Source organism: Eretmochelys imbricata, chromosome 7 (assembly GCF_965152235.1).
Source record: "Eretmochelys imbricata isolate rEreImb1 chromosome 7, rEreImb1.hap1, whole genome shotgun sequence".
Lineage (NCBI taxonomy): Eukaryota > Metazoa > Chordata > Testudines > Cheloniidae > Eretmochelys > Eretmochelys imbricata.
Window position 1 is genome coordinate 105,215,319 of NC_135578.1, and position 144,179 is coordinate 105,359,497.

Below are 144,179 nucleotides of genomic sequence, written 5' to 3' on the forward strand. Positions count from 1 at the left end.
TCTCAACAGAGGAGGGATTTTTAAAGGTCACTGGCAGCCCTTAATTGGACTCAGGTGTCTCTAATTAACCTGAGGTAACCTCTTTTCAGTTCAAAGGTAAAAGGGCCTTCACCATCCTAGGACTTACATATCTGGCATTCCCCACTCTTTTATAGCTGTTAGGTCTGACTTTGTCACAGGGGATAGTTAAGCACTGGAACAGGTTTCCAAGGGAAGTTGTGAAATCCCATCAGTGATTTTTAAGAACAGGTTAGACAAACAACTATCGGGGATGATCGAGGTTGATTTGGTTCTATTTCAGACCAGGGGACTGGACTAGTGACCTCTCAAGGGCCCTTCCAGCCCTACATTTCTATGATTCATGGATTTGATACTGTATAAAAATTATTCCATTTCTGAATACAAATAAGCATATTCAGACCCATTCACCATCTCTAATTTACACATTCTGGACAAACTTCCAACAGAACTCACAGGGAATCTCACTTAGTGGTTCTTACCCAGCTAACAGGGCAAGGGTGGAGATGCATTTTCTTCCACTCCAGAGAACTGTGCAAAGCAGCCAGAGATTTTGATTACTTATTAATGTTGAGGGCTGTCTGTTGGTTCCAAGGACACTTGATGTATATTTTAACTGAGATCTACGGTTAAAATGAGGTCATTTTTTTGTATTTCTAAACATCCATTTGAAAGTCATAATCATGCCAAAAAGTCACCATTGTATACACAACCAGGCTATAAATGACAAATTCAAAATCTCCAAAGGCTGTATAGAAACATCCTTTTTAAAACTTATTTACATTTCTTGGAATTGTGTAATATAATCACTTATTGATCCCTTGGGAAATCCTTACAGGAAGAAGGAATGTGCCTTGTCCCGTTTTATTCACTACATAGTGCAAGCCCTCTGAGTATTTATTTATTTCTCTCTGAATGTTGGCCTTTTTTTAACCTGTCACTTAACTACAATTCTCTTATGTTCTACCATTCGGCACAAGCAGATTCAAAAGATACCGAGAGAGCAAGTCAGAGCCTTACAGGGCTCCTAGGCAGCCAACATCTCCACACAATAAGTGGTAACCTGGCTGCTCCCTGAAACCCACAATCTGTGGAAGATGCACACTACAGAAAGTTCCACCTTGATTGATCTGGCTGACAGTTGTCTTGGTGATTGATGATTGGCTCCTTGATCCTATATAAACCCATAGGGCATATAAGGAAGTGTCCAGGCAACCATATGGATTTCTAGGTAGCTGCTGTGACTGTTCTGCTTCTGAATTCCTAGTATTTACCTCAGCTCTCACTTGGATACTGAACCCCAATCAACTCCTGGAACACCAACACTGACCCTCCTACTAACCCTTGGCCTGATTTTGACTCTGTCTCTCTCTGACCCTGAGCCTGATTCTTGACCTTGACATAAGCTCTGACTCCTAGCTTGCATCAGTACAGCATATTTTACATCATCTTTTCTGAGTTTCCCTCCCTGATTTCCAGTGGGGTTACCACCTGTTCTTGTTTATTTCAGACAGAAGTTCTAATGACCTGATTCATCCATCATCACAAATCTTATGAGAATTCTTATGAAAGAGAACCATGAGACTGTGGAGCAATGAAGCATGGTACAATCACAGGTGCGAAAGCAAGTCTCAATATGAACATAGGTCTTAAAGCTGTGAAAGTGACACTGAAGAATAGGGAGCCTGTTTAGCTAGGTATCTGAGGAAACAACATAAAAGTTGATGCTTCATTCTGTTAGACATCTGGATACCCTGGTGTCAAATCCAAGAAAAGGGAAGCAGATCCAGAGGCGTGGGTGAATGGGTGGGATGGTAGCAGAGGTCCTAGGTAATAATATTACATAACACCATCACAAAATGACAGGAAAAATTAGATCTTTCTTTATACAGGTTTTGTTTATCAATTTAAATGACAATGGTAAAAAAGAAAACTGCCTGATTGGACTATGTTCAAAAAGAACCAACATTTCCTTTTTTGGAGTCAAACAAGTGATTTACATATCACTTTAATATTATTTAATGTTTCTAAGGGTGGGATAAACTGTTTATATTCTCAGGACAGGGCCTCTGAAAACATTTTTCACATTCCTTTTCTTCGTTAGAAGAGTTAGTGAGATTTTGCTTGGGTTAAATTAGCAGAAAACTTCAAGAAAAACTATTCAAATATACTTCTCTGTGTGTTTTTGTCTAAGCTTTAGTATTTCCAAACATTCAGACTCAGTGGGCCAAACTCATCTTTTGTAAGGAACTCATGCAAGGCTTGTAATTGATTTAGTATAGCTTACCCCCACCACTGGTTGATGCCCACTGGAAGCCACCCAATGCCGGCTGTTTAAGAACTCAGCAAGTGCCAGTCAGTCTGCTCAACACAGTGGCTGCCTGGCTCCTTACCCGCAAGGTGCTGTGTTGTGTTCTTGGAATAAATCTTGCTGCTGCTTCAGCTGAGTCTCTTATGAGTGTTATCTTGTTCCATTACCGCCTTAATATAACTCCACTAAAGTCAATATTCGTATTATTTTCATTACAGTGGTGCCTAGAAGCCCCAGCTGAGATCAGGGTCCCATTGTGCTTGTCACTGAACACAGGTAGTAAGAAACAGACCCTTCCTTTAAGAGCTCACAATCTAAATAGACAAGACAAAAGGAAGATGAGAGAAGAAACAGATGAAGAGAATCACCTAAAAACACATAGCCGATCAGTGGCAGAGCCCAGGTTTCCTGACTCCCAGTCCAGTGCTCTGTCTCCTAAATCAGGGGTGGGCAAACTATGGCTCACAGGGTGAATCCGACTCCTCAGGGCTTTGGATCCGGCCCCCGGGATTGCCCTCCGTGGTGCCTGTGGCCTGGGGGGAGGAGGGGAGAGGGCTCCATGCATTGCCCTTGCCTCCAGGCTCTGCCTCCCCCCCTCAGCAGCTCCCATTGACCGGGAACAGGGAACCACGGCCAATGAGAGCTTTGGGGAAGGCACCTGGAGGCGTGGCAAAGGCAGTGTGCCAAGTCCTGTGCCCCCCCTACTCCAGGGGTCGCACAGGAACGTGGTTCCGGCCACTTCCTGGAGCGACGTGGTATGGGGCCAGGGCAGGCAGGGAGGGAGCCTGCCCTGGCCCCAGTGCGTGCCGCTGCCACCCCGGAGCTGCTTTAGGTAAGCGGCGCTGGGCTGCAGCCTGAACCCCTCCTGCACCCCTCTTGCACCCCAACCCCCTACTCTGCGCCCCTGCTGTACTCTGCACCACTCCTGCACCCCAGCCCCCTGACCTGAGCCCCATGTCGCATCCTGCACACTTTTTGCGCCCCAACCCGCTGCCCTGAGCCCCCTCATATACTCCACACCCCTCTTCTGCCCCAATCCCTTGCCCTGAGCCTGTTCCTGCACACCTCACCCCTTCCCACACCCCGCACTCCCTCCGGCGCCCCAACCCCCTGCCCCGGCCCTGCATACAATTTCCCCACCCAGATGTGGCCTTCGGCCCAAAAAGTTTGCCCAACCCCTGTCCTAAACCATGCTCTCTCACATTACAGTTAGCACTAAGCCTTCAATTTGTCCAAATCTGTTAATTGCATGTTGTGAGTCATGGCCAGAAAGGGTTAAGCATCCTGCAGGATAAATTACCCAATTCAACCTTGAGGGACACATTGGTAGATAACGTTTGTGTTTTTGTGTGTTTACATATATATTGTTAGAGGTTAACAATGTAATCAAACATTTCCTGTCTATGCTGTATTCTTTTAATTCAGAGGTCAAAAGGAGATCTTAATATTTAAATGAACTCTAAATATAGTGATATCACTGTCTTCATATTGATTGTCTGCAAATGGTGGAAAACAGGCAATTGCCTTATGTTAATCTGTGGTTTCAGAGTAGCAGCTGTGTTAGTCTGTATTCGCAAAAAGAAAAGGAGGACTTGTGGCACCTTAGAGACTAACCAATTTATTTGAGCATAAGGTTTCGTGAGCTACAGCTCACTTAATCGGATGCATCTATGTCGCTAATTACCCATGATGATTAGGAAATAGGTCTGCTTCAGAGTTTCAATTATTGCCTGTTGTTCACCTAAAAACACCGAGCTGTCAAGAGAAGGCCTGAAACTGTATAAAAACCCCTTCAGTCCTGATCATTTTTATCTCAGATCTGCTAGATGCTTTATGCAGGGGAACTTTTGAGTTGTAAGACTTGAGATCTCCAGTCCCACCTGGATCACCCTGAATATGAACATTGGACTATAACCTATGGTCTAATTCTGAGCTTTGCAACACGAAGCTCACCTCTACTACAAAGCTCATCTGAGAACTGTACTCATGTCTGCATGTATACTGATCTTTTAACCAATTCCTTCTCTCTTTTCTTTTTTAATACATTTTAATTTAGTTAATAAGAATTGGCTGTATGCATGTATTTGGATAAGATCTGAAATATTCATTAACTTGGGAGGTAATGTGTCTGATCCCTTGGGATTGGTAGAACTTTCTTATACGATGAATAAGATTTTCCGTAATCCTCATCATATCTGACTTGAGTGACTGGGTAGAAGCCCAAGGCTGGGTTGCTATAAGGGAACTGTGTTTTGGCTTCTGGTCAAAGGTATTGTAGAAGCTTATGCTCAAATAAATTTGTTAATCTCTAAGGTGCCACAAGTCCTCCTTTTCTTTTTGCGGATACAGACTAACAGGGCTGCTACTCTGAAACCTGTAGAGGCTTGGTAAATCTAAGTATTGGGCTATCCACCAGCTTTGGGGATTGTCTGCCCCATTCTTTGCAGTTTGCCCTAATTGAGTAATCTCAGTGTGCCCCCCACCCCCCGTCACACATGCATTTTGCATAGATCGAAACGGTGATATTGTATTGCAGAAATTCCAGAGCTACATAATGTGCATTAAACTACATATTAATAATCATCTCCTATCTTTAGACGCTAAAGATGCAAAGAGATTTTATCACGTCACCTTTTAAACAGCATTATCTAACATGCCAGCACAAACCCATGTTTAATGACTACAAGTCAGGTAGAAACAAGTTTATTACATACCTGTGAAACTATATTGTCATAATGAGTAAGGTAAAAGTCTGTCATGAGTCTTTGATGCTTGCTGTATGACAAGTTAGAATTCATTTTACTGACTATGTTCTTTATGAATCATTCAGGTTCTTCACTGTTTTTATAAGTGAAATGTTGTTATTGATGGAATTTAGTATATATTAAGTTTAGTGGAGTATTATTGTCCAAAATTACATGATTATGAAGGTTAACAAAATCAGGTATTTCCACCTTCAAACAAATGAATTGGCTGTAAATAATGCAGCCTCCATAAATTATGTCAGTTCATATTTGGACAAAGCTTCTCTTCTTTGTGTGCCAGGCATACAAAGGCATAAGTATCCCAATAAAAGTATTACCATAAGGTGCACTTTAACCCATGTGACAGTCAGCTGTTCAACTAATACTCTAGTATATCTGAGGGAAACACTATTTCCTTCTCTTGCTATAAAAACAGCCCTATAATCTGTATGACACTGGGAATAACTGGACAGTGTAAGTGTAAATTGGTGAGCTTATTGGGAACTTGCTGGAAGCAGGTGTTTTTTGTTTGCAACAAATTAGAGGGACATTGAATTTAGAATTTGAAGGGCGTTTTATTTACACACCATTTTCAGGTTTTGTTTATAGATAGTGAGACCATTCTGTCCCATTGTTTCTCAAAGTTATGTAGGATCTGTGTTGTCCAGCCTATTCCCCCAATTTGCAACATATTTATCTGTTTTGATTAATGCAAATGTCAAAATCACATCACTTAAACCAATCATTAAGTCAGAGCTACAGTCTTTCAAATGCAAAAACGTCAATAAATTAATCTTAGTAAGTAGCTCCTCTTCCTTCAGCCAGCCAGTTTTACAAATGTTTGGAGCACCTGTGAATCTCTTCAGTCCTCCTTCCTAGTTAGGCTCCTACTAGTATGAATCCTGGAATGTGATTGCCAAATGCCAAGCCAGTGTGGTGTCAGCATTAAAACTACCAGTCACGCTGGGGCCTGGAGGAATTTGGTTGCCATCAGTATTGTTTTTAAAAGTACCAGAAAATACTTTTCACCATGTTTACAGCTTTCTGAACATGTCACAGAGACGTTGGTTGATACTGTCTAACCTGCTTCCTTTCCATTCCATTTCTCCTGATCTGTCTCCCCTTAAGGAATGGAGCATTAAAAAAAAAAAAAAGGAAGAATTAGTAAATATACACTCTCAAGAATAGAGATGGGACTGACCAAAGATGTCCAGTACAAACACCCCTGCGCTGGAGGGGTAGGGAGTTCTGGGATCCAAACTCTGATTCAATTCCAAAATATTTCTATTGTGGACTGAGCCAAAAGCCCAGACAATTTTGAGGGCACAAAATCCAGATCTAAACTGTGCAGCTCAGGACCATCTCTAGCCAAAAATGGGTTCATGTGATGATCATGAAATCATAGCCTGGGGGAAGTATTAGATAATTAGGAACCTTTTTAGTTTCCATGGCAATTTGAGCTCCTTACTCATTCACACAAGTACAAAGAATGATCTTGTGAAGGTCATGTTATTTTTTACCAGAAAAGATAGAGAAAGCACAGTGCTAGTTGCTCTACTTGGGAGTTGTGCTCCATTTCTTAAATGATTCAAATAAGTGATTTCTAAAGGAAATTGTCTTAATTAATGTCATCTGACTATTTTAGACATTGCTTTCCTAGAGGAAATAGCAACTTTTCTTGAGCAAAGGGAGCATTAATGGCTATTCTTAGTTGTAGTTCAGATTTGCAACAGCTTCTGATGTGCTCAAGGTATAAAGAGAAGGTGTCTAATATTTTTGGCAGCCTCCACTTGGCAAAACCATGAAATTCTGTTTATACTAAGAACCCACTTTAAATGAATAAAATGGGCTAATATGAGGTCATTTTCAATGTCCAGCCACCGTTTGAAGACAGGCTTGTAAGAGGCATGGTTCCAAAATTTAAATGCAGCTCAGGACCGGCTCTAGGCACCAGCAAAGCAAGCTCGTGCATGGGGCAGCACATTTCCAGGGGCGGCATTCCGGCCGTCCTTTTCTTTTCAGGGAAGTTGTGCTCTCGGAGCTGCGCCACTTAGACGGGGCTGCAGCGGGAAGGGGAAGCCCCAGCCCCAGGATGCTGAGCTGCCAGGGCCCAGCCGCTACCTGGGGAGGAGAGGGCGAGTCCTGCCGGGGAGCCGGGGCCGTGCCACCTCATCTGCGCACTGGCTGCTGCGCTGCCTTGTGCCACCCCTTATATCAAGGCTTCTCTGCGCGGCCGGGCGGGGGAGGGGTAAAGCCCCTGCAGGCTCTGGGAGAAGGTGACATCACTCTCTCCGCTTCCAGCGCCCCCTGCGAGCCCCAGCCCCACCTGAGCTTGGGGAGGCAAATGTTTTGCTTGGGGCGGCAAAAAACCTAGAGCTGGCCCTGATGCAGCTTACTTTGTATTTTCCAATAGCACTTTAAGGTTTCCCTTTCCTATGGTGATATATTTTGCCCCTGTTGACAGTAGGAGTAAAATGGTTTATATATGTGTGGGTGGGTGGGGGAGGAAGGGGGAATTACTTCCATTTTCTTCATTTTATGGTCCATGATTTACTACACATCTTAAGTGTAAAGGGACACACACTTTCCTGCTGCATGGAAGAACAGTTATTGTTTTGTTTCCAAAGCATATAGAAACCTTATGTGCTATCTCAGAAAGTTACTGTGGAATAGTAACAAAATAAGGCTGGTTTCAGAGTAACAGCCGTGTTAGTCTGTATTCGCAAAAAGAAAAGGAGTACTTGTGGCACCTTAGAGACTAACCAATTTATTTGAGCATGAGCTTTCCTGAGCTACAGCATCCGATGAAGTGAGCTGTAGCTCACGAAAGCTTATGCTCAAATAAATTGGTTAGTCTCTAAGGTGCCACAAGTACTCCTTTTCTTTTTGCAAAATAAGGCTGCTTTTTTTTTTCGATTACAAGATTATTTTTTTTAGTGAATTTAAAAAAAATACAAATAATTAGAAAGAAAAGTTATAAAGGTCACCCGGAGGTTTAAAATATAATTAAGTGATACCAAAAATAGGAGCATACAGTGTCTGATATAAACAAAAATTAAGGTCCAGAATCAGGAAAGCACTGAACATGTGCTTAACTTTAAGCATAAGTATGTGCTTATGTACCTTCCTGAATAGGGAGATACTTTCCTGAATCAGGACCAAAGAAAACTGTTTGTCAGAACACTAGCTATGAAGAAGCAAAGCTATTCATTCTGTCTCTCTCAGCAACATATAGGATCCAGTTCTCCACAGAAGATGTAAATCAAGAGTAGTTCCACTGAGGACATCTGAGTTACACTGATGTAAAACTGGTGTTAGTGAAATCAGAAGCAGGCCCATAATCTCTAAACGTATACTTGTTACAAATATATCCCGGCACCTTTTCAACTGATTTTTGCATTTGACTTCAGTGGGTCCAGGATTTAAATACAGTCTAGCGTGATCTACATATCATTAAGAGGAATAATTCCATTCCAATAGTAAAGATAATGCTAGTTGTAGTTGGTTTAAGGAAATGTTAATTTCTTATTAATTGCAATTATTTTAAACTGTCCTGGCATTTTATAAGTAAAACAGGTAGAAACTGTCTTAGGCTACATTCCATTCTTAATTACACTATTGTGAGTTCACTGATGTCACTAGAATCAGACTGGTTTTATGGAGCAAAATTTGGCTCAAGTTCTGCAAATTGTGTGGTCCTGGGACTCTGTTTTGAAACAAAACCTGCCTGTTAAACAAGTTGCAACCACCCTGTACTGTTAGAGGGATGCATTCTGCCCAGAGATGTGCATGCACAGCTCCATCTGACTGCAATGAGAACCATATGTGTATATTCAGAAGCAGAATTTGGTCTAAAGGGAGCTGACAACATGTCTGTATGCACGCAGTTAGGGGGTGACAGCAATTTCTAAAAGGAATGGAATTACTAGGACTGCGCCTTTTGATTATTCTCTCCCCAGATGGGATATATGGAATAACAGGAAATATTTGAACTATGAGAAAAAGTAAATAAAAATACACAAGAGATATAGATGTTTGGGTAAATGAGCCTCTCCATGCAGATAAGATCCAGTGATTAATGTTAGTGGGAGATAGGCGTGTGCACATGAAAAGGAAAACAGTTGTTTGTTACTATGAGGAAATGTGGATGGTGCCTGTACCATTTGGGAGTCTGCAATATCCCATTAATAGCTGAAACAGTGGGGCATAAGAAAAAAACTGAGGAATTTGGGGGAAAAAACACTGTCTGGGTCTGTCTTTTTCAAAGCCAGGTAAGCACAATTACCGGTGTACTATTAAGTTTGCCTAATTTGCATAGGCAAGTACTGTGATAGCCTGCTCAAATCAGATGTTTGCACTTACTAATGGACAGTTAAGTACATGAATATATATATATATATACACCACTGTGAAGGTGTCAGGGTTCCCTCCCCACTCTGAACTCTGGAGTACAGATTTGGGAACCCGCATGAAAGCTCCCCTAAGCTTATTTCTACTAGCTTAGGTTAAAAATTTCCCCAAGGCACAAATCCTTTCCTTGTCCTTGGATGTATTGCTGCTATCACCAAGTGATTTAGACAAAGATTCAGGAAAAGGACCACTTGAAATTCCTATTTTCCCAAAATATCCCTCCAGGCCCTTTCACCCCCTGTCCTGTGGGAGCTTGAGAATAATATACCAGCCAATTGCCTTTAATAAATGTACAGACCAGACTCTTTATTTTTAGGACACTGAAAATCAATCAGGTTCTTAAAAGAAGAACTTTATTATAAAGAAAAAAGTAAAAGAAGCACCTCTGTAAAATCAGGATGGTAGGTAATTTTACAGGATGATAAAAAGATTTAAAACACAGAGGATTCCCCTCTAGCTCAACTTCAAAGTTACAAAAATGGGAATAAACCTCCCTCTTAGCATAGGGAAAATTCACAAGCTAAACCAAAAGATAATCTAATGCCTTTCCTTGCCTTTACTTACAATTTTTGTAAGCTTACATGCTCATTTCAGGTAGGTTTTTAGGAGATGTTTTTTCCTGCCTGGTCCATCTCTCATCCAGAGAGAGAACAAATAAAGAGAGCACACACAAAACCTCCCCCCACAGATTTGAAAGTATCTTCTTTCCTTATTGGTCCTTTTGGTCAGGTGCCAACCAGGTTATTTGAGTTTCTTAACCCTTACAGGTAAAGGAGGGATTCTATGCTACTCTTAGCTGTATGTTTATGACAGAAGGGCACTGTGGTAAACCGTAAGGTAGGTAGATATAGATGTGTATATGCAAATTGAGTATTTGTATACACAAACATGGTATTTGCAGGTACAAATTAGGTGCATACAATTGAACACATGCAATTATATGCACTCAGCTTTGAAATTCAGGTCCTCTTTCAAATTTACACATTGTAATACATATTTGGTGAATTAATAAATAAGTAAAATTATGTTGTAGTAAAATAGTTTTTAAATAAGAAAAGGGTGCTCCATGATGTGAGGGGGAAGCTAATGTACTGAAATGTACACCTTTCAAGCTGTTAAATACTACTAATGTAAAATTCCAAAAATTCTATTATCCAGGTCTTTAATAGACCCTTGACTCCAAATATTGAGAAAATACTCCCATCTTGTTATGTCTGGAAGTGTAAATCCACTCCAGTTTTTACATACAGTAAAAATATCATTTTTTTTTTTTGGTCAATTGCAGTGATTAAATAATTGCAGTTCAAACTTATTTAGTTAGTGAAATAATGAGGTCCTTATTGCTGACATGGAAAAAACAATTAAATTTGTCCCTATTGTACAACAACTGAAAGTGTCCCTATTTCTGTTCTGTATTAGATTTATGGACACCTCTGAAACTTCTACAAGAAAGGAAATTAGGAAATTCATGGTGGTAAAATTATGCACATTTTCTGTGACTAAAGATCTGCACCAACTGATGTGTAGGCCCAAGGGAGTAGAGTAGTAGATACGCTAGAAATGGAAAACAAGGTAAGAACATCTGTGAAATCAGTCAGGAGTAAGAGGGATATCCAGATGTTGATCATCCTTTGGATACAAAAGGTGTTATTAAGAAGGATAATCAGGAATTACTATGTAAATAACCATTTTCAAACCCTCCAAGTACAGGGGTGTTAGCTCCCACAACCTGCCCTCTTATCATCATGGCTTTAGGGACAAACAGATTGGTTAAAAAAACACATCCTGTGACGAGCTGGTTAAATATTTTTGCCTCAAAACTTTTATGTGATGGACAATGGCTTTTCAGTGAAATGAAGCAATTTCAATTGCTTCCAATTTATATTTCACTTAAACACATGAAAACTCAAACCTGAAAAACTTTTGGGTTTTGGCAACTAAAAGCCACATTTTTTGGATGAAAACAATTGGTTTTCAGACTTTTTTTCCTCTGAAAACATACAAATTTTCAAATAGGATTATTATTTTCAAAATGAATGAACATTATTTTTGTTTCATTTCTGTTGACTTTTTTTTTTTTGTAAATAATTTCCTACCAGCTCTAACTCTGTGTGCAGCAGAAGTGAGGATCACAGCTGTTGTCAAGAAATTGCTGAGGGAGGAGAATAAGAAAACTACGGTGATGATTAAGTTTAAAGTAGTGGATAAAAAGTGTAAGGATCCACTTAAGTCTCAGTGGATAGATCTGGAAAGCAAACTTACAAACGTTTATGGGTGCTGAGATGTGAAGTTTTGCTTTAATCCACAACAACATTGTGCAGAAGACCTACAATTGAATTATGTTTGATATGAATAACCTTTCTCTCTCATATATAGTAGTAGAGAGTGCGTGTATGGAGAGTTTAAAGGTGAAAGGACCTGATGAAGGACTTGAAATCTGTGGAGGATATTTTGATATTTTTGCTTGATCTTCAGTTGCTTCTGTCCTGGAGCAATTCTTGTGTCCTACTCCTAAGTGAGGCTTAAAGAACCCCAAGCTTAATATGATTCCTTTTCCTCAGTGTGTACCAAGATTTGAGTGACCTGTCAAGGGTTACACACTTCCTGCATTGCATGGTACCCAGCTTCATGGGGGCCCCCTGAGAGCTGTGGTCTATGGGAGAACTGGGGACAAGGCCGGGCCAGGATGGGAAGGAGCAGAAGTGGGGCAGTGGAACTATAGATTTATTTTCCTTACTTAAGATTATCTCCAACAACTCTCCTTCTGCAAATCTTTCACTTTCTTGCCTTTGTGTTGCTATGTAAAACACCAGTGTAGAGAAAGTGCACAAAATTAAGAAAATGGGAAGGAAAGTACAGATCGCCATCAACACCTGTTTTTTATCCACCCCATGCAACCAAATAAAATGCCTTAGGACAAAAAGGAGATCATGCAGACACATTTTCCTTTGTCCACTGCTTCATATAAAACAATGTTAATTGTACTTTATAATCAAACCACAGAAACAGTAATTTTTCTTTGATCTAGGTGCATAGCACATAGTCTCTATCTCAAGGAGGAGACATACATTTATACAGTGACTGGAAGGCAAATGCTTGTTGTCAATTTTACTTTTTGTCAAATAAATGGAGTTCAGGATCAATTGTGTATATGAGGACTGAAGTCACTGCAACTTGCAAGTGTAAGCCAGGGCCTGAGTGAGCTCTCCCCTGCCATCAAGCGATGATCTGAGGGAAGAGACTTCAGGAGCAGTGTGTATATTTGCATAGAGTGGTGGTGTAGCTGTGTCAGACCCAGGATATTAGAGACAAGGTGGGTGAGGTAATACCTTTTATTGGAAGTTGGTGAGAGAGACAAGCTTTCAAGCTACACAGAACTCTTCCTCGGGACCTGTAGTAGGAAGAGCTGCTTTGCCAAAGTGTTCAATTTTGGCTGCTTTGGGTTAAAATTCACTATAGTATTGAATGCAGGGGTGATTAAATGTTGTTATCCTTATTGTGTACGTGAAGAGCAGCAGAACTGTACTGAGCATGTTCTGATTGAAGGCTCACTGTAAAATTAACCTCATTTGCTAAATGGGGGGGAGCGGTGCCAAATCCAAGGGAAAGTGAGGGGGATGGGAAGGTCTCTGTTTAATAAGTCCTAGACACCATTTGACCCTCCCCTCTCCAATGTTTAAATACAGAACTGATCAAACTCAGTTGAGAGTCCTTGGTTCTGTTCACTGATTCCTAGAGCTCAAACCACGGATGAGCCTTAGATCTGGCGTCAGGTGTGGGGACAGCGCTGCAGTGAAAGACAACGCAGAGGCTGCATTAGCAGCGAGGTTGCCTGCTACCCAGTGAAATCACTCAGAGCTGAGATCATTAAGAACTGGACTAAGTGGTGGAACCTCAGATCATGGCATTACAGAGGCGGCAGCAAGCAGTGACAGATATAACGGCGGGAGCAGCGGCAACCAGCAGCAGACATAGCAGAGAGTGGCTAACAGAGGCAGAGGAACAGCGAGCGGCAGCAGAATGGCGGTGGTGAGCGGTGGAAGACTAGCAAGTAGAGGCAGGGATTCCTGAGAGCAGCAGAGACATTGCTCCATGTTCCTCCCTTCCCCCTTTCAGGTTGGGAGGTGATCTGACGTGAATGCACCCTTGAGTTCCAGGACGTGGCTGACCTCGGACAACAGAGAGTGGGGTGCAGTGGAGGGAAAGGGGAGTGGCATGTTAAAGGGGCATTCATCCATCAGACTTTCACACTGCAAGGTGGGAAACCGAGGCAAAAGCCACTGCCCCATATACTGTGGAGAGGGTGTTTGTTTATGGTTTACGTTCTTTTGAATACTTTGTTTCAGTATTTTCCCAAATTAATTCTGTGTTCCTTCTTCCTTTTAATAAAACTTTTCTTTTGTTATATGCAGACTCGGGGTGTGCGAGTGGGGAAGTATTGTTTCTTAGATGTGCCCAGGGATAGTGTTTAATTTTCCCAGATTACTGGGTAGGGGCTCGAACCAGGTCTGTTTCTCATTGTTAAGAGGAACCCCTAGATATTGAATCTGGCCCCCATTGCTGCCAACACCACCTTGCAGAAGCATTACACAAGCCAAGCCTTTGAGCTGAAAACTGTGTCTTGTAACCCTTGTTTTTGAAGGGAAAGAAAGAGAGGGAAACAGAAAGCAGGAAAGAAAGCAAGACAGAGGGTTCTGGAGAGTCACACCTGCCAAGTGCTGGCAAAGCAGAGCTCTCTCTCTCTCTCTCTCTCTTCCCCCTGTGTGTCTGTATATGTGTCTGGCTGGTGAGTCCTATGATCACATGCACCTCGGGCTCCTGCCTCCCTCCCTCCTCAGTCCTCTCTCTCTCACTGCACTACTTGCAACTTTTGCAAACAAGTCTAAGCAGAAGCACTTATCACAGACTGGACTCTTTATCCCTCCACAAGTCCTGGAATTCACCAGTGACCAAGGCTTGCTGTTTTTCCTATCTGCTGAATACGGATCTGGGACACATAGTGGAGCTTTTGTGCTGCTTTAAAAAAATGATTCCCCTTAGCAAGAAAGGCTCCTGTTCGTCTCAGCTCTGTCTTGCTCTCTGTGCCTTTGGGTTAGCACTGCTTGGGGATTTATCCCAGGCTTTGCCTGTGGAGGATCAGGATTATTACCTGCAGGAGATTATAAACAGGGATCATTATTATTCCTATCCAGGTCCCGATGAGGAATTTTCCCCTTTCACAGAGCAACCTGGACAGGAAGAAACAGCCCCCGTTGCAGAGGCAGAGGAGTCCCCAAGGTTCAGACCGGGCAAGAAAGAGTTAAAACAGAAGAAAGGCAACAAAAAAGAAAAATCCATTCTCGAGATTCCACCAGGTAACTTTCCACCTCTTCCTCCAAACTTTAAGAGCTCTGTTGAGTCTCAAACTGACTCTGACTTTTAACGTAAATTAATACTCTAATACTGATAGTAATAATAATAAATGTGCTGGGGATGATGACATATACTAATTTCTAACACCAAGCTTTTCAGCTCTTTGGAAATCTCACATGCACTTTTACCCTTTCCCTCTCACCTGTCACATTAAGAGCTTTCAAAAACACTGCATTTCATTAATCAAATGAGACTCCAGCTGGTGCATGAACTTCCCTTCTTATCATATTTCACATTTGGCTGCTTGCTGAAACTACATTTTTGCAATCAAATGAAGAGAGACTCACTCCATGGTAAGATCTGTTTTGTCTGTCTTATGATGATTTCTTATTGTACCCCTGGTCATTTTAACTCTAAATGTTCTTCACCTTTGAACAGGTGAATCACTGTCAGATTTCACTTTAAAGCCCTCCCATGGAAGAAATGTAAACAGGGATATTCCTTCAGAGAGATCAGTTACTAGGGGGATTAATTTTAATTATTAGGACGTACTAATACATAATTTCAATAAATGAAAAGACAGCCATATCGTCCATCACTTCAGTTATTACATGTAATGTCTTTGGCTGAGAGAAGACAAGCTATTGGAAACCTACACATTACTATCGTTCCCAGAACTCTGGTCAGTAAGCACAGTAGAGTGGTTTCTATTTTGACACAGTTACACTAAGGTGGCTCGGCAGTTTATTCTACAAGCATTCTCCGATTGCATTTGTCTTGTTTAATTTCTTTGGAGGAAATTTGAAATCGAAATTATTTCACGAAGTAAGCAACAGTCTTATAAAATTAAGGGCCAAAGCCCTCACTCAGGCAAAACTCCCATTGGCTTCAGTAGGAATTTTGTATCCTTAAGTACTATGGGATATGGCACAAAATTTTCAAATTAAAGACACCCACATCACAGCAAATTGGAGAAATAAGGTTTTCAGAGTGGCATTAACTCTTCCCAATTGCATATAGGTGATATGAAATTAAGGGTTGCAGTTTGATTTTTACCAGTTTTACACGTAGTTACTTTCTAATCAAGAAAAAATTGAAAACAGCTTTTTATAAGTTATGCCCCAAATTTACCATTTCTGCAGTGTTGACAATTGTTAGAGGGCCAGCAGATCTTAGCTGCAGGTACAGCCCAGGGCAGAGGACTCTAGTGGCATAGAGTCTGCCTGGGTGAGGGTAGCAGTGGTACAAGAAACTTATAACCTGGTGCTCCACTGGGGATCAGCAGCTAGACAGAAAGTTCAGAAGCAGATGGCACTGGCAGGGTATCTCTGGGATGTGCTGATTCAGCTTATCTGGTAGTGCATGCACTGTCTTTCCTCCCATTTTCTGTGGGGGCCGGGAGGCAGGAGAGTTCCCCCTGAGGTGCAGTGGCCCCTGTTTGTGTACAGGGTTCAGTTCACAGCTCTTCGGACTCCAGCAGGTATGTAAGAAGCCCCACATAGGTACAGCCACATTATCCCCTTTGACCAAATGGGTGTCTAGAAACTTTGCATGCTTGCACTTGTAGAATTTACTGAAAAGTCTTCCCTTGGTGAAGTTTGGTGAGGAGGTGATAGGCAGCTCATAACACTAAATCAGTTGATTCTCCAAGAGCTAGCGCTCAGGTGATCTAGCAAGTCCTGAGCCATCTCCATGGAGGCTCTGTAGCTCCATACTGCCTCCAAACTCCCTGCTGGCTTTCCCCCAACTTTCCTAGCAGCACAGCTGCAAACATACTCCAGAAAGCCCAGCATCACTCAGGAGCTCTGTGGCAAAGGCAGGGTTAGAATTTGATTCTCTTCTCTTCCTGCAATCTCCTTCCTCATTCACACACTTTCCAACTTCTGCAACAAATGAGGACGGAGTCCTACAGATAGCAACCCCCTTTACACCACACTGATTCATTCCCAGGACAGGTCCCTCCTGTGGGGTTAATAAGGTAGGGGTCCTGTGGAAAACAAATAGTATGTGATCATGCAATTAAAGACTCTCGTAATGCATATTCACAAGGGGACTGAATTAATGGCTGTAACAGGGTGGCTTGTCCCTTTAAGGGCCAGAGGCCTGGGCCCCTCCAATCCCAGTTACTAAGGAGTCACATTTGAATGGGGATCAGCTGATAAAGAGTACAAGGAAGGGGGGCAGAGGGTCTGAGGAAGCTGAAGAAACTGCAGAGAAAGGAAGGAATGGCAGGGTCTGCCGGAGACAGGAGGCCTGGCAGTAGCCTTAGGAGCAGAGACTAAGGTCAGAAGGGTAACTGCTTAATGTTTTCATTTTTGTTTGTTTTAGAAAATAAATAAAGCCCTGCAGAAGGGCCTGCAAGAGTGATCTGTTGTGAGTTTAGTTGTGGAGCCCTGAAGAGGGGTGAGATTGATGAAAAGGGGTCTGCAGAGCGACCTCATGCCATAAGGGTGCATTTCCTAACTTTTGAGCACTTGGTGTCCCAACTTTAATGTTCTTTTAATATAGTTTTTCTTTGTAATTTCCTAGGTTTTTTAAAAAAGCAAACTGTAAAAACAGAAATTCCATGCTATGGCATTGCATTGACACCCACATGATTCATCAGGTGGGCTGGAGCCTTTAGATCTACCATACAGACTTCTGCCACTTGAACTAAGGGAGTAACTGGCAGCAGTGTTAGGTGGTCATCTTCTGTGTGGACCAGTACTAGAGGGGGATATGAGATACATTCCACACACATTTGTTGAGGAATGGTGAGAATTGGAAATGTTGGTGCCCTTGTCCCCTCCATGCTGTCCTTGTGCCATTCTTGTTCCTCCCTCCAGTTTCTCATCCTAGTGTCCACCCCCTCATCCCTGGCTCCTCCCAATACCCATCCCCTCACCTAGCCAATCTTAGTCTCCTCATTCCAGTTTCTCTCTCCTTGACCAGCCAGTCTCAGCTCCGTGACCAAGTCTCAGTCTCTCTGCCCCCACAAGCTCTCAGTCTCGGTATCCCCATGCTGGTCCCAGTTGTTCCCAATCTCCTCTCCTCCCAGGCCTCCTCTTCCAGTCTCCATCTCTCATTCTTACCTCCCTGGTTCCCAGTCTTCCACCTCCAGATTCCTTGTGCCAACCCTACCTGCTTCCTCCCATATCCAGCTCCTGTTTCTTCTGCATTTCAGTCAGATGGCTTCCTCCTCCTCGCTACCTGGGCACTGAGAACATGAGGGACAATTTCCTTGTCCTTGGTTTTGATGATTGGTGCCACGCAGCCTGAAGTAATTACAGGGAAAGTCCTGCTCAGCCCTTTCAGCCCTGGACTGGACCATGTTCAGTGCAGAGAAATTGAGCTGCCAACCTCTAAGAAGTCTCTGCTGTGCATATGTGAATTGAAATTTTTCAAAGACTTCTAGCATAGCCATATTTGAGCATTTTTTTCAGGGTGACAGCAAAGGGCACATCCCCGACACCCGCGTGGCTCTCTGACAAATTTCAAGTCCCTGCTCCAAAGCATGGAGGCTCTAGAACATCTTAAATAAATTTGTCATAAGATTTTTTTTTTAACATGGGGAAAAAACACATTTTCCTCTTACTTATGCTCTGGAATGTCTGAAACATTTCAACTGAAACTACCCAAAATAATTCAGCCTAAGGCAGACACCCAACATGTTGAAGCTCAACCTGAACGCCTAAGGACTGGCAAAGTTATAAGCAACTGAAGAAAGGGATCTTATACTGGGAAGTATTGTAGAACCTTAACGATAGATGGCACTAGCTGCTCTGTCTGCAATCTACACAAAATAACTATCCAAGGCACTATAGCATGATCCAGCAATTATGTAGGTTAAATCTAAAACACCATCCAGTGCAGTGCTACATGGATTAGTACCATTAAAATAAATTAAAGCTGTTGGTTTTCAGCACCTCTGAAAACCAAGTCACTTACATAAGTGCCAAAATACAAATGTAGGTGCCTAGAATTGCACACCCAATTTTGAAAAATTGGCCTTATAAAGGTACAGATCATGCTGAGCTCATGATAGATTGGTGCTTAACTAATAATTATGAACCTAACTGTAAATAGGTGTGGAGGTGTGTGTAAGTATGTATGTATTTATATATTTACATATATGAACAAACACTTTTACGTTGAATAGAGATTAAATCAATGGACATATAGTAAACAAAATGCTCCTTTTTTGTGAAGCTTAGTGGAAGCAGGGGCATGTTGGATTAATTATATGGTGTAGCAAACAATAGACTGGATCTTGGCTGGAATAAAGAAAGGCAGAGGAATGGGAACGTGTGATCTGCCCTGTGGCTGGGCAGCTGGTAGTGATCAGTGCTAACTTTGAATTAAAGTTGGACTAAAATCATAACTGTGTAAAGGCTACAGCAAATTGCATATGACATGTACTTGATTAATTTAAGCTAATTACTGTTGATGGCTTGAATGCAGCTGGTTTACATTGTGAAGTATTAATATAAGTACAAATTCATTTCCATTCAAGGCAACGGGCAAGTCTCCCATTGACTTTAGGTGGGCAAACCCAGGATTATGCTGTGGATTTATTTTTTATTAAAGCAGTATTTGCGAGCACTTGAGTTACATAACAATACATCAATCTCATCCTGCCCTTTGCCTCCCTTATGACTCTTATAAATTCAGCTGTACCATGTAATCCTTGGAAAGTAAAAGGTTGGATTGACAGATCCCATCACAAGTGGATTTGTATTTTCTAATCCATTCTTGCTTATTTATGACCTGATCCAAAGCCCACTGAAATCAACTAGTCTCATCGGCTTCAGTGGATTCTATTCTATATCTGTTCTTACACCACATTCATGGCTGTAATATCTGAGCATCTTCCAGTAATGCATTAAGCAACATGACTACATAACTCTCATTTGTTCTTCTCTCGTCCTCTCCCCAGGGGTACAAATGTGTAGTGGAGTGTCTTGTTTTGGTAGTTTTTTAAATAAATATTCACATTGCTATGTGTGTGTTAGGGGAGGCAAGTCAAAAAAGCATGGCTTGCACTTGAATAGAAAGGTGATGAGGTTTGTGATGGTCTTTAGTTCCTCAGGGAATTTATTCCAAAGTCTCGGATCAGCCCCAAAGAGAGTGTTGACTCCTGCACAAACAAGCTTTACCTTTATTTACCTTCCTTTGTGCCAGAGGGGTGTAGTTGTTGATCACAGTCTTCAACTCAGAGTTTCATTTGGTGTTTTAGATATGTTCAAAGCACTCTATGGCCTGGGACAAGTATAAGGACTGAGACCTTGAACTTGATTTGAAATTCTATGGGAAATCAGTGTAGAGAGTAGAGAACAAGTCTGAAGTTCTTGCGGGTAGCCTGTGTTGCTGAGGAGATGCTCTGCAGAGTTCTGTATCAATTGGAGTTTCCTAGGTGCTGAAGGCTTCATGCCCAGGAATACTGCAGTGCTGTAGTCCAGCCAAGAAGTGAAGGCATGAATAACTGAGGTCAGGCCATCATCTGCCAGGACGGGGCAGTCTCCTAGCCAACACGAGACGATAGAAAGCATTACTCACAGATGTTGCTTTGTGAGAACTTAGCATCAGTGAGGAATCCAAGAGTATTCCTTGATCATGAACTGAATTGACCAAATGTGGATGAGTACCTTCAACCAAAGAAGAATGCGCTGTAGCTGCAAACTCCTCCAAATGCTTCCCTCTGCCCACCAGCATCACCACTGTCTTGCTTGTATTCAGATTCAGCCAGCTGTTGGGTGTGTTCCTTCAGAAAGGATTCAACACGTTTTAGCACATTACCTTGGATAACAGCTCTATATCCAAACTGATCTGAGGTGAGAAAAGGGCCTTTTAAAAAAAAATCAAGATTTCATTAATAGACTGGAGAGAGATAAGCATGAGACTGAATCTGCTTCTGGAATGCTGGTAGATGGATTATGATTTGCTCCAGTTTATTCATTATGTCAATGTACTACTTTTTCGAAGGAAATAAGAGAGGATTTGCATGCATGATGGATTGAATTTGAACAGTTTGGCAGCAATATCCAGTAGCCCAGATTAAAAATTCAACCTGATCTTTTTAGTTGTGATTGGTCAGATAAATCACATGCTATTGTTTCTGTTCTTTGATTGGATGAGTGTAACTCTAAGATTTGGGAGGAGGACTTCAAGAAGCCATGTGAGCTTTGATTCTCTCAGCGAGAGGTAGCAATTTATGGTGAGGGAGCAAGATATAAGCAGCATTAGGTGATTTGTATAAAAAGCGAAGAACATAGGCGCTGACTCCATGGGTCTGCTAGGGTTGGAACACCCACATAAAAAAATTAGTGGGTGCTTAGCACCACTGGCAGCCAGCGCCCCCCTCCCAGTGCTTCCCGGCAGCCCCGCCAATCAACTCTTCTCGCTCCCACCCCGTGCATCCTGCCCGCTGAGATCAGCTGTTCTGTGGCATGCAGCAGGTGCTGGGGGGGAGGGAAAGGAGCAGGGATGGGGCACGCTTGGAGGAGGGGATGGAACTGGGTGGGAAGAGGACGGGTGGGAGTGGAGCAGGGGCGGGAAGAGGTGGGGTGGGCATGAAGGCTTGGGGGAAGGGGGTGGGTGGGGGCAGGGCACCCCTGTGGCCCGGAGGAAGCTGGCGCCTGTAGTGAAGAAGTCCTTTTTCTTTGTGGGATACACAGACAGGGGTGCCACAAGGAGGGCAGGGGCAGAGCGGGATGAAGCCCCCGCTTGCTGCCAACACATTCGGTAAAATTTTGTCCTCCAGCTGGGAATTCAGCTGCTGCTGCAGCCTCCGAGGCAGTGCAGTGCCAAGCTGGTAGGTGGTCTCCCCATGCCCCTGGAGAACAGTGGGGGAGGAGCTCAGGCTGCTACTGGTGCCAGCTGGCTAGGGTGGTCCTGCCACTAGGTCTCTGTGCATTCTACCTAGGGGGGGCAGAGGGGATGCTGAGGACTCGGAGCTGGTTCTGGGGATGCTGGTTCTGCAGACTGGAGGGCGGCGGGTGGGAATGGCATTATCACTGCCAGACCCTTTTTTACTGTGCAGCCTGCCCAGGCCCCACTCAAGAGCCCAAGCTCTGCTGCTGTCGCCTAACAACATCTGAGGAGGCACGGCTTGGCGCCAGGCTGGCTCAGTTCCAGGCATCTGGCCAGATTGAAAGGCCCAGACTGGCCACCACAGGATGCTAGCGCAGCGTGGGGGCATGAATCAGAAAAACAACAACCCCAGCCAACAATTCAACTTTGTGCCTCAGGATCAGATCTGGTAAGGCCCATTCCCCCTGCCCCGCCCTTGACCCACACAGTTCTAGCCCTTTATCTCTCCCCCAAGGGCATCTACCCCAATCTTCTCCATTTGCCAGGATCTCCTCCCCCCAAACCGTTCGATCCCACTCTGCCCCTCCCCCAAACACCCCCCCCCCCGAACTGCAGTTCCTGGTCCCCCACAGACTCTATGCCAGCCCCTGATTCTAGTCATCCCCAACCACCGTCACCCCAATCACACACACACATATCTCATGGCTCCAATCCTGCAAACACAGCTGCGGGACCCACCCCTCTCTTTCTGTCTACTTAAATACATTCCACCACTTGCCACTCACTTCCTGAAGGCTGATTGGACTGTTTGCTCCTTCTTGCTTGTGAAATGGACATAGCCAACTTCCTGGATACTGAGAAAATAACCAAAAATTGGATCGCAATGAAATCGTGGAAAATTTCCCTTGATTAACAATTTATCAGTCCAGACATTTAAAGTAAAAATGACTATATAATTTGTTGCTTCTTCATAGCCTGCAGAATTGCTGTTTTAGTTAGTTCACAAAGCTGATATCATTCAGTAAAATCTCAGGAAACGTTAGGTAAGTTTTTGAGACTTCACCCTCCCATCCACCTGGAACCCCAAGTGGTGCCTGACACATCGTCCTTGTGATAATTAGGCTACTGAAAGATTTGTCGTCTAGTGCAGAGTTTAAATTTGATTTTTCTCTCATCATATTCACACAGAGGAGCTGCTTGTGCATGTGCTGTCCTGTACTCAAAGGATGCATCAGATAGTTATCTGGCTCATTTTAATGTCCCATGCAAAGGCCCTGGTGAGCAGTGTCTCCCTGTTGTGTGAAGCTGCATCTATTGCCATATAATCTATATAATTCCTTGTATGAATATGTGAATGTGAGAGCTTAACATTCCACTTTCTGGACCTTCATGGAAAGTAGACATAAAAGGAGTCCATGCGTGGCTGACATGAGTTCATTTTAAAATTCAGGTGGAGAGCTCTGTGGAGCATTTGGCCAGCTCAGATACACGTGGACAGAAAGAGAATTAATCACTGTAGTGGCACAAAGCCAGATGAGAAATAGAGCACTAAATTTGCCCTTTTACTCTCTCCATAGAACCACTCTTGGACAATCTGGAGTATTGCACTAATATCAAAAGCCTAACAGAGTGGGTGTATATTTAAAAACAATTAAGAGGGGATATGCCATGAAGAGTTGTACAGTGTTTTCAGGCTTCTTTTCTGTTGGGATGGGATTGTTGAATGTTCTCTGCAGATGGTCATAGTCAGCCTGTCTCCTGATTTACAAATTACCTCTATGCAAACCCAACCAAACATACTATTCATTCTCCTGGCAGGAATAAACTGCATGGAGATGAGAAGGGTTGTGCATGGAGGACATTGCAACAAATCAGAATATAGGTGCAGAACAGTGCTGCTTTTGTGCTCACCAGCTTTGGGAGCATTCTTGCCTTGGGTTAGAATATTGGTGGTGGTCTGTGAAGATGTTGGATCACTGCAGATTAAATATACTCACCCCTTTTAAGGTCTGATCCAACTCCATTAAAGTCCAGGGGAGTCTTTCTGTTCACTTCAGTAGGTGTTGGATGGCGCCCTTATATGTTTGATCAAATGATGAGGAGGATTGAGCAATAAACTGTCACTGGAGCATGTGTAGACATTAAAAAATGAATTCCATTTGTGCAAGAAAGAAATGCATATCTGGTTCCTTCTTACTGCAGCAAAGAAAAGGACACTTCTGATTCCTTGCAGTTCTCATACCTGGGAAAAGAATAACAGGATATTCTAAACATCTGCTGCATTGGAAGGATTGGAATGCCATCCTACAGAAGCAAACTGTTTTATTCACTGTGTAGTTAGCCATTGTTAAATACACTTGACAGTGGACAAAAAGTAAAACTTGTTTTTCTTTTCATCCTACAGCTAAAAATGGCAACAAGAAAGGTGAGAAAAACAAGAAAGGGAGTGAGAAGATGCCAGATGGTGGCTATGAAAGTCGAAGGGGCTATGAAGTCTTCAGAGAAAGTACGTGTAAAGTTTCTAAAGTACCTTTTGGAATTCTTGGTTTAGCTGCTACTTTCTCCAGTCACATTTAAATTAAATTACAAATTATATTGAAGATATTGCTGTGAAATGTCTAGATGCTGCGCTGGTTATGAAATGGCATGCTGAAATAAACTACGTTAGCACAGCATGTGCGAAAAGATGGAGACAAGGAACCACACCGTGTTAGTGTGGGATGAAGTGAGCTACAATGTAAGGTAAGGAGCCTAATTCTCATTTCCATTAAGGCCTCTTTTAACACCACTCCGGCAGTAAAAGGGCCCTTACAGTAAGTATTCCTCTTTGGAGTGATGTTTAATGGCACCTTAGTGTAAATGAGAATGAAGCCCAAGATATTTTTATAATTTATAAAAGAACAACGTATATTTTCATTTAAAACTAAGAGTTTGATGCTTTAAGAATGGTGCTAGATTAAGAACTGTCTCTCCAGAACAGCAACAGTGAAATATTTCCCATTCTGCCATACCAGTATGCCTTAAATCTGATCTGGAGGTCACCTCAACGTATGTAAGACTGGAACAGCCAAATGCTAATTGTGAGTGTGGTTTCTGTATTATGGATGTTTGTCCACTGTGACCTGAACTGATATTCCAGTTGATTTCATGAAAGCTAGCAAACTCCAGCAGGCTGTCATGATTTGCAGTTATTACAGACCTCAGGTAGAATTGAATCAATGATCTAGCAGAGAAAGGCTTTATAATATCTTGAGAAATCCAGCCTTCCTTATATTTATGGGAATTTACAGCATGGGCATACTATGAACTTCTATTACTAGCATGGAAATTCAGATCAGCACTGGGAGTAACATGCATCTGATCTCTGCTCCCTCCTCCCAGAGTCCTAAGGTGGTGTTAAAAAGTTGCTGGGTTTTTTTTTCTTTCAGTTTTTAAAATATTTTCACATGTAGGTGTATGAACCTAAATTTCTCTCTCACTATGTCTATTCAGTAGCTTCTCATTCATGGAGATGGAAAATATTGCATTCCTGGTGAATAGTTGCTGATTAAATTAGGTTTCCAATATTTTGTTTGGCCCTGAAGAAAGGTCCTGGAGGGAGTCTCCAGGTCCTTTGCTCCTCAACCTCATTTCTTTTACCTCCTTGTATATGCTTCAGGAAACAAAACAATCTTCCTCCTTGAGTCCATTCCCCTTGATTTCTATGGAAGTTACGCTTGAGGGAGTGTTGGGCTAGGCCAAGTATCTCCTGCCTTTAACGCACTGGTTTTTACTGTAAACCATCTGAGTGCATGACTCACTACAGTGTGCTGGGAAATGACACTCTTTGGAATGTGAACACTTGAAAACCAACTAGTTCATGCTTTTCCAGCAATTATATTTATGTTCACCTCTTCAGAGAGAGCCTATATTATGCTGACAGTTTTACAGCCTTGCTTTACTGTCAGTGTCTTCCTAAAACATCCGTCAATTAAGGGAAAAAGTTCAAAATATACTAAAAAATGTAGATGTGCCTTAACCACAAATGTCAGATCCGGATTGTGAACCTCTCTCCCCACGCCCACTTTTGAATGGTGGATTGAGATTATCCCATAAAAGTGAGGGACGGCGTCTACAAAGCTCAAACCTGGATCCAGGATCAGATTCGAAACCTGTAAAGATTTGACTCAGGCCTATCATTCTTTGTAAACTGTATTGTAAGCCTACCCTTATGGAAATCAAAATGGATTTACTGGGACACTGCAATTAACAACTCCAGCATGCAAATGGAGCTTGAATTCTCAGCCTTTTCTTTCTTTTCATAATTGATAGATGATGTAAAATGTTACCAGGGACAAATAGAATGATAGTTGACATCCACTCAGCAAGCTGACATGAGCACTGTGTTCTGAAGTACAGACTCAGCTTTGCTCGCCCTTGAAATTAAAAAAAACAAACAAAAGCAAAACCCTTTTCTTGTGTTCTTTACATTTTCTTTTATGCTCCAAGCCAAAGTTTCATTTAGAAGCTCTCTGTGCCAAAAATATAACATTACTTAAGCAAACTGTTCTGAATGTTGGAATATCCAGAAGAGACTCAGACAACTCATAGGTCAGTCATCCCAGCATGGTGAAGCTCAATCTTAAATTGCATTCCAGACAATCCCAGCGGTGCTCTACTGGTGCAGCAGCCTTTAATCTGCCGGAGCCAGTCACAGGAGGTTCACCCAAGTCTAGGGAATCATCTGGAGACGTAAAGCCAAAGTAGCAGCTCTTATCCCACCCACGTTCCCTGGTGCTGGTGAATTGGGTGTGGCCAGGGGAACGGGAGAGTAGCCAGGGCTTCTCTCTGTCCTGATGATTCCTGGCTGTCTAATGGACCCTGGGGACTTTTGGTAGCAAAGAGACCGGTCCAGTGCATCGTCAGCCTAAGCTCTAGGGAACAAGGATTTAAAGCCACTTATGCAGACAACCTCCACCTCTCCTCCAGTTGCTCTGTATGCTCCTTGACAGCAGGTAAGGATTCCAGCCTCACACTCTTCCACATCCCTCATTTGAAGGGTGAGATTCTTACTGCTTCTCCAGAGTAGATAGACTAGAGTGGTGTAAAGGGCCCTAAAATCATGATTTCATCTGGTGGGAGGATTTCTACGGCTCAGGTACTGTGGAAGCCAGCTGTAAGGCTGCCTTGCAAGGACCCTCTGCAACCCTGACATAAGGGGTAGAAAGAGACATGATGGAGATGAAAAGGGTATGTCAAGGGCAGAATCACAGCACATGGTACTGCAAGGATTCTAGGCAGTACTGTGACCTGTAGGGTAGCCCAAGGAGGATAAGGTGAATTTGACAGACCCCTGCAGCATAAAACTTGCAGGCCAGGGTGAAGGGAGGCTACGGCAACTTTATACCACCATTGTGCTTTCCTGATCCCGGGAACTTTCCCTGAGTTCTTTGCTGCCCATTCACACAGGGAGAGCAGCGCCAAATGGTCAGCTTTTCTGGCACTGCAATGTCATTCCTAGAAGTGGTGGCAATGACAGAAATGGGCATTAAAACTTACCAAAGGAGACAGCAACATCCCAGTATTGCAAGGGCAAAAATATCTTCCCTACCATATAGTACATGAGCTATGTTAATGGGAAGTTCATAATCACAAATATCAAAGCCTTGGTTTGTTTTAAGAGAGAGCTGGACAAATTTATGAATGCAATTAGATGATGGGGTTATTTGTGATGGTAGGGGCCAGGACTCAACAGACCTGGGGCTTCACTTATGTGCCAAAAAGCTCAGGATTTCAGCTGAACACCTGCAGTGGTCAGGAAGGAATTTCCCCCCTAATGTATTCTGGGATTTTTTTTGTCTCCTTCCTCTGAACACCAGGGGTGGTCACAGCTGGAGATGGACATTGGACGGGGTCGGGGTGCAGGGCTCTGAGGTGGCACTGAACATTCTCTTGGTTGCGTGGCCCCCATACTTAGTGTCTAACTGATCGCCATATGTGGGGTTGGGAAGGAATTTTCCCCTAGGTCAGAATGGCAGTGACTTTGAGGGGTGGGGAAGGTTGCCTTCCTCTGCAGAGTGTGGATGCAGGTCACTTGCCAGGATTTTCTGTCTATATTGCACTTAATTATTTCCCTGCCAATGTGGGGGACCTTGGGCACAGGGCCACTTTGGTCCCTTCTAATCTCTGCCTATGGCTCATAACAGTCTAGTTTCCTGTGGACTGTAATACGTCGGGCTAATTTTGGTTGTTGGGTTTAGTGTGTGTGCTGGGTGGTGTTGGTGGCCTGTGATATACAGGAGGTCATACCAGAGGATCTGGTGGTCCCTTCTGGCCTTAAAGTCTGACTCTTTGTGCCCCTCCTTTCTCTTTTCTGCTTCTCTGAAAGTTACTAAAAATGGTGGTAACTCTTCATGTAAGCAAAACCAACAACGGAATATCAAGAATATTTGAGGGTAAGTTGACATATTCGTAAAATATGGGAATATTGTAGCACTGAAAGCTTCCAACATTCCCTGTTACTTATAAATTGCCGCAGCTATGTCAAGTTTGTTTCTGGTGTACTTATTCCCTAAAATGTGTTGTCTGTGGGATGTAACTAGTCAGGCAACTTATAGGGCATATTTTTTGCTTCCTGACTGGAGGACTGAAACTTGAAAACAAAAAAAGGAGTCTACTGAATTGTGGCTAATGCACTTTCCGTAGGAATTTTCTGCAAGATAATCTTTTGTACTGGAATTCATTCAACATTCAGGACCTGAGACCCTTACCACAAGTAAATTGGCACTTATGCGTCGGTGTTTGTGAACAACAAATAAAACCCCACAAAGTACAGCAGAGTAGTCTCAGTAAGCTTACTTACAGAAATACTCACAAATCCGCTCTAGGCATTTAGCAGTATTTTAGGATTATGCAGTTAAAAGGAAAAATGATGCTTAAATGTCCTTTGTGTCCACTTTCCAAATCAGCCTAAGTAATGACCCTTTATATTGTCTGTGCACAGTTCTGCGAATGGATCTGAATTCTTTGGTATTGCCAAAAAAGCTGTAGCAGTCTTCCATGTAACTTTCTGAATGCTAGTCAAAAAGCAGTCATTTACTGGGGAAGAAGGAAGCTATGAGGCTCTTTCAAAGAGAACAACACAAACTTTTTCAAAGCACAGCAAAAATGTTAGCAGCAGAGTCCTCACTAAACTGAAGGGCAGTTTTGCGGTTATAACACCACCCAGCCCCTTAAAAATGCAGAGATAAAATAGCACAATATCCATCCTCCATGTGCTCATTGCTCACTTTTATTCCCTGATTCAGAGTCAGATTTCTTCCCCCTCCACATCTGAGTTAGAGAGTATTTGTTCATGTTAGACAAGCCCTTGTAGTGTAGTACAGAATGGGCCAGATTAGGCCTTCAGGCAGCAATAAAAGAGCTAGAAGGACAGAACTAGGCATTTGGGGTGTAGAGAGTAGAAAGTGACAAGTGTTAGTCAGAGGGCCAGAGGCTGACAGCTCCAGTTTCTACCTGCATGGAGGGAGGAGGCTCTTGTCCCTGGAATGATGACACAGGCACAAGCTCAGTAACAGCATAACATGTGTTTATTGCTGGGAGAGGGGACAGAGGCAGCTCCCTTCCTCTGGCCAGTACTGCAGAACCCCCAAAACACCTTTGCTTTCCCATGGCCAGAAACCCCCCCTTCATCTCCTGGGTCAGCGGTTCTTTTCCTCCTGGAGGAGTCACACCCTTTAGAGGCTGTGTGGGATAAAATGTGGAGCTCCATTAAGACCATGTAAATGGGCACTGCTGCCACTCTGCTGTGGCCTGCCTTAGTTTCCCCCTGGATGAGGTAGCAATAAAGTCCCAAGTAACAGCTTGGTCAAGGAGAAGCCAAACACTCCACTTCACAGCAGTATCTCTCTCTTTAATAAAGCCTTTTGAGAGGAGCACTTATACAACAGCCTAAATGCTTTTACCCCAGAGTAAAGATAAACCAACTCCCTTAACAAAAATCTGTCACAGGTAGGCTGGGCATCTGACTCTCCTTAGAGGACCAGCCCTGTGATAGGCTAAAGTCATTAGCAAGAAGATGTTGACCCTAATTAGGAGGCTGGAATAGAGATGGGAGAACCTCCCTGTTCAGACATTTGGATTGGATAAGTGCCTAAACGTTGAAATGTTCATCTGAACCTTGTGTGAACTATTGGAACTTTTTAGGTCTGCAAAACTGAGCTGGGAGCTTCATAAGAACAGGCTTCCTTGCAGGATTTCCAGTGCTTTGTTCTGATAGAGGGTTGCCACATCTGAGATGCAGAAAAGCTGACCACTGACCAGTCCCACACCACAGATGTGAAGGTGCCCCCCTACCAGGGCTGGCTCCAGCTTTTTTGCCACCCCAAGCAGCGAAGGAGGGGAATAAAAACAAAACAAGCCTGGTTGAGCTGCCGCCGAAGTGCCGCCCCTTTCTATTGGCTGCCCCAGGCACCTGCTTCCTTCGCTGGTGCTTGGAGCCAGCCCTGCCCCCTATCATCTTCTCCCACAACTACCTTCCTCACCCAGCTTTTTACCCCTCTTTGATAGTGAGCCTCAGGTCTGTCCCGGTCCCCAGTGCCAAGAGAAGCCACGGCAGTTTCAGCAGGTTGAGGGCCCGACACACAAAGCAGGACCGCACTCCTAGCCATGTTATTTGCACAGTAGTTATAAGATCCCTGCATGGCAACGTGTGCATGCGGCGTATAGGGAATGTTGGTTCCAGGTAGGAAAAAAGCCCAGCACACTAAATCTTTTCACCCACAGCCAGCAAGGCAGTACAAAAACTGGCCAGGCCAATTAAGAACCAACCAAGTGGCAACCCTATGATCAGCTTGGAACTGCTGAGAGCACTGCCTTTCTTGCAGTATTTTGGCATTTCTGTAAGCAGAAAGCTCAGAGGCTTGTGAAAATGATGACTAATAATTTAAAATACATTAAGTGAACTTTTAAAACCATGAAACCTAGGTGTTAGCTTGAATTGGGAACAAAAATTCTTATTTAACCTGAATGGGCTCCCCCTTTTCTAGATTGAAGCCAGATAGCCAGGGGGAGGGGAAGTGGGTAATGGATGAAATAATTAAGCATGGGAGGCAGTTGAAATCGAAGTACTATCTGTACAGTGAGCAGCTGTTTGAAACCCAAAGTACTTCAGAAAGATTGTCAAGGGCTGCCATGAGAAGCAAAACTAGTGAGATGTGGGAACAAGAAGGCCTGGATATAGTGTGCTGGTAAGTTTACTTAGCTCTTAAAAAAAGCATGTCCTTTCCAGGGGTGGATTACGGCATAAATGAATGGTGTGAATGATCTGGGCTCCATACTCAGATGGCTTCATCAATGGTGTATTTTCCAGTGGAATTCCTATGCCGTTCATGGTTTTGATTTCTCCAGCAGTAATCCCCAGTCCCTGCCAGCAGACTAGTTTCCAAAAGAACCCCCTCCCACTTTCCTCCTCTCCAGAAATACTCTTCCAGAAATACTGCTGAGCCAAACTGGGGCCTTCATTTCTTGGTTTGGGCCATGTTTCATTTTAATTGATCTATGGCTTAGGTTTCCTCAAACTCTTAACATTCTAATTATTTCTTGCACTGTTACTTTTCCTCTTACTTCTAACTTCTTCAATTTTCTTTACATTTTTCTGGAATTAGATAAATTACAAGTCTGGAATTACATAAATTGCAGTCATACGAATCTTCTCTGAATGCACTGTGTGGGTAATAGCTCTCCACATGAAGAGTGTATGTTTTTATTCAGGCCTCTCATTATCCAATATGAAATAGTAATAGCAGATTTATTTTTAAAATCTGTACTTATTACAGTGTCAGACAAATCTAACCTTTATATTATTGAAACTTAGGGAAGAAGTTTTTATTTTTAAAAGCTATTTTAAGACGAGTTGGACTGATTTTAGGTATTTCCTGTAACCAGCTCTGTATATAGGTCAAGTATTTAAGCTAACCTGTCTTCTAGAGAGTTAGAAGTCATTGTCAGAGGACTGTCAGGCTCGGTGCAGGAGAGGAATAGAGGGGAACTAAGGCTTATGCATAATCATGGGCAGAACTTCATGTAAATAAACCATCTAACCGTGAATTTAAAGTTGGTCTCTCTTCCTCCTGCTGGCCAGAAGAAGTTACTGCTGATTCAGGAAGAGAGAAACTGGAAGGGGCTGGTATATGCACCCTTCTTACTCGTTGTGACAAGGTGGAGGGCTGTATTCCCTGGCTGACTGTTTTATTTGTATTCTCTCAGCCCTGGGTCAGTTCTGTATTAGAGTTTGTCCCCCTGACCCCAGGTTCTTTCTGCTTCCTATGAGTGGGGAAAACTTTGATAGGCTTTATGGTTAGCAGCATGTTCTCAAGCAAGAATCTGTAAGTGGCAAGGAGTGGGAGGGATGGCTCAAAAGTGAAGTGTTAAAAGTTGCACTTGCAGTGTTGACTTGGCCATGTTGCACATACGAAATATTTTCTGTTCCTGTTTTCCTTTGTAAATGCAAACTTTAATATATGCCATAAAAATATCAGAGAGACAATGTGGTTGAGTTAAGCTGGAGATACCTGAACTCATCATTCTGGATATAAAAGAGATTTATAACCTTGCATGAACTTAAGACAGATCATTTCCTGTGTCTGCTCCATGCTTAATAGTTTAATGTTTTCTTTCTGCTGCAATGTGTTGTTTTAAACTGCTATCATTCTCTATCCGTCAACTGGTTCACCGTGTGGCCTGGTAATTCAGTACCCATGCTCCTCTGCCAATGTGCCTCAATCTTGACTGGAGGAGATACTGTTAGAGGTGATCGGACAGTTCAAGTTCCATATTCAGTCAGCCTTTGGATTCTGATTATCTTATGGGGCAATCAGTGCACCTTGTGATGCTTGTTTTTGTATTGTACTAAGCACTGAACTGAGATTATAGATTCATTTCATATTATCAGCCAGAGGCATCAGATCTGCACTAGCGAATTTCAGGTGCTACTAATCAATGTTAAATTAAAACAATGACCTATAGGCAAAAGACTCTGTATGCCATTACCGGTCAACAGAACCATCTAGTTTCCATTCAGGGTCAGATTTTTGTTTCTCACGTTTGTTCTGCCATATCCTAATTGGCAGAGACATTCTGGACATCTGACAAAAATGCCTCACATGAACCTATTTTGCTCTCTTCAAAGGTTTTCAAACCTCAGACTGCTGCTTCTAAGGATGGCAGTGCATCTGCTTCAGTATCCTCTCCAGCATATGTTTCATATGAAGAAGTTCAAATTGGCCATAGCCCAGACCCTAGATTGATTGAAATATGGGTGGTATGCAGATCTCTTTAAATAACATTGATCAGAAAATGGAGTCACTTTTTTGGTTCTGGCTCAGCTTTGCAGTCAAGTGTGACAGATGTAGAAAATACTTCCTCACCAACAAGGGTGCCTGTATTGATGGTTATGAAGGTTAATGATTCTTTGTCACTAAATAGGATCCTATTTAAAATCAAAATCCTGGGCTGTATCCTTAAGCAGTGTAAATCACTGAAATCAATAGAGCTATGATAATTTACACCACTTGCAGATCTGATCCATGTATATGTGGCCATGAGAGTTACTGTAGTCTCACATATGCAGTGCCAATCAACTCTGCAGCCTGCGATGGAGGAGGGTAGGGTTTCTTCCCTGTGATTCCCCCATGGGGATACTCAGTGCTTAGCCTGGTGTTCAGGCTGTGCTCTTGATGGAAGAATCTAAGCAAAAACCCATAAAGCTGGCCACAGCTCTTTATAGATGTTATATATGTCACATTTAGTCAAGTGGAGAAGAAGCATTCTTTCAGTCAAAAATATTGGACTGTCAAATGAAATTCTCCTTACTGTGTCAGGCACAGGTGAAGACTAATAGGAGCAGTTTAAGAAAGGAAACTAAGGCTGTTTTTGGCAGCAGTCACACAGAGAAAGTTTGGATGAAGGGGAAATGATTCCATATTTCTAGTGATTGGGATGTTGGCTACCTAATTAAGAAACAGTTTACAGTTTTTGTGCTACGTCAATTTTCTGTGGCAGCACAGACTTTGTACTTAAGCCTTCATAATGATATCAGGATGGGCAGATTTGTTTGTTCTTTTATTTTTCACATAGTCTGATAAAGTATTGTTCTTTCGGTCAGGACCGCAATTTCGCAATAGAAGTATGTAATAAACCTTACTTGGTTGTTGATTGAATGATGGAAATTATGTGCTATCTTGCACTGGAGCATGGCTACACTGGAAAGTTGTCCCACTTTAACTATACCAGTATAGTTAAAGCAATACAACCCTCCTAGTGTGGATGCAGTTGTATCCATATAAAGTTGCACTATATTGATATAACTATTCCCCTGTGAGAAGGGGAAGAAGTATACTGGTATAAAGTCACCCTTTTATGGGTAGAAGTGCATCCACACACCGATGCTTTTACTGGTATAACTATTTGGTAAAGTTATATCAGTAAAATATGTAAGCATAGATCAGGCTATAATCATTCAGTGGTTGTTGTTTGGGTTAGCTGTCGAAAGACTGAAAGTCTTCATTTAACTGTATCCTTGACAATATACTCCCTGGTCCTTTTCAATTTTCATCCTTTGTCTTTGGGCCCAGAGTAATATCCAATGTAGCAGTAATCTTCTTAGTTCATGTTCTTCTACTTAATTGCATGGGCAAGGTTGAGATGTCTTTTGTGTTGTAACTACTGTTTGTGGCCCCTCTGTGGAATCTTTCTGGCCCCGCAGTGTATTTCAAGGTTTTGATATTTTTAAGATACTTTAGACACAAGCATATTCAAGAAGTATGCTTTTTCCACTGGTAGTTTTTGTCAAACACCCAGCCCTTGTGAGAGTGGTTTGCCTCTGTTTTTTATTTGAAATGCTTGGCTAAGTATGTTTGTTTGAATTTGCAAGAGAAGACTTATTCTTGTTTTTGACTACTGTGTTTAGTTTGGCTGCTTTACTTGGAATCATGCATTCTGTTCATCCTTGTGCCTTAAACTAATAACGGATGAAAATGTTTTGAATTAATGGCTCACAAGTCAGCCTCACTTGCACTTAATTTTGAACTCATTATAATCATTATTACTTTAATGGTTTTAATCTCTAGCAGTTAAAGGGAAGAGATCTATTTCAGAGAGATACCAAATACACTGCAGTGTTCTTTTGTAGAAAATGGGGTGGGTTCCTCAGTCAATCTGGCTTGGGTATAAACGGGGATTATTTTTCTTTCCTCAATGGCACAGCACAAAAGCAGTATCTCTGGGAGACATTTTGTCTCTGACAGGCACAGTTTGTTTCCAGGAGCCCTTTGGAAGCACAGCTACTGCAATGTTTTTGTGGAAGGTTGCAGTGCGCATTCCCTCCCACAGAGGGCAAGCTCTAATGATAAGTGCAGATGGAGTTCAAGTCATGGACACTGTCCATGCCATGAGAAGACTAGCACCACTCTGGAGGTGTAGTTCTTGAGCATTCTGCATGCAACAGCTGCAATTAGGTCCATCCGTGCAGGCAAAAGTGAGGGAGGCTCCTTGTGCCCATTACGCTTGCACCTTACCCAGGCACAATCCGACCCAAAGGCATTTTTGTGATTGTTGACTGGTGACAGTCTGCCGTATGGCACTTCCATACTGTCTATGCCATAAATGACATAACTTCTTAGGCAAGATGTCTGTCAGCAGCTGCGGGCTCAGAAATTCCAGTTTATAATGTAGGCAAGCCAAGGTGGATGAGGTAATATCTTTTATTGGACCAACATTGCTTCTTGCTTCCTGGGCAAATGCAAGAAACAAAGATATTACCTCACCCACCTTGGCTTTCTAATATCTTGGGACCAGCACAGTTACAACACCACTGCCTGCAACAGTTTATAAAGCTGTATGCTATCTGAAGATTATCTTAAGCTCCTGAGTCAGAAAACATAGAAAGGAAATCTTCTAAAACCAGGTTTTCTGGGAAAATCTGCTTTCAGCTCTGCAAGAAACACCGAAAGATCCCAGTGCTAAATGTTATTTTGGCATTTCCAGAACTGACTGCAACCTGCAAGTGCTAAGGTGCATAAACATGACAAATAGTCTATAAATAAGTAGACTTTTCTGAATCTAAAAAAATGTTTGGTTTCATTTCAGGTTTGCAATATGGAAGTGGGGTAGTACTTACTTTATTCTATACTTATCATTCGTTTTACTTCAACTAGGGAAGAAGAACCTTTTCAATAAATCATGTGCCCAATTCTGCCATCTGGCACACAGCATTTAGCTTACAGAAAGGGTGCAAGTTACAGTCAGTCTTTTCAAAAAGAACATACATTGCCACAAAATAAATTCTGCATTGTTCTTCTGTCATAGCAAGAGATGGGGACATAATGCAATATGCACAGCTTGCTCAGATTTCATGACCTCTGTAGAAAAAGCAAGTGTAGTCAGAGTCCCGGATATGCTAGTGCAATACTGAATTTATAGGTCCAGATGAAAGATAGAGTAGGGGAATAAATATACTCTAAAAACACTAGTCCATCCTAGGAAAGCATCAGTTGTACCCTAGCTTCCCGTCAAAGCCATGCAACTTTCTAAAGAAACACAGCAACCACTGTATGGGGTTTAAGAGATTGGGAATTTTCCACTTAAGAAAGAGGTAATGTTTATCCCAGTGCTATAACATCCACTTCCCCTTATGGTACTACTGTAGAAACCTAAAAAATACCCTGCAGGTATGTTGTAACCACAGGAAGCAGCTCTGGTGAGAGAGATTCCTTTTATGTTAAGCATAGAGGACCTGGTCCAAAGTTCAAAGAAGTCAACTAGAGTCTTTCCATGGGCTTTGGATCAGGCCTAGAGGTGGCATAAGACTGTGCTGTTTACACAGTTAGGAGAACTATTCATGGTAAATAACTTATTCAATTAATGTGTTTCTTACCTAAAAAATGATCTGTGAATGGACTTTAATAAATCTCAATTATTGAACATTTTATAGGAACACATTTCAGACTATGGGCTGTTGGTGAATTGGTCACTTTAATTGCTAGCTGCTCATGATTCATAGTGTGCCATTGATCATTGTTTCATGTACCATGTGCTAGGTAATAACACAACAAGATTAATTGTTTCTAAAACTAAAATGGCACTGTATTACGACAACGATTTATAGAGATGCTGCAAGTGCAGCTAGCATTCAAGCTAGGTGCAGACAGACTTCCTGGTGCCTCCTCCAAATTTTTGCCTCCTGTAACCTGTGCTCCATGCAGGTTGCTATAGTCACAGAGCAGCAGTTCAGGTAGACAGATTGTGATCTACAATGCAGGTAGCCCACTCAGGGGCTCCCTTCTCCTCAAACACCCTTACTTCTCTTTGAGGGGCACATAACATAGGTCATGATTTGGCCCTTAGAATCAATGTGCATAAAATTTTGCTGTCTGTTTTGCTTTATATAACAAATGTGCTGTTGCTGATCATGTCTATCAGACATGTCTATCAGATTTGGAATGGTGCCTGGATCAGAGATGGGCACTCTTAAGAGTATTTCCATTCAAATGTTTCTGCTATGTTGCAGGGACAGAAGGGACTTCAAAAGATGTGCTGGCACAAGGAGACATATATGATACATGGTAAAGGTATATCACACTGTCTTCTTTCACTATCTTCTTCCCCCCTTCCCCCTGCTCTATCCTTACAATCTCTGTGCATTTGGTATTCAATCTGTCCATTCTCTGCTCTATGTTTTAACTCTTTCTTCACTGAATTGTTTCATTATGCTTCCTCTGTTTTGTTTTTTTCCCCTGACTGTCTCTCCTAAGCAAAAGCACGAATCCAATAATGACTCATATTAGGGTCAAACTCTGAACCCTTCAATATTTGATTGGGATCAAAATTAGGCAACACTACTCCCCTACCTAAATTCTCACTGATGGACATGTTAATAGAAACACAGCGTAAGCCTATATTAAATCAAATATAGAAACAGGAACAGAGAACTTGTCCTTCTCATAAATGACTCTCTTTCGGATTGGGTCTGGTATAGATCAGATGTACCTGAACCAAAACCTTGCATCCAGGCTCCCCTGAATGTTGATAAAATTTGGATCTAGATCTTGGCCTAAGGTTGCAGTTGCGGTTCATCTCTTATCTATCATGGACACAGTGCCCAAACTCTGTAACATCAACTCCAGCATCAAACAGAGCTCCCCAAATCTTGTATGCTCGGACAGATTTACTGATGTTTTAAATTGAATGATTACTCAGTTTTTTGGTGGGGGAATTGAACACTGCTTCTGATCGGTATCAGGAATTGGGCCCAGCAAGCAGAGCCAATCTGTGGGCAAACTCATTAGAGCAGGTGGCTACACCACCTGATTGAAGAGTCTGCAGACCAGCTCTGAAGTCCAGCCCAGCAGCTGTTCAGTGGCTGCTCAAAGTGTTTGCCCACAGCTGTGATGGTGCCTCTGCCTGCTTGGCCCCAGCCCTGCGTCACTCCAGGTAACCCATCCTGACTCTGTTCTCTGATTCCTGACTTTGGCTTTAGCATCTGGCCTTTGACTCCAGCTCTGACCCTTGGCTCTGATGCCTGACTTAAGCTCTGACACTTGGCCCTGATTCCTGACTCTGGCTCTGATCCTGGATTTCGATTACTGACTGCGGCTCCAACACCTAGGTCTGACTTCTGCTCTAGCCACTAGACATAACTGCCCACATTGGGGTCATAAGAAGATAAGAACGGCCATACTGGATCAGACCAAAGGTCCATCTAGCCCAGTATCCTGTCTTCAGACAATGCCAATGCCAGGGGCCCCAGAGGGAATGAACAGAACAGGTAATCATCAAGTGATCCATCCCCTGTCGCCCATTCCCAGGTTCTGGCAAACAGAAGCTAGGGAAACCATTCCTGCCCATCCTGGCTAATAGCTAATAGCCAGGGATGGACCTTCTTCTCCATGAGCTTATCTAGTTCTTTTTTGAACTGATAAAGGGAATCTTGTTGAGAAAGTGAGCAGGCCCTGGCCACGCCTATATTTTGTAGGCAATATTTAATGACACAAAGCAATCAAAACATATTTTCAACTAAAATGCTCAGATAAAATCCTTTCAGGTGCACTGCATGTTTAGAATACTTTGCATGCCTGTGACATAATAGATTTTAAATGATGAGCTAAATTTCATATGAAGAGGCATAGAATATGGACAGAATTAGTTAGAGCTTTCCATACAAAATGTTCCATTACTGGAAGGTGAAAAGAAAAGGAGCACTTGTGGCACCTTAGAGACTAACTAATTTATTTGAGCATAAGCTTTCGTGAGCTACAGCTCACTTCATCAGAATGCAGCCGATGAAGTGAGCTGTAGCTCACGAAAGCTTATGCTCAAATAAATTGGTTAGTCTCTAAGGTGCCACAAGTACTCCTTTTCTTTTTGCGAATACAGACTAACATGGCTGCTACTCTGAATACTGGAAGGTGAGTTATTCAGCCACACATTTCACTGGGAAAACTCAAAAGATTAAAATTTATATTAACTTTGGCCAAAGCCCATAGTCCTTAGGTTGATTTCAGTAGGTTTATTTCGTCTGTATAAGTACAGCATAAGGATTGCGGGATTTGCCTCAAAATAATGCAAGTAAAATATTAAAGATTAAGGTCCTGATCCAGCAAAGCACTTATTAACCAGGTGTTAAACTTTCAGCATGTAAGTAGCCCTTTGCCTTCAAGTTAACGTAAAGTTAACCATGTGCTTTGCTTGATTAGGGCTTGAATCCTGCCTATGCTCCACATAGTGTTCAGGACAGGAAAAGGGGAATCTGAGATTCAAACTACAGAAACAGCAGTATGCTCAATGAGGTTGGCCAAAGGGAAGAGCAAGACTGTACTGTGCTAACAGATATGCCTATCATGTTTGCAGCTAGCAGGGGTGCAGGAAAAGGGGAAGTGTGTGCCCAAATCTAGTAAGCATGTCTCCTGCCATCTATAGCAGGCACAAATCGGCAACGATTACAGTGGCACATTGCTGCTGGCAAAAGGAACAGCAGAGCTTCAAAATGGCCCCACATGCAATGGCAGGGTGTCTGTTACTGGATGCACCCTAAAGCCATCACCACTGTTCATACAGGGCAGGGCTTTGGCGATGAGGCCAAGATTTGACCCACATGTGTCTTGACATACAGTATTAAAAAAGTTAGCATTATAGGGCCTGATTTTCGGAGGGGCTGAATACCCACAACTGCTTCTGGAGTTGGGAGCTTTGACTGTTCAGCATCTCTGAAAATCAAGCCCATAGTGTTGATATTCACAGAAATTCCACTACTTTAACTACAATCAGTTCTAGCCAAACTGTAGTGAACTACTTGAGCTCAGCTTACTGAGGGCCTGATTCAACTCCTACTGAAATCAGTGGGAGTCTTTTCCGAGCCCCAACATCAAGCCCCAAATGTCTAGCTAGAGATTTCTCTGGAAAAATATACAGAGCCAAAGCCATTATTGGTATATGGATGATTCTATATCAAATAAATATCGGCAGTGTCTTGACCTCCTTTAATCTTCCCCTGGACTGTGTGTCTATAACATAAACTCTAAATTAAATAAACATGTTGAAGTGTTGTGGGATTCTTATCTATTTAAAAATGACAAAGCTCCTGGAGCTAAAACACATTTAGAATCATAAAAAATAAATAAGCAGTCAAAGTAAATTCTGCTTCCAAATGGCGAGGAGCCCGTCAGACTGCACAGGGAAAATATTTCTCCATTTACAGATGTGAATATCACTGTGTGGCTAAGAGTTAGACAAGCACAGATTTTTCTTGTGGGAATTCAATACGATCATAGATACATCTCTTTAAAATGATAAATATAAATAAATAAATAACAAGGAAACTTTTTCTCTAATAGAAGAACAGAATATACAACTAGAATTGATGGGAAATCTTTTAAAAATAAAATAGCCAATTTGGTGGCTTTGCCCCCAAAAGAGCAACAAAAGAGAACAGATTTCCAAACTGTGTCTATTAAATATAACAAAATATATGGCAATCCGTGCTTTTACCTGAAAAATTGACTTGGAAAAAAATAAAGAAATTAACAGTTGAGCTAGGCTAACTGACTTTTATTATTTCCATGTCCTCACAATAAATATTTGTCTATTGCTGAAATTGATCTGTAGTTCCAAGGATGTATATTTCCTAAATTTGATGAAGAATTGTGGACATTTGAGAACCAGGTTTAGCATAATTAGTTATAATTTCTTCAATGACTGGGAATGTAGGCTCATCCTGCCTACCAAATTATGAACCCATTATGTTTCTGAGCATTTGTTTCCAGATGTGATCCCATAGAAATCAGTGGGACTGCTTAAGTGAGCAACTGCTCACTTAATTGTGAGCCTTTGAGCGAGGCCTTGGTTCTCCACCAGTGTTGCCTACCTTTCAGCTCAGTGCACTCTAAACTGCAACGGAACTTGGGCTGATCAATACTTTGGTCTTGCAAGTACAGATTGCAGGACATAGTGTGTATTTGAAACCATCTTCAAAATCTCTGCCATACAGAAAAGTTGTGGCTAATGTCTTGGCTAATGATGCTGCTGCATCAGAAACGCTGGCTGGTCTTAGCTGAGATATACAACATCCACCAAAATAGTACTAAGCATTATCTGAAGGAGTGGACATTGTATCATGGCTTCTAAGAGGTACTGTACCTCTAAATAATATGTTTTCCAGTGGACAAGTTATCGTCTCTAGTTAGAATAAACCAGGCCATATATTGATGGGTTTTACCTAGAACTTTTAAACATTTTCTGAAATTCTGAGGATCCTTTCACACCATTTAGGCCATGAGTCAGCAGGGTACTTAAGTGCATGCCTAATTTGAAGCAAGTGAGCAGTCCCATTGACTTCAGTGAGACAGTTCAAATACTTACAGGTAGGCACTTGCATAAGAAACTTGCTGAACTGACACCTCAGTCCCTAAACTATGTTTCTAATCCAAACCATTTTGAATTTGTTTTTGTTTTGTTTTGAAGAATTTGAAATCCCTGAATCAGAGTCATCTCCTCACCCATATGATTTTGGTTCTGGGTCGGATCTGAATGCAGGAAGGATCTGTTTTTCTGCCTGAAATAGCAGATATTTGACAAGATTTCTACCATTTGAGACAGAAATCTCACAAGAACAGCTCTTAAAATACAAATACTGTGAAAATCTAAATGCAGACTTTTATACTAACCAGGACCCAAAATTAATGAATCTGGATGCAAATACTCCTTCTAAATCTAGCACCTAATACCAATTGAAAATAATGCATAAAATTTTAGCATAAGACCTGTTTTTAGCCAGGCTACCAAAGCTTATGTTTATCATTATTTGCAATTTGTTCACTTCCTATTGTGAAAGTAAATTATGTTCTGCTCTCTTCCTCCATTGTCAAAGATCAGGGAATCAATTATCTCTGTAAAGCTTTATCAGTATCGTTGGATATTGCCAGATTTAGTTGGGGACTCATGTAGATAATGTGCAGGTTAAAAATGTCACTGAAAACCAAAGTTGAAATTTCTTGTTTTGCTATTTTGAATCTTCCTTCTTCCGATTAAAGAAATGCCCAGATAATCAGATAATTTTCTGTTGAACCTGGCACGATACGAAGCTCTCTGAACAGTTACACAGTTTCTGCAGCTTACACAGGATTTTCTCCAAATTAACATGAACAGGACTAAAATGAATATTAAGATGATATTAAAACGTGCAGTGTTGAGAGGCACTGTAAGTTTGATCTCTTTGCTTGATATTATTTGTTGAAAAGAAATTAGATTGCCTCTGTTTACCTACAGTAGACTGATTAAAAAGAACAAGTCAATGGCAAGTAAGCACATAAGGTCAATAATGCAGTACTGGCAAGGAGCCAAATGTCAAACTCTGAACTATTCGTTAATTTTATACATGTTCTCAAAATGAATTAATAAATTAAAAACTCAAGGAAACAAAGCAGAAACCTAACCTAAAAGGAGACTCCTATAAAGGACTTTTAATATCTGTGCCTGTAGTGGACTGGCAAATTTAGATGGGTTGCTGTGTCTTATATTCAGAACCTTGAAGATTATTAGACCAGGTCCTATTGGAAACTTTCCCGTTTCCACACCCCCACCCAACTAATAGATTGAAACCCTTTGTTTGGTAAAATCTGTAAGTGGTACAAACTTTTCTTACCATTTGTGTTGTCGATGGAATTGACATGTAAGTGAAACAACTGACTCTCTTAAAAAGTTAGAAATCCTTTATTATAGGCCCTCAACTTTAAAGCAAAATCAAAGATTGTCTTTTGTGAAAAACATCACGAATCCCATACACATTTGCTGCTCTGAACAACAGACTTGATGACACCAAGATCATCACTAATATTAGCAAGTTAATAGTTGGTAGCAGATAAACGTAAAGCCAGAGCCAAAAAACTTCTTTGAAGAATGATGTTGTTCCATTCCCAGTTTGGCATAGCTGCCAGAGAAAGAGGTACTGTGAGTGGAGGAAATGAGATGTTTTTATTTAAGGTCAAAATTTTCAATCCAGAGCTGGGACAACATATTTTATTTTTCTTAAAGAGAGATTTTTTCAGGTGACTTCGAGTTTTGTTGACTGTGTGCATTAGCCTTTACCTATGGAGACTATAGTTGAAATTCTATTTTAAGTTTTGAATGAAAGTAACTGCTTTTCTCAGAATTCTTTGTAAGAGATTTTCCATGGCCCTTAGTGTGAAAGGCACTTTAAATGGGGCATATTATTAATTTATTATTATATATACCTTTTTATATTATGGTAGCATCTAGAAACCCTAATCATCACAAATGGGGACCCCTGTTGCTAGGTACTGTACAAACATAGAGGCAGATACTGTCTGTGCCCTGAAGATCTTAAAACTATAAATGCTACACTTTAGTATCACTGGTTTTATGAAGTTTCAAGCATTGCAAAGATAAAAGCCACATGCATTCACTTCTATCATCAACCTTAGTGTCTAATCCTGCTAGCACTTACATGCCTGCCTAACTTTAGGTACTTTTGTTCCCTGGGACTACATATGTGAATGTACTCAGGTGCAGAAGAGTTTGCAAGATTATGCCTTTAGATTGATTTCTAAATCTGTCCAGAGGGTTGAATTTGTAGGAGTGAGACAGGGAGTTCTTATTACCGGTTCTTCTCAGCCGTGTAACTTACTCCCAATAGAGGTCTTTCAGAACCCGAGGCTTATCTTGTTTAGGGAACAATATAAGATGAAACACTCATATATAACGAAATATAATTAAAACAAACAAAATTCCCTCTAAGCTACTCCTTCCTCTGGTTTTCCCAGTGCATCCTGTCTCTTCTCTGTTTCTGTTAATTAGATTGAAAGCTCTTCTGAGCAGGGTCTGTCTGCATTTTGTCTCATGTGCAGCACTGAGCCTATTGTTAGTGTTAAAAAAATACATTAATATTAAATGTTTATCATTCTAATGGTCCCACTCCTGTCTCCATTGTAGTCAGGAGTTTTGCCATTGACTTCAGCAAGACCAGAAACCAGCCCTATTGCTGATGAAGTGTCCAAACCTTTTTTCTAAGGGTGAGCAAATCAATACTTGCACAGTTTGTTCTGCAGCATAATCCCAGTTCCATTTTTCTAGGAGGAGTTTACATCATGGATGAGCTAAGGGAGAGAACAAGAAATCCTATGTCCTTTCTGTCAGTTTTTGTATAATGATTGGAGATGGGCCTGGATCAGATCCTCAAATCCAGACATCTGTGGATTTCAGAAGAGTGATTTCAATCTAGACCTGAACCTACACAAGAACAGCCATACTGGGTTAGACCAAAGGTCCATCTAGCCCAGTATCCTGTCTTCTGACTGTGGCCAATGACAGGTGCCCCAGAGAGAATGAACAGGCCAGGTAATCGTCAAGTGATCCAATTTCTGTTGCCCATTCCCAACTTTTGGCAAACAGAGGCTAGGGACACCATCCCTCCCCATCCTGATGTATCTACCCTCCATGAATTTTTCTATTTTTTTTTTTTGAACCCTGCATTGGTAATTCCTTGGTAGCTATGGCATATGTAAGGCTGTGTTCACAGCTCTAAATCAAAGCAGAAAGGGAGGATGGTCTAGTCATGGTTAGAATACTAGCATTGGGAGACCTGGATTCAGACTCCTATGTGAACTGTTTCTCTCTATGCATCCATTTCCCTTCCATGAAAAGTTGATAAGAGAACTTTCCTACCTCCAAAGGCTGATATAAGGATAAATACGTTAGAGATTGTGAGGCGCGCAGATACTGTGGTAATGGAGGTCATACAAGTACCTTCGACTAGAACTTTTCTGATTTAAAAAAGTACAGTAGGATCTTTCTGATGTCTTATCTTCCAAAGTAAGATCTCAAGGCTGGATTTTGCTGCAGTACTGTACAGTACTGGCATCTGCTATTTTTGTTCAAAACTGTGCACCATTTGAAGCTTATAGAGGTGGCCTCTTGTTTCAAATTTGCCCTGTTTGTGCTTACTCATTGCTCCAGCAGAGCTCTGCAGTGTGGTCTCCCAGACCTCTCTGAGAGATGCTATTGTACAATGTGTGTGCATGTTTGAAGTCTCCAGAATGTGCTTTAATTGAAAACATAACTTGACACAGTAGTAAATGCCAAAAGAAAAAAATAAAAGGCCACTCTGCTGGCATTTTGTACCGACAAGCACTTGACAGGAAATACTGTGCATATCTGTGGCAAAGGAAGGGTATGGCAAAGAAAAAGAACTATTAAGGAAAACTTAAAGGTCCAGACCCTCAACTGATGAAAATCAACATCACTCCATTGATTTCAGTGGAGCAGCCATCATCTCATTGGTTTCATTGTGCTATCCCGATTTACACCAGCTGAGGATCTGACCTATTTCGGTCTCTCTCACACACACATGTGCGCACACACGTATACAAAAGGAGCTTTGGATAATATATATTTGTTTGTTTTCCTCATTTTTTAATAAAACTTTGTCGTTTTACAGGTTGCCCACCGCTTGGTCTGGAGACATTAAAAATTACTGATTTCCAGCTCCATGCTTCTACAGTAAAGCGATATGGCCTTGGGGCCCACAGAGGAAGGCTTAATATTCAGGTAAAATCAATTTTCTTTGTAAGTGGTAGAATGGCTTAGGGTTGTAGTGTTCTGCAGACAGTGCTAATGGATGGTTATAGGTTTTGACTACCTTGTCAGCTCACATTATTCAAATGAAGGGAAATATTGAATTACACTGGTGGATAGGGTTGATGAAGAGTTCTGAAGTTGTGGGGTTTGTTCTGTGCTTTAAAAAGCTCTAAATTTTATGCTGCTTAGAATTCAAATCCTAATGAAATTCCATAAAGTAAAGATGATGCGTTGGAGCAGAGCAGGGAAAAGAACCTTCCCTAATGCGTTAACAGAGCACAAAGAAGAGACGGTAAGGATATATGAGAAGCAAAAACATTTTGTTTCATTATTTGCCTGTAAATAATGATTGTGGTGAATAGAAAAAACATTTTAAAGCAGTGGTTCCTAAACTGGGGTTCACGAAATATTACAGGGGATTCTTGGGAAAAAATTCCCTAATGGCAGACAGAGCTGTCCCTAGGGACCCTGGGCAGCATGGGGCCAGCAGCCTGGAGCCCCTGGACTTCCAAGAGCTAAGCAGATCAAAGCAAGCATATCTATCACACTGAGGAGATTTAAACTTCAAGACACCTTAAAAGAAATGGGAAGGGAGGTGGATATTTTTTGCTGTTTTTAAAATTAAATAGGCAGCTAGTATTGTTTTTTAAATTGTTATGAAGAACAAGTTTCAGCTTTGTTGTAACGTGCATTGTTTGTCTGGACTGCTGAAGACCTGAATGTTTGTGTAGGAGGAACTCTTTGAGTTGGCTTCTTAAATATCTTCATGCTGTTTCACATCTGACACTCCTTGATGAAACATAGGAGCCTTGTCTTATAACAGGCTTATTCAAAGTGATACAAGCTTCGAAAGTGAGATCTTGGAAGAGTGTTGCCGTTTTCATAATGTAATAAAAATACTGTAATGATAAATAATAATTAATAATAAATAGTGTGTAAATAAGCATGTCATAAAAACAAATTTTATATTTCCAAGATCACTGCTTTTATAATTTATACTCAGGTAAAGGAGAAAATCCCTGGAAATATTCATTTTTAGGAGGGGGTTCACAAGACTTGACATTTTACTGAAAGGGGTTCACAGGTTGTTAAAGTTTGGGAACCACTGTTTTAAAGCAAAGTAATTTGTCACCAGGCAGCTTTTCCCAGGCAATGATACTTCTACCAAAAAATATAGCAATTTGGAAGCCACTTATATATGTTCTTGTGTCTCCTGTGTTGGCCACCTTCTCTTTATATGGTGTTATCTCTTTTATTCCAGCCTGTTTGATGTTTGTTTAATGCTTGTTGCTATATACTGCCTTACATTTTATATTGTAACCTGCTTGCACTGTCTTCCATATGTAATTGGGATCTCTGGCTACCCCAGTGCCACCATGAGCTATTTAGTTCCTTTAAATTAGAGAGTGAATTAATTGTGAAATGTCTGATTTTGGGGCATTGGCAGAGGATTGAGGGCAGTCACACAAACATCTTGACACTGAGACCAAAGGCAAGTATATTGTAGGCCTAATTCACCCCTGAGTTACTCTACTTTTATGCTGGTATAAATCCATTGAAGTCAAAGGAATTAAACCGGCATAAAACTGGAGTTATGTGGTGTGAATCAGTTTCCATATATTTATTAACTGATTAAGCAAATCAAGGAACATATTTAAAGGAAATCTACTTACCCTAGCTGAGACGTTAGTGATAGAACAGAGCCATGGATCAGATGGCTTTGAGGAGAGTGGAATTTACCAACATTAATTTAGAAGTGACCTTTTCTTGCTGTGAAATTCTTTCCAAACTTGAGAATTCAGCTTGACACTTTCCTTTAGCCCAATAGAGTGGAATCCAGGTAATGAAGTAATTTGATTCAGGCTGCAGTTACTTCCAAGATGTTTCCTTCAGTCTCTTCCCTCCAATGCACTCACCAAAACCAGAATCAGTGTATTGTTCAAGGGGCAAACAGGATGGTGATGGATTTGTTTAAAGCTTGAAAGTGTACTTTAAGTATAAAAATACGTGAGGGGTCCACTCTCAGGTTTATGACTAGATCAAAACCCTGTAACTGGAATGTGAACAGAAAAGGGGCTCCAGCCAACTATTCCTTTCAGAACATCCAAGTGACACTCAGGCTGAACAGTTTCCATAACGACATTTGGTTGTTTGTTCGGGCTTCTTGTCTCCAGTCTGCTAGGTTACAGGGTTTTGCTGGGCCACAGAACTCCTTTCTTTCTTGGGTCTTTCTCTCATTTTGATCAGTGTCCAACTCTTCCTCCTGCAAATGAGCTGCTGCCACTTGCTATTTCCCAGCAGTTCTCCAGACACCACTGGCTGTGACTGTAATATCTGTACCAATTTTTAGATAGTGGCTCCATTTTTCTCCACAGTGAAGCTCAGGCTTCCATCTCTGAAGCATTTCAGCCTTTAGGTCAGGGGTGGCCAACCTGAGACTGAGAAGGAGCCAGATTTTACCAATGTACATTGCCAAAGAGCCACAGTAATACATCAGCAGCCCTCCATGAGCTCCCCACCCGCACCCAGCGCCTTCTGCTCACTGGTAGCCTCACCGATCAGTGCCTCCTGCTCCCTCCCCACACTTCCTGATTAGCTGTTTTGTGGCATGCAGGAGGCTTGGAGGGAGAGTGGGAGGAGCAAGAGCATAGCAGGCTCGGGGATGGGGCAGGAAGGGGTGGAGTGGGGGCAGGGCCTGTGGCAGAGCCAGGGGTTGACCAGTGAGCGCCCCCCGGCACATTGGAAAGTTGGCACCTGTAGCTCCAGCCCCGGAGTCACTGCCTATACAAGAAGCCACATATTAACTTCTGAAGAGCCTTATGGGGCTCCGGAGCCACGGGTTGGCCACCCCTGCTTTAGGTGGTCGCCTGAGGGCTGCAGTGAACTCTCCAACAAAGAGTCCTTTAACCCCAAAGGCCAGTCTTCTTTATTTCAAAAATATTCTTTCAGTTGTGTTCTTCATTCTCTAGTTTCAGATCTTTGTTTAGAAAATTGATCTATTTTCCTACCGCACAAACAAATGCTTCAGCCTGTCATAACTCTGTTTGATGCAATGTCTTATTCCACATATCTATTTCCATGTATTGTGTAAATTGCCATTTCCATGTAATGTGTAAATTCTGGCAAACATATTCTCTTCTGAACTTTCAAGTTTGTTTTGATTATTTTCTGGTATAAATACTTTCATGATCCTATCACTCTGGGAGGCTTGTATATAAATAGCACAAGAGTACCTAATCTAGGACAACGTTGAAACTTAGGAATTTATCTCTTTTCCTTTTCCTGTTTGAGTGCCACCCATTTCTCTTCTACAACTTTATCTCTAATAGACAGCTCCAGTAATCTTCAAATTGTGCACTTTCTACGACCAGATAACCAGTCAGTAATCCCTTAAACCAGCTCAAACATTTGGAGCACTTACTGTGATTGACAGTGCATGTAAAAGTGCATTCTGCAGTTTTTTTCTTTTTCAGATACTCCTAGTTTGCAGCCTGGCCTAAAACACCTAAGGTTCCAATATATTCAAGTTGATGATATCACTCTTCCCAGATTTCCTCTCAGTCACTTAATTTTTCATGTTCAACTTCAGTTCAGGATTACGATCTCTAAATTTTGGTGATATTGGGGAAATATATAAATGAGACTTTTATTTATAACCAAATTTGGGAAAAATGCTGTCTTTGACGTTTCAGTTTGAAATTTAGATTAATTTACAAGTACTTTATGATTGAGAGTGGAGGTTAAAGTCAATTACACGTGAAGACCGGCTTTAAAGTTTGAGGCAGGAGTGCAACTATGTGCATTTGGTTGTTTGTACGGTATGCAGTTGTGTTATTTATTTAACACACTTCTTCTTAAATGTGATCAGAGAGTGAAACTCAACCTTGGGCAGAGGATCAGCATATTATCTTTGCACTTCAGCCCCTTAAACCACTTAAACTCTGGCTAGAAGGTTTAAATGTGATGAAGGTGGTGCATAGAACTTTGAATTTCACCCAGTATGCACCCAGTAGATTCCACTCTCTTTTAAGTATCAGAAGATGAGTTTGTGTGTAGTCTTGTTTCTTGTGTCACTGTTACAGGATAGAGCAAACACTGAAATCCACAATCATTTTTGACTATTACAACAAATACTTAAGTTACTTCATACTGAAGAAACGCTAGTGACATTTTGCAGTTATATTTAAGCAAATAGTAGTTATATTTTTGATGGTGTACTGCAATCTTCACCATGATATTTCTTAATTTATTAGTTTCTATACTGCCACTCCTTTATGTTGGCAGTAACTACTCTAAAAGGAACATGAGCTGGTTGAAAGTACAACTCCTGAGCAATTTCAGATCTACAGGCTCCCTGTGGTGAAACAATTATTGCCGGAGAGGATCTTACTGTTGTCCTTATCCTGTTAGGAATTATGTACAAGTTAAACATGGATAGATTGCTACAGGTGTAAATAGTTGCTTGCACTGCAGCTGACTTACTGGGTGTTGATTTCACAGAAGACTGAAATTTCTGCCTCTATATTTTTAGTACATTTAGGGCTTAATATCTTCACCCCTGATACAAAAGTGGGCTCTTTGAATTGTGATAATATGGGACAATATTTATATTCTCTTGTATTTGGGAAGAGAACCATAATGATTATGAGTTGAGATCAGACGTGCTTTGGTGTCATATTAAAAAGATGGATGAACTTTCTATGAAACTTCAGCCTTACTTCTAAATTTACACTCATGTACCTTATGAACAATCATTTGCACCCACAATTTTGCTTGAATTTCAGCATCTAACAGCTGAATTTACAGGCACTTGATATGCAAGCAATGATATGCTGAATTCCTAGTTAGCTGTGCTCACAAATTATTTTTTATGAATCATTGCAGATGCAATTTTAGAGGGCATTTCAAAAATATTAGCCCATAACATTCAATATATGGTATAAAATAATACTTAGCACTTATATAAAATGTTTGGATCGATAGAGCTCAAACTGCTGAACAGTGGTAAGCAAGCGTTTCTATTCCAATTTTACAGCTGGGGAAATTGAGTCAGAAGTTAAATGACTTTTCTCTAAGAGCCCACAATGAGTCAATGGCACAATTGGAAGTAGAACCCATGACACCGGACTGTCTAAAATCCTATGAACTTGGCCACTGCCTCAAAAAATGTGCTGATATAGTTCAACAGAAGTGCTTTAATTAATGGGAGATACATATCTGCAGGCACAATTTGGTCCAGTGTTGAACTTTAATACCACGTTATATGAATAGATGTACAGAGTCCAAGACCAGAAGATACCATTGTGATCATGTGGTCTGACTTCTTGTACAACATATAGGCCATAGAACTTTCCCACAAATAATTGCTAGAACATATCTGGTAAAAAAGAAAAAAATTACCCTCACCGTTAAAAATTTACTCCTCATTTCCAGTCTGAAATTGTCTAGATTCAACTTTCAGCCATTGGATTGAGACATTGAATAATACAATGTATCATACCAAAATCAGGGAACTAAAAAGTTAGTCACAACCTGCGCTGACATACACCTTGTGCTAACTCATTGACTTTACTAAGCTGCACAGCAGCAAAGAATTTGCTTTGGCATGTATTGTACAGTAATAAAGCCTGTCCTTGCTCCTACTGAAGTCATTGAGAGTGCTGCCATTTAATTCCATGTGCCAGCGCTGGGTTCATAAATAACAATATATTTGAGAGATAAGCCATAACCAAAACTCCATAAACAAATTTCAGATCCAGATCTAGGCTTAGATCTGAGTTTGCAGCTTTGAAATCTACCTCTGTAGTGGCCTGCATCAGCACACCAACCCTGAACACCTGGAATTTTGGAAAAGTTTAAATTCCAAGTTCAAGAACATTTAGATTTGGGGATTTGGAACTGTCTGTAATAAAGATCCTAACCGACTTGGACCTGGATTCAGAATTTGAAATCTCTAAAATTAAAGTAGTTATTTAACATGCAAATTAAAAGACTAAAATCGCCTGATTTAATACTTTGGTTGATTTTTAGCCCATCTTCTCCCCTGCTTCCACTAATCCCTTCATCCTCCTAGTTGTAAATTTACTGAATCCGTGCTTAAAAATGAACTCTTGAAAAATTACACTTTTGGCCATGCTTAAATCATAATTCTAATCCCTTAACTCCCTTAATTAAATACATGGAAGTTTAAATTGATGTAAATATTTTACATGGGAGTGTGTGTATGTGTATGCAGAGTACATTTCCCCGTACTACACACATTATACACAGTACATTTCCCCATACTAATTTCTCCCTACTGTTACTCACACCTTCTTGTCAACTGCTTGGAATGGGCCACCCTCATTACCATTACAAAAGTGATTTTTCCTCCCTTGGTATCCTACTGTTAATTGAATTGTCTCGTTAGCACTGACCCCCCCTCCCCCCCACTTGGTAAGGCAACTCCCATCTTTTCATGTACTGTGTATACCTACCTGCTACTGTATTTTCCACTCCATGTATCTGATGAAGTGGGTTTTAGCCCACAAAAGTTTATGCCCATATAAATTTGTTAGACTCTAAGGTGACACAAGGACTCCTCATTGTTCATGTTTTATCCTGTTTATCTTTAATACATATTTATAAAGTCTCCCCGGCTAGCTCTTGGGAGTTATTTGGGAGATACCAAGCATTACAAACTGTTCGTGAGCCATTCTTGGAATTGCCATGACCGCAAAGAAGTCCACTTTATAACTTCTGTAAAACAGAGTAAGGAGGAGGTACAAAAGTATTAAAAAGCCTGCGTGTCGTGGCTATGAACAAAGCAAAGAGCCTCTGTCCTTTATAATAGTAATAACCACCTGGGTGCAGGGTATTCACAGGGGCTTACTACAGGGTGCCTCCACACATAATTACATTGGGGCTGGCCATAATTTCCCAGGAAACGGCCTGTGATCAGGTAGGTTTCAGAGGAGCAGCTGTGTTAGTACATAGCCCCTCTGCCATGCACCCTGGCCAAACCGGACCGTCTCTACGTAAAAGAATAAATGGACACAGATCAGACATCAAGAATGATAACATTCAAAAACCAGTCGGAGAACACTTCAATCTTTCTGGTCACTCGGTTAAAAGTGGCAATTCTTCAACAAAAAAACTCCAAAAACAGACTCCAACGAGAGACTGCCGAACTGGAATTAATTTGGAAACTGGATACAATTAACTTAGGCTTGAATAAAGACTGGGAGTGGATGGGTCATGACACAAAGTAAAACTATTTCCCCATGTTTATTCCGCCCCACCCCGACCCCCCACCCCACTGTTCCTCAGACGTTCTTGTCAACTGCTGGAAATGGCCCACCTTGATTATCACTACAAAAGGTTCCCCCCACCCCTTGCTGGTAATAGCTCACCTTACTTGATCACTCTCGTTACAGTGTGTGTGGTAACACCCATTGTTTCATATTCTCTGTGTAAATAAATCTCCCCACTGTATTTTCCACTGAATGCATCCGATGAAGTGAGCTGTCGCTCACGAAAGCTTATGCTCAAATAAATTTGTTAGTCTCTAAGGTGCCACAAGTCCTCCTTTTCTTTTTGTGATCAGGTAGTTATTGCTTAATTGCAATTTCTTCAGATTCAGTTGCATTCATCTGGATTTTATATGGCCAGTTCTGAGTCATTCCTCCTTATTTGAAAAAGTTGGGAAACTGTATGTTTGTTATTTATTGGCAGAATACAGTAAGTGTGAGACATTTATGGTTAGTGGTTTACGTGCAGGATGAGGCATCAGGTATTCCTAAATTCTGATATAATCTCTGACCCTGACTAGTTGTGAGGCCTGGATGTCCCCAGTGATGGAGATGAATGTCCCTGCGAATCAGAAGTAGTGGAATGTGTTGATCCCATTTGCATGAACTATCTGTTCTCCAAAACTACTTTAGGAGGAGAAGGCAAGGGTTCCACAGCAGGGGAGTCTTTCCTCTAAATGAGTCAGTCTATCACAGAGACATTTGCACAGCTCAGAAGACTATGGGTAATTTGTGCTGGACAGAGACTTTCTGAGACTGCTGGCACAGAAAGGTAGGTTGGGTTGAAGCCCTCTTCAAAATCAGGCCAGTCAACCCTAAATTAAATTTGTATTTCAGGATCTTGGCTTTTTAAATGATTTTAGAATATTTTTCCACTTTGGCCATGATGTTTTCTTTCCCAATGTATATAGGTCCTGAGAAGGGGCACTCCATCAGAGTCTTAGAACATCTGTGTAACCAAAGGAAGGAATGGAATGAATGATGATTTCATGTTCTCTTATTTTTTCCATGAAAGGCTTTTGAGTTGTCAATGATGATTTATGAAGACAGCTTTGCCTTCTTTTCAGGCAGGTGTTAATGAAAATGATTTTTATGATGGTGCTTGGTGTGCAGGACGAAATGACCCATACCAGTGGATTGAACTAGATGCTCGAAGGCTAACAAAGTTCACTGGCATTATCACACAAGGAAGAAACTCTCTCTGGTTGTAAGTACATGCTTATTTTGCTGTCTATGATTCTAAAGTTTGGATCTAAATTTGTTCATTTTTTCTCAAGAAAGAAAGGGAAAAAGAAGAGATGATGGGACATGATAATAGTTAGAGCAAGCAATTAAACAGAAAAAAGATAAAATGCATGCTGTTTATACAGTATTGTGTATATGGAAAACTAATCTGAAGGTAGCAAATTACCACACCCTTAAACTACACATGTCAATAAAGCAGGACAACACATTTTGATAACCTTCATCATTACCACTTAAGTGATGAGTAACCCTGTGTACCCAAGTACGATTATCTAAACCAGTGTGCAATTTGCTGATATTAAGTTTCCTGTCTGTTTTCCAATATTTAATAATTATCCATTATATACACATGCTTTTATGGTTTTCGGAAAAACACAATACAATTTTAACAGGTTTCAGAGTAGCAGCCGTGTTAGTCTGTATTCGCAAAAAGAAAAGGAGTACTTGTGGCACCTTAGAGACTAACCAATTTATTTGAGCATAAGCTTTCGTGAGCTACAGCTCACTTCATCGGATGCATTCAGTGGTTTTTCCACGGAATGCATCCGATGAAGTGAGCAGTAGCTCATGAAAGCTTATGCTCAAATAAATTTGTTAATCTCTAAGGTGCCACAAGTACTCCTTTTCTTTTTGCGAATACATTTTAAATGATCTAAAAGAGATGGTGTAAATCTTTGTCCAGATGAATGTACATCTGCTATGTCATGCAAGTTTATCTGAAAGCTGAACTAGTACAGGGTTCTCAGTATATATTTTTTTCTTGGTTTTATTTGTTGCATCAGGAAGAAAATATTATGTTGTTGCTAGCTATCATTTATGCATCACAAATGTGTGTGGCACCACAGAGAGCAAGTGTGAGGGGCGGTACTAGCTCTGAAGGGCTTAGCTTCAGAATAGATGATTGACTAGGAGGGATGATTGACAAGTGGGATTTAAGGAGAGGAAGGATAAAAGTGACTAATATTATCACAGAATCATAGAATCATAGAATATCAGGGTTGGAAGGGACCCCAGAACGTCATCTAGTCCAACCCCCTGCTCGAAGCAGGACCAATTCCCAGTTAAATCATCCCAGCCAGGGCTTTGTCAAGCCTGACCTTAAAAACCTCTAAGGAAGGAGATTCTACCACCTCCCTAGGTAACGCATTCCAGTGTTTCACCACCCTCTTAGTGAAAAAGTTTTTCCTAATATCCAATCTAAACCTCCCCCACTGCAACTTGAGACCATTACTCCTCGTTCTGTCATCTGCTACCATTGAGAACAGTCTAGAGCCATCCTCTTTGGAACCCCATGGGATTACTTTGGCTAGTTCTGAACACATAGGTCTTGAATTTTCAAACACACTCATGTAGGCACCAAAATAGGTGTCCAGATTTTGAGAACACTTCAGCATGTTACATGCAGTGCTCTCTTAATCTGACTGTAGATGTCACCATCTGAACTTCTGGATGCTGAACTCTCTTGTGAAAACCTGGCCCACAGTGATGTCAGGTTGTTAAGTTTTGTTTTTAAATATTTTTATTCTTTCTAAATGACTGTACCCTTTAATGTGTGTCTACTTTCCTTCCTTCCTCCTTGTTTGTTCTAGCAAGTAAGAGTGGTAAAAAGGGAATAGGGAAATGGGGGTGCTAATGATGAGTTAATGGGGGAAAGAGAAGGTGGATAGAACGTGATAGAAAAGGGAGGATAAAAATAGAGATGGTGAGGGAGAAGTATATGATGGATGATGGTAGGGGAGTGAGGTACATCAGCAGGGGAAGTGATAGAAGCAGATGTTAGAGTCAAAAGGAGAAAGTCTAGTACTGGGAACATTTGGCGATATCAGAAGGTGAAAGTTCTCTTTTCTGCTGCCTGCAATAATGGCTGTAGGACTTCAGGTGGTTTAATGGCCTTTTACAGTCTACCCTAGTAGCCGCTTCTGGCATGGTGATGGGCCTCATCGTGGTTTGGGTGGGCTGTGTGGCCTGTTGTCCCAGAGTGGTTGCTCACTGGTCTGATGTAGGTAGGTGGGAAGGGGATTTGTAGACTTGACTCTCTTCCCTGGTTCCTTGCTGCTGTTGACTGGGAGGGCAGCCAAAGTGGCTATTTATTGCCCAAAGGTCTATATAAGAAGATGCTGTTGTATCACCTGAGGTACTGTCCCATTTTTAATTAAAAAAAAAAGACACAAGGAATATTCCTTATTCGAATGAGAACACATGTTGGCAAAGAGAGCCAGGGAATACCCATTTGCTGAGTTATGCTCTGTTAAAGGAAAAGATAGCCAAACTTGCTAGCCAGTGGGAGACTTGATTCAAACCTTGGAGAGTTTACCAGTGAGAAAAAAACCTCAAGGCACCAAAATATACTAGCTCCTTGCAATCAGACAGGTTATCACTGGGTCAAGGAACTGATCAGATCAAGTTTAGTTAGTGCTCTGTGCTGTTGGAAATAAAATTCAAATGCTGGACTCTTCCCCCACCCCGTTTACACAGGAATACAAGTCTGGAATCTCTCTAGAAATGCCATGTTTCGAGGGTGTGGGCTGTCATGTTACAGTAATAAAGAATTACAGAAGAAGTCACTTTCTCTTAACACTGAACATGGAACTTTATTACAACAAGAAAAAAAAATTAACTCCAAAGCTATTCTCTGTGCTTCACTGCAGAGCTTCTGCCTAGGTTAGAACCTGCTATAGATTTAAAGAAACAGTACACATATCCTAGGGTGACCAGACAACAAGTGTGAAAAATCAGGGGTTGGGGGTAATAGGCACCTATATAATATAAAGCCCCAAATATTGGGACTGTCCCTATAAAATCAGGACATCTGGTCACCCTAACTTTTCCTCAAAAGCAGAGGGCATGTGCAGAGGGCCATCTCCACCAGGGCCGGCTCCAGCGTTTTTGCTGCCCCAAGCAGCAAAAAAAAACAAACCTTGCAGCCGAACGGGGAGGTGGAATCCTGCCCACCGAACATGGAGGTGGAGTGATGGTGCGGCCGCCAAATTGCTGCCAACGACTGAAGAAGAGTCACGTCCCCTCCGCGGAATTGCCGCCAAGCGCGAAACGCTCTGTGACAGAGTGACTTCCAAATTCCCGCCACCACCGTGGGCGGACTACCGCCCCAGAGCCCGACATCCTGCTGCCCCTTTACATTTGCCGCCCCAGGCACCTGCTTGGTTCGCTGGTGCCTAGAGCCGGCCCTGATCTCCACACCCCATGGTGTGTGGCAGCACAAAGGTCTTTGCCACTCACTGAAGAGCAGGAATATTGGTGGGGACGGGGGAGGATGGGAGCATGGCCAATGAGCCTATTTATAGCATGCATGCAGTGGCTCCAAAGCTTGTGTAATTAATGGAAGCAGCTGCTTGTCCTTTATACCCAGTAGCGGCAGCTGAAGCCTGGATTCATTGGTGATCAAGTCCATACAAACAGTTCCTAGGGTTAAAGCCCTTCTAGTTCGTTTATGGAAACAGTTTTGTTCATGGAAACAGGTTTTGGCCTAAAGGGCATATCATGGAGAGCATTCAAGTTCATTCTTCTCCAGGGGAAAAAAAAAAAAACAATGGATGAAGTGAAGAGCATGCTTGGACACTTACTGGGTGGAATATGAAAAGCATTGCCTTGTCCCATTTATTGCCTCATCACAATCCAATCCATTCTATTCCTATCAACATCAGCATTGTTATTTGAACCACAAAATGTCTGGGAATCGGATCACCATTCAATGTACCTCTCTTGTGAGTCCCATTTTGCTGCACGTTCCTTGTACGCAGTGACTCACCTGGAGGCCCTACTCCCTGTAATGCCTTGTCTGAAGTGACAGACCAGTGGCAGCAACCGGTGAGGCAAAACTGAAGAGAAACTTACAAAATCCAAATAACAAAAGAGAAGAAATGAAGGGATGGGAAGAAGGGGAGGAAGAGAAAAATCAAAGGAAAGCAGGAGAGGAGGAATGAGCATGGAAGTAAAAGTGCAAGGAAGTAAAAATCAGAGAAATAGAACACTAAGGAACAACTCACTCTAAAAAGGGTGACAAAAGGTACAGAAAAGAGGGAAGGAGTGGAGAGAATGAGAAATACAGAAAGGAATGCCATGTGAGATTGGGATAAACTGAAGGTGGAATGGGGCAAAAGAAAAGGAGGAAAGGGAAATGAATGAAAGGACATATGGAGAGAAGCAAAGGACACAGATTAGATGGGGAGTGGGAGAAGAAAAGAGACAACAGAGAGGAGAGGAGAACAGAGGCTGCCAGAAACAGGTATCAAAATCACCAGCTCTCACCATGCCCCCTCCCTTGCCCCTAAAGTAATTGCCGTGAATTGCTCCACCTCGATTATTCCCACGCAATCTGTTACCTTGTTCATGCCTCCCCTCCATCCCTGACTATGGGACTTGCTCATTCTTCCCAGCAGCAAGTGAACACTTGTTTCTGAGCAGAGAAAGGCAAAATTGGACCCCTAGAGGAGATTTCATCGATGTTGATGAGTCCTCTTCCTTCAGTGATTAAATAAACACATGGACTCAGTGAACAGAGTTGTTTAGATGCTGCAGGCATTGTTAGGTAGTCTGAAGCCATATGAAAATTGCCTGCTTTAATTCATCATCATCAACTCTAAAAACTACTGAGGTTTGTCAAAACTTTTGCAAAAGTTTGCCAACCTCTCAAGCAAAGCTGGGTCCAGTTGCAAGTGAAACTGGCTGGTTTCTGATTTTATCCTGAAGTGGTGTGAAACCCAAAAGTGTAACAAATGTGGGTTGAGATCTGTGCAAAGCACCAATATGGTAGTGGATAGAATGCCAGCCCTTTCTGGGTTGTTGAGTATGACTATGTCCAAGGGAGTAATGAATTTGAGGAGCAGCTTCATTGTTTCAGCATGAATATCAGCTGATTAAGAGAGAGGCATTAATGAGGGCTCTTTTGTCTTTCTCAGACAAAAGAAAGTTGCCAGGGTGACGCAACCTTTTAGAAAGGGATGTGAAGTCCTCTCCTGAGAAATGGATGATATTAGCTATGGGCTTTATTTGGGATACAGGGGGTTGTGGCTGAGTATTCTTAGAAGAGTGTGTAATGTGTAAAAAGTCATTGCTGCCAAGGTATCTTTGTGTTTTATGAACCACACATTTTACACAACTGTTCAACCCTATTCTGAGTGGGACACCATAAGCATTCTTTTGAAAATGTGCAGAATGTTTTTGAAGAAATTACATGAGGATATTTAAAACATGCACTTTTCTGGCAGAAGAGAGGTAAATGTGAATTGCTGCTAGTTTCCAAGTTACTATCTAAAAGCCTTAGGGAGGTCTGTCCCTCATTGCCCAAACAATCTGTGGGTAATTTAGCACATCTTTTGTACTAGGAATAGAAAAACATGTCTAAATAGAAGTGTGCAGTCCGAGGACTGCTTGAATCTGCTGGAGTTAATGGCAAAACTTCTGTTCTCTTCAGTGGGAGCAGGATTGAACCTGTGAACATCATTCCTTTTAAACATAAGGTATTGCCAAAATAATTCCTTTCATGTCATATTAAAGGCCTGCTGATTAAAAAAGGAAACAACATACTTCAAAAATTACCAGCTCAGAAAAGCTTTAAAGACTAATTTATTTTTCAGGTGCTTTTGTGCTGAGGTTTTTATTTTATTTTTTTAATCTGGCATTTTACTGTATTTTCAACTTGATGTGACTGGGTAGGAACAGTCAATTTTAGCTCTGTAATAATATATAGCCCCTTATACTGTGTATACAGATTATGATGTATTTGAGGATCCTTTTTGCTTTGTTTTGCTAACCCCATGATGCGCTTGACAGGCTGGCAGTCAGAAAAAAGCTTCTTCTGGGTTGTAAACTGAACATATTTGAGGCCAGGCCATAGGGCCCCTATTCTGTCTGCTGATGTAGCCTCTTAACACCACTCTGCCAGTGTAAAGGAGCCATAAGGGAGGCATAGACAGTCTTCCATATCTTAGTGAGATTCTGCAGCTGGTGTAGGGATGGTGGAATGGCTCTATCGCCCCCGTGCCTTATCCCTGTCATAGCAGGGGGATTGATAATGTGTCAGAGGCAAGTGTTACCTCTTACAAACTGGCTCAGTAACTGACTGTACGGTCACTGGTCTGGTATGAGTGGACCCAGTCACTGGGTCCCACATGTGTACAAGCCAACAGGATCAGGGTAGAGTCTAGTTACTGATTCTTGCTCTGAAATGCTTAGGCATACTCCCAGGCTCAGATCTCTCACCTGACCCCCTTCTGTGGGATATGGAATGCTACCTAGACTCTGAAACCAGTGTGTCAGACCTTCCAGGCCACCCAGTCACTTACAAATACCCCCTCAAAGTTCCATCTACACTCTCTGGGCTTCTCAGTGTAATCCTTTGAAGGACAATGTGGCAGGACAGCAAGTAAATAGGCTTACAGAAGGAACTGACTTTTCTCTTAAAGCAGGTGAGAGTTTAGAGATCTTTGAAAATTACATAGTTCTGAGATGCACCTTCCCCTAGACTGAGCTTACCTGTTTTTGTGAGTCTAGGGTTCATCAGCATTTCAGGCTGGACAGAGTCTCTCCTGTGCCTCCTCTCTCTCTTCCTTTGTGTGGTAGAGGCCATCACAGAGCAGGAACCCACTCTTAAATATGGTCCCTATCTCCTTGCCATGGGCTCAGGCCCCAGTGCAAAAGCATAGTCCCTGTGTTCCTCCAAGACCAGAGACTGCTCCTTTCTAGCACTCCCTGAGGCACAAATCAGCCAAAATGGGGTGGGGAGGAAGTGGGACTATAACCCTGCCCCACTTTTACATTGGGCATTGGAGTTCACTGGCTGTGAGGAGAGCATACTGCAGTCCAGTAGCGGCTGTGACAATGTTTTCACTCCCCTGCTCACCCTGGAGCTCTGAGTAGGATTGTGCCTAACTGAAAAAGAATCCCTCATGAGCTGATGCGGCTCCCAGCCTCCTCCAATGGGAAGAGTGTCTAAAAGCTGCAACTATCCTCTTGAACTGGGAGATATAAACAAGAAAAAGTAAACACGGAACCCATTTTACCATTCCTACTGAGTAGCTTCTCTGACTGTAACCATGCTCGTCAACAGGGCCAGTAACAATGATAAATATTCAACAGAACTGACTTTGGGTCTGATTCTGCTCCCACTGAAATCAGTGAGTGCGTTGTCACTGGCTGCAGTGGTTCATGAGCAGGCTTATACTTATATACTGGTGCAAATGAAAACATCTGTGTTGGTTCAGTGCGTGTTTCAAGACCTGACATAATAATTTGTGATTTGGTGAATTGCTTACCAGTTATTTCCCACTTCTTGTAGTGTCTTCAATGATGAATCAAAGCAATGAATGAAAAACTGGCATCATTTTCAATATCTGGTCTGTTGTCTTTGTGTCTGCTTCCCTGGTAACTCATAGCTCCATCTGCTATGGTAAAGTCACGGACAATGATTTAAGGGGATCTTTGACACAGTTGTTTATAACTTCATGGTATTTTAAAACTAAATAAGGTCATTTAACACTTGTAGGGCCCGGTATTGTGCCATCTAAGTCAGTGGTAAAATTTCTGCTGGCTAAAATGGGAGCAGGATTGACCTTTAGGGATATTTTTAAAAATAACATTTGTACAATGGGATATGCTCTCCCCTCAGTGAGCATGAATAGCTTTCATTAGCAGTTTCAAAACATGTTTTTTCCCCCTGATTACAACTAGATTGTTTCACTTGTTTTTCACAGCACTAGAAAATGTTTTACCTAAAAATATATGTAATAGTTGAATATAAAAATATGAAATACAGCTGTACACGTCATTGGCCCAAATGTCCCCTCTACTACACCCATGTAACATCACTGACATCAATAGAATTCTTTGCACATGTATCTGAGGAAAGAATTCGTCCTGACAATTTAAAAAAAATCATAATCTTTCTTTTCAGCAAAGAGGGTAGAGTTTGATAAAGAGTTTCAAACCAACATTCAAATCAGAATTAAAAGTTACTGCAGTAGAAAGTAACTGGTATACTTTTGTAACAAAGCTGGGTCTACCTAAGATGGCATGGCTATTGCCATCCTAGGTCATGGAATGTAGCCTATTCAGGAGCCCAAAGTACTGAAAGGATTCCTCAGAATGCTTTGGATCTGTCACTTACTCTGGCTTCCTATGGTGCTAAGAACAAGGGAAACATAAGACCTACCATACTAGGTCAAACCAATGGTACATCTAGCTCAGTATCCTGGCCTAACAGGGGTCAATACCAGAGCTTCAGGAAGAGTGTACAGAATAGGGCAGTTGGAATGATCAACCATGTCTTTCCTTCCCAGCTTCTTGCAGCCAGAGTTTTAGGGTTGCCGCAATCATAGGGTTGCATCCCTGACCATCTTGGCTAATAGCCATTGATGGAGCTATCCTCCATGAACTTATCTAGTTTTTCTTTGAACCCAGTTATACTTTTGACCCATCATAACATCCCATGGTACTGAGTACAATAGGGTTAATTGTTCTTTGTGTGAAAAAACTACTTCCTCTTATTTGGATTAAACCTGCTGCCTCTTAAATTCATTGGTTGACCCCAGGTTTTTGTGTTTGTGGGAGACGGTAAATAACACTTCACTTTTTCCAACAATGCTTGATTATATAGACCTCAATCATGTACGCCCTTAACTGTCTCTTTTCTAAGATGAATAGTCCTAATCTTTTTAGTTTCTTCTCACGTGGAAGTCATTCCATCCCCTTGATCATCTCTGTAGATCTTCTCTGAGTCTTTTGTAGTTCCACTATATCGGTTTTGAGATGAGGTGACCAGAAGTGGACACAGTATTCAAAGTGTAGGCATGCCATGGATTTATATAGTAGCATTACGATATTTTCTGTCCCTTTTCTAATAGTTCCTGACATTCTGTTAGCCTTTTGACCTCCATTGCACACTGAGCTGAAGTGTTCAGAAAATATCCCTGGTGACTCCAAGATCTCTTTCTTGAGTAGTAACAGCTAATTTATACAGTGAAGCAGTACTTTTTGAGGTCTCTTTTTTCTTTTATGGGAAGTTGTGAAAAATATGATCTCTTTTAAATGTGTGCATGCAGCACTGAGAGCAGGTGACCTGCCTTTCAAAATAAGAGCTAACCTACCGTGGAGTCAATAGTGCAGCACAGATTCAGAATATAATACTTAAGGATGAGTTATTTCCATTGTAAAGGCTGTTTTTCATGGGGGTTTGGTCATTCGGCCATTTTAAATTGTTGCACACTGAAATTTTCAGGCTGCTGGGGAATTTTGTTAATGGGATCATGACAATTTAATAGTGTTGGTGAGTAATCAATAGTCGTCAATGCAATAAAAATGTTTAGGGCTACATTGTGCCTCTAAGACACTGCCCATCGCAAGTACCATTGTACCATGCCGGGGGGGAAGTAAAGAGACATTCTGCCTTGGAGGATCAAAGTGACCCTCAGAGCTTCCCATTTGCATCATGAGTAAGAGTAATTTGTGATGTTCCCTTTAAAAAGATAGAGCACACACCCCTCATTCACCAGACAGCTCTGTGGTATGTACCATATGTCCACCTATTCCTCACTTCTCCTCATAGTCTTTTTAGCAAGCTGCACCCAGGGGATAGCAGGTCTACCAGCAGCCAGTGCAATTCCTTGAGCACAGATGTTGCAGTCTTTTTGTGAAAGGTGCAGGCTCCCTGCTCCCACTGTACAGCCATGTCAGGCAGGGCCAGGACCTTGTCTTAATTACCAACCACGTTATCCTCCAGTACTTGGGATGTAAAGCACAGTGGGTATGTTTTACTTGATGATAATACCGAGTCTGTCAGTCTAACTGTATCAGCATCCAGATATGGTGCAGTGGTTACCATTCCACAATCAACGGTTACCCCAACTTACTGCATATCTCCAGGACACCACAGTTCTGCACTATACTTAAAAAAACAATAGCTACATTATAGCATAATGTTGGTTTCAATGTAGGATGAGCTGTTAGTGCTACAAATACTGGCTACGTCACAAGAACAATAGATACATCTTATACAGGGACTGCAAACATGTTTCAATAAAACTTTAATAAATTCAATGGAAATGTCTCAATGTTTTATCCAAATACTATAGTAAAATCAGTAGCTCCTATGCACTGACATGCAAAGAGCTTTTATGATGTATCATACCATTACAAACTATTATTTATCCTGACTCCCACTCAGTGCCATGACTATGGAAATTGTGACAGCTTTCTTGAAGTTGATAAGCTCTCACTGCAAGAATTGTCCTAGCTATCATTGAAATCATGTTGTAGATCCTTCATGCCTAATAGAATTTCACTGGAATGATTAAATTCAATGCATAGAAATAAACCTAATCAATAATCCAGTGTTGACATAATCACAGATTAATTATATATTTATGGCAGTGCATTCTATTCTTAATAAAGGATGTTTTGCATTAACTAGCACTGATATTGCATCTTCTATGATTCTGTTTTAATGGAACCATATAATGGTTTGAATTGGTTTTATTTTTAAATGGAGGAACAAAGTCCAGATTTTTAAAGGTATTTAGGCATTTGTGCTCTTAGTGTTGTAACAAGTAACTGATTTAGGAGCGTAAACCTCATTTTCAAAAGGAATTTAGGCACTTAGGAAAATTGGTGAGCTTTAGGTGTCTAAATCCCTTTTGAAAGGTTTACGCTCCTAAATCAGTTAAGTGTTGCAATGCTGAGTGCAGCAGTGCCCTAGTACCTCTAAAGATCTGGACCAAAGACAGCAAGCCTTCCCCAGCTTAAATGTGGAATGCCCTTGATTTATTTATTTAACTTAAATTTTGTACCTATATTAATGTCACTTTCTGGTTCTTGTATCCTGGGAGGAGCTTTGACACACAACACAGCTTGGAGGCCATTTTAATGAATGCTTTAATCACTGTTCTCTTCAGGATACTTAGCTGGTGGTCTAGGGTAGGTGGTCCTGTCTACCTATTCTGAATTTTATTTATAGGGCATCAGGTTCCATTGATGGAGACAGCATCATATTGTGTTTGTAAATATTTTTTGTTATGGCTTTGTAACATACGTTGAGAATATTTTTCAGGGTGCTCACTGAATCACTAGCTGACAGTGGTCAGAGAATAAGCAATTGTCAGTCCCAAGATGAGTGTTCTTGAACATTTAAGCTAGCATGCAGCATATAGGTGGGGAGCATAGTTTGACATGGACAGAACTTTCTTTAGGCAGTGAGGCTGATAAGAGGTACTAGAACAGCAACAGGTAAAATACTTGCACAGGGTAGAGTTCTGTCAATGCTGACATATAGCCGCAATAGAGAAGAGTAAGATGATGACCTCTGACTGAAATTTGTTTCAATTTTTTAATTAAAAGATGACATGGAAACATTTTGAAACAAGTATACATAAAACATCTACAAATACCACGAGGAAGGTCATTCCACTTCCTGGCCTGAGATCAGATAGCAATATGTAACCCTTCTGCCCATCAGAGTTGGCAGCACCAAGGGCCAGGTTCAGTATCTAGGGGTTCCGTTTCAATAACACAATGTGAAACCAGCTCGAGCCCCCACCCAGTGACCTGGGACAATTACATACCACCCCCCAGGCCGCCTCTAAGAGGCAATACTTCTCCTCTCGCAAGCACAGAGTCTGAATATAGCAAAAGCCTTTTAATAAAGGAGGGAAACAATGTGGCATTATGTTGGGAAAACATCACAAACAGGATCCATACCACAAACCATGAGCAAAAGACCCACCCCCAAGTAAGTTTGACAGTGTCCTTTTCCCCTCCGGGTCTTAAGTCCAGCAATCCAACAGTCACCCCACAGACGGTTTCTGTCCTTGGTCAGTGCAGCCCACAGAGTTCAGAAGTTCATCTGCAGAGTTTACCTCCCAGTCTGGGTGGAAGTGGGGGGAAGGTATGGAGGACATCTTACGTGCTCTGCTGGTTGGGTTGACTTCTGATTACCAGGCCTCTCCATGGGGTTCTGCTGCAGTCTTCACCGCCAGCTGCGCCTCTCCACTATCCACGCTGCTAGCCATCCTGCTAGCCCTCCCCCTCTTAACATAGCTCTCAGTGAATTCAGCTCTTTAGTGATTTCAGCTGTTAGTAAGGGGGGAGGGGTCCTCAGTGCTAGCACACTCAGAACCACTAGCCCAAAGTAGGTCTAATGCTTAGACCTAGGAATCAGTGATTTCAGCTCTGCAGCACCTAACAAGATTCCTAACTGAGTCAAAATTAGCTCGGTTATTACACAGTGGGGGGGGGGGTTGTCAAAGTGGCATTTTGGACCCAGACTACCAGGTACACATGCCTGTCCCCAGCTTCTCTCAATCTGCTGGGCTTTGGAATCCATGTCCCTTGCCTAGTGAGTGCTACTTAGTTGAGGGTGAGTCCCTTCATCATAAAATACCAAGTACAGTTCTACTGTCCTTGATTCACTTAACCAGGATAACAACACTTTATTACTCCTGCCCCAATAACAAAGAGACTGGTGATCCCACAGCAGCCAAAGTGACCATTTGGGCAAGCAGTCCATCATGCTAGGCAGGGTGGGTGTGCCCATGCAAATGAGATCAGTCCCTGAAGTCCTTTTCCACAGCTCACCACTAAATGTCAGGGTAGAGCTCATTCTGACTCTGCTTACATTACCATATCTGAGATAGAAGCCAAACTCGAACAGCTTAATGGGACTAAATCAGGCGGCCCAGATAATCTTCATCCAAGAATATTAAAGGAATTGGCACATGAAATTGCAAGCCCATTAGCAAGAATTTTTAATGAATCTGTAAACTCAGGGGTTGTACCATATGACTAAAGAATTGCTAACATAGTTCCTGTTTTTAAGAAGGGTAAAAAAAGCGATCGAGGTAACTACAGGCCTGTTAGTTTGACATCTGTAGTATGCAAGGTCTTGGAAAAAGTTTGAAGGAGAAAGTAGTTAAGGACATTGAGGTAAATGGGACAAAATACAACATGGCTTTACAAAAGGTAGATTGTGCCAAACCAACCTGATCTCCTTCTTTGAGAAAGTAACAGATTTTTTTAGACAAAGGAAACACAGTGGATCTAATTTACCTAGATTTCAGTAAGGCGTTTGATACGGTGCCACATGGGGAATTATTAGTTAAATTGGAAAAGATGGGGATCAATATGAAAATTGAAAGGTGGATAAGGAATTGGTTAAAAGGGAGACTACAGCGGGTCCTACTGAAAGGTAAACTGTCAGGCTGGAGGGAGGTTACCCGTGGAGTTCCTCAGGGATCGGTTTTGGGACCAGTCTTATTTAATCTTTTTATTACTGACCTTGGCACAAAAAGTGGGAGTGTGCTAATAAAGTTTGCGGATGATACAAAGCTGGGAGGTATTGCCAATTTAGAGAGAGACCGGGATATCATACAGGAGGATCTGGATGACCTTGTAAACTGGAGTAATAGTAATAGGATGAAATTTAATAGTGAGAAGTGTAAGGTCATGCATTTAGGGATTAATAACAAGAATTTTAGTTATAAGCTGGGGACGCATCAATTAGAAGTAACGGAAGAGGAGAAGGACCTTGGAGTATTGGTTGACCAGAGGATGACTATGAGCTGCTAATGTGATATGGCCGTGAAAAAAGCTAATGTGGTCTTGGGATGCATCAGGTGAGGTATTTCCAGTAGAGATAAGGAGGTTTTAGTACCGTTATACGAGGCACTGGTGAGACCTCACCTGGATCACTGTGTACAGTTCTGGTCTCCTATGTTTAAGAAGGATGAATTCAAATTGGAACAGATACAGAGAGGGGCTACTAGGATGATCCGAGGAATGGAAAACCTGTCTTATGAAAGGAAACTCAAGGAGCTTGGCTTGTTTAGCCTAACTAAAAGAAGGTTGAAGGGAGATGTGATTGCTCTCTATAAATATATCAGAGGGATAAATACTAGAGATGGAGAGGAATTATTTAAGCTCAGTACCAATGTGGATACAAGAACAAATGGATATAAACTGGCCATCGGGAAGTTTAGACTTGAAATTAGACGAAGGTTTCTAACCATCAGAGGAGTGAAGTTCTGGAACAGCCTTCCAAGGGAAGCAGTGGGGGCAAAAGACCTATCTGGCTTCAAGATTAGACTCGATAAGTTTGTGGAGGAGATGGTATGATGGGATAACATGATTTTGGCAATTAATTGATCTTTAACTATTCATGGTAAATAGGCCCAATGGCCTGTGATGGGATGCTAGATGGGGTGGGATCTGAGTTACTACAGAGAATTCTTTCCTGGGTATCTGGCTGATGAATCTTGCCCATATGCTCAGGGTTCAGCTGATCGCCATATTTGGGGTCGGGAAGGAATTTTCCTCCAGGGCAGATTGGAAGAGGCTCTGAGGATTTTTTGCCTTCCTCTGTAGCATGGGGCACGGGTCACTTGCTGGAGGATTCTCTGCACCTTGAAGTCTTTAAACCATGATTTGCGGACTTCAGTAGCTCAGCCATAGTTGAGAGGTTTATCGCAGGAGTGGGTGGGTGAAATTCTGCGGCCTGCGTTGTGCAGGAGGTCGGACTAGATGATCATGATGGTCCCTTCTGACCTTAATATCTATAAATCTACATCTATGCTGCTCTTACTATATATAACATTGATCATCAAGGCTTGATTTAAAAATGTGCACTCTACTCTCCATCAGTAGTTCTGACTTGCTGGAGCAAAAAGGATATTACGACATGTGATACCTGATGAACGAGACAGACACTTGTTACTGATACTTATATTCACAGACCAGACCAAAGTTTTCAAAGGCCAGCCTCCACTTTGCATGTGCCAAATAGCTCGATCAAACTTGCACCTGCATCTTCTTGGTGCTAACACCTGCATGCATGTTAACGCCTGCACATGCACTTCAAATAAACGAACACCTGTGCACACAAATGTTTTCATTTGCATCCCTCCTCAATGGGTTTTTCAGGGGCATTTTCTAAAAATTGCCCCTCACCCCTCCACCCCAGGTCTGAGACCATTTGAAGTTCTGTATTTCATGTGGATACATGAGGAAGCCAAGAAAATTTACTCAACTGAGCACTTAGCAACCATACAAAATGCTAGACATAGGCAAGAGACACAATTAAGAGTAGCAAATGTCACCGAAAAAACCAACAACAAAGTTTAAAGTGAAGGTGAACCAAACTTTTGTATTTATTGTCCAGGAAGATTCACCAGGGGCAATGTGGTGAGGGACGTATTTCAGAACAAAGCAATTTCCAGGTGAACTTTTTTTGTGCAGATCAAGCTGTAAATGATAAATATTCTCAATTAGATTGTAAACTCTTAGAGCCAGTCACTGTCTCTTTGTTATAAACTTGTGCAGCACCTAGCAAAATGGGACACAAGGAAACTGCAGCTGATACCCAGCAAACAAGGGCTACACATGCTGACTCAGCAGGATCAGCTCACTGGCAGAAGACTGCTGATTGGATACCTCTTAGTATAAAGCTTCCCGTTGCTGCCACAACCTTTGTCTGAGCAACTAGTTGCCAAGCCCGATGCTGACCAACCCCCAGAGACAAAGTCTCTGCTTCCTTGCCTGGTTCCCACTTCATACCTGTTACCACATTCTGCTCCCTTGCCCTAACTCTAGTTATTGACCTTCATCCTACAGCATTTAAAGACAGAAACCAGGAGTCTGATTCAGCTCTTAGTGATCACTAGAGCTGAAATCAATGATAAGCTGGTCTGCGGGTTGAGCCTTACACCTGGTTAAGTGTTGCATGACTCTTACTCTAACTCCACTTTAACCCTTGGCATGGCTTCTAAATCTGACTCTGGCTGCCACTCTTGGTGTGACTCTTAACTGTAATCCCAGCTCTACTTTAGGCTCTGACCGCTAGATCAGTGCTGTTTCTAGGCACTACCGGAACACAATTACTCATAATTAATTACAGCACTAACAAGAGTGTCAGATATATTTGGGCATCAGAGAATTTGGGCAACTGGGTGAACACAGAAATAATGAAATTAAATCCCACTTAAGCCCTGAGTATGAAATTTTCAAAAGAATTCAGCACCCAGCACCAGATTTTCAGAAGAGCTCAGTACATTGGTGGAGATTAGGTTCTTTTTAAAACCTGGCCTTAAGTGTCACCGTGACAGCTACTAGGTCCTGAGTTCTTTTGCAAATCTGATTCTTATTCGGATCCTACATAGGTACTGAGCTCTTTTAAAAATCTGGCCTCAATAGGGGGCAATGATCACTTGAAAATCTGGCCCTAAGCTCTTCAGAAAATCTAACTCTGTGAGTGCACAGGCTCTATGAAAAGTTGAATTTCACCCAAACTCAGTATAAAGCTTTTGGTCACAAAAGCTCAATTATTATTTTTTATTATTATTTTAAAAGTTAAACATTTTAAAATTTCAGTTATTAAAAAAATACCCCATTGCTTGATAAACTGCATGATTTAAACTCAATATATTTATTTTAATTAATTTTGCTTATGTATTGGCCCACATGTGGTTAGCCTAAGAGCTTTTGAATGTTGCCTATAGGGAGAAGCAGTTGGATAGTGGGCGTTTTAATATTAACACTTTTTATATTTAATTGCTTCTGACTACAAATTCCCTTCTGACGCAGAAGTTCACTTAAATTCCAACATGCTGTTTTTGTCATCCATATCTATCTATCTATCTATCTATCTATCTATATGTTCAGTGGTGTTGTAGCAGTGTTGATCTCAGATTATTAGAGATATAAGGTAGGTGAGGTAATATCTTTTACTGGATCAACTTATGTTGGTGAGAGAGACAAGCTTCGAGCTTACACAGAGCTCCTCTTCAGGCCCGAGGAAGACCCACCGTGTCTCTCTCTCGATAAAATGGCATTAATAAGAAGGTGTTGGAAAATTTCAGCCTGGCCTGAAAATCTGTTTTGTCTTGCCACTTTTTTTTTTTGTTTCAGAGATCTTTGATTGAAAATGCATGCTGTAACAGAGGATGCAAACCTGTTCTTTTCCCATTTTTATTTTCCATTCATTTTTGGTGTTTGTAAAGCAGTTAGATTGGATTATGATGACAGCAAAAGAATAATCTGATCAGCTGGAGCCAATGTAGACAGCATTAAGTCTCCCTTTGTACTGTAGTCTAATCTCCAACATCGCCGCTATTTCAGTCCTGAGCCACTGCCAGTAATACTGAATTGTGTTAAACTGTGTGGTAGCTCAGTGAGGTGGACAAGCATCCACTAGGGATTGGGATGAGACCACGAGACTTTTTATTGTTGCTTAGTTAGCTCTTCATCGTTATAGAGATTTACATTACATTTTTATGCGCTTAAACCCATGTTTAAATAAAAACCCCAAACAATTACAATTCTGGATCTATGTACTGGCGAGAAAGCAGGCAGATAACAATTTGCTTTCTGTCTCTGTGCCATTTCTGCACCTGGCATTGACTGTATTGGTGTAAACCAGGGTTGAAATGAGCTCTCTCCTGCCATCTGTTGATGAACTTGGGAGAAAGACTCCAGGAGTAGACCATATTTGCATAGACATACCTACTGGGCTTAGGAGATCAGCAGACAGACCTGCTTTACCAGAATGATCACATATAGCTGTTTTAAAATTCACTTAAGTCTTAGATGCAGGGGTAATATTATCCTTAGTGTATGACTATGTACAGCTGAACTGTACTAAGTAGGAACTTAATTGAGAGGAGATCACCCTAACTCCAAGCTCACTCACTCAGCATAGAATATTGATGCCAAAGCTCAGTGTAAGGAGATAGGGACAGGGGTTGGTTGGGCACTCTGTTTGTGGAGTCCTACATACCATTTGACCAGCATTTAAAGACAGAAACCAGGAGTCTGATCAGCTCTTAGTGATCACTCGAGCTGAAATCAGTGATAAGCTGGTCTGGGGGTTGAGCCTTACACCTGGTGTGGGGATGATGTTGCAGGGAAAGGCGACACAGAGGATGCAGCAAATGGATCAGCAGTGAGCTTCCCTGTTACCCACTGAGCTGGGCTAAGAGGTGGAACCTCAGAACATGGCATCTTAGCTAGGGGTGGCAACTGCAATGCTGGCAAGCAGCGACAGGTGGCAGCATCATTCCACCACCCGTTCATGCCCAGGGACGGGAGGGGGACCCACCTGAATGCACCCCTAGACACAGACAACAAACTGCAAGTGGGGCGGGACTTGAACTGGTTCTGTTTTGTAATGCTGAGAGGAACTCCTAGATATTGAACCTGGCCTTTGTTGCTGACAGCACCACCTGGTGTTACATTAGTTATGTCGGGTTGTGCTATGTCTATCAGAGAGAAGGGACAATGAAAAGGACGAGTAAGGAAGTAAGGGCCAGAAGATGAGAGAAAGGAAAGAAGGGGTGCGAGGCTGGGAAATTAGCGAGAGGAAGAAAGGGAATGGAATTTATAATGTATTAGAAATAGGCACATTATAATGGAGTGGGGCATAGAGGGAGAGGATACCTTATTGTTCTTGTGGCATCAAAGTACTTTAAGATGCAGTCAGTAGGTTTATGGTGTGAATGATAGAATGTTTCCTATTTAAAGAAAGGAAGATGAGTCCAGTGGTCAGAGTGCTAGCCAGCACTATGGGAAACTTGGGTTTTGCTACCTGTGTGACCCAGGGCAAGTCAATTAGCCTCTCTGCCTCAATTTCCCATTGTAAAATGGGGATAATAGCACTTTCCTATGTCACAGAGAAGTTGAGAGGTGTTTAGATACAAGAGTAATGGGAGCACCAAAGTACCATAGATGGATAAATTGCATACCATATAGAAACATTAAATAACAACAACAATAAAGAGATCCACCATGCCCAGTACATTTCAATTGTGTTTTGATTTTTGTGTCTGGCTTCTGTGAGATTAATAAAATCTTCACAGAGATAATAAAATCTTCACAACAAAGGCAGAACATTTTTGTCTTTTGTAGATACATTGTTATTACAGAGACAGAACAGTCTGGCAGAAACGACTTAAAAGAAGAAATGTTTTTCGTAGGAAACGTGAATCAAGCTGAATTCTAATAGACCCATCTTTCTTGTCATCTGTAGGTCTTTTTCCTTCATGCCTTTTGGTTTGTGGGAGGGTCATGCAAGCTGCATTTAAATCTATATCTATACTAGAGCATCGTGGAGTAGACACAACAAAACAACATCTACGCCCTTTAATGGCAGACTGTCTACCAACAAGGTTTATACTGTCTGTCCTGTGCACAAAAAATAGCTTGATAGGGAATTCAGTATTTTCATGATGCTGTTATAGGGAATTTCCATGTATTTGGTTTTCATGTATTCACAAGGCAGATAGGTACTCTGATTTAGTATACTACAGTACTATTGTAGATCCAGATATTTGTAGAATTAATTCAACACAGCTTCTCAGCATGTTCTCTATAAAAGAGCTATAGATGCCAAAAATACTGAAAAGTATTCCTATATTCCCTTTAATGGGAAAGTTCTGTTGTTAAATATTTATACATCTTTATAAAGAGCCTTGAGAAGTTTTGATATGAAGTGCTATTGAAATTGTTATTGTCTTCAAATCTCAATGCTAATGTCTAGTCTAGTGCATGCACTAAATCCTGAAGTAGTCAGTTCAGCAAGGTGAAACAGAGATGTTGCCCAGTGTTTCCTCTACAAAGAGACTCCAGCTGGTTGTGGCAGGATTTCTCAGAGAAAGTAGAGAACAATGCACTATGCATCTGCTCCTGCGTTATTTAATTCAAAGGGAGTTTTGCAAACAGTGTCAATGGGAGCCAGATCAATCCACATTGTGGGGGAGAGGGGGTCACTTTCTTGCTCTGAGCAAGAGGAAAGATGTGCTTATTTGTTGCAGTTTATCAGATATCTCCTAACCCACAGACCTCAGCTAAATGAGGGCCAGATGTGTGGGTTGCCACATTAGCCTGGCTTATCTTCTACCACCAATCCAGTGCAATGCTTTCAAGCTGCACATGTATCTGGGGGTAAGATCTAGCCACATTTGTATTTTAATTGACAGGCTTCATCTGAGAAGCATGTTACCTGTTATCACTCCCAAGAAGTTACAGGTTCAAGTCTGATCAGTGCCCATTTTCCTTTTGTAGAAATGTGGACATTTACAAGTGTGTGAAGTGAGAAAAATCAAAATGGAGATGGTAACATAAAAAACACTTCCTAAGTCAAGAATATAATTTTAGCCTCCACATGCTTTCTTGTGTCAGCAAAATGAGCTAGTTCCTTTAAAAGAAAATGTTAAGGACCAGAACATTTGCCACGATATCAAAAAAAGAGATGTTTAATACTGTCATAGGCTGGTGGTTTTTACATTCTACATCTGTGCTGCAGTATTATTATAACATTCTCAGTTATATGGAATTTCAGCGGTGATCTGGAATCTGGACATGAAGAAACTCAATGTTTGATTTATTTTTCCAATACATTTAAAATCAGTTTCTTAAGGAAACCAAGGAATAAGGATGGGATTGTGTAAATAAAATGAGAATGAAAAATAAAAATCAAATAAAAATATTCTGTGGTAGATTGCAGTAGGTGGCAGGAAAGGGAATGATGCCTTTGGATTTGCAATAAAACCTTGCAAATAAATCCTGACCTTTTGGTTATGGATCCTGTCCTTGACAAGTGGCCATGGAGAATAGCAAAAAGTAAAAATAAATACCTCTGTGTGTGTGTGTGTACACATGTGCACATGTGTGTGTGTGTGAACACATTTCAAAGTATGGACTTTGCTCTTGAGCTTTTTTCACTTTTTGACAGTGAAATTTATTTTTCTTGTGTTTTGACAGGGGTTGGCTCCTAAATTCCTCATTTCCATCTCCGCTCGATGTAAATTTGCCTCTGTAAATCTGTAGAATTTATGATCACAGTGGCTTTCCTAGGGCAACCACCACATTATTTCACAAGATCAGGGAAGGAAAGATGCTCCTATAGGTGAACTGAATGTATACAGAGCTCTGAAGTTGCTAGTTATATTGTTTTGTAACATTTTACAGCCAGAAAGACTTGAGATGCCAGCACGGCACTTCTCAGAACTTATATCCTAGTAAATCCCCTGTCTCTAGAGATCCTATATTGAGATACAGAAAATTAATACAGTGTTCTGGGTAGGGCACCTAGATTTTAACAATTATTTAAAAAATACTGTGGTAGCATGTGTATTGTGGGTCTTTTTCAGCTTTTAAGTACAAAGGCAAAAAGTCCAGTCTCTGATAATATTCAAGATTTTGCCGTTTAAACTAGTAGAAATGGTAAAGTTCAGATTTTTTAAAAGGCTGAATATTAATTCAAAATGCAAATCAATTAACTGGTCTGGAAAATGCTCATGGGAAACAGATTTACAAAGGTGTTTAAAGATGCACATAGGTACCTAATTTACAGAGATCTTTTAAAAAGTCCTGCTGAGAGCCTAATTCTTATTGATTTTCAGTGGAAGCCAGGCACCTAACCTGCCTAAGCTCTTTTGAAAATCCCTCTAGGTACCTATATGCATCTGTAGGTGCGTAAGTATTTTTGTAAGTCTGGCCCTAAATACTTAGTACCATCCACAATCTTATTTACTTTAATGAGAATACTCCTGCTAGTAAGATAAACTCAGTAGCGGGTAAAGGCCCCACAAGTCATTATATTTTTGCTAGCAAGGGTTGGTTAAATCATTATTTGGGAGGTCACCTCATGATGGAAGAGGGAGGAAAACATCAGTCTCCAGTCTTGCAGAAGTTTGGTGAACATGGGATGAGATTGTTCAGAAGGCTAGAAATCTGGTGAAACTCCCTCATGCCACCCTGCCTCCCTTACTGCCCACCAACAAACCATAGTACTTCCTAGAATTAGCTAGGGGCTAAATTATGACTTTAGCCCCAGGTAAAGGAGCTGCATGAGCTACATCATCCCAGACATAACCCCAGCCAGGCACTGTGACTCAGACATACGTCTCTGGGAGACGATTCCTTCCCTGATCCACATTGGCTCTTGAACCCAGGAAGGAGGCGCTGGGAAGGAAATAAGTGGCTGCTGCCCTTCAAAGGGTGTAGCTTGCTTCCTTCCTTCCTGACTAGCCCCTCTAGTAGGGGGGTTGGAGCCAATACTTCACCCTTTCCCTACCCCCCTCTACTATCTCCACTCCACTCACAGTAGGGAGTACCAGAGAATAGGGGCTGTGCTTCATATCAGATTGACCACAGGATCTGGATAGGTCTGATTCACTTGAGTATAGAGGCGGTGGCTTCTTACTCCTCTGTAAACCCCTGATTAGCTGAGTAAGACAAGGGCCATAAGGTAAGAATGGGAGGTCCTGGCCTGTGGCTGGCTATTAGAAGTAGAGAGAGTCTGGCTGCAGGTGATGTGGAGGGGAGGGCTCCTTAAAAGTACAAGTCTATGGAGTTTGGACCATATTATTTCTGTTTTTTATTCATATTGCAGTAGTGCCCAAAATCCCCACTTGGCTAGGTCCCCATCCTGCTGGGTATTCAGTAAGATACTTTTTTGTGAACTGGAAAGTTTGGTTCCTTTCCATCTGCTATGAACCCAACTTCAGGGTTCAGTTCAAATGCCCCTTCTTAAAACACCAAACTTTTCAGGATTCATGCACCTCTAATTTTTGCACCTAGAAATGGAAACAGCCTATAATTAGAAGTAGGATGAGCCACTGAATGGAAATGCTGTTGCTTAAAATTCAGGGGATTTTACTCCTAGAGTCTTTATATACTTTTTCATCCTCACTGACAGTAATGATAGGAATTATAAATGTTTTGTGGCTGGGGTGGGCAACATTCATGGATAATGCAAATTCTCTGGAGTTGATGCATATGGTCTGGATTAACCATCAAATGTGCTAGAATGTGTTTAGACATTGGGGGAAGGAGAAGGCTGATCCTCTTCCTGGAAACCCAGAACATTATCTTGGTTGTGCTGTTCATTTCCATCTTCTTAGGTTTTTAAATCATCTGCCAAAACCAGCTCTGCATTTCAGTTCACCAGCCAAGTGCTGACATTACTTTGCCAATTGGGATTTCCATAATTAGCAGGTTTATGGAGTGTTGCTATATTAAACACACTTGCATCAATTTACAAAAAAAAATATACCACAACAAACAACAAAACCCTTTGCCTTCTGTCTAGGAGTGACTGGGTGACATCTTATAAAGTAATGGTGAGCAATGACAGTCACGCATGGATCACTGTCAAAAATGGATCTGGAGATATGGTGAGTACCACAGAACAGGAGAGCCACAAGGAATAGTGGGAAAGCATTACTTGGGGAAAAAAAGAATCATATTGACTTTTGATATGCCACGTAGTAATATATCTTCTTGAGAGGCTCTGTGAGGCTGAAAGGGGAATGATGTATGTATCCCCCTAGTCCTTCTCATTGTCTGAGTGCTCCTGCCCCAGCTCTGCCATCCCTGACCCACTCTGCACTGTAGATCAGCAGGGTATCAGATCTGCAGGGTACCATGTATTATTTTGAAGAACTGGCCCCCTCCCACTCCTTGCACACAGGAGGGGATAGATCAGATACAGTGTCCCCTCCATGGGCCAGATCCTTAGCTGGTGTAAATCCATTGATGTAAGTTGAACTACACTGATTTACAGCAGATGAGGATGCCTGCAGAGTGCACATTATTTGAGAGAGGCTCTGGAGAAGATGGGGCTGTGACACTCCCCTTTTCCTCTGGCCCACTAATAATTGAGCTGAGAGCGTATTCTCCCTGAAAAGCAATTATTTCTGGGTTCCCCTCACCTACCTATCAGGGCACAATCTCATTCCACCTTTAAGTTGGATCTAGTTCCAGATGTTTTACCAAAGTTTTGGAGAGTCATGTGAACTGAACTTGACGTTTTTGTATGTTTGAATCTGAATAGATTTTTGAAGGAAACAGCGAGAAAGAGATCCCGGTACTCAATGAACTGCCAGTACCAATTGTTGCACGTTATATCCGTATAAACCCTCGGTCATGGTACGAAGAAGGGAGCATCTGTATGAGACTGGAAATCTTAGGCTGCCCCCTGCCAGGTAAGCACAGTTCTCCATTACAATTGGCAGGATTGCCCACAAACTTTGCCAAGACCACATTACTCAGCTCGGAAGGAGTCCTAAAGCCTATCCTGGCATTAATAGCTTTCTCTTGAATGGGCAATCAAAGTTGTGTAAAAGGTAACAGAAATTCATTTTACCCAGCTACAGTGATAGTGTCAGTGTAATTCTATTCAATTGCAACAAAAAGATATTTATAACGGACTGTGACAAAGTTCCTCCTCTGCCTTGATGGGTCCTGTGCTTATTGGCGGAGTTGCTCGCCTCAGAGGTTCATGGCAGCCCTCAGTTTGGCCACTTTCATGGCTCAAATCTGCCGTTCACTCAGTTAGCCTCATCACTGGGCAGCATGGGGAAAAGGAAGAAGAACAATCCCCGCAGTCTCTGCTGATCCACCTAGTGGATCAGGCAACAGGCCAGAGACCTTCCCCTCTGGTGGAACCCACAATCCAGGTCAACTCCTCCAGTATCAAGTAGGGAGTTGCGGGGGATAGGGGGAACCCGGGCCCGCCCTCTTCTCCAGGCTCCAGCCAAGGGCCCTGTGGATTGCAGCTGTCTACAGTGGCTCCTGTAACAGCTGCGTTACAGCTACAACTCCCTGGGCTACTTCCCCATGGCCTCCTCCCAACACCTTCTTTATTCTCACCACAGGACCTTCCTCCTGATGTCTGATAATGCTTGTACTTCTCAGTCTTCCAGTAGTATGCCTTCTCACTCTCAGCTTCTTGCGCCTCTTGCTCCCAGTTCCTCGCACATACCTCACAAACTAAGGTGAGCTCCTTTTAAAACCCAGGTACCCTGATTAGCCTGCCTGTCTTAATTGATTCTAGCAGCTTCTTGATTGGCTGCAGGTGTTCTAATCAGCCTGTCTGCCTTAATTGTTTCCAGAAAGTTCCTGATTGTTCTGTAACCTTCCCTGTTACTTATCCAGGGAAAAGGGAACTACTTAATCTGGGGCTAATATATCTGCCTTCTATCACTCTCCTGTAGCCATCTGGCCTGATCTTGTCACATGGACATTATTAATAAACCAAAATTACACATCTGATCTAATGAGGGATTTCTCTTATGTTCAAGCTGAGGTGCAGATTCATAAACCTTATTGAGTGCACATGTACCAGTGTTAATAGAATGATGCATTGAAAGGCTTACTTGTGAATTGCCTAGAGTCACAGATTTTAAGGCCAGAATGGACCACTGTGATCATCTAGTCTGACTTCCTGCATAAGATAGACTGAAGGACTTCCCTGAATAAATTCCTGCTTCAGGTCTGATAGCTATGTTTGGACTAGAGCATATCTTTTAGGGGGGAAAACCCAACCTGGATTTAAAATTTACCAACTCTTGGTTAATTTTAAATGTTGGCAAATGATTTCATTTTCCTTTAAGACTGTGGAAGTCACACATCCCGAAAGCCAACAAAAGATCTTTTAAATGTTAGATATTTCATTAATCATACTCATGCAAAAAATATCTAGTGCCTCACTAGGTACCACATACAAGGTGGAAACTAAGTCAAAGCCATTCCAGAAAAAGAACGTTCAAAATTTCACAATGCCTCAAGCTTACATCTCAGTTATGGGTTATCATAACGTAACCTAGTATCAGGCTTATATACAGATACTTGTATGTGGGTATATATATATATGTAGATCTGTTTGTTCCAGTCTTTTCTACAGGTTTCAACTCCTCATTTTAAATTTTTCATCTGCTTTTTTCTTTGAACTTAAATTCTGGTATTTTGGGGATAGCTCTTCCTTTTTTTTTATGGGGAGGGGGGCTATGAATAGTATTTTCAGAAATACTAGAAACATAAAGAGAACTGCCTTTCCAGAGCTTATCAATACTACTTTAACTGCTCCTGTTCTGAGACTTGCTGTCTCCACTTCCACTGTTGATGTAGGGTCATCCCACTGATTGAAAGTACAGCAGAAAGAACCCGGTGACTAGCAGAGAGTAATGAGCACCTCAGATTTCCATTTGAAGTATATTCCATGTGGCTTTGGTTAGCGTGTCTATAGGCACATTCTTTACAATACTGGATGTCAGACAGAAGTAAATGAGAAGCTCTTATTATTACCATGGAACCAGAAGCAACTGCACAGGAGGGACAAGCATAGTGTTGACCATGGGATAATGAGGAGGACACTGACACCATGCTGGAGAGCAACATGTGCTACAGGAAAGGTGGAAAGTTCTTACCACCGTTTATTTTGAATTCTGTAAAACTGCATTTGCTTTATTCAAGCCAAAGAAGAAAAGAGGCAAAATGTGGTTCTTTGGAAAGTAAATGTTTTTAGAAATATAATAACTATGTTATAAATACTGGAAAAACTACAATTGACAGGTCAAATTCTGCTCTCCCATCATGAGATAGTTCACAGTAACTCATTTGACTTCAGTGGGTTACAATAATTGATAATGATGTAACTGAGATCAGAATATGACCCATTGTAACCACAAGCTCACCTTCACTTGGGTTGAAGTGACCAAGTTCTGATTTCCTTTTCACCTTGGATTAGAATGGAAGCAGTTTCAGGTCCTTACTTATATCCATGTTTCTGCATGTTAGTTGTTCATGGGAGCCATTCTATGCAGTGGCTGTTTTTGTCTGTCTTTGGCATTAAGGCAGGCAGTATCATAGCCGGTGAAAAATACACATTAAATATCGAGGGTTGTTTATTTTTTGAATGTTTGAAAAGGGTTAGGATTTTGATGGGGATTTATACAGTAGGCAATTGGACTGGGTGGAACAACATCTGAACATTTTCAGAATCCCATGTGAATGCCATAACCACTAGGCTAAAGATTACAAGAGGTGTAACTCTGAACTGGTTTCACTGGAAGCAGCGGTAGGCCTCGGTGCATTTGAAAATCCTACCTTTAAATCCTTACCTAAGCACCTAATTATGTTTCCTGATTTCTAGAAGTGTTGAATATCCTCATGCCTCCCATTATATTCCATAAAAAAAGTTTATTCGTGCTTACGGCAATTGGGGGTTGAAATCAAGAAACTTATTTAGGTGCCTAAGGCCAAGAACTTGAATAATAAGAGCTTGAATTTTTCCTTTTAAGTACTTCTTTGAGTTCCTAATAAGTAACCTGATTTTCAAATGTGATGAGCACTAATTTACAGAGGAAGGATAATCACTGGAAGAAAGATTTTTAACTCTCGGGCTGTGGGGCCAATTTAGACAAAATAAGAACCAACACATATCTTCATTCAAAGCTCAAACCAAACATTCAGGAGATGCTAAAAAGTTTAGCTACCTTGAAAATATGTTTACCATTTTATGCATTTCCTGGAAATAGCCAGGACTGGAAACTACAGTATACAGCACTGGAAAACTCATGAGAAAATCTTTCCTTATAAGATCTGAAGTCTGATTTAAGACCAAAGTGGGGAATGATTATCTGAACTGAATCTTTTAAGATTGCTCTCATATTTATCATAAAAATATTCATGTAATACTCATAATATGCATTTTTGTGTATTGTGTATTTTTGTGTAGGATACTTTTGATCAGCCCCTCTTGCTAGAGGGAGGATTAAACTATCCATTATCCCTACTGAAAACTCTACAAACATATTACACACCCATGGAGGTGCTGGCTCAGCAGACATATCAAGTGATTTCCTGTTTTACTGAGGACAAGGCATGTTTATGTGTAGATGGAAAGATGCAAAAAGTCTTTCCTGCAGCAGGAGGATGGTACAACAGTCACTAGCAGAAGAGAAAGGTGATGAAGGCGGCACTGGTTATTTAATTTCCTCCCTGGTTTCCAAAAATGTTGCTACTTAGACAGATACAGACTGACGCATACAATCTTTTTGCAGTTGCCTCAGAGGGATAGATGTGCTTTTCCTTCCAGTCTTTTCTCAAAGGTAACATAAAGCAAAAAGGTTTCAGAGTGGTAGTCATGTTAGTCTATCAGCAAAAATAACGAAGAGTCCTTGTGGCACCTTAGAGACTAACAAATTTATTTGGGCATAAGCTTTTGTGGGCTAAAACCCACTTCATCAGATGCATAGAGTGAAAAATACAGTAAGAAGAATATATATTATAGCACATGAAAAGATGGGAGTTGCCTTACCAAGTGGGGGTTAGTGCAAACGAACCAATTCAATTAAGGTGGAATTGGCCTATTCTCAACAGTTAGGGTTACCAGATAGCAACTGTGAAAAACCAGGACAGGCAGTGTGGGGGGTAATTGGTGCCTATATAAGAAAAAGTCCCCAAAAACAGGACATCTGGTCACTCTATCAACAGCTGACAAGAAGTTGGTGAATGCCAAGGGAGGGAAAATTATTTTTGTAGTGCTAACGAGGCCAATGCAATCAAGGTGGCCCATTTCCAGCAGTTGACAAGAAGGCGTGAGTATCAGCAGAGGGAAAATTTCTTTTGTAGTGACCCATCCACTCCCAGTTTTTATTAAGGCCTAATTTGATGGTGTCCAGTTTGCAAATTAATTCCAGTTCTGCAGTTTCTCGTTGGAGTCTGTTTCTGAAGTTTTTTTGTTGAAGAATTGCCACATTTAAGTCTATTATTGAGTGTCCAGGGAGATTAAAGTGTTCTCCTACTGGTTTTTGAATGTTACAAATTCTTGATGTCTGATTTGTGTCCATTTATTCTTTTGCATAGAGACTGTCTGGTTTGGCCAATGTGCATGGCAGAGGGGCATTGCTGGCACATGATGGCATATATCACATTGGTAGATGTGCAGGTGAACGAGCCCCTGATGGTGTGGCTGATGTGATTAGGTCCTATGATGGTGTCTCTTGAATAGATATGTGGACAGAGTTGGCAATGGGGTTTGTTGCAGGGATTGGTTCCTAGGTTAGTGGTTTTGTTGGGTGGTGTGTAGTTGCTGGTGAGTATTTGCTTCAGGTTTCAGGGGTTGTCTGTAAGCAAGGACTGGCCTGTCTCCCAGGGTCTGTGAGAGTGAGGGATTGTCCTTCAGGATAGGTTGCAGATCCTTGATGATGCGCTGGAGAGGTTTGAGTTGGGGGCTGTAGGTGATGGCTAGTGGCGTTCTGTGATTTTCTTTGTTGGGCATGTCTTGTAGTAGGTGACTTCTGGGTACCCTTCTGGCTCTGTAATAAAGCAGAAAGAAGCTGGATATGATCAAAAATACCCAAATATTGGAGGAGACAAAAATTAAATTGAGGTTTTTGTCTATTTACTATGTCAGAGAATGATCACCCCAATAGATGATTCTTTTAATAGAATAAATTCATTGCATGATATAATTTTCAGAATTCTTGCAAGTTGATCCAAGAGGTAAAAATAACTTAAACTACCATAAGTACAAGTGTATAACCTGTTTGATGGCATGTTCTCTTTTGCAGTGGTTGCTTCATTCAGTAGCTTGAAACAGTCACAGAACATTTCTTGCTCGATTGTTTGTTTCTTAAGTCTACCAGTGGATTCACTATGTGCCATATTATAACTCAAACCCATACCCTACTGATGAGCAGTCATCTACACAAGCAGTTCCAATGACTTCAGTGGGATTACTTATGAGAGTAACTGCTCACTGTGGGGTCACAATCTGGCCCTTTGTGTTTTAATTTTATCCTTGTGGAGCCAAAGCCTGAAGTTTTTACTTAGGCAAATTCAAATGAGCTTTTCTGGAAATTTTTGCCTACGTAAGGGCTGCATCAAAATAAGTCTAAATTCAATAGGACTTGGGTGTAGTCTATGTAGTATATCCCTATATATTCACCAAGGGAGATGTATATCAGCACAGACTAATATAATAGTTACCCTCAGAATGGTTCCTTCCACCTTTTCATTGTTACATAAAATATTGTTATGAGCAAGTACTCCCTATTCTTAGAATGGGGAAAGCTGCTAGAAACCGTAACATTTCTAGAATCAGAATAAACTTTAAACATGCTTATTATTAACAGTTAAAAGAAAACTTTTGAAAGAGGATGGCTGTGGAGTGGTGCCTCAATTCTTAGGGTGACTATACATCTCATTTTGGCTGGGACAGTCCCTTTTTAACCCCTGTCCCGGACGTCCTGACTTTTTGGCAAAACTAGGCATTTGTCCCGTTTGCTCTTGCCGGCTGATGACCAGTTGGCAAGAGCAAACAGGACAAATGCCCAATTCTGCCAAAAAGGTGGGGCATACTCCTCTAATGGGGTATGGAGGAATGTTTGGGGGGGGCGGGGAGGGAGAGCGGCAGCACTAGCCACACACAGCAGAGCTCGGGCGAGTGGCAACACCAGGCAACTTGAGTCAGCCCCGTGCAGGGATTGCGGGGAGGGGGGCTTGGGACAGACCTGTATGGGGGCTCAAGTGAGCAGCTCGGGCCAGCCCCACATGGTGTCCAATTTTTACTTTGAGAAATATGGTCACCTTATTGATTCTTCTCTGGTGTATGCCGGTTTTACACCATTGTCATTCAATTGAATTAACTGGAGTTACTCCTGACTTATAGTGGTGGAAATGAGAGAAGAATCTGCCCAATATATCTAAAGAGTGTGATTTCCTTGTTGATTTAAAGTGTCATGGTAACATTCAGAAATGTAATGAAATAGAACATGTGAAAAGAAACATGATTTATTCTAGTGGCTGTCTGTACATTTCTTCAAGATGTGTTTAATGTCCATTATATGTTTAATTCGCTGGAGAGAGGTCAAACTTGTGCATATTCATTGGGAACAGGGTGCACATCCCCAATCAGTAATTCTGAGATTTTCAAAGCTGTCTAAGGGATTTAGGCACTATCTTCCTTTAATTTTAATAGGAGTTATGTCTAAATCTTTTAGACTGCATTGAACATCTCAGCCAGAGCACTCTATAAAGGACAACTTTTCTAATAGGACAAACAAAAAAGCAAACTGCAGAAGCTCTTTGGCACTATAGTGTGAGTACAGGTTTCAAACAGCAAACTCCATGAGAAGTTCAACTTTGTAGAAGTCACGATGAAGTTGAGACAATGCGATATTAGGATGAGTGCAAATTCTGTGAATTAAAAAAAGAGAATCCTTATCATTTGGTCATGTTAGTTTCTTTGAGAGTGATGATTTCACCCTCCCATCTTTGTGTTTGTGTTTGTGTTATAAAAGTAGTTTAGATTTATGGAAACCCCTCAATGTTCTTGTGCTGAGAAGAAATTAGATATTGCGGAGATGATTTCTTTCCCTCTCTGTCTCATACACATACTTTTATAGAATTGGAGATGGAAAAGGTCGTGTGTCCATCCCCCTGCCAGTGCAATTGATTTCTGTATTTTACCCAATCTAATTTCACTTTGGGAGGGGTAGAGGTAGGAGGATATCAGAAACTATTCTTTCAAAGTACCTTTGCCAGCCAGTTTATAAATTAGCTGTGGTGCTGGCTTAAATGGAAGTTGACAGTGGAAAAAAATCAATACATTCTTTTGAATTCATTGTAATCATACAGACTTTCAGGGTGTCTTTTTCCTGTAGTGGGGGGGGGGGGATTGTTTGAAATGATGCCAGGAATGAATACGTAATTGAAATGCTCCAGTGGTTTTAGCTGCATGGGGTCTTATTTTCTGTTTGCATGATGGTAAACAGTTGTTGCCAAGGTGGACTTAATGTACAGCAGATGAGAGTGGGTTTTTGGTTGGTTGGGTTTTTTTTGTTGTTGTTTTGTTTTTTGTCTTCTGCATTTTGCTCTATAATTTCCTAATCTATATTCCTGCTGCAACAGCAACATCAATGGTCAAAACAGACTGACAATAGAGTTAATGTTTGTTCACAAGAGATCTTAGATTGTGCACATTTTAGAAGTAGAGCCAGAGGTCCAATACTCCCTTTGTAGGAGTGTTTTCATTTTCAGGGATTTCAGTGGAAGTGGGAGGTCCCATTTATTGCCTCTCTTTGGTTTGGAAGCTTTACTGAAGCTTTCATAGTTATGTTCTAACAACAGCACCAGAGCAAATTCTTAAAGTATCTCAGCACTGCTGATGTAGACTAGAACATGAAAGTGCAGAACAGAATAAGAATGAAAAATAATCCCTGGTGTGGGTGAAAAACTCAGTTAACATTTCAGAAATGTCCAGAAATGGTGGTTCAGGTTCACTGCTTGGAATGAGTAAAAGCTGGAGTTGGGAGTGTTTCTGATTTTTTCCTAACTGGTTTGCTCATCCAACCATTTTCTTTTGCTGACTTGCCAGTGCACTCTCCTGGAAAGGCAAGAAAGCACAGGTTTTTGTTCCACCTCCATCTTCTCACTTGACACTAATTATTAATTGTCATCTTGTTGGTTTAATTAGATATGTGATGGCCTGCCTTCCTCTGAGAAATGTTTTCATGGAACACCTCACACAGAATAAATTATATCCACATGGTAAAGAAAACAGTCTGTTAATTTTAAATTAAAAAGCCCAAAAAATTATGCAGTGAGTTTAAGAAAATACTTAACTAGAAATAATTCTTACTACCAAAAATGGGTCCATTATTTGTTCGGCCCAATATTTTGCAGGCAGTGCATAATCTCTAAAAATGCTCATCAATAACAACAAATAGCTACTGGTTCTCTACAGTAACTAATTATTCTAGTAGAAACATAGCATTTGCTGGGGCCGCTTTTCCCTCTGAAGTAGTGTTTCCATTCTTTCTTAAATCCATCAGACTGATGCCTTGATCATTTTCTAGTGTCTTTTGCCCTTTTACAAAGCATTAGAATGTGTTTTTTGCTTTTCCTATTACAGTTTAGTTGTTAATGCAGCACAAATGTCTCAGTTACCGTAAGCTTGCTGCCTACTTGGTCCTATTGGGTTTAATGAGTTGATTTATACGGTAATTAGTAATATTTCAAAGCTGCTGTTTGTTTACTTCAGCTACTTAAAAGAGTCTTGATTAAACGTGAGTAGGAGAGTGGCATTCAGAGTAAAACGCTTTCTCTCCATGCTCGGCATCTTTCCCTTTGGGAACGGTTAATTAATATGTGCAATTTTTAAAATTTCTTTTCTCAGACCCAAATAATTATTATCACAGAAGAAATGAAATGACAACCACAGATGATCTTGATTTTAAACACCACAACTACAAAGAAATGAGACAGGTAGGCCACAGAGAATGCAATTTCAGTTCTGGCATGTGTATATGTGTGGTGGGTGTTGGCGTGGGTGTTGGGGTCCTTATTTTAGGTAGTTGAGCTCTGTCGGCCCCTAGATTTTGTAGAGTATACTAGGGGAAAGGTGAACTTATGGGCAGTTGAGAACTGTGCGTTTTCCAAACCTATCCTAACTGCAGATAAGTCTTTTCCAAAAATGCCTCTGCCAAGTTATTCTGTGAGGGCTTACAAAGGAAATTCAATGTCCATCAACAGAACTTGATATTTTTTATTTGTTACTTTTGGGCAGAATGTTGGGGTGTGTTATAAACCATTACAGGAAATAAATTCTAGACCTCAGAAAGCAAGTTTATTTTTTTATGGTAACCTACTTTAAAAGGCACATGGATTTTTCCTAACAATGCATGTTTTGGCCATATGGTAGATCCAGAGCTCTCTGAGGTCAGTAGGAGCCTTTTCATTGATTTCAATAGACAGTGGATCAGCCTGCTAATATTTCCATCCAGTGTCATGTTTATACATCTGTTATACAAATATATATTTAAGGACTTGTACTAATATTTTGGAGTTATTTAAGCTGAGCATTTTCCTCACAAATGCCACAGGGAAAACATTAACAAAGAGTAATGAATGGAAGGTGCAAGAGAAGGATATTTACACTTTGTCACAAGCAAAATTGTATGCATTGAAGGAGGTATTTTATGGAGAGATATACAAAATAAAATATTGTAAATCTGGAAAGATTATTTACAAATCAGAGCTTTATCATGTTACAGTTTCAGCTGTGAACATACTGTCTTACCTGGATTTGTGCATTGGTGCGCTATACTCTAAAATTTATGTAAGTTCACATCGGTATGAACACCGCATGCTAAAGAAGATTTGATTTTTCTTTCTATTGCTATAGTGACTTTATAACATCAAAATGGCTTTTGAAACTTTACATTTAACATTTATGTGACATTTGCAGCTTTAAAATTGGCATTTAATGTACAGGACTTTGAAATGTCAATGTGTTTTTAAACTTGTCTCTTGATGAAAAAAATCTATCTGGTCACAAAAACAAATGCTGTAATGTATGGCTAAAAGTTTCAGTGTCTTTCTTTGTCAACCTTCCAGCCAATCCTAACAGGTTTCTCCACGGTGGTGGTGGCGGCATGTACCCATGCATGTTGTTCCAACAGTCTGCTCTTGTGAATATCTGGAGTGCTGAACATTGCAATATGCTCATTCCTTGATAGCGCACCAAGAGTTCTTGAGTAACAGAATTGTGGCATATTTTAATGTATTGTGCGATCATATGAATAAAACAGAGAGGCAGGGTCAGATTCCTTACTTGGTTACCCCAGTGCAAATCTACAGTAACTCAGCTGAAATCAAAGGAGTTATTTGGGATTAATACCGCTGTAGATGTAAATAAAAATTGACTCCGGGATGAGGGACATCACGATAGGTACCAGAAGGCTCATACTATGTAAATGACCATGAACCAAAAGAAAGCTAATACTGTCAGTCTAATTTTAGACTCACCATCCTTAATTATCTCCTTTAATTCAAGTGCGGGGTTGGGGGGGGGGGGGGAATCTAGATTTATATCACCCCAGATATAGGTCTGGGATGTGCTAAAAAATATTTCTTCCTGTCTTGCTCTTCAAATATAAAAATAATATGCTTGGACTTGAAGTATGTGAATCATTATCTGAGTGCTGAATCTTCAGTGTATTTATACTGCATGAGTCATCATTCATTTTTATTGAGCAATTGTGTTCTGAGTCACACGTTTAGTTCACTAGAGATTTCATGGCCTATATTTCTTGCACAAAGGTTAGACAAGTAGAAACTTAATTGGCATAATTAGTGTCAAGAACAATAAATGTAAATGCATTTTAGATACTAATTGCACAAAGACAGGTTGGTCAGGTTTGAAATATCTTTGAAAAACAGCTTAAAAAATAATTATTTCCCTAGTTCTTCTATAAGGAGAAAATCAAGATGCGATTAAACAATGGTAAGGGCTGTGAACTGGACAGCTGTGATCTGTGTCCTTTGCCGTGCTTTCTCAAGTTGTGTGCTTCTATGTCGTAGTAGCTTGTTTTGTAGCACTCTTGTCATTGGGCAGATGGTTCAGGGTATGATTGGAGGAGATCTAATATCACTGCAACATATCTTTGGTGACACTAGAGAATTTAATCATTATCTTTGAGTCTTTAAACAGACAGCCTGGCACAACAGCTTTAAGAGACATGTAGGTTTCCCCATGTGTTCACTGTGCAATTTATTAATGACAGCTTTGTTAACTACTTCACTTCTGACCATGTTAGAAGAGATAAATAACGAATGTGTTTTCCACTCTGGTTGTTTATCATAGACACTGGAGAGGGACTGGCAGAAAGTGCTTCATGGACCACATTTTGGGAACCACTATCCTAGGCTTCAATCCATAAGCTATTTACAAAAGGCAGGGAATTTTACCCCAAGTTCATTCAAAGCTCTCTGTGAAATCAGTGTGAACATTCTCCATGCATCTGAGAGCGGGGTTTAGCCTACACTCTAAAAAGTATGTTCATGTTACATTCATGTTTGTACATGAGCATGTTAGAATGATTTGAAAAAGAATGCACTTCCCAGGATAATTTAGGGAATGGGCATTTGATCACACATGGATGCCTGCAAATAGGATCATTAAGGCAAAACTCTTCTGCTAAACCAAACCCCTAACTACACTCAAGGCAGATGAAACTTCAGATGATTTGGGAGTAGATACTTTTTATTTCCAGCAAATATTTTTCACAGCATTTTGTGAATTGTGAAGAGAGAGGGTCCTGAACCAAAACCAGGAATCCAAACATCCCTAAACTTCAGAAAAGTTCAGATCCCAAATCTGGGCCCTGTCTCTATAATGGACTAAAACAAATGCTCAGGGCCTCATTTTTGTCTGGAAAATATTACCTGATTTCAGTGGGAGTTACTTGTATCCTCTGGGAGAGAGAAGAAGGCCCCGAGCAGCCCTGAACTTTGAGAAAGTTGATCCAGTGTTTCAGCTCAGGCCCATCTTTAATTATGGAGGTGGTATGATGATGATATTGAAAATTCCTCTGAATTCAGCAGGACTGTGCATGTTACCAATAGAACAGCTCCACTGGAGGGTGAAATACAACCAGGTCTGGAGGCTCAGAGCAAAGTCCACCACACCCCCTTAGCCCCACCTTAGGGCTGTGTGGAAAGGGTCAGTCCTGCTGTTCCGAGAGTCTTGTAGCCCTCAGATACAACTGAGGTGGTTTCTGCATTAGCCCCCAAAAGTCCAGTGAATGAAGGGGCTCTGTACTTAGGCCTGGGAAGGAACCACAGGACTGGTCCCTCAGTGGATCCAGTGGTCCAGAACCCCTTCATAGAGTGCATGAAATGGCAGTGGTCACTATTCAAGTCCATAGGCCAGAAGAGCATTTTCAGCTGAGCTGTATTGCAGTCCTACTCCTTCCTCAAAGATTGGGTGGCCAGTTAGTTCTGGACTCAAAACAGATTCCCTTTGTGTGAGAAGGGGAGAATCACATCCTCAGAGCCCAGTCCAATGGGCAGAATTTATGCAGTTTTCCCAGTGTGTTAATAGAGTAAATAATTGCTGATTACAAACAAATAATAATTGTCAATTAGCAAAATTGCTCCTGGAAATGCTTTATAACCCTGCTGGTTGTTAATAACACTCAGACTGCATATTACCATAGATTGTCTTTGACAGTTTGTGCAGGCAGAAGGAAAAAGCTGTCTGAGCTTTCAGATGGCCTATTGTGCAATTTATATTGTAGATAGGAAAGAAAAAGGAGTATGAAAACATGTTCATTCATATCCCTTATTCAGTACCATTACCCCATCCGTGGAAGACCTTGCAGTGCCAAAGAGCCAATGGCAATTGTTAAGGAGAGAGAGTAACACAGAATACTTTGGTTGTGAGGATTATTTTGGAACACTGTTTATTCTTTATAAAATTCCACGGTGAGGGGCTGACTCAGTTTTAAGAGTAAAAAATTGTAAAAGTTACTCCACAATTAGCGTCATGTGCTCCACGTTTAAATATAGACTGAATTTTTATTCCCAGTTTATAAACTCCTTAACATTTGAGTTTATATGGAAACATGAACTATCTTCATTATGACAGGTTTCAGAGTAACAGCCGTGTTAGTCTGTATTCGCAAAAAGAAAAGGAGTACTTGTGGCACCTTAGAGACTAACCAATTTATTTGAGCATGAGCTTTCGTGAGCTACAGCTCACTTCATCAGATACATACCGTGGAAACTGCAGCAGACTTTATATATGCACAGAGAATATGAAACAATACCTCCTCCCACCCCACTGTCCTGCTGGTAATAGCTTATCTAAAGTAATCGTCAGGTTAGGCCATTTCCAGCACAAATCCAGGTTTTCTCACCCTCCACCCCCCCATTTGTGTGGGGGGGTGGAGGGTGAGAAAACCTGGATTTGTGCTGGAAATGGCCTAACCTGACGATTACTTTAGATAAGCTATTACCAGCAGGACAGTGGGGTGGGAGGAGGTATTGTTTCATATTCTCTGTGTATATATAAAGTCTGCTGCAGTTTCCACGGTATGTATCTGATGAAGTGAGCTGTAGCTCACGAAAGCTCATGCTCAAATAAATTGGTTAGTCTCTAAGGTGCCACAAGTACTCCTTTTCTTTTTATCTTCATTATACCTGCACTGCTGGGCTCTGTTAGAATACTAAGAGATAATGAAAAAATGTAATGCATGATACACCTAGGCCCAATTCAAAAATTAAGCATGTTGTTCATTAAAGTAATGGAAATATTCCTATTGATTTCAGTCCCCAGTTCAAAGGCCTGATCCCAAGGCATACTGAAGTTAGTAGAAATATTCCCATTGACTCCAATAGGTCTGGATCAGCTTACGGTGCTCTGTTGAATAAGAATAAACTTAAGTTCTTAAGTGCTTTCCTGATTTGGAGCCCAAGATACTATAGTGATAGGCATGTTTGAGATGCTTCAGCTCTCTTCCCCTAGTCCTTCAAGGGGCTCTGCATTGCTCAGAGGCCTGTTCCCACATGGAAATGGAAAATGGTGCAAGGCTCTGCCCATGTGGAGTTTTTTGCAGAATCAAAGCCTAAGTAAGAACTGATATGGATAGCTATGAGTCAAATACATTTTTTCATTTCATTATCTATAAATTAGAGAAAGGGAATTCCATCCTGCTATAATAGAGCTCCTTTCATGTTTCACAATGGCTATACATTTTACTCATTTGGCTTTGTATGGTAGATAATTCAAGATAAAAATGATTTGCTTTGCGCAGTAAATACATGTTTCTGGTCCAGTGTCCTTTTGACCATGAATTTTGAGACTACCATCAGAAGAACAGTCACTTAACCAAAATATTGGAAAGTTTTAAAAATTATTCTAATTTTAAATATGCATTTTTAGTTGGAATAACAAACATATTCAGGTGATATATTCTAAATGATTAGAACAGAGGATAATGAGTTACCAATATACAAAGTAAGACCAAATTAAAGAATAAATGAAAAAAATAGAGGAGTGGGAAAAGGAGGACGATGGGATTGGGGAGAGAAAAGTGATAGGGAGGTCATGATTAATCAAAAAATGGTTCTAGTTTTATTCCATTCATTATGGGTAAGGGAAGTTCCTTATAATTATTTTTCACTTTAATTATCAAAAAGTGACCCTTCAAATGTAAACTCATACTTAAACAGGAACTTGCATAATAGGGTCCCCAAAAACTGCTGACCGGATATCCTCAAACAAAGAAAAATTGATGTCTGTGCCAAGATAGGTAGGTGAGCCAATATTAGTGTTACTAATAAGCTTATTACACCTACAAGTTGTGCACACAGCTAGCCTATGGATTCACATGCTCTTATTACTGGTAACTCATCCTCCCTTCCTCCCCTGCTATCATTGTTTCATCCACCCTCTATATCTTTTAGATGATAAGCCCTTGGAGGCAGTGACAGTCTTGTGTTTTGCTAATTGTTTATACAGCACCTACAATGATGGGGTCCTGACCTAGCTGAGGCATTTAGAAGCTACTGTGATATCAAAACATTAACGGTGGTGGTGGTGGTGATGATGATGATGATAGTAATAAAGGAATTTGTCTTAAATTAAGATGGTGGGAGTGTCATTCTGCATTGCAATTTCCAGATGAGGATGGACTTTATATTGCTGAAGAAAGTTGTTCTTTTATTTGTAAAATTGGTCTGTATGTTTAGAGAATGTACAAAAATATCACATCATTTAGTCTATTTGCAATGTGATTATATATAGAACTGCACTCTTTTGTGGGTGGAATTTTGGTGATGTTTTCACCAATGTGAATTGTGTTTTCCCCTTAGATTTGCTAAATTGGAGCCTGGGTATTGGACATATCTAATTATTGCGTTCCTAAAATCGTCAGCCCTGTTGCCATCCAGTATTGTTTCTAAATTAATGCTGTGCGAACAAAGTTATGTTATGCTACAATACTTGCTCAGTAGGGTATGTAAAATCTAGTAAAGAAATGATTGTCTAATTCTTATTCCCTAGGATTCCAATTTACAGTAAAATCTTTATTTCTTTAAATAATCCTTTCCAGTGAACAAAATCAATGCAACAAAATCAAGGCCCTTCTTATAATTCAAAACTGTTTTCTATTATTTCTTATTAGGACCTCGTGCTTTGAACTCGCACATTTGTTTCTTTTAATCCAACTGATACTTATCCGGGGGTACAAAAATTGAACTCAGTTGTCACTAATGGTCAAGCAGTATTTGGTGTATAACACTGACATACAGTTAATTTGCAACAAGACAGACATTACAGTACCTATCAGTTCAGCAGGTTTGAATGTCATGTACATTAACTGCATACTCACCTATAAATCTTTGAATTTACAGATGTGCATGAAAAAAAACACCACCAAGCCAGAGAAATATTACCCCATATAAAAACTATGTTAATCTCACAAGCCATGCACATATCTGATGCTAACTTGAGCCAGGCAATGTCACATGTAGTAGCATGTTGACTGGCCTTGCTACAGATACTTAACCCAAACCTCTGAAAAGTTTTAAGGTTCAATGACATATTGATGAAAGATGAGAAATTTCCCATTCTTTCCTGTATGTCTGCACACAGTGGGGACAGTTCAGGTTATGTAGCATGCTCTCCCCCTTTCAGATGAGGCTTATCTTGCTATTCTTTCCACATCGATATCAATTCATGCTGCGATCCTACCACAGATTTCATACTGTAATCTAAGCAGAGTTGGACTTGGTCTGTACTCAGGTGGAGGCCTCCAGATAAAATCAAAATGCTTCAAAAATGTTTTAAAATGATTCAACAGGTGATGTTCTTCCCTCTTACATAACCAGAACCCCAGTATGAGATCAGGGGTACAATGCTTCTGGAGGTATCTTCTACTGGACTGAATATTTGACTAGGGGCCTGGAACCCCTACATTCCAGTCACAACTCACCACTAACTCACTGTGTCTCAGACCCCATTGTAAAAAAAGGAAGTAATTATTATATTTACCTATCTCACAGGAGTGTTGAGAGGATTATTTACGTAATTATTGTTAGGGCTCTGAAAATGTCAAGTGCTATATCCAGGAGTGCAAAGTATTATTATTTTTATTTATTTTTATTATGACTGTTCCTCCTCTCAGATCCTTAATTTAAATAATGTCAGATGTAAGAAGGATTTTGAACTTCACCCACACAGTCCTGTTCTAGCAGACTGTTATACTTGTTCTAGCTGAATGAAAGTTTGGTTCTGAGCCAGCAGACCTATAACAGTCTCCAAAATTGATTTTTCAACAATTTTGTTTTCAGCTTCAACTTTTCGTTTCAACATCTCAGAAAAAGTAAAACGAATATAGTATCTTTTCCCTACATCCAGTTTTGGATCATAGACTCATCTAAACCTTGAATGAATTATAATCAATATTGTGTGTATATATATATTTAGTACATATATATAAAATATACATAAGTGCATCATTTTTTCTTTGACAGTTGATGAAAGTTGTGAATGAAATGTGTCCGAATATCACGAGAATTTACAACATTGGAAAAAGCCACCAAGGTCTAAAGCTGTATGCTGTCGAGATCTCAGACAACCCGGGAGAACACGAAGTTGGTTAGGATTATATTCTGATTAAATCTATTTCAGGATGGTTTTATTTTATTTTTTAATTCCACACATCTGCAGCAATTATCGCTGAAGAAACTTAGGTTCACTGCAGCAATGATTTTGAACGTGTGTGGGAGGAACTTCAGCGTTATATTTCTAACAGGAGAAGAAAAGATTGAACATAAATAGAAGACATTATGGGAGTGGGATCCAATTAATTAATGCTAATGGGTTATTATCTTTACAAATTTTTAAAAAAAATATAGAGTGGATTTTAGTGCAGTGGAATGTGATTGGCTTACAGCCCTCAAGACTGAAGTTTCATGTTTATCTATAGAATATGTGTACCACAAGCACAGGTAGCTCAAATTTCCCTCCATTGCCCCACGAATGTTCTGGGCATAGTGTCTGGTGGTGAGACTGTAGTTCAATCTACATTCCGTCTCTCAATTGAGAATACCAACAAGGATGCTCATATGATGGTGGGATTGGTATGTAGAAAGGAGGAAGATTCAGCTAACACAAAGGCGTGTAGCAATGCGCATGATGGGGAACTGTCCATCACATGCTGTGTGCATTGCAGTGCTGCGCCTTAGGTGAAGAAACTGCACACTGCCATTTAGAGTCAAGGTTTAGCTGTGCCCATGTGGCGTGATCTAACTCTGTGATCTGGACTGAGACCACCAAGTCATGTCACATAAGCAACTGAAGGCTTTAACATTTTAATGAATATCAGCTATCACTGACCAGTCACTTTGGCTAAACTTAAACCAAGGTGAAGGGTTCCATAGCATAGTATAGAACTACTTACCCATTCAGTCCATTTAGCCTTCATGGATTGCATTCACAACCAGTGTCCCACAAATGCCCATGTAATAATTATGAGTATGTCTGTTTCCCCGGGGAGAATCTAACATTTAGATGGGAAATTACTACACACAAATGGTTGCAAACGCAAATATTTCAAGCATATTTGTGGAGGCCACTTGAAAAATCTAGTCAATGGTCTTCATATGCAGTATGTGCACTCCTTCTTAATGCATTAGGTGGCAGTTAGTTCCATATTTCCTAGTCTAGTGATATTCTGAAGGATATAATTATTCCAAACACTACCAGTGAGATGCAAATAAAACCTCCTTCTCCCATCATGTGCCGGTGAAGGAAGAATTTGGTCACTAGGTCTAATAGTCTACAGTACCTATTGTTTGTTAGTGGTATATATGGTTAAAGGGGAGTTGAATACATCCTGTAAGAACTATGCAGTAAAGGACAACAAATATTGTGGCATTTAATAAAACCTTGCCAAATAAGTATGAATCATTGTTTTAGATTAATGAATGAAAAAGAGTGCTTGAGGTCAGAGACATGTTCTACAGTCAGCAAGAGACTCTGTATTATGTATCTATCCTTTATTTATGGAGAGATTTGTCATGTTATCGTTTAAAATCATAGATCTTTTAAAATGGTGTTCTATATCAGTGTTTTCCTGTGTTTTCCTGTAATTGGAAAATATAAACTAATATAATTTAATTTTGTAGTATGTTTTTCAATGGAAAATGTACCCCAAATGCTTTACATGGTTGCTGTAGATATTATCAATACATAATTAAGTTATGGATAGGAGCAATGGGAAAGAGAAATTAAGTGGTATAGGTAAGTTAGAAAAGAGACATTTTTTTCAGCTGAGATGTGTTTATTTTGGGGGCTGATCCAATCCCTTATGAAGCCAGTGGAAAGACTCCCATTGACTCCAATAGGTGTTGGGTTGGATCTTTGGTTTGCTCCACTAACTACATTCCTGTCCTGTTTGTTTTCAACAGGTGAGCCAGAATTTCGCTACATTGCGGGGGCTCATGGGAACGAGGTGCTTGGACGTGAGCTAATGCTTTTGTTAATGCAATTTATGTGCCAGGAATATCTGGCTGGGAACCCACGCATTGCACGCCTTATTGAGGACACCAGAATTCATCTCCTTCCTTCAATCAACCCAGATGGATACGAGATGGCATATGAAGTGGTAATGTGACTGTCAACATTACTAGCAATTATCTTATTCATAGTAGATTGCTAAAATATGCTCCCATTATCATGATTTAAAAAAAAATGATGAAATTTGGATGTAATCCAAATAAACAAAGCCAATAAAGCAACACTCCAAAAGGAAAAGGAGAACCCACTGAGATACCTTATTCGTAAAAACTGGAGTGAACGGTCTTCCAGATGATCTCAGTTGCTGTGAGGGCACCTAAGGAAAGAGGCTGCCTGTAGGCTAGCCAGGACACACACCATATAGGGTAGCGTAGTTCAATATGAGCATCTTCAATTGAATTTGGAAACCTAATGGTAGACAGTGCTGTCTATAGTTCGCATGTGTGATGTGTACCACCTGAGAAGCACAGCTAAGCAAACAAGCAGTTGCAATCTACACCAGCTGAAATTTCAGACTGCTCTGTAAATGCAGCCCAGTGGAGAGTGTATTGCAATCCTTCAGTGTGGAAGGAACAAAGGCTTGGAGAATTGTGGATCCACATCCAAGTGGAAAAATTGCATGCCCCCTGATCAGGTACAGATGGAAAAAGCTATCAGGGTTGCTCCGTAGATGCCAAGAATCCAAAAGGACCCAGAGTTTGTAAATCTCAGTCTCAACATATAAATGTTCCCCCTCCATAAAGGGAGTATCTGTCACCTCTACCATATCATCTTGAAATTTTCCTCCACGCACACTCTTTGTCTTGTTCTAAATAACTGTTCTTTTTATATTTTTAATTTGAATGGATACTAGATGATTACAACTTTTCTTCTTCCGGTTCTGAACTTATATGACAAACATCACGGTCAAAACCCATGACAATTCATGAAAGCCAAAAATATGTTTATGAAATTTTGAGTAATTAAGATGAAATGATATGAGTGAAACTAGTAAAATGAAATTCTGTAATACTTAACAGGCACATCTATCTCAATAATTTAATTTCATTCACTTTGGGGAGGAGTGTATAGCTAATAGTTAATAAATGACAATGATCTATTTTAATATAGCATCTTTCATTTCAAAGGATCCCAAAATGCTTTATACCCTTTACTGCCTCTATATAGACTTGTGGATAATTGTGTGTGTGTGTATCTTTAACACAGTGGGTCAGATCCTTGACCTCTGCTAAGGTTGCTTTGTGCTCTTGAAGTGACACAAAGAAATCTTAAACTGGCCATGAAAGGGCTACTGAAGATTTCCCCAAAATAGTCAACTTTATACCGCTTTCTCTAGCATGGAGGGAACATGTCAGGGACAGGATGGGACTAGGATGGAACACACAGCCTCATCCAATCAGCTTCATCCAATCACCCTGTGCAGCTTCCAGCTGCTGTAATTTAGAGCGGTCCATAGTTCACTACAATTAGAATGCATTCGCCTGCCAGAGACGTACAGTCGCTTGGGATAAAATTCAACACAGATAGTAACACTCCATAGCACTACCAGCCAGAGATTGAAGAACAGAGTAGTTTATCCAGTTGGAACTTCAGCAGAAAGATTAGGCAGGCAGAATATAATTCCCAATGCTAGAATTAGACCACGATAGCAGGCACCCATACTCCTAGAAAATAGTTCATTAGGATCCTACATAGCTACAAACATTTAAGACCTTGAATTTATGTTTCTACGGAAAGATGCATGCAGCTGTTCAGTGTAACACAAGCCTGATTGGTGATAACACAGTGAACGATTTGAAAATTTTGTCACAGGGTTCGGAATTAGGAGGCTGGTCTTTAGGAAGATGGACTCAGGATGGCATTGACATCAACAATAATTTCCCTGATTTAAATACCATGCTTTGGGAAGCTGAAGATAGGAAGAAGTTTCAGAGAAAGGTCCCAAATCATCATATTCCAATTCCAGAATGGTACCGTTCTGAAAATACTACAGTAAGTACAAGTAGCTCCAGAGAGAAAGGGAGAGAGAAAAGAAGGTGGGGTGAACTAGGGATGAAACCTCATGAGATATTTGTATAAAAGCTTTTAAGAGCCTATTTGTTATTCAGAAACTTAAATCAGGAAGAGAGTTAGTACACATAGCAGTGCATATTAAAACTTAAATTCTCCCCCTTGAATTTCATTAACTTCATTTGTTTTAAATAGTGAGAATTATTGTAATTATATTAATTTTGTAAGGTATTTGTTTATATCTCTGGGCCTCTTTTTTAAAATTATTTTGGAGAGACTGAGTTTTCCGTCATTTTAATGAGACATCTCCATCGGTTTGTGAGATCGCAGAGCTCTTTAGAAAGGACAACACTAGACATCAGGCAAATTTCCCCTAGGTTTCCTACTGAATTTTCCTTAAAATAAATAATATCTCTTAACAGATCAGACTCCATCTTATATTCAAAACCATCTCAGTGACCTGTGTTAATTGCACATATTGGATAATAATGCAAAGACATTAAGTCTTTTCTGCATGTCTTACTTTAACAGTGGCCAATATTTCGAATGGCTGAATATAGCCATCTTGAGATGAAATGAGGGGAAGGCACTTAACCCTTGTGAACTCTGTGTGATTTAGAAATATTTTCATACTTAAGCCTCTTTAGTTTGCAAATATTTTCATTTCCATTGACACGAATGGGAGCAAAGGCAGGGCCTTGGCTGCTGCTACAGAGGGCATGCACTCTCACTTCTGAACTGGCTGTTTACCAGTTTGGCACCCCAGCATAAGGTTGAGCAATATGAAGGCTGTATTTTATACTGGTTGCTAGCTGCCTCAAGACATACAGCCAGTGGCCACAAGGATGCAGGGAAGCGCTGAATACATCCCCCTTTCCCTTTCTCATTCCCTTTCTGCTAGTTACAGGGAAGAGGGTGACACAGGAATTGCAAGGCTCTGTGCTAACAAAGGATCCCCTTGTATTCAGGTGATCCTCCCGTTGCCAGCTATGCTGGCTTAGCATTAAGTGACCAATGTGCCTCTGAAGATTGAGGTCATAGTTTCTAAGTGATAGGAGCTTTGCAGCTAAATCCTCATATATTGCTTTAGTTTTAATATCTCACAATAGAATATGAACAGAATTAAAGAAGGAACAAAATCAAAAGCTTGACTCTGAACTTTGAATTCCTGAGAGTTTGGGTTCAAATCCCTGGCTCTCATTCTACCTTCTATAGTTCAAATGGCCCTGTTTTCCAAATTCTGGTGCAGAAGCAGACAACTTTTCATGAAAAATAAGTGATTCTTCCAAGCATTTATCCTGAGATGGTAAATTTCACAAGAGAAGGGGAACTTTTCAAGATTTTCAGCATTTTGCTCCAAAATTGTATGAATACTACTCATGGGATTTCAGATCTATTGAATTTAAATGTGAACCCAAACCCTAGTTCTGATTTGGCTTCAGACCATATGTTAAACCTAATGCATAATTGAATACCATCTCTTTGGTCACTGTCCAAATAAGTGAGGACTACTGAATTTCACACCTCCCATTGAAGCTGTTGTTTCTTTTCCATGCAGGTGGCAGTTGAGACTCGAGCAGTGATAGCATGGATGGAAAAAATTCCATTTGTACTGGGTGGCAATTTACAAGGAGGAGAACTGGTTGTTGCATACCCATATGATATGGTTCGATCTACATGGAAAACTCAGGAGCACACACCTACCCCTGATGACCATGTATTTCGGTGGTTGGCATATTCATATGCCTCCACTCACCGACTAATGACAGATGCCAGAAGGAGAGTATGCCATACAGAGGATTTCCAGAAGGAAGATGGGACTGTTAATGGGGCCTCATGGCATACAGTTGCTGGAAGTAAGTGTCTGAAGTAACTTTGCCTAGGATTCATTGTAGAACAAGCCTGGTAAATGCTATAACACTGTAATTTTATGGTACTTGTCACACAATTCATGGCAAGTAAACACCTCCACTGAGAGAATAATAGACCTTAATGAAATCTGCCCTTTTGCGTTTCATAAGATGTCCATGGATTGACAGAGAGCTGTCAAAATTTCCTTGCAAATACCTCATTTACTGCTGATGTTTTCCAAAGGTGTGCATGTCATACCGTATTTATTAAACACATTTAAAAGTTGCCTGTCACAAGTCAGCCACATCAAGTGCCATACGGTCCATTCCAAAATTAAAATTGATCCAAAAGAACCAACCAGCCCAAGACCACTGACAGGAAGGAACCTGCCAACCTTAAGCATGTCACTCCACCAACAGAATGTACCATTGCCTTACAAAGGATGGAGGAAAAGAGGAGTAGCGAATGCCATAATCAAAGGAGTAGCCCCAAAATGATAAATAACAAGCAAGACCAAGAGCTCTAATAAAGAAAATGGCATGTAAAACCACGTACTTGTATCTATTTACAGTTGTTATTGTTGTCATATTTAATGTAAATAGATACCATTTTCTTTATTAGAGCTTTTGGTCTTGCTTGTTATTTAGCACCATCCTCACTGTATAAACAGTGCTACTTTTATTGGATCAGGCAAAGTTAATTGTGGCTGGCACTGAAGCCAAGCTTATTGCACTTTAAAATATGTTTCACTATGTTAAAAACAACTGAACAAATTCAGGGGAAGAGATGGTGAACTGTCCACATTACAAAAACAGTTCCTGCAGATAAGGGTCCATGCATCATGCAAATTCTGAAAACTTGGAAAGTTGACTGCCTAATTATTGAATTTGACTTTAATTTTCTTAAATGCTGTATAAACCTGATTATGAATCGATACAACAAAGATAAGGCTGGCAGTATCACTAACAGCTGTAGCAGTAAGTAACTGGTACAGCATAGATGCTGAGTAGTATATGATTTCTTAGTAACAATTTTATGTTGAATTTGGTTCATTGAATTTGTTTTGTTCCTATATGATGCTTCACATTATTTTTAATATTCTGTTTTCTGGTGTTATAATGAAGTCTCTGGGTTTGTTTTGTGGGGAGATTACTAGAATATTTTTTTCTATTTTTCTTCTTTCTTCTTGTACCAAGAGCACTAGACTGGGATTCAGGAGACCTGGGTTCTATTCAAAGCTGTGTCACTTTTCTGCTGGGTGACTTTGGGCAAGTCATTGCCTCAGTTTCCCCATCTGTAAAATGGGAATAAGGATGCCCCCTTTGCAAAGTGGAGTTAGGTATTTAGGAATAAGCTGACAATAATTATTAGGAGACTAGTGAAAATGGTTTAAGTGAATCATAAACCAAAAAGTCTGAATTATTTTTAACAATTAATACCAAAAGCCTCATTAATCAGAGACATGAGCTGAGTTGCTACATTCAGCTCCAAACCCAGAACAAAAGTGCCTCAGATTTGAGGGTGAGGAGTTGCCTGTCTGCTATGTCAACATTATTTCTACCTAGTCACAGATTTTCACATGGACTGTTCTCTCAATTATTCCTCTTTTAAGCCACACAGTTGCAATAGGTTTCAGAGTAACAGCCGTGTTAGTCTGTATTCACAAAAAGAAAAGGAGTACTTGTGGCACCTTAGAGACTAACCAATTTATTTGAGCATAAGCTTTCGTGAGCTACAGCTCACTTCATCGGATGCATTACTTATTCTTTCTTAAACAGCTGTTCATGTAAACTCTGTTCCCAAAGTGACATTCCTGAAAATAGCCCAGGGTCTGCTCTAACTTACTCTCATATCGTTCAATGGGCTTCTCCTCAGCCCAAAATAGCTGAATTCAAAGCTGTTCAGGACCCTCCCAGCCCCCAGCCATGCCCTTGATATGCCCCTACACTGGGTTTGTGAAGGAGCTGGTGTACATAAACCCTGCACTGAGAGAGTTGCCCAGAAGCTCTCTAGCCCCTTTATACCACCAAATGACCCTGGAGGTGTAGTAAGCTGGCTGTAAACAGCTTCTGCAGATATCAAATGCCTCAGCATTTCTTGGGTATTTAACTACATTATTCCCTGTAGCATATCATGGGCTTCCATGTAAATGATCTCTTCAATCAGTCTAAAAATAACATCTAAGCAGTGGATAAGCCCCTTGTACACTACGCAACATATAAATCTTATCTTTGATTTCCAATGCTGGATTTGGGCATTCAAACAATATATGGAGAGTTCCTCCTGGCAACACTGAGCCATTATTTGAAGGAGACGTGTGAAAACAGAGCAATTACTGTGTAACACAAAACATTTCACCATAGATTATCCAGGATGAAATACGATATGTGAAGAGAAAACGTTTGTGAGCATTTCTCAAATGGAAAGGAAACAGGCTTCTGCAGAGCAGCATATGCCAGCGTCTGAAATTTTAGTCTTTCCCCATCAACAAACATATAAAAATTTAACATCTGTGTTATATAATCCTCCTACTCTGCATCCAGAAGGCACTGAGGGCTCATTAAACACTTGACTGCTGCTGCATAATAATTGGATTGATTGGATCTTCTTCTTTTTTTAATTCTCTTCAATCAGATATACTTGGTGAATGTATTTCCTGCTAATCTTTGCCATTAGGAAAGAAATCAGTTTATGATCATTAATGAGCAATTTTCTTCTTAGCCTTAAATTTTTTTTTTATTATCAGTTTGTTTGGATAATGAGAAATTAATCTTCGTTCCTTCCTTCCCCCTGCATTCAGCCTGGTCATTCAATTGTGTTATCTGTGTTAGTTTGGAGAATGTTAGTAAATGAAATTCCCCAAAGGGAGATTCTTCTGGGAATCAGCAGAGAAACGGAAAAAATGGAAGTGGATTGGAGGTCTGCATCTACATACAGACTTCCCCAGTGCTCAGGGAAATCTGGGGGTTAGCGTTTGGCCCACTATAGAGATTGGAGGTAGTTGTGAAGTATGGACACAGATTGGAGCTTCATCAAAGTTCAGGGATGGTTGGTTAGGACACATCGTGAATGAACATCTTTATTAGGAGACAACGATACTAATTCTGATCTTTTGCAGGACCCTATAGAGGAAACAAGAATGCAGTCCATAGTTCTCTCACAGAGCCAGGCTCTATATATGGAATAGGTCACCCAGAACTTACAGGTGAAAGGACACCAAACATATCCTGTACGACCTTTACTCTTCTCTATTCCCTTATCAGTTATATATGACGAACTCATATGTACTACTTCTGTAGGAAAATATTTGTACTATCCACAATCCTGTTTATTGTTAATAACTGAAAACCAAAACCATGCTCACTCTACATATGGGCATTTAAGAATGGTATAAATGAGCTTATTGCCCCCACGCCAGTGCTCACTAGTATCAAACGACCATCCTTCTTTAGCACAGTGTAGCTACTGAATGGTCTACAAGAGTTTTTATAGCTCCAGGGAAAATACTCTGCTGCTGACCCCTCTGCGTTAAAACCTGCACTATTATCAGTAACTGTGTTTCTGTGGAAAATTACAGGAAAAAGGTGGCCTTTGAGATAGCTAAGTCCTTCCCCCATTTAGCGCTTTGATGGTGAGGACCATGAGAAGAATTCAGCTCTCAGTTTTACTGATGTAGATTAAGTCAGTGGAGTTACTCAGACTTCCAGTTTCAATGAAAGTAGAATTGGACCTTGAACTGTACTTGGGATTGGAATGGCAGCCTATGTAAAGTGTGAAGAATTGGTATTTTTTGCTCTTGGCAGTACCTTCCACTTAGCAGACAGGATGCTGCATGCTGTACCATCTATAGTTTCAGAGTAACAGCCGTGTTAGTCTGTATTCGCAAAAAGAAAAGGAGTACTTGTGGCACCTTAGAGACTAACCAATTTATTTGAGCATGAGCTTTCGTGAGCTACAGCTCACTTCATCAGATGCATACCGTGGAAACTGCAGCAGACTTTATATATACACAGAGAATATGAAACAATACCTCCTCCCACCCCACTGTCCTGCTTATCTAAAGTAATCATCAGTGGCACCTTAGAGACTAACCAAGTACTCCTTCATCTATAGTTTGTGATCCCATCTTGTGGGTTAGGCCAAGATATGTTGTGTTGCAATGATCCTCCCTGGAGAAGACAAAAGCTTGGAATACTGTAATTGGGGCATCAGAAGGGAAGAACATAGTGAAATCTGACATTTCTGGGAATTGCTACTATAGGGGCATCTAGGCTTAGTTTAAGAATCCATTTAAGAGCTCATAAAGTTTAGCACCTCCTGGACAACGGAAGAACATACACCTCAGTAAAAGGAGAGGTCATATTTCCTGCTATTTCCTCCAAGTGCTTCCCTCTTTTTCATCAGCATCACATCCATCTTATCTGTAATAAGCTTAACCCAACTATTTTTCATTTAGATCCCAAATTTTGTTAGACCCTGAGACAGCAAGAAGGTGACCCCACTTTCAGCACTAAAGGGGACTGAGATTCATGCTGTGTGTCATTAGTGCATTGATGACAAAATAGTCCATACTTTCACACACGCTCACTCAGCAGTCTCACATATATGCTGAATAAGAGAAGTGATAGGACTGAACCCTGCATTATAGCTCATGTTTAAATTTTGGATTTTAAAATGGAACTGCTTTTGAGTTGTAGGATTATAAAAAGCTTTCAGAACCACCGCCTTCTAAGGTTTTCATTTTTATACCAGTTACCATGATGTATTTTTCATGCGACCAAGACTCCCATAGTCTTCAAGGGGCTTTCAACAAGGCTTATACTGAGGATGAGTACAGTAGCTACCTCCACCTCTATCTCGCTCTCTCTCTCTTTTCATCTTGGTTTATCATGCTCTGTGCTACTCAGTTCCTTGTTTTAAATGGGATAAAATGAAAATGGACCTTCGTGTCTATAGGAAAATTTTAAAAGTTTGCATCAAGTTTCGTGGAGCTATTATGGCTTTACTTCTTTAGAATTGCAATTTAGATTTTGTTTCTATTGGCACAATGTTATGAGAATCAATTTAATATATTCATGGCATTTTTAAAACAGCATTTTCCTGCCAGAACTGTCGTCTACTTTGTGCTATTCAGATATTCTGCTCTTTGATTAAAATAATCAGGTCTAGTGCCCAAAATAAACAAGAGCAGCATTTTATGGTTCTAAAGCTTTTCTTATTTTATTACGTCAACAGGTATAAATGACTTTAGTTACCTGCACACAAACTGCTTTGAGCTATCCATCTATGTGGGCTGTGACAAATATCCTCATGAGAGCGAGTTACCTGAAGAATGGGAAAACAACCGTGAATCCCTGATTGTTTTTATGGAACAGGTATGAAAGAGAATACCTTTCCCAATTAGAATTCACTTTGGAAGGGGCCTAAGTGAAAGTCTTAATTTGAAGTTACTGTAGCCTGCTGTGTTTTCTGGTAGGTAAGGTTCCAGTCCAATGGACCCATACAGTTTTCAGAGGTACTTACTATAACCTTGCTATTCCCCCAGGTTGTTCACAAATTACCTTCTACCTGATCCTGCAGAGACAGATGCTAAAGAGTTCAGAACTGTGCTGATTCCTATAGGAGCTCTCAGTGGGTTGCCCTCCACAGCTTTTCAAATCAGCCAATGGGATTCAGACACATATCTTCCATTAGCTTAATTATTTATCTTCCATTGGTTCTCATGCTGCTTTGGAAATCTCAACCACAGCGTTTACATTGCATTACGGGTAGAGTCCAGATTTGACCTTTAAAATCCAGAGTGCTCCCGCTAAAAAGAAACTGAGAAACTTTGTACAAATACCTATACAACTAGCCATCATTTAAAACACTAGAAAAATCTTAATATACTTTTTTATCCAAAGTTTTCCAATCCTCCATACACCCCTGGTGATCTCACAGGGCTAATATGTTTTATTTCAGTTTAGTAAACCCCTATGTGGTAGCTAATTCTTTCACTAAAGGTTTCACTTATGATCTGTGTTTTGAATTATGAACATTTTTGGCATTTATCATAGAAACCTTACCCTTCAAAATTACTGGCAGAATTTTTTCAAACATCAGACTATTTTAGTTTAAGTGGACAAAATAATGAAGCATGTTAAAATTTTACCAGAGTGCAGTGCTTGATTAAAAACAATCGCATGAAAATCCCTTTGACTTGCTACTTTTAGTTGTTTAATCTGGCTCTCTCTTATGTTCATAACTGCAGAAGCTCTAAAAAAAAAGTGAAGTCAAAAGTGGCTGATGCCTAGAAAGTGAATTTTATGTTGATAGTGATATTTCAAAACTATATTATTTGCAAAGAAGATAAAAAAACGAACCGATCCTGTTGACATACATATATTTTATATGCGTTGAGAATGCATACCATTTTACCTACTGCAATATGCAGACATGGGGAGAAGGCTCAGATTCTACATTTGAGAAAAAAATGTTCTTTTTAAATTTGGGGCTAGATTAATTATATCTTTCATCCAAGATTTCTGGCGGAAGAGAACATAGTCATTATCCAGTTAATGATTTGCTTTCTCATGCAGATGTGACTGTTTGATGATTCTATCATATTTGGTTTTCACTGTTGTGTAATAGGTATCCATTTATTTGTTCCGCTACTAGGTCCACCGGGGCATCAAAGGCATGGTAAGGGATTTATCTGGAAAGGGAATTCCAAATGCCATTATTTCAGTAGAGGGTGTTAACCACGACATTCGCACAGGTAAAAAAAATGCTGCATTCTGAACCATCTGAACCATCTGACCTTCTCGGTTAAGCTAGGATATGGTGTGTTGCAGTGAGGAGACAAAAGCTTGGAATGCTCTGATTGGGACATCAGAAGGGAAGAACATAGTGAAAGTTGACGTTTCTGGGAATTGCTACTACATGGGCATCTAGGCTTAGTTTAAGAGTCTATTTAGCTTTTAAGAGCCCATAAAAGTTTAGCATCTCCTGGACAACTGAAGATTAGGCTCGATATGTTTATGGAGGAGATGGTATGATGGGAAAACATGATTTTGGCAATTAATTGATCTTTAACTATTCATGGTAAATAGGCCCAATGGCCTGTGATGGGATGCTAGATGGGGTGGGATCTGAGTTCCTGCTTATATCAAACGACCATCCCTCTAATTCTTTCCTGGGTATCTGGCTGGTGAATCTTGCCCATATGCTCAGGGTTTAGCTGATCGCCATATTTGGGGTCGGGAAGGAATCTTCCTCCAGGGCAGATTTGAAGAGGCCCTGGAGGTTTTTCACCTTCCTCTGTAGCATGGGGCATGGGTCACTTGCTGGAGGATTCTCTGCTCCTTGAAGTCTTTAAACCATGATTTGAGGACTTCAATAGCTCAGACATAGGTGAGAGGTTTTTCGCAGGAGTGGCTGGGTGAGATTCTGTGGCCTGCGTTGTGCAGGAGGTCAGACTAGATGATCCTAATGGTCCCTTCTGACCTTAATATCTATGAATCTATGACATACACCTCAGTAGAAGGTGAGGTCTATTTCCTGCTATTTCCTCCAAGTGCTTCCTTCTTTTCCATCAGCATCACATCCATGTACACAAATCAGTAGATTTATTGCAAACAAATATAGGGCTGCATTGTAACTTTACAGTTTTCCCCGAGGAAGGGACCGCACATAGCTCCAGTGCCCTAGGAGCACACCAGAGAATGAATTGTCACTCAATTCCCCTGGTCTGGAGGAGGCATAAGTAACTTCGCTCCTTTTCATGGAGTGGCTACTCTGACCAGAAGGTAGGGAGGGGAGCCAGGGCTCCTCCCGCTTCTTGTCCTTCTTCTCCCCCTCCCTGCCTACTTGCTTGTAGTGGTTGGTATTGGATAGGTAGCCCCTGCTCTCTCCAACACAGTTGAAATCACAGTCTGAACAAGGGAGGCCTTACTCCCATGTGTGGCCAAGTGAGGGCGGTGACTGTCTAGCCAAAATTAATTAGAGCACCATTAACAATAGCAAAGGGTGCTTCTGTGGTTATTAATCGTTAAGGGAACATGAAAGATTTAGAGGTCTAGTTTGGATGAGCGTGAAAAGGTGAAGCAGCTGCTGAAGGAAGGGAGGAACCTCATGCTCTTCAGAGGTTTGCAGTTCCACTGTGCACGCTTGGTGGAATCTCGGAGCCCGGTGGAAGGGTTACTTCACGCAGGGTGAATTGCACTCATAGAGCATTGCTGATCCAGATTTCTATTAAAAAAAGAAAGTTAATAAATGTGTGCATTCAGTATTTTCACAGTATTAATTAAGCAAATGTGAGCCAGCAAATTCAGAATGTACCCAGGGCTATTCAGAGGGAGTTAGATCAAACATCTGGACTTTTCCAAAGTACTTTTGAACTAGTTTATTATTATTATTATTTATTTGTACTGCAGTCACGCCTAGGGCACCCAGTCATAGACAAGTGTCCCTTTGGGCTAGGTGCTGTGCTAATACAGATGCAACAGGTGGTCTCTGCCTTGAGGAGCTCACAGTCTATGATGAGCGACAACAGATGAAGGAACACCAGGAAATGATACCACAGTAATGATTAGCATAATAGACTGTCACAGCACAGTAACTGCTTAATAGTTGTCAGGATTTTTGTAGGCATCACAACAGAAGACCGTTTTACTGAGGAATTTGAAAGAGGACAATGAGGTGGCTTTGCAGATGTTTATGGGGAGCTTTGCCCAAGAGTGAGGTACAGCATGAGAGATAGCATAGAAGTGTGTGTTTGAAAATTTAACAAGTGGGTGAGGAAGACTGGCATTATTGGCAGAGCAAAGGTGAGAGCTGATTTTTGATAGCATGTGAGAAGTGGTAGATAGGGTGGGGCTAGCCTCTGAAGAACCTTGTAAGTGAAGGTGAGTAGTTTGATCTGGTAGGGAGTGGAGACTCAGTGATGAGATGGAAAAGGAGAGGTGATACGATCAAAGAAACAAGCCAGGAAAATGATCTGTGCAGCAGCATTTTGAATGGAGTGAAGTGGGGGCAAGATTGCATTTATCAAGGCCAGGGAAGAGGATGTTGCAGTAGTCGAGAAGTCAGATGATGGTGACTAGATAAGAGTTTTAGCTGTGTGGCTGTAGAGGAAAGGCCAGATCTCAGAGATGTTATGCAGGAAGATATAGAAAAATGTTGATGTCTTTGATATGAGTATCTAGACAGAGTGCTGAAAAGAAGATAATATTCAGGTTACACCCCAGAGTGATAGGAAGGAAGATGGTCCTCAATCACTGAAAAAGGGAAAGGAGTCTGGTGTGAAAGTTAAGAGCTCTGTTTTGGACACATTGAGCTTAGTCTGATGGCTGGACATCCACAAAGAGACATAAAACAGGCTGAGATTTTAATTTGGACAGAAAGAGACAGGACCAGAGTAGAGAGGTAGATCTGTGAGTTGTTTGCGTTGAGATGACAGGGAATAGCATTAGCTCTGATGCTGAAAAATATAATTCTTGCAAAGAGCACCCCTAAACCAATACCGGTTCTATCAATCTCAGAAATACCATATGCAGAGGTGGTAATTTTGTAAACAAATGTAAGGATATGATGGCCATATACTCAAGGGTTGGTTTGGTATTAGAATGAGGGAAAGCAATTAGCAATGTGATATACTGGGTATTTCATTATCTACCCATCATTGAATTTAAGATCTGCTTATACAGTTGTATGACATAATTAACCAATGGGAGGCTATGGAATACCAGGAACTCCAGCAGTTTTAGGTAAGCAAGTTCTGAGTCTCAGATATCTACTATTTTAGGTTAGCTGATTCAATAATATCAGCAAATTTAGCTCAGTTATGATAAGTTTTATTTCAACTTTACTATGTCTCTGCTGTGAGAGAAAACATAGAATTGCAGATATTTAGTAAGGCAATTACGTCTTCTTTATATATTTCAAAATGGGGCCACTGGAAAACAAAAGAGGGAATGAAAATAATCAGTTGTTTTTCCACTAACCTAGAAAGCTGTCATAAACTGTAGGTTATATTACTCTGGTAAATGTTTACTGGGAACTGAATAAATGCAATGGATGATTATTCCAATCCCTCAATATACTGGGTTACATTAGATACCACACTGGAGAATAGTGGATGATTTAGAGAAAATACAAATCTGAGTGCATATGGAGAAGAATCCCACATGAATGTATAAGAACAGAATTATGGAAGACCCCACAATCTGCTCTGTAAACACTCATGGACTTTGAGGAAGTTTAGGTGCAGGTCTGAATCAGAATTGTCTGGTTAAGGTTCACTGCTAACTATTAATAATAAAAAGAGAAAGTATAATTGTTATTCTTTTCCATAATCTGGGAAGTGTAAAAAATTGATACTCATACTTATAGATGGAAACATGGAACTTCTATCTTGACTTACATTAAATAAATAAAGGGGACGGGCTGTCATTAGTCTTTGAAACTAGAAATTTTATGGGATAGCCACTAAGCTAAAATAATATATAGATCTGCAGAGAAAAAAATAAATTATTTCTGTGGGATCTCATTCTTCTCTCTTTTATACCTGTTTAAACTGGGACTATTCCCACTGAAGCAACGGAGTTGCACTGCGTCAAAATTGGTTTAAACAAGAGGAGAATCTGGGCAACTTTCTTTACCTTTCTAAGTTTTGCTTTAAAATGGATTATAGCTATTAAGTTTTTAAAATACCTGCTATTTTCTGACATGTAAATGGAGTCAACTACCCTATTAAGCAGGTGAGAATTGTGTCTACAATAAGCTTTCTATTAACATACATTTGTTACAGGACATTTCTCCTCTTCCTTCTCTAGTGCAGAAAGAACCTTCTGTTACTTTCACTTAGCGGTACAATGTATCTGATGGGAGTAGGAAGGGGTGACACTGTGCTGATAATATTAATAGGTTAATTGAAATTATTGATTTTGTGAGACCAGGAGCTTGAACACATTGTTCCCTTTTTTTCTTGCTGTACATACAGCTATTGATTGAGCAGAGGTGATGATATGGTTTTATGGTTACATGTGAACTGTGCTCTGTCAGATGACCCTGGGAAATAAGTTCATTAGTTGGATCAACAAACCCGTTTGGACACTTTTTACCTCCGCATTTTTCAAAGACCAGCTAGCAGAGGTCATTGGATATCTCTTATTGAGATATAAAATTAAACAGTTATTCTAAATATATTTTATTTATATTTAGGGCCTGATTCCAATGACCTTATTAATGTCAAGTAGCACCTTGCTCCTCTTGTTATTCCATTGGCTCCTTGAGATGATGGGGTTCACACATCTCCATTACCCAGGGCTGTGCATTCTAGCCCTTAGCATTAGGCGCACAGTCCTGCGGAAAAGCTGAACCAGCCCAAAAATAGCCTTGGGAGGAGGCTAACGTGTCAGAGGCACCTTTCTGAGGTACTCTCTGCATCTCCTGTGTTCCCGGCCTTTACCAGCAGCAAAATGCAACACCACTTGTGCAAGCCCAGCTGTGTTGACTAGTCTATTGTGGGGGTGGGAGGAGCTGAGACCCTGTCCATTCCCTGTTCTAGCGCAGGGGAGGGAGTAAGTGAGTGCACGATGCCCACTTACCTCTGCATACCTAGATACAAGGTCTGCGTAGCTCATATAGAGGTGTAAGGATGGCAGGGGTATATTTTAAAGGATTGTGGGCACCTCTCTTCTCATTCACGACCCCACACCCTCTCTCCTTAAACAATCAAAGAACATCCCTGTGGCAACTCCACCCATTGCTGTCATGAAAAGTAACTTTAGGAAAGCATCTGATGGATTTTTAGCTGTCTATTAAAAACATTTAGCAGCAGGAAATAAGGAAGAAAAGTCAACACTGCATGTCCAGCTACCTTTCAGCAGACCCCCCTAAAAGCTCCATGGGCGAGCTGTGTCCAGAGATTGCTGTTTTGAGAGCCTCTGGTGTATATAGGATCCTAGCCCATTACAGGGACTCAGTGTCAAGAACATAACCTACACTGCTATCAGTTCTGGAAGGGTTGGTGATTTCTTTGAAATTAAAATGGAAGTGGAATATTTCCCAAGTAAAAAGACCATTTTGCCTGTGGCAACCTGCCACACATGAAGCAAACAATTAGCGTTTTACTAATCTCAAAGCTTTTGGTTTATGGTGAGCCACATTTTCTGGTTTTGTTTCATATAGTTTCACGCCCATCTTTTGAACACCAAATGTCAAAGTGAAACTTGGTCAAAATTGCAGTATTTCGTTCTCTCTGTCAGCATTTCTCGAGCAGCTATTACCACAGTGCCTAGCTTTTGCATGGTTTTCAAAGCAAACCATAAATTAACTCAAGTTTGCCTGAAACTCTTGTAGAAAGCTTTATTTCAGAGAATCTGATAAGAATTTCAGAGTTTCCAACAACATCCAAAACAAAGATTTTGCATCTAACATTTCTCTCTAATTGTTCACCAGATTTTATTATTTTAGTGGGTTGACTAATAACAATACATTATCTTGAAGCACTGCTGGCTGCTGCCTAGTACTCAACTATTTATGGGTGTACACCATCATTCCTTGGGCAGGCAAATTAACTTCATAGTAGGGCCCTTTGTTGGTAATAAAGCATTCAGACAGATCCTCAGTTGATGTAAATTGGAATAATTCCACTGACTTAATGGAGCTACACCAGCTGAAGATCTGGCCCATTATAATTTATTCCTCCTAATTTTTATTTTATTATCTGTCACATTGTTAACAAGATCAAGGTGCCTTCTGGAGTCTATTTACATATATTCATTTGATATCTTTCGTAGTATGTGTTGTCATTTTAACTGAGTACACTATCTCTTTATGTTTATCAAAGTACCTCTTAATATTCTCTAACCCCCCCGTATTTTTGATCACATGTCTCTACCATCTGTACAGGAATTTTTGATGTAGTTCATTTAGCCCAGAGAATGAAATCTCTTCGTACCCTGAGATTAAATGATGGGTAACAGGAGCAAACTCTTGGAATGAACTCTACTTGTTTTAAAACAGAAAAGAGCTAAATAAGTAAATCCTGCCAGTAGTTTGTATTTAGCTCTATAATTATTTCCTGGTGGTGGTTGAATGTGTAGCTTCTTTTATAGTATTTCTCAAGCTATGCTAAAATACATGACAAATGCTTGTCAGAAATGTGTGGATGCACCAAAGGCTAATTGTGTCATTAGGCACAACCTTGTCCAAAGTGTGATGCATAAACTGCACCACCAATGCAATATCCTACAAGGCACTGTGGTCAAGAGACATCTCTCTGAGACAAAATTTCCTTTGTTTCCTCTTGCTCCAGAGAAGTAAGTAATTTGCTGCTGGCCTATACAGCACCAAAGTACCAGAGGCGGATTACAGTTATGTGGGGCCCTGGGCCAGAGCACATGGGGGATGCTCCCCACCCCGTCCCATTTTTCCAGGGCCCCCCAATTGGCCAGGGCCCCTGGCACGGGCTCCATTGACCCAGCATTTAATCCGCCACTGCAAAGTACGACATCCTTCTGCACCAGCATAGCGGTGCTGGCTAGCATAATGGGGCAGAGTCAGGCTACACTATTGCCCACCCACTTGGTCTGGGAGAAAATACGCCCATTTAGTCCTGTGCACTTGGAACCAAAGTGGATTCTCAGGGCCAACCCCAAACCAGCTCTAAGTTCCTGTGGTGGACACTGCAGCAGTACAGGACAGGCACAGCAAAGCAGAGCTCCATGATAATCCCTCCCCACCTGACTCGCCCCCTACTCCCAAGAAGTGCACAGTAGCCAGATATCAGCAGAGAATATGGCCTATCTCCTCTTTTAAAACACTCTCAAACTGGTTGGTAGAAAAATATGAGCCCTCTTTACTCTACGAGAAGTAACTTGACCAGGTGTGTCAGTTACGTCCTCTTTCACAATAATGCCAGGAGATGATTAGCACTGTTTTTTGGTTTTGTTCTTTTGCTGATTCCTGCTATGTCAAACCATGATGCCCAGCTTATCCAGCCCCAATATACAATTTTGGATCTTTACACAGATGCAAGATATAAAATATAAAGCCCAGCTCTAGCACAGTCTGTCTTCTTCTTCCCAGCATACAATCTTTTCATCTTGATTGTCTTTCATTTTAGCAACATTGTATTGTAAGTCACCCAGGGGCAGGGCCAATAATAGTAATGTCATTTCACATGAATATTACAATAACTCTTCCTGTGGGAGATGTCACATTTCTTTATATATAGTATTACATTCTAGGAAACCTTGAAAATGCACGGCTACAACTCAGGAGGCTTTACTAGGGTAAATTGTAAAACAAATACAATTTTACAGTAAGAAGCTAAGTTTCATTCCCTCTTTCAATCCATTATGAAACATATTTGCTGCTTAAAATAACATCACTAGAAGACCAAAGAATGTCCAAATTATTGGGTAAACATTAAGCCATGGATATCTTCTGTAAGGAAAATCATTAAGGCCCTGATTCAATGAGGTACTGAAACATGTGCTTTGCTTTATCCACGCAAGTAGTTCAATGGATTACAATGGGATACTCATGTCTTTAAAGTTAGGAATGTGGTTAAGTACTATGCTGAAAATCATGGCCTAAGTTACATATGAAATTGCTTTCTGTCGACGAATTGATATTATAAAGCAAAAACATGATTGCTGTATGCTGAGGGCAACAGTGAAAGGGCCCCCAAGTGGCAAAGGTGGCATATCAAGGAATTATTGTGGGTGTATTTTAATTCAACAAAATATCAAACTGCTAAGATCAAACTTAATTTGGCTGATGGTGCTGGGAAACAGGTTATTTTTAACCCTTCTCTCAGCCCTGTGTATATCTCACCTGTCCAGAGAATTCTGTTTGGGAAATCAGTACTATTTTTTATGTACAGTTACAGAAAATTAGGATGGTAAATGAAAACTGTAATGGATTTTCATGGTGGCATTTTGTTTTTATTGCCAGCTTCATTTATGTTTCCATGGTGAGGGCTACATAGTCACACATAGGAGCAGCCAGGCCTAGGCTACTTTTCCAAATTGTGACTTGACTTGGAATCAAGCACGTCTTTTTTTTTTTTTCCCCCATTTAAAGGTCATTAAAAAGGCTGCAAAGAAAGAGCAGTGTTTTGCTTAAAACATTCTGTTATTGAGAAGCAGGGCATTGTCAAGCAAATGCTACATATGCCATGGGTCAGATACCTGGGGCCTGTCCTGTTGCTTTGTGTTGCTCTGGTGGCCCAAGACAGCTAGCAGACTGGGCCACCTGCTTGGTGTAGGGGAATCTTTGGGTGAAATAGATCCAGTGTAGCTAGCCCTATACAGCTCCTCTTATGGCCTCCCGTGTCGGGATGTGGCTGGGCACGGGACTTGGCCAGAGCTCCACTACACTCCAGCAATTCTTGAGTGTGGATGAGCCCCCAAAGCTGTTTCAGCTTGTGCCAGGAGCCAAATTGCCACTCAGGTGATCCCAAACTTGGTGGAAAAGAAGGTTGTAAAGAAGGAACACAGCCACCTTTGATGCCTGACTTCTTTCTGGGTCTGGTACCAACCACAGCCAAGGGGAGGTTAACTGGACATGAGGCTCAAGTCCTACATGTATAACTTCAGGCCACAGACCTAACATAGACCTTTATAGTGAATAAGTGTTGACATATCTGTCAAAAGAGCAATAGTCTGAAAATCTTCTTTTCTGATTTCTTTAACAGCGAGTGATGGGGATTACTGGCGTCTCCTGAACCCAGGAGAATATGTGGTCACTGCAAAAGCGGAGGGCTATACCTCTTCCACCAAGAACTGTGCAGTAGGTTATGACATGGGAGCCACTCAGTGTGACTTCACAATCAGCAAAACCAACCTCGCACGAATCAAAGAAATCATGGAGAAATTTGGAAAGCAGCCCATTAGTCTGTCAATCCGACGGCTCAGACAAAGGGCTAGGCAGAGACGCCAGCAAAGATAGACTACTTTCTCTGTTGTAACACATGGCGTTTACAAGCTCTGCTTAAATCAAAACCAATTATAGTAGTAAAAGATACATAGCCAACATTAACATGTTTTTGTCTATTCGAGGAGTTCTAATTAGTATATTTGTATTGAAAAATCTCTTGAGCTTCCAAAACCTTTTCTCCTCTGAGGTTTTAGGGATACAGTTTTTGTTCCCTGTATACAATCCAGCTAAATGCACATTGGGTGGGGGACCTATGCAGGGTAGTGGAATGGATTCCTCCTCTCTCTGCTGTGCCAGCATCACAGTGTCACTGTTTTTCAGGTGTTGCTATGCTGTGGGCACCGGATTTGCGCCTTATTGACTTTTAAGTAACAAAACTGCACAGGAAGGTAGGATGGATTTTCAAGAATAATCCACATCAATTTGGGGGAGAACAAACTAGAGAAATACAGGCCAGCTCCTCAGTTGGTGTAAATCAGCGCCAAAGTTACTACATTGATTTACACTAGAGGAGCGCCTGGCCCTACATTTTTAGTTTCCTGTCAAAATTCTAAGAATAAACATAATATCCCTTGTATGCTTGGTAGCAAGAATGCAATGGGCACTTTCAAGTACAATTCTGCTAAAACCATGATTATTGCTGTTAGAGCTTTGCCTTACTCAATACATTCTTATGATTCCTGGAAAAAGATGATCACCAAAGTATCATTCGGAATTGAAGAAAATAAACTTCAAATAGAAAATCTTTGGTGAAAATACATGTCTGCTATATTTAATTTATTTCTTCTTGTCAACAACTTATCTTGTACATGAAGAAAAGAGAGATAAATGGTTGCAGAATCAATAATATACACTGAAAGCAATCATCAACCCTTGCATAATAACTAGTTTTAGTCCATCCTATGGAAGCTATTCCAGCATATACTTGTTCTGTAAATACCATTAAGCAACAATGTTGCCACAGCTGGGACCCAAGGAAATAGCAGGACTCTCATTAAATTCTGTATTATTGAGATGGTTGCATTATTTATTAAGAGCACGAGTCTCTCTCTTTAATATTAGAGAAGTATCCAGGGTCAAGCCTTCTTAAATTCCACTCCAAGGTGCATTTAAATTGGGTGGTAAAGTCCCTGGATATTTCAGTCTTCTGGTGCAAATCTTGGTGCACTTTCATTTAAATTTAAAAAAGCAAAGGCCTTCAATGAATTGAATATGAGGTTAGACTAGATGATCACAATGGTCCCTTCTGGCCTTACAATCTATGAATATGTAAAATGAATAATTTAGCCCCCATGTTATTTATTTTGATGTTAAATTTTATTTATTTCACCCTGTCCTCATCCTTTTAGTGTTCAATATGCCACAATTTTTTGTAGTGCCAACACCTAATTGCATCAGCAAAGTTGCCAAGGAAGACCTGGAGATTTTTGCAGCTGAGTAGGAGATTTGTGTGCCTGGAGAGACATGGGGAGGAATTTGGTCAGCAGTGCAATAATTAGTAATGTTGACATTTAAACTGACATGTTTAGGTTTCAGAGCCAGCACTCCTAGTTAAAATAAATGGGGCAGTTCACTCCACACCTATGTAATGTTTCAGGTTGTTGGCAGACTCAAAGCAACACTGAATGAGTTTATACTGGGTTCACCTTTAGAAGGTTATCTTCAAAACCATACAGATTAGAAAGGTACGTCTTTAAAAGTAAAAGCCTAGTTCCGGAGCACAATTCTGCTGCAAGGGGTGGATTCCATGGCAAATTCTGAAACCGTGGAATGTCAGAATGTATGTGGCTTGAGGACCGTGGCATCTATTGTTTCCACTTTTTCTTCTCCAGTACTTACTCCTGGTATTGACTTTTGATACTGGATCTTCAACCAAAACATTTATTTCTTACAGGAGGCTTTCTATGTTACAAGATCAGGCGAATGGAAGGGAGTAGTACAGGAGATGAAGGTGCACTTACTTTTCTCAAAATACCCTCCGACCAGCCTCAGAGGTGAGGAGGTTTTGTCTGGGCCAGCAGGGGAAAGAAAATCCTTGGCCCTTTTAAGGATTGCCCCCTCTCACTCCTCTCTTCCCCATGGGCTAGAGGAGAGAAGCTAGGTGGCTGATTGGTTGGACAGAAGGTTGCAGCACAACCTTATTGGCTACCAAAGGGTGCCATTCTGCACTGGGAAGAAAACTCCCTCTCCTTTCCCCTTGGGATTAGAATAGGACTGGGTTATGGGGCCTTGCTGAGGGCATCATGCTAGTTACTTTTGGGTGCTGCGTAGGAATTTTTCCTTCACTGCCAGATTGGCCTGGGGCCAGTGTGCGGGTTTCTCAACTTCCACTCAGCCGCCCAGGGACCCAATGGGTAGGTTAGGTTGTAAAATTCATTTTGTCACAATTTGGTAGGTGCCTAGTGTACATACTTGTTCAATATGGGGTCCGATGAAGTGAGCTGTAGCTCACAAAAGCTTACGCTCAAATAAATTTGTTAGTCTCTAAGGTGCCACAAGTACTCCTTTTCTTTTTGCGAATACAGACTAACACGGCTGCTACTCTGAAATATGGGGTCTGGTTCCCTGGTAAACCAGAACCGGAGGTGGATTAGGAGAAGACATCTCCTAAAAAAGGTGGAGAATGGAGTTGGAACTCCTAATGTCTGGTACAATGAGAAGACAACCCCTGTCCCTGCTCCCTTAACCCTCAGGTGAGGGGAGGCTGATGGGATTCCAGCAACAGTGCTGGGAATGGTTTAAGAGGTGGGGGGGCTGTTAGCAGTCCTCCCCCAGGAGATAGAAATTATGGAAGGAGGGATAACTTGCACTGGATGGGTTATTTCTGGATAATTTGCAGATGTGTTTCTTAATAAAGCTGCAGCCTATTTAAACTATATTCCTGGTGTCTTGTCTTGTCTTCCTGTGCTGCCCAGAACAAATATACATCTGCAGATGGGTACATGCACAAGTACGGGAGCGCGAGTCTTGTTACTCTGATGCCAATATGGACAAAATAGTTATGGAGATAACTAATAGTGCCTGTATCGGCGTGCCCATTCCGCTCTTGCAATCCAGCCCCTTGGCCCCGCTCCTCACAGACTCAGGGACACTCCAAGCTGGTGCAACTCCTGTGCTCTTTATTTGTGTCCGTTTCCCACCACCCGTTTCCTATGATATACAGGCTATTTACCATGGCTTGGCCTAACACAGGCCTGGTCAGGAACAGAGTAGCAGGCTCCTACCTCTCCCTGAGCTTCCCTTCCCTCCTGGTCTCCACCCTCCTTTTCACTCAGTTCCTCACAGCCTAATAGCTCCTGCCTAATGAGGCTGGCAAGTACAGTCAGTGATTAGGCAAACCTAGGCTCTTTACCCAGCCCCAATCCATTCCCCCTGATTGGGGTTGGAATGGCAGGAGCTGATTGAGGCTTCCCCAGCAGCACCCTGCCACACTCCCTTATTCAAATTAAGCTGTACCTTACTCAGTGCACTGGGACTCAGGAGATCCATGTTCCAGTTCTGCCAGTCACTTCATCTCACTGCCTGAATTTCCCTGTCTCTAAATGGTGATAGGGATATTTCCTTCCTTTACAAGTGCTTGGAGACCTGTGATTGAGAAGTGCTGAATAAGAACTAAATTTATTCTTGTTGTTGTTATTATTATTTAAAAATTCAATTATATCACCCCATGCTATTCTAAGTACCAAACACATTTTCAAATTTTAAAAGATAAATTAATTATAGATGTGCTGACCACAAAAAAAAAAAAAAAAGCCCCACAACACATTGGCAAATTTTAATTTCTGACACAAACAGGCCTGTGTATTTGTGTTTGATAGGTTCAATGTCACAAATTTCTATTATCTTACCTTCACACACTGGTGTTCTTTGAGATGAGCTTTTTGACTAATGTGAGGCAGTTGCACATGAAGTGCCATCAATGCCATCAAAGTATTTCCTCTGGAATTGGTGAACCACTGTCAATTTGAGAATCTACATTACCAAAAAGGTGCAAAACTTATCACAGACATTCATGTCTGAGAACAAATATGCATCACATCCCTATTTATTGGAAGCCAGACTGTGCCTCCATTTGTTCAAATTAAGTAGTACTTTACTCCGTGAGAAGTCATGTCTCTTTCATTGAAAAATTTGTACTTAGTAAGTGTATGGAAGGTGGCAAAATCTGCTAAATAATAGTAGTTATTAATACAGGTACTTAGGAGCAGAATGTGCACCCCTTTCTCAGTTATCTGTGAAATTCAGAATGCTTTCCAAAGGTGGGTAAACATTATTATTTCCATTTGACAGCTGTAGAATCCTAGACACAGGAAGTGACTTGCCCATAGTTCATGCAATGTGCCAGAGGTAGAGCTGGGTAAAGAAACCAGATCTCCTGATCCACATCTGGGGGCCCCATCTGGTGGATCTTGCCCTCTCCCAAAGGCTAGATAACAATATCCCTTCTCATATTCAGTAGTAGCACCTTACTCTGCAAGTATTCCATTTGTGCCCATGGGACTATTTGCAGAGTAAGGCACCCTGTAGGGCAGAAAATCCCCTACAGTGCAGGTGAAAGTTTAAAGCTCCAAGGGTAAAGTCCTGGCCCTATTAAAGGCCAAGGGAGTTTTGCCATTGAATTCAATGGCTCTAGGATTTCAGCCCAGGACTGTAACTACTTATGCATGCTATACAATAATACTGAACTATGATATCAACTCTTTGTTTCTGTAGTGACTAGGAGATATAATTATTGTTCAAGTTCAGAGACACATTTTGAAGTAGCAGGTGTTACTATCAGAACTAGAGAGAGGCCCAAACCACAACCTTATGCTGATAAAATCGGACATCACCATCATGTTTTCCATTTAATCTACATCCTTATAATAGATATTCTCTCTCCTTGAACATTGCATTCTACTCTTTCTATCAAACCAACGAATGCTATCTGCACTGCATTAGAATGGACACAACCCTACAGTTTTTTCTGTTGGTAGAAATAAAACTCCATAGTATGTATGATTCCTTTTAATTATTACGTATCCTTTTCAACATTTACACAAATAAGAAGGACTTTGCTCAAGCTCTATTTGACATTTTTTAAAAAATCCCAGTCCATTCAAAATAATAGCAAATTCAGCTGCCTAACCGAAGCAAAAGGTTAAAACAAGGAACACCAGTCTTCAGCCATCTCCTCTTTCTCCAAATCCTGGCAGGTATAAAATAAAATAGAAATGTGCCATCTTTCCCTTGGATTTCCATGTACTAATGTCAGTTACAAAAGCACTCACATCCATTCTTGCATTCTTAGCCTCCTTACATATCAGAATCATTGTCACCCCTAAGTGTATGTGCATATGTGTTTCACTTTACCTAATTCAATCCAAGTTAGTAACAATTCACATTTCTAAGTGCATTACTGTAATGGTCTTTGTTATATGAAATTGTACAGACAGATCTCAGCTTGTGTGGAGCAGCCTGGCTCATCTGAAGCCAACAGAGCTGTGTCTGTTTACACCAGTTGAGGAACTGGTCCTTCTATATCAATCTTTACAGAAGCAGAGTTGTTCATCCTTAGTCTGGTATCAATCAGTTCGCAGCAGAAGGGTGAGATATCAGTATTTTAATATCTAATCTATTAGAAGGTTGGGCAGTGGGTATGTAAAATCAATTTTAAAATGAAGCCAAGGAATATAAATTATGTGCTCACTTATACTAATGGATTTCTCCATCTCTAAATAAACTCAGTTCAAAGACTCCTATTGGCTTAAATGGGAGCTGCCTCAGACCCTAATAAAATATGGTGTTTTATAGTTCTTAGTTCTCAGAAAATTAAGTTAAAGATGCTGTGGAATCTTTATCCTAGGATCTTCCCAGTTTTGTGTGTTTAAGTCACAGCCATATCCGTATTCTAATGTACTTTCTCTATTTAATTTCCTTTTAAAAGGCCATTTAACTTGAAATGACATTGTTTTATTCCACTTTGACATTGTAACACGGTTTCTGAGCGGTGAAATTGTGCCTGAAGGCAGTGAAGCCATCACATTTAATGAAATCTTTTGCCTGTGCAGATGGGACTCAGAAACGGTAAGCCAGTTTGCCCAGGCTGTTCATATAGTTTCTATCCACTAGACACTGATAGGAGCTTTTCTCCTTCTTCCATAAAGTCTAGAGAGACTCAGTATTGGCTTGAGTATTGTTTGACATCACATTTCAACCCAATGCAATTGAAAATGGCCATATTTTTCACTCCTAAGTCTTTTAATGTACAGTATTTATACTTATAACTTTTATCCTTCTAATTTATATTTCATAAGCACTGAAGCAATGCATAAAGCCTAATGGAGAATGATGATGAAAATTAAACAGGGGAAAAAAATCAGTGTTTTTTTAAGCTACTATAAATGTTTTGGGGTAAAATTATCAAAGTATCTGATTCAGGAGCCTGAATCCCGTTTTCAAAAGGGACTCAGGCACTTAGGAGCCTAAGTCCTATTGCCTTTCCATCAGACTTAGGAACCCAAGGGCCAGATTTTTCAAGATGTTTAGGCACCAAAAAATGCAGATAGGCACCTAGTGAGCTTTTCAAAAATGCCTAGGCAGCTAACTCCCACTGAGAGCCCATGCAAAATGACCTTATGTGGACTATAAATTGATCATTAGCAGAGCTCTTGTTCTTAAAAACTGCCCCTTCCTCTTAAAATTTCATTTCTTTTTCAAATGTGTATTTTATTTTCCCAAGGAGTAATGCTGTTGTTCAGAGAAAGCAGTTGGATGACATTTGCCTCTTTTTTAACGTGCTGTAATGTCAGGCACTGGGTATTTTAATAAGTTATTATTTTTTAATCTCACTGGCTTTACAGCAGCTGTTTTGTAAAACTCAATGTGCCAATTATGTCAACATCAAATTCATTCTTATCAACTCAATATTATCCTAGTATCAACAGAATACAGTATTTTAGTATTCAGTGCAAACCATCATTTAAGGATCTTACAAAAGTGAGTCAGCCTTATTGTTAGTGAGTATGAATATGAAAAATGGAATTAAATTTTCATACCCTAGATGTGAGAGAATTTCAATAGCTCAGTTAATGAGGATCAATGACAGTCATAATCTCACTTGAATAGACCATAGAGTTTTAAATTCAAGATCTGTTCCTTACCTCAGGAGATCTGGATCAGATCACATAGTTTTAGTTTTTATTACATATCATGTGTTTAAATAATTACATTCTTGTTTAGCAGGATGGGGAGACCTTTAACTCACTGGAGAATGAAAATAACATTTTGTTCATCCTTCAGGGACCTGATCCACCTCTCAGTGACGTCAGTGAAAGTTGTTCTACTGACTACAATGAAAGTTGGATCAGGCCCCAAAAACATTTTGTGCGGTGCAAGCAAAACCTGTAAATTGAAGATACTTCCAGTATGATCAGTTGGATGGGAAAACTTGAATATTATTCTTGTGGACACTAATTTTAAGAACACATCTATTTTTATCTGAAGCTGCTTATCATTTAGAAAGGATCATCAGCAATGCTAAATTCTGCCATTTCTGTGTGGCAACTATTTGATGCTCTTGGTTGTTCCAAAATTGAGTTGAAAGTTTCACAAGACTTTCTGAAAGCGTTTCTTCCTTTCCTCTTTCCTTTCAAGCTAGAACCAGGATGTGCAGATATACTCAAAAATGAAATAAATAAATAAAAGGTCAGAAAGCGAGAGAAGTTAGTCAAGTTTTTTGGGGAACATGAGAAAGGTTTTTTGTTTGTGTTTCTATGACCAGTTTGCTTCTTATTTTATTAAAATTATTTTGTCCATCCCTGGTATTTTACTATAAGAGATCCTTCCTCTCCCCACAGCTTCTCTGTGCAGATGGGCGTAAGCCAAACAGCAGTCGAATTGCTATGTTGCAGCAGTGTGGGGGGGAGAAGAAAGGGAAAGGGAGAGAGGACATACAAAAGATAACGGATGGACTTTGAACCCACCACTAATGTTCAGCAGGAGATGAAGTTGCAGTTAAAGATGCAGGGTCAGACTAGATGATCAGAATGAGCCCTTAAAAATAAGAATCTATGTTTAATAGGCTTGAGGAAAACATTATGCTAATATTAGGTATACCTTTTCTTTCCCCTTTTCCATATCTCATCTTACCTCTCTACTGTGGCACAGACCACCATTTAGATTTTCAGGATTGTGATGTATATGTTGTCTGTGCATATTAATCAGAGTTAAACCTCTCAGAGATTGTGTCGCTCTTCTACCAAACAAACATTTACTAAATGTATCCACTTGTATACATAACAGGTTACTTATAACCTTTGAAATAATTGTGAATATTGTCAATCAAAATTCTTGCTTACCAACTAGACTTTTGGGGAAGAGAGGGGTCTTCAGGTTTTAGTACTTTTTAAAATCACAAATTCAAATGCAAAATATATTATGTGTGCTCACATACATACATCCTCCTAGGGCTCTTCCTTGGCTGGATTACCGTCACTGTCAGTGGAATGGTGTGTAGACCCTGTTTAGGACACCTTAAAGTTGGGAGACAAGTGATAATCCCACAGTCTTCTTCAAACTCCTCTTGAGATTGTGCAACAACTGTTCAATTTTCATAGCCTACAGCAAATTCTAGTCCTCTTCTCCGATGTGGTGAAGGATCCTATACTCTAAATCCAACAAAACCAGCCAAGTCCCTGGAACATGGTCTCTACAGCAGACCCTTTCTGGTTCTCATGTTGTGCCAGTGCTGAATCCTGCAGTCTGGCTCCCACCCTTCCTATTTATAAACGCTTGAGTTCCCATTGTTTCCACTGTCCGAGAGCAACTCTGGGTGTGTTCTACCAGGCAGCGTGGCTACAGTGGAAGTCACCTACATAGCTTTAAACAAGCAGTGAGCAAGCCTACTGACCAGCACACTTATTTTCTGGCTGATTCAAGCCCATCCTGCCTGGCTCTGGCAAGTCTGCAGGCACAGAGTCCCCCAGTACCAAAACAAGGAACTATGAGCCCTCCTCACTGTCTCTTCCCTTATTTACAGCACTATATGCTGCAATGCGGGCGTGTGGGTACCACATGCATCTTACACATCTATAAAAAACAGAAGTGCAAGTGAATGTATAGTCATGCCAGAGTGGGAGACTTGGAAAGTGAAAACCCGGTCTCCCTACAGAGCAGGAACGGTATGTGCATTGTCAGTGTAAGCTTCACCATGCTGCCCCACCAATTTGCCTAAGTCACATTCTGGAGGGAAGGTTGAGGCTCTATGACGATTTAGTCCCTGGCTCTATTGTTTGTTCTGATGTAGAATTTGTACATTAAGATTGAGACTATGGACTCCTTTTAAATAGGGGACCAAACAACCTTCAGATGGCAATGTCTTCCAGTCACTATCAACTTTGGCCAGCTGTGAGCAGCTAACCTACAGGTAAAAGGCTCCATTTCTCCAAATAATTTGGTAGTAGTGATTTTTAGAACAATTTTGGTAAGAATCCTGAAAATTAGCTCAGTGAACTGGCAAATGCCATGAACTTTATCAAATCTGTCTTTCTAATGGAGAGACCACCATTTCAATGGGCATTATGTGGATTGTACCATGGACATCTGCATTAACTGTTCCCATGTCACACAAAATTTCAAGTGAGATCTATCATGAACCATGCATTAACCATGTACTATTGGCTCTTGATATAAAAAAATCCCATTGTGTAAAAAGAATTATGTTAAGATAACACTTAATGATAATCCCACATCTATATATCTGTCTCATTCTCTGCTGTAGATAGACTTCAGACATATACGTGACTAATATAAGTCCCAAAATTCTCAACTTAATTTTCCTATCTATACAGCTAATTCAAATCCACAGCCACATCTGATAAAGTAGCCACACTAATGCCAAGAGAAATTTCATCATCTCAAGTCTGACATCCAAAAATGGAGGCATCTGAAGTCAGTGGCCACTTTTGATAATTTGACTGTAGTTGTAAAACCCACCTAGCTCTTAGTCCAATAGCAAATCTTTTTTGCTTTGTTGTTATGAAATGCTGAACTGCTTTGCTTAGTGAAAAATTGCCTTGAGAAGTTATTTAGGCTACAGGCTTGACTTTGAAATTTTGCAGTAGGATTTCATTACACAATACTGGTTAATATCTTGTACCCTGCTAAACGTGTCCACAAGTAGTTTAATGAGTGCAAGTCACTCTCCATTTCAACCTCAATAACCCCAGCACTATCAGCTTTAAGTGAAGTGCAGAACACACACAGTTTAGAGCAAATCCAGCATAATAAAGTCAGTTTCTGAGTAATGAAAAGCATTCTTACAAATTAAATGATGAATTCCTATTTTGGCTTCAAGAGCAATCTATCATTCCTTAAAGCAATGAGACATTCTAGAGAGTACATTTCACACGTCTATGTCTCAGGCGTATTATGAATCATTTGGCTATGGGATGATTTTCTATTAACATATTGCAAATCAAACTTAATAGGCACTTGGGAATGTACTGAATTTCAGCTGGCCCAATTGCTTGGTGGCTATTAGCTCTATAGCCTGGGATACCTACTTAAAAACAGGCTATCACATATTGAAGCAGCAGGTGCTGGGATTATTACTTCATTTACTTGATGCACTCCACTAGCTGCTGTTTGAGAAAAATATTATGGGCCAAATCCTCTGATATAAATATATATCGGTGATATAAATCGGTGTGACCAGGTTAAAAGCTGGACCTCCCATTTTCTGAAAGGAAACTGTCAGCTTTCTCAGGTTCAGTGCTTGTGCTGTGAGGCAGATGAATGCAGGAAGACAAGAAATGCTTTGAAGGAGAGAGAAACTGAAGTATGGTAATGTGGATTCTAATCAAAAGCTTATACACACCATTTTGTGCTGCCGTGTCTCCAGATCACACTTGCTCATGAGTTTTCAAAGACTCTCTGTTTTTGACCCTTTTATCCAGTTAACAAGTATCACAAGAGCAGTATTTCTAGGGGCATTTCAGGTTTGTAGATTCTGAACCAAACCAGGAAGTGCCACAATGCGGCACCTCTTCCCAAATGTTAACTAAAACATTACAATTACTCCCCCCCCACCCCCCAAAAAAAAGTTCTGTTTAAATTTGGAGAAAAGTTATGATATCCTCAGTCACTTAGCTATCCCACCAGTGTTGACGCAAGTGGGACTACTAGCATGCTACAGTGTTTGCCACCATGAGTAAGGATTGCACAGACTATGGTTAGAGCTGGCTGCAAGATCCATGTGCTATCCAAACAATCTTGAACTTTTGTGTTTCTGGTCAGGTAGGAAAAGGTGTGGAAGTTTGTTAGAAATCCAAACACACCTATGGATCAGAATTTTGCAAACAATATCTGTTCAGTTGGCTGAACCAAACACCTACATTTGGACAACACCAATTGTGGGGTGCTGGAAATCTATATTGATTTGCTGTCACTTGGGCCCATCTCAGATCATTGTGGTGACAGGGAGGGAAATTATGAGAAACAATGTAAAGTATTAAGAAAGAAAGGAAAAATTTAAAGAGTCTCTTATGATCAAAATTGGTAGGTCCAATATGGCACCTAGGGCTCTATTCCTGACTCTGTCACTGGCCTGCTGGGTAAGTCATTTACCTCTCAGTGCTTTAGATTCCACATCTGTAAAAGAGGAATAATGATTCTGACCTCCTTTGTGAAGTGCTTTACAAACAATGGATGACAGGAAAGCTAGGAGGTATTTGTTTTTATTTACATATGCATGTGTACATGTATTATATATAAAGTATACATTATGATTGCTCTTGTGCTTGATCCTCATTGCTGTCTTTATTCTGGAGCTGATTTCCCGTTTGTCCCTTAAAGACCAAGAACACAAGAGTAGGTACAGGAAATTCACTCAATCTTTGTGGGTGGAAATCACAGGACAAATATACAGAATGGAGAAAGAGGGCAGGAAGGCAGAAGGATCAGTGAAAATAGTCTAGGGCAAAGGAAAGCAGATTTTTTTTTATTTGTATAGTACAAACAGAGCCTGGATTCAGAAAATGAGGTAAATTAAGCATCTACATCATGGCTATAATCACTTTACAAGTGGGGCCACGAGTCAGATCAAAAAATACGTGAGAGACTGTGTGGTGTCAAGTATCAGGGGGTAGCCGTGTTAGTCTGTATCCACAAAACAACGAGGAGTCCGGTGGCACGTTGAAGACTAACAGATTTATTTGAGCATAAGCTTCCGTGGGTAAAAACCCCACTTTTTCAGATCCATGGAGTGAAAATGATGGTGTAGGGTAGTGAGCACAGGACCTGGACCACCTGAATTCTAAATCCAACTCTACCAGTGATTTGATGTGGAGTCTTTGGGAAGTTAGTCAATAACCATAAATGGGGCTGTTATTTATCTATCTAACTCACAGGGGTATTTTGAGGATTAGTTAGTTTTGCAACTAACTAATTGCAAAATGTTAAGCATTATATGAATGCAAAATATTAATAACATTTAGTACACTTTATGGAACAAAGAGGCTTTTTCTGCACTGGCTGTATTATATCCAGGAGATATAATAAATTCCCATATTCCACCTTCATGAATAGCCATCCTGCACTGAGCATAGTACAATAGGTCCCTCTGAGAAGATGCTGGAAGTCGATGGACAAAAGATATCTCATTTATTATTGTAGCACTTAGGAGCTCCAGTTGTGGGCCAGGACCCCATTGGGCTAAGTGCTGTACAAACATGGAATAACAAGACGGTCCCTACCCCAAGGAGCTCCCAATTCTATATTCACTCACCACAATATAGATACGAGCAAGGTAGAGGACAGAAGTGTGACATAAACAAAAGCTAACTGAACAGAGTGACTAGGAATCACTTTTCCATTCAGAAAGGGGAATGGTATTAAAGGTGTGCCCTAGCCTATAGAGCCAAGAGCATGGGGAGATTCATGAAACATTTAGATGCTAGCTTGGCTGGCCAAAAAACAAGGACTGAATGGCTTTACCCTTTTAAACTATTTCTTGTGTATTTCATTATACCAGACATCACTAATTTTGCTGCCGATGTGCATGATTGATTGATGGAGAGTTTAACCTACTGGCATAACTGTAGCTTGTTGGGTCTTGATTAATTGAGCTTTCCTCTGGGATAAATAATTAATGTTCTTTTAATGCTGTTCAGACAAGCATTAGTTTTGCTACAAAGAGTTGTTGACTCTGTTGGCACTGGAAGTACTGTAAGCTTCCTACTGGGTAAGATTCTGTCTCTCAGAGGCACAGCACAGAGCTTGCTGCCCAGAGGGAGGAGGAGCTATGCTGTCTTTAACACACCTTTCCTGGTCCTGGGCTGCTGTCTGCTTTATGGCAGCCTAACCCTGTGGGCCACAGTGCTGCCAGAATCTCTGCAGCACTATGCATTGCTACCCTCAGCCCCTGGCACACCTCCCACATTGCAGCTTGCAAGGGGGATTTTGGAAGGCAGCCTTACTGCTGTCTTCTGTAGGTCCTGTGCTTGAGGAACCCTCTCCTGGAAGGATCCAAGGCTTTTAGAACTACTTTACACCGCTTCAGCTCTTTTAGCCAATATAAAGGAACTGGAGTGGGATGTGAGGATTCAACCAGGATTTTTAAGCAGGATGCAATATTCTTCCTTCATTTATAGGGAAAGTTGCTCTACCAGACTGTATTTCTTAGATGAAACTTATCAAAGATGATTGACCAAAGAGAACACATTTGAATACACCTCATGGATTCATATTTCAAAAGACTTAAAAATGCATTTACAAGTTACATTTCTTCAGAGCTAGAATGAATTCCTAATAAAAAATGACCAATAGTTATTACATTTTGGGGTTGTAAAGTAGCACAGTCAAATTTTTTTGGGGGGTGTGGGCAGGGATAATCCTAGCAACTCAAGTTACATCTTGGATCAGCTGTTGATTTGTGTCATTTTCTTTCCTTGGTGGAAATAAAGCCTTCCCCTAAAGGAGAGACGCCTACAAAGTGATATTTTAGCAATGTATACCAAGGGATTCTGTCGCTGTTGGATTTGAGTATCAGGCAAACAAAACACAATCCTAGACTTCACATTGGGATTTAAAGTATTTTCCTGTCACTTGGCATCAGTAAAATGACCAACCTCCAGGTCAGGTCAAATGTTTCTTGATATTCTGGGACTAATTTAAAGAAGTGGAAGCCTATTTTCATGTGCAAAAATGCACAGTCAGTTGGGCACCTGCACTTGTGCATGCCATTGCCATAATTTCACATGTAAAAAGCTAATAATGGGGTTACCTAGACATTGTGTACAGTGAATCAATGAATGCAAACAATCACAGCAAATGACTCCTCCGAAGCAACAGCTCTGTTAAAGAGAACTCATTCTTTATGAATGTTTCTTCCTACATGCAGTATAGAGAGGCAATCTGTAAAAGCACTAACAAAGGTGTAAATCAGAAGTAATTTCACTATCCTCAACTGAGTCTCAAAGCAGGGTCTCATTGTTAAGACAGCCGAATGCTGTTCTGGAGAACTGGTTTCTGTCCCTGCCACAGTGCTCTTGTATGCTGCCAGGCAAGTCACTTAAACTAAACTTTTCAGAGGGCATCACTAATTGTGCGTTCCTTGTTTTCTGGGTGCCCATCTTGAAACCCTGGGATCTGCTTTGCAGAAGTGCTGAGCACCCACAGCTACAACTGAAGTCAGTGGGAGCTGGGCTTTGAATATATTAAGTGCCACATAATGCTAAGCACTCTTTAAAAAAAACAGGTCCTAGGCATCTCAAATTAGGCAACAAAAATTAGTGGATATTTTTTACCTTAATCTCTCTGTGCCTCACTTCCATCTGTAAAATGGGGATAATAGCACCTCCTCAACTCCCATGGATGTTGTGAAAATAAATGTACTAATGTTTGTGAAGCACTCGGATACTGTAGTCACGAACTGCGTTTGAATAGTGTGCAGTTATTAAGGCTTGAGGTCACACAATGAACAAAATATTGGAAGAGAAAACAAAGTATAGAATTGTTGCTCACTAAGCGAGCACTGTCCAGTCAGTTTACAAAGCTTAAAATAGGTGCAGTAGGTAGCATTCTCCATAAAAGGTTTAAATGATCTGCAGTTGAAAAAAAGAGGAACTTGACTCATTCCCTTTGAAATGGTGAGTGGTAGAAACATTCTGTACTTTCCTGTAGCCTAATAGAGAAGAATATGTAAGAAATGCGTAGGGTATGATTCTGATCTCACTCAGCAAAGAGTCTCACTTGTATAGCTCCATTGAGTTACTCCTAATTTACACTAGTGCAAATGAAATCAGAATTAAGTCCATGAAATGTGCTTCATGGGTAATTGCTCACTAGGGTATTTAGCCGTTTGTAGCAAAAAAACAAACAACCCAAACGAGAATATTTCTTCTATATCTGGATGAGATGCAGACATCCTACATGCTCCTGTCAAGTTATGTTATCTCCTTGGGTTGCTGAAGTATATAAGAAATCAATGTTCACAAAAGCCCCAATGGATAGGAAAACATCTACAAAATTTGGAAAAGGGTACCAAAAACTATTCTACATCAGATGTGATGGAAGCAATATCATATTGACAAGTAGCATTCTGTAGTTGCTTTCAGCCAAGTCATAAAGCCCATGGTCTTATTTTGGTATTTTGAGAGCTAACCAAAAACAAATAGTAGAGATGCTCACACATGCATACGCCCATGTGCATACGCTCGTTCTCGCTCTCTCTCTCACACACACACACACACACGCTGAAACCCAAGCATACTTGAAAAGCCTCAAACAAGGTTTAGATATACATATCTTTGTAGAATTATCTTGGAATTAAGCCACTGTATTTTTTTCTCAGAGTAAGCAGACCCAACCATTAAAGCAATCATTTGGTTGGTACTGAAAGCTCTTGAAATGTCTGGAGAATGATGATAATGATCATTTTCTTGATGGAATTAGGTAGTTAACAGAATTTCTAGATGTGGGATTGCCAGATAGATAGTGTTGGTAAGTGAGCATGGTACCATAACAATAATTAGTCTAGGAACTGGCCAAAATACGAACATCTCAGAAAGCCTCAAAACAACTTTCTGATTACATTTAGATGGATTTTTATAATTTTACTGATGATCTTTTAAAAAAAAATAATTCTGGCCTTCCGAATGCAATACATTTTAGATAAATTGCAGGTGCACTCTGAAAGATTTGGGCACCACTCCTTTCAAACATGGGGGCTCTCTGTAACAGTATTCTTTATTACATACAAAAAACCCCCACCTATATTTATAGAATATTGAGGTTGAAAGTTAAAGCACTCAAAATGTAACCAATGCCAGAATTATGTGCAACCTTATTTTAGCCCCCTTGTGCATATACATGATGACACAATCTTTAGTTATATGATCACATACTATTTTTAACAGGACCCCTGCTTCATTCATCAAATCAGTGCTTACTCAATATCTCTTTGTATCTCTTCATGACTGTTTCTATGGCTCTTTCACCATAGTATGTGAGTATTTGATAAACACTGCTGAATTTATCTTTAAAATATGCCTTGAAGATTAGGTGGTATTATTGTCCCCATTCTACAGCTGGGAACCGAGGCAAAGAGAGGTTAAGGCCAGAATTGTCAAGTGTCAACTAATTTTGGATGGTCAACTTGAGAGACACCTGGGATCTGATTATTCAGTGTCATCAGCATTTTTATAGCGTTATATGGTTAAAGCACAGCTTTATTCCTTTAGCTCCAGTGATGAGGATTAGTGCCCTGGCCGGGAAAGGCAAGGGTTCAAGGACTTCTGAAGGGTCTTTACAGTTGTATATGATTTTTTTTCCTTTTCTTTAAATTCACTTCAAAGTGACCTGATTGGAGGGCTAAGTCACAGGAAGAGGCAGATCACCACAAGCCGGGAATGACCATTGACAGGAAGTACCTGCTGGGGGGAGAATTGCTACACCGGACCCAGCCATAAGGAGCAGCCTAGTGGTGAGTCAACCCTTTCACACTTGTGCAATGTGAAAATCTCTTGAATAAAGATCTTATCCTTAAAACCACTGAAATCTGACAAGTACACTGTGAATTACACAGTTGTTGCACATTTTCATCTTCTGGCATACCTTTCATACACACTGGCAGGCATGACAGTAGAGAAGGTGTGAAGTCTGGTCACATGGAAAGGAGTATACTTCACCCCCTTAAAATGCTATAGTTCATTACTCCATCTTGGACCAATGGCTTCCAGTGCTTTCCCGGAGCTGTGCCCTTATTATGGATTTTCTGCTACATGCATAATTTACCCTTATATTAAGATATTACTTATCAAGTGATGACTGCAAACACTGGGCAGAAAGGCATGGTAATAGCAATAAGATCATGAGATTCCTTTGGTAGTAGATGAATCTAAAAGCCCGGTTGTTTTGGGGTATATAGACTATATAAGGAATGGATACTAAAGGGTTAAAAGAAGGAGCAATCACCTCCTCAGCTGTAATTTATCAGCAGGCCACAACAGCATAGATAAAAGGCTGCAGAATAAATCCAGCCAGAATAGTATGGCTGCTGGTGAGACCTAGAGCTACAGTGCAGGGGTTCCATGTGGTCAGGCCAGAGGAAGGTGCTCAGAGAAACAAGTTCTCTGCCAGTAGGCATCAGATAAAATTCCAGGAAGGAGGTTCCTGTAAGGCCCTGAGGGTAGGAAGCCGTCCATGGAATCAGTAGAAGTTTGAAACAAACAAGTCTCCCCGGGATAGGACCAGATAAGAGGGTGGGTTTGGGTCCCCTTCACACTCCTGCATGGATGGGGATAGAGACTGCCAAGACCACTAAGTGGGGGTGGCAACAATAACAGGAATATTGGACTTCACCTTTGTGTTCCTGCTTTAACCTACTTTATTACAGAGGGTGCCCTCTGGCATTTGAATCCATTTCTGCCCTCTTAAAAAAAGAAGGGAAGAACCTGTTAAGGGGAAAGCACAGGAAAAGAGGTTAGGAAAGGGACAGAGATGAATGCCCTAAATCCTGGGACTATTGATCGAAGGTTCACTAAAGGGCCTGGTAGAACTTTTGTTGGGACCAGAGCCCTTTCAGTCCCAAAAGGGAAGAGACACAAGTAATCCAGCCACAGGAGTTACAGATGAAGACTGGATATAGGTTCCATCCCTGAATGAGCTAAGGGAAACTGAGGCGAGGGCCAGCACAGTTCTGTGGAAGGCTGCCAGTGGATGCTACAAGGCCAAGATCCCTCAGTTACATCCATTAACTAAGATTGTTCTTTGGATGGTCATGTTTTCTGAAAAATTGAATTAGACAAGACTAGTGTGAGACGTATTTTTTTTAAGAAGTCAATTTTTGTTTCTTTAGAAAAGGACAACTCAGTGTCTCGGTTTATTGAGTGGGTTTAAGATAATACACGTGCTACACCTGAGGTCTCTGTAACAGAAACACACATTCTAAAATATTAATAAACCTGTTCTAGTCCTTTAAAAGATGTGGTGGGTTCTTTAATGTAGGGCATTGGAGCAGACAGACTCACTTTTCTTCATTAGAATGAAGTGAGGCCTCTTGTGCCCTGTGTGTGACGACTATTTGCTGTCCATTCCTTGCCATAGCAGCGGAAGATATTTTCAAATGACAAAAGTCCCCAAAGGACAGAGAGAGAGAGAGAGAGAAGGTAAGTTTTATTCTACAGCTTTAACTGCAGGTAGGCTGCACCTATTACCAACTTGTTAAAACTGCTGGACTTCATTGTGCACAGGATATCTGGTGACTCACAAAACAACCCACATGTTCTGACCAACTGTGGCCCCATTTAAGCTCAATTTTACTGCAAATTAGATTTGAAAAAGGACGGTTCACTGCCATCCCACCTACATTTATATACGTTCGTAAGAAACTAGCTTAAACTAAAACCACTGAACACTCTTTGGTAAGGTTAGGTTTCAGATCTTCGTCGGAGTTTCATTATTAGCCCTTTTGCTCTTACACATGCTGAACACCATGTTGGTGCATCTGTGAATTTTGGTGGGCACTCACAACCTGGATGCTAATATGAATTTTTCATCTCAGGCTCTGGGCACATCTGTACTATCCTCCTTTGTCTCTGATTCAAGATCCAGGATCACAGAATTTAAGATACATACATACAAAAAAGGCAAAAAGTCTAGGAAAGCAGAGCATCTAGCCCAGACGTGTTCAGTAAGACTTCACAACAGCAAAACTTAAATTAGATTGTTTTACGTGTAAACTTTAAACCCATTTGAAAAGCAGGTTTCTCTAGTCATAGCATAGATAATCTAGTCTCCCCTTTCCTTTTCTAAAATAACAGCACCTCTTCACATGGCTTCAGAATGTGAACTCTTCTTTGACATCATCTCCAGTGCATGAATATACATTTGCTTTTCTTCAGTGCTAGGTGTGAAAGTTTTTGATTAATCTCTTTGCTTTCTCTGAGCCAACATGGGGCTAGATTGTGGCTTGGATTACATACTGGTAAGACAGAGCAATTAAGAACCTCTTTTACACCTCTACTAAGGCTGCCCAGAATGAAATGCTGACCCTATTCAAGTCAATGGGAGTTCTGGATCTCATACCTCATGTTCAGGTGTATAGAAGTTAGCAGGGCTACCTGCCTGCTTATTCCTTTTCCAGAGCAAGAGGATGGGGGTAAATAGAAAGGGGAGTGATATGAGCAAAGCAGTGGATCTGTTCTCCCACTTGCTGGCCAGAGTAGTTAAACCAATACTGCATATAATTCCAGCAGTAAATTACCACTCCCCAGGGGATGGCTGGACTGGAAGGTGTTGTGTCAATGAGTGACAAGCCCTCCATGCAGATACTGGTGCAAAGCAGTTTATGCTTACTTGGGCCCCATGCCAGAATTCATCTCTTAAAAAAAAAATCTCTCATGCCACATAAGTGGTTTAAAAAAAGAGATCCTGAAAAAAAGATCAAGAATAAAGAAGGAAGAGCCCTATAGAACCCAGCATGTCAAGATATGGAGTAAGTCAGTAGTGTGGCTGTTTGGGCATGTTGTATACACTTCATGTGTTTTCTTTTGAGAGACGGAAGCAATTGTGGACACGTAGCCCTCAAGGAGCATCAACATTGTATCGCTGCCAATTGTTTGACATTAAAAAAACCCAGAACTCTACAAATGTAGACTTGTTAGAGTAACAATCAGAGCACAGTGTAGGAGTCTGTAGTATTCCTGGCTATTTGTCTTTTAATTTATTCCATTGAGACTAGGCTGCTTCCTAACACATGGCTGGGAATGTGAAACAATGGTTTTAAAACAACCCAAAACTACTGGAAAAATCCAACATGTGGAAAGCTCTTGTTTTGTGTGTCCAACCTGCTGTCTTGAAATATATTTTTGTATTGGCCTTGTTTCTATTGGAGGGCTATTCAGAAAGAGAGGAGGGCTTTGGGGAGGAAATAAGAACTGTCCATGTACTAGAACAACATGAAACCCACTTCTTTTAAGACAAATTAGCCAAAGACAATTCCCAATCTCAACTCCTCTCACTCACAAAGACAGAGGTGGCAGACTTACCAGTGAAAAGAAAAGGAAAGGTGCCACAAGTACTCCTTTTCTTTTTGCGAATACAGACTAACACGGCTGTTACTCTGAAACGAGACTTACCAGTGATTAATAGTTCCTTATTCCTGATCTGCGAGTGTGATCATGTTCTATATCTAAAGATTGTGAGTTTACAGAGCACAGTCCATCCCTCTGGAATGTTTAAAAAGTTTCTAGCACATACTGGGTGCCACCTTAAATAAAATAAGTCAATCACTTGGGCAATATTAACAGTGGTGCCAACTCTTGCAATTTCATTGTGAGTCCAACTGTATTTGGTGTTTTTTCTTAATGCCCAGCCCACAGAGACAAGTGATTACATGAGAATCTCAGCTTCTATTGTTTTTTTTTAAAAAAACAGTATATCATAGTTGCTGAGGAAAGGCTAAAAACATGTCCCCTATAGGCTCAGAAGCCAGAACCAAATAAAAAGCACCTCAAAATATCTTTTAAAATCTCAGGATTTTTTTAAAGCCAATGTCATGACTTTTGAGCACCTGACTCATGATGTTTGAACATTTGGGGCTGGCTATATCAATCACGATATATATATATATATAAACAAAGATTTGACTATAGTTGTGTGTTTCTGGGTGGCGTGTGATTCTGATTAACAATGAAATAATAATCCAGATATGCTGCTGCACACCAGGGTAACATTTTGCTACCTCCTTATATGTGCTATAATTTATGTAACTAACATGAACTGTGTGCAGATAGGCCCAAAGCCAAAAGCATTGCTCTGAACACCACCGTGTTTTGGAGGAGCGAGGCTTTTTTGTGGTGTTTCTTGTGGTGTTGCTGCAAGCAGGAGTAAGGAGTACAGAGACGCACATGTGGTCACAACAAAAGCAGGTGTCATTAATAACATGGAAGTGGCACAGATAGCCAGCACTGCTTCTGGGTGCAGTAAGGCTTTGAGTGCTGTTATACTACACCAATTATTTGCTGTACTGGCAAACACTGGTCAGTGGCACATACAGAAGGACCTCTTGTCATTTTATAAATCCGAAGAAATCAACATTAACCCTCTTTAAGTGCCTACAGAATAAGTTCTGGAGCAGGACTGACTTTCTGGGTTGGGCTCACCTCTAGAAATGTTTCATTCTACTATTTTCATATGTAACCAATTTTTGAAGCGGCAGTATAAATTCATGAACATTTGTTCTCTTCCCCAGCCACCTTCCTCCTTTAGAAAATTAATAGTTTCTAAATTTGTGCACTATAAAAGGAATATTGTGGAAGTCTGTTTAACTGGCTTGCTTGGAGTGAACATTCAACTACATAGATCAAATCTTATTTTCCAAAAGGCAGTTCCCGCTGGTGGGGTTGATGGTTTAGTTCCTCATTTAGATTCATAGATTCATAGATATTTAGGTCAGAAGGGACCATTATGATCATCTAGTCTGACCTCCTGCACAATGCAGGCCACAGAATTTCACCCACCCACTCCTGCAAAAAACCTCACACCTATATCTGTGCTATTGAAGTCTTCAAATCGTAGTTTAAAGACTTCAAGGAGCAGAGAATCCTCCAGCAAGTGACCCGTGCCCCATGCTACAGAGGAAGGCAAAAAACCTCCAGGGCCTCTTCCAATCTGCCCTGGAGGAAAATTCCTTCCCGACCCCAATGATCGCTGAGCATTTGACCCTAAAATCCAGACAGGAAGTGATTTTATTTGTTGTCTTCAAGGGGAGGAAAGAATGTCACACCTTTTTTGGGTGCCATTCTGCTGCAGGTAAAGCTGTCAGGAGTGCTAATTAGAGACTGCATCAGTTTAGCTGACCTGCTTTGGCATTGAAGTCTTTAGCAAAACTCACTCTGTCTCTGCACAAAGGAGGACTTGCACTATTCCTCTTAGGAAGCTCACAGTTTCATGGCTCTGCATGTAGTAAACATTTGGACGTAAGGAGCATACAAAAATAAGACTCCTAATGAACTGAAAAAATGAAAAGGGGGTTTGCTTTTCCCTTTTGCAAACCAGCAGAATTATTTTTATTTATTTCTATTCCGGGGGGTTTTCAGGTCCCCATTGTGCTAGGTAATGTATACAGACATAAAGACAGTCTCTGCCCCAAAGAATTTACAATCTGTAAAAAAGGAGGAGGGACATATTGGGGCTGGGGAGTTTCATGACATGCACCCCTGAAACTTCTGGTAAAACCTTTTTTATTTTTTGGAATAATAAACCAAGTCTCCTGAAGAATGTGGGAGAGCAGCTTCAAGAAGGTAGCTAGAGCACAACTAACTCAGTGCAGGAAGCTGGCATATCTCAGTGGAGATGATGCAGGGGGATATTAGGTTTTTTTAAAAAAAACCCACTCAACTTTAAAGGAAGTTAAAATGGCCAAAATAAAAATAAACTACCACTCGCCATTTTAAGGAACTATTTGCAAATTCAGCGAGCGTTGACAGTACTAGCCTAGAGCTTACTCTGAACACAGCTACCTGTCTGCTACCACTAGGAGTATTTGTAGTTTTCAGATTTACTGGGATGTTGTTCCGTAAATTAACCCACAACTTACGTACTGCCAACCACACCATAAAATAGCTTTAACAATATACCTCTTAACTAACCCTCTTTAGATCACTAAGCATGGCCTTAATTTAAAATCAGCATCTTATTTACAAGTTCTCCAGAAAGGACTAACCATTCCTAAGGTAGAAAGACACAGGACACTTGAAATGTCTCGTTTACCCACCATACTACTTGCCACAGAGCAAGATGAGCACAGTTCCTGCAACCTAGTCACATCCAATACATATACAGCAGCTGACTTGTGTTTCTCATCACATACATTTCTGCCCCCCATATCTAAGCAGTTATCACCCAGAGTATTGAAAGCAAGCAGTTAGACCACACACACAAATGGGGTCTAATTACCTGAGTCCAGGCTCCCCTGCCTTACATACTGCAGACAATTGAAATGGAAGAACATGAGTGAGAGAGTTGTGCTAGAAGTGGAGAATAACGTACAGATTCTATACTAAAAAAGAAACCACTGGTTTTACCTGTTTGATTTAGTGGGATTATTTTGTTCATATCCTTGATCTGTGCTGCTGCTACCTCGGCCCTTTGTGGAACAGTAATGACAGCCCTATTGGAATCTTCTTTTTCCCTACTGCTCCTTGCACCATGTCTTATTCTATTTTACTTTTCCCCACTCAGGGAAAAGTTTCAGGGAACAGAAACAATGCCCTGTTACTAATTATTAGTGTTCTTTACTCATATATTATAGTAATGATCAGATGCCCCAATCAAGGTCAGGGCCTCCTCTGTGTTAGGTGCTGTACAAACACATGGAGACCAGGCCCCCACCTCAAAGCTTACGCATGCCAAATAGTAGATTCCAAAGTCCCATACTTGGATTATTACTCACTCCGAACAATATTTCTCAGGCAATCCGTAGGATGAAATATCTTCATACAAAATATTCCTGGAGCAACTTCTATAATGAACAAAAATGGTACCGTTATGGAGGACAACTTGCAAACAGAAAAAAGGCTAAATGCAACATATGAATTCTTCACAACAAATAATTTGAATAGCTGTGTGTGTGTGATGAAACTAGATTATTTTTAATGTGAAAATTATGGCAGATACACAGTCACTTTAATAGGATGATTAAGATCTGCAACCTCCAGGGGAAAGTGTTTGAATAATGTATGCACCTGCAGCCATTAAAAGAGGCAAAATAGGGAGAAATGGCAAGCACTGTCTCATCACCTTGTTTATGGATCATGACATCTGTCAATTGGAATTGAAACACAGGAAAAATAGAAAATATAGTGTAAGGCAGTCTGTGATCATGTAATTAAAAAGGCAACTGCAAAGGCATTATTGGCCAAGAAAAAAAGGCCTTCTACTCAACTCAGTGGCATCTATCTGTCTAGTTAGTTTGTAATGTGATAATTTTTTAATACTGCGTCTAACCAATTCCAAAATTTCAGGGACTGTTCTTGGCTTTCATGGACAGAACGCATGTTGATTGTGGGGAAAATAGGAAAAACCAAAAGGGGAAGGAGGGAGGGACACACACTGAGTCCTTGGCATCTAATTAGTGCCCACACATCAGCTTCTCCCACCTCTGTAATTGCCTATAGGCCAAAGAAACCTGATGGCAGCTGTTAACACCTTCCAACATAACACCTCCCATCTCAGCTCTTCTCCTCCTCAATAAAGTTTTAAAATGCTGCCACCCTGAATTACTTTTTCCAGACAGGAAGAGGGGAGCCCCTGGGAGCAAGGGGGTGCACCTTGGGGCCTAGGAGCATGTGTGGGGGGCAAGAGAATCCTGCTGCCACCTCAAGATGCACCACCAGCAGAGCACAGAGAGTGGAAACCAAAATTAAAGACGGGCAAGGACCAGAAGTGTCACATTCCATACCTCCATGTTTTACCTCCGTGTTCAGTGTGGGGAAAGTTTTGGCCACTTTCACTCAAGTGAAAACCCACAATCTCAGAGCCAAGAGCCAGGAGCTACACGCAGAAGAGAACTGAGCTTCTGAAGGTTCTCCCGGCAGCCTGGCTCAAAGTGTTATCCTCAAATAAATTTTTTTTCTTTCCTCTGCCCTGGGCTTACTTTCCTTAAAATCTCCCAAAGTTAGTGTTTTCTCCTGGCTCAGTGGAGTTCCCCTCGATCCCTGAAATGGTGCCTAAAAATCTGATCCGAGGCATAGACTTGTGAACCCGTTATAGCAAATTGTGATGACAGATACCAAGGTCTCAGAATAGGGAGGCCTCCCAGAGCTTGTCTCATGCAGAGGAAAAGGACAGAAGAAGAATCTGACACCATGTAAGTGAGCTGTAGCTCATGAAAGCTTATGCTCAAATAAATTGGTTAGTCTCTAAGGTGCCACAAGTACTCCTTTTCTTCATGTAAACATTCTCACGCAGATGGCAGGTTTATAAGCTATAGGGAGTTTCAGGTACTTAGTAAATCACCACAGTGCAGTCAAGGTAAAATTAGACCACTCCCTTGTTCACAAGCAGCAGGGTTCTAGGTCCAGTCTCCTTTGGTCAGAAACTAGTCTCTTATCTTGGGCAGGGATGTATCTTAAATCCCTGGAAGCAGCCTTTGTACCAGGCATAAAAATGTAGGGGCTGACAACTTGAGAAAACAGGAGGTTCTCCTGGGAAAATGGTCCCATCACTATGTATTTGATATTTGCTGGTAGGTGGCAAAATACTGACATACACCTCCTTGTTTCAGGAAAGGAGTTTCTCCCTACAGCCTTCTATAGCTCACAAGCAACTAGCCTTTACATTTTCTATATTGGTGAAACAGATTTTTAAGGTACTTGTTCCCTCTTCTGTCAAAAGTGTGTCACGAAGCAAGGAAAAATGAGGCATAAATATCTGTAGACCAGATAGACCATCCTGGTTCACGCTTCCCCGAGCCCAGATGTGGCAAAAGCAAGGCCAGACAAACCTGTTAACTGCTCATATGTGGGCCCACCCTATGACAGCAGTAGCAACCACAAAGACAAGTGGTTGGTGCTTCCTCTAAGAATGTGTTTGGGTGACACCTTTGCTTCAGCTGATGAAGCATTTGAATTTTAATGCCCTTATACACACAAAGTGCCCTGCTTTCTGGTTGTCTTAAATATTTACACAACAGTTTTCTGAGGAGATATTTAGTTTGCTGGAATTGCTATTAAGATCCTATCAGTTCTGGACTGGTGTAGAAACAGGAATTGTACAGGATAAGTGGATTTCTGCATCTCAGAACACCAAGCCAGAATGACTCCCCTAGTTATCCCGTACAGCAGTCTGGGATTCAACAACAAAGTTCCCTTAACCAATGACATATTGGTGGCAGTTCTTATTGGATGTCAGTCTTATTTATGGTTTTTCCTCTAAACTAGGAGCCAGATACTATGATGCCCTTACTCAAGCTGAGTAGTACCTTACACTGCACATTAAAATCAATAGGGCTACTCTCAGAATAAGGTTCTACTTTGTGTGAGAAATGGTGGGAAAATCTGATCTAAGTAGCATCTTGAATGGTTGCGACAATGCCACTGGAGAGAGAGGTGGTCACAAAATCCAGGTATGGACCTCAAGGGCTCACCAATCCCCTGCACGGTGATTGGTTGTGGGTGCCTGTTAAGATGAAAGAGAAGATGCTATCCATTGTGTACAGCAGAGTGCCCTAAGATTTTCAGGTAACAATTTTCTTTGTAACTTTTCTTAGGCAGAATGTCTACCTACTGGGTCCAGCAGAAATGTATACATCACTTTCTTTGTTTGGTAATTGTCTGAGTTCAGCCTCATTTGCATTTTCCTTTAGATTTAGATACCATCTGCTGCTCTGTTTTCTTTTGCCTACTGTCATAGTCACAAGCATGTAATTACCATACTCCTACTCATTTTTTTTTCTTGTTCTCTTTCACTACAAG

General features: G+C 40.8%; 1 protein-coding gene across 1 annotated transcript; it reads left to right on the plus strand.

Moving 5' to 3' along the window:
* The first annotated feature begins 14,509 nt into the window (after positions 1-14,509).
* CPXM2 (carboxypeptidase X, M14 family member 2) lies at positions 14,510-117,234 on the plus strand. The gene is made up of 14 exons (XM_077821871.1): positions 14,510-14,837; positions 24,029-24,130; positions 45,608-45,717; positions 54,104-54,243; positions 77,368-77,452; positions 78,112-78,262; positions 87,241-87,329; positions 95,385-95,508; positions 97,323-97,519; positions 99,244-99,423; positions 101,000-101,297; positions 106,528-106,667; positions 107,950-108,049; positions 116,981-117,234. Exons 1-14 carry the CDS (start codon positions 14,510-14,512, stop codon positions 117,232-117,234), a joined length of 2,298 nt encoding a protein of 765 aa, XP_077677997.1.
* The last annotated feature ends 26,945 nt before the right edge of the window (positions 117,235-144,179 follow it).

What these genes read in the sequence shown, in the direction of transcription:
- CPXM2 (XM_077821871.1), top strand. Translation starts at nt 14,510, where the DNA reads ATGATTCCCCTTAGCAAGAAAGGCTCCTGTTCGTCTCAGCTCTGTCTT. An exon ending in AAAATGGATCTGGAGATATG is followed by an intron (nt 77,453 to 78,111) that starts GTGAGTACCACA and finishes GAATCTGAATAG; the next exon opens with ATTTTTGAAGGAAACAGCGA. An exon ending in ACCGTTCTGAAAATACTACA is followed by an intron (nt 99,424 to 100,999) that starts GTAAGTACAAGT and finishes TTTTCCATGCAG; the next exon opens with GTGGCAGTTGAGACTCGAGC.